The following is a 144179-nucleotide window of genomic DNA, read 5'->3' on the forward strand; positions in this document are numbered from 1 at the left end:
TAAATTGAGATCACCCGCTACAATCACATTCCTTTCCTTAGCGTTTCCCACATAGCTGATCATCTTATCAAATAATTCTGAATCAGCACTTGCGCTACACTTCCCAGTCTGTACACTCCAAAGACATCAAGTTGCCTATTATCATTAGCGATAAGCCTTACACCTAGAATTTCATGTTTGTCATCTTTAACTTTTTTGTAGCTTACAAATTCTTCTTTCACCAGAATGAATACTCCCCTTCCTAACATTCCTATTCTATCTCTATGATACACACTACAGTTCTGTGAGAAAATTTCTTCATGCATTATATCATTTCTCAGCCATGATTCAACTCCTATTACAATATCTGGTAAATATATATCTATTAAATTACTTAATTCTATTCCTTTCTTTACAATACTTCTACAGTTCAGCACTAAAATTTTTATGTCATCCCTAGGTGATTTCCAGTTCCCTGTTCCCTTATCACCACTCCTGAGGCCACCCCGTTTCCCTTAATGTACCTCCCTATATCCTTTCTAAACAAATTTCCTAAGTTATATGTACCACTGCGGTTTAAGTGAAGGCCATCTGAGCGCAGATCCCTATCTCTTACCCACCCATTGAGATCTAGAAATCTCACACCCAGTTTCCCACATACCCACTCCATAGTCTCATTTAAATTAACAATTGCCCTCCAGTCACTATCCCTCCCACACAATATTCCACTGATAACAATCTCCACTTCCTTACACTTCACCTGTGCTGCATTTATCAGGTCCCACACATCCCCAACTATGTTAGTACTTATACCTGCTTGTCTTACGTTGTTAGTACCAACGTTAAACACTACCACCTTCTCCTTTCCCTCCTCCTTCTCTTCTACTTTCCACAACATCTGCCTTCACCTAATTCCTGGATAACACTCTACCCTGGAACCCTTTCCTCCACACACTTTCCTGACAATGGAATCCCCCATAGCCAGAGCCTCAACCCTACCCACCTCATTTGATCCCCTCCCCTCCTGGTCAGTCCTATCTTTCCTGACAACTGCAGAAGCTACTTCCTCCTCCCTTTTCTCCATCCCATGACCCTGTTCCACCTGTCTTTTCCTTTCCACTACTCCAGATTTCCCTTTCCTTCCTTTTCCCTTCCACTTCCACACTTGTCAGCAACAGTTCCCTGTTCCTCACCTTCCCTTGGTTGTTCTATCTTCAGTGACTCGTACCAATTTCTCACAGACCCCTGTCCTGAATTATGATCCTGAATGGAGCCCTTAGCCTGCAGTCTCTTTCTCCTTAAACATTAGACCACCTGTCTTCTACAATTCTCCCCTTTCCTTCCCATCCCTCTTTTACACCTACTGTATTCTGTACATTGTTTGAGGGAGACCTACTTTCTTTCCTGTCCTCTGAGAGAATCCTACTTATCTCCCTCAAACTCTCCAACTGCTCTCTCATAGTCCTTAATCCCTGGCCACATCCACAGTTCCTACACTTGCACTCCTTAGCCATTCTTTACTGAATAATGAAAAGAAAAGGAAAAATAAGATAACTTATTCTGTGCAAAGTAAAAATGAAAGGAAAGAAGTATTGTCTAGAATAGTTCACAAAGATCACATGAAAATAAGGTAATTAATATAGGCTACTACTACACTACAATACTACTTAGTTGTACAATTCTTTTCTCCTACAACACCTTAACAGGATGAAAATTGCTGTTAATTACTGGAAACAGAGAATAATACACAAGAATTACACAAGTCTAAACTGCAGTTAAGTCTGCCCTAATTACTACAACAGAATTCTAGTAAGAGAGTTACTACAGATAGTTCTTTGCTGTAGGTTATTCATCTTTCTTTTTTTCTTTTTTTTTTTTTCTTGCTAGTTGCTTTACGTCGCACCGACACAGATAGGTCTTATGGGAATGATGGGATCGGAAAGGCCTTGGAGTTTCAAGGATGTGGCCATGGCCTTAATTAAGGTACAGCCTCAGCATTTGCCTGGTGTGAAAATGGGAAACCACGGAAAACCATTTTCAGGGCTATCGACAGTGGGATTCGAACCCACTATCTCCTGGATGCAAGCTCACAGCCGTGTGCCTCTAACCGCGCAGCCAACTCGCCCAGTAGGTTATTTATCAATGAACAGTTTGGTTGCGACTTGGAACAGTCAGCAGAGTCAATAGATACCTCTTGTTCGCTTGAGAATTTAATTCCATCCATAAGAACAATGCCAAAAATGTACGTAGTAATGCACCTTATATCAATTAGCATATAAAATATTAACCAAATACTTGTAAAAATACTTATATAAAAATGAAGCATATTAAAAATAAACTAATTCATACAAATATGTAGAAAACCAGCTGTTAAATGCTCAATGTACATACAAATTCATTGAAAAATAGCATTACTGTAGTATGTTTGTATCTATTTCGCTTCTGCACGAGAACATGTATTATTACAAAAAAAGTGTACTGTATTTATATTGTACAAAGCATTTGTATGTCTCTTTTAATTCTCAGAGCCAAGAACAGAAGAAAGGAACTTGGTTTGTTTTTGAATGAGCCCATGAAGCTCACTACAACTTACATGTTTCAATTTGTGTTATACTTGCAGCAGTGCATTAACCTGCTGCTTTCTTCTGTCTATAGGGAAGACATAATAGAAAACACTCTCTCTACATTTGCATTGTGCCCACGAACAGAGCAATTTTGAGCAGTTCTGAGTACTGTCTCCCAGAAACACAATCATCGCAATATTCCTACAGTGAAGGCAGAGAGTAATATACCTTCACAATCAAAGATGATGACTTTAAGATATTTGGTGCAAATATAAATTACCAGAAGTTGACTAACAAAAATTCTTAATTACTGCAACAAAATATCATGGAATTTGTTCTTTTTGGCCAGAACTTTCTTCTTACTCTATAAAATCATGGATTTTCCATGAAATCCATGATATATGGCAACCCCAGTACAGATACTTCCAGATAAACTATTCGGGCCTTGTTGCTTGATAAGCTGGTTAGGTACTTTTTGAACTGGCTGGAAGTTGGCTTGAGATGGGGTTGTTCTCTATGCCATTGATTTTGGAATCCAATATGGCAGCCCAGTACAGATTTCAAGCATGTGGTGAATAAATTATTTTAAAATCACTATAAGTTGATTGCATCATATGATAACACTCCTCTGTGCAGGTGAATACAACGTGAATGTCACTGAGTAATGATTTTGACTTAATAATGGCTGACTATTTTGTTTTGAAGTTATCAATGTTCAGCAACTGACTTACTTACACTTTTCCCCCATTTGTCAAATGATCCTTGTTTGGTAACATGCATGAAAACTGATATAGACCATGTCTTATGTCCTGCGCTGGCACGCGCGACCCGAATGACCTCAGCTAGCGACATTTATATGGACACTTTTGGACCATTTTCCAGGAAAACTAAAAGACCCATGGAAATATGCTTCAGATTTAAACAATTAAGACAATTTTCTACATTTTTTTCCTACAGACATTTTATTGGCTGAAGAAACAAAAACATGGCCACTTACTGAAAATTTCAATACTTGATTTTACAGATGTAAATTAACTTGTTCAGGTTTTTATTCGTACTCATTATTTTAATTGGTTGATGTGGAAAATAGTTATATCATGAAACAACATTTCCATAAGAATGTGACAGTATGATTTCATGGCCAGCTTATCACGGAGCCTGTCGCCAAGCATTTTAGAGCTGCTGCCAGCAGGTAGTTAGGCTGCTCGTGACCTGGAAAACAGATGCCTTTTGTAGCCACTCCTCTGGGGAACAAACGCTATGTTCCTCTCTGCATTAACTCCCAGAAAGATAGAGTGCCTCATCTGCCAACTGCACTGTACCGATGGTCTCCATCTCCACCAAAGTTGCCATTAAGGACATTGACATACTTCCATGACTGATGAAAGTTATTTCTAGAGTGGCCCGAAGACCTCGGAAATACAACCAAGACTGTGAGTCCTGGAGGCAGATCTTCCACTCTCTCCACCATTGGGAATCTGAAACTCCTCTTCTGCCTTTGAGACCGTTGACCAGGTTTCACCTAATAAGCCTAGGCAGGGGCCCTTACAGGGTACTACCATCTGGAGCCAAATAGACCCAGGTTTTTTAACAAGGTTTTACTCCTCCCTCTCCTCCTTCCTCATCACTTGCGAGATGAGGCCCTGGACTTGGGACCGGCAGTGGTGCACTGATCCAGAAGAAAATGCAGGAAAACTGTCTGCACTGGTTTGGGCAGGTGTTGCGTGCAGAAGAAAATACATTGGCAAAGTCAGCGTATTCATTGGAAGTCACTGGAAAGAGGCCCAAGGGACAACCAAGACAGCGATGACCGATACAGTGCACAACAACATGAAAGCTGTAAAACTACATCCAGACATGGCCCAAGACCGAATTAAATGGAGACAATGAATCCACACAGCAGACTCTGCCACCAGGCAGGACAAAAGCTAAAGAAGGAAAAAGAAGATGTGGAAAATAGTTATATCACTGAAATCAGCAGTCTTTCCTGAAGCTTGTAGTATAATTTGTTTTGCATCATTGTAGGAGGACTTTGGGAGAGAAGAAAATGTGCCACTCTTCAAAATGATGTGTTCAATTAGACATTTCTTCTCCAGTTGGTACATAACCTTGGCAACAGTGTCATTTCTCTGACCCACCTAATTTAGTGGCCATGACTATAGGAGTATAAAGGAATGAATCTGGTCTTGTTCAAGAGGATACAAAGTAAGAGAATAAGGTTTTAAAAGTAATAAATTATACAAATAATTTCTTAAAAACTTGTTCTATTTTGTACATTTATAGTTCTAGCTTGTCTTTTAAGAAAGTACAAACACGTCACACTCATAGCACATTTTCTCAGTACCATGAAAGATAATAAATAAACTCAACAAATAACATGAACAACACAAACTACAATGACAGAGAGTTTGACAATATTAAAAATACAGTATTATATACACTTTTGATGTTCATATTGATTATCAAAACTAAAACAATGATATGGAACATGACAAGTTATAACAATATCTTGATGAATTATGAGAAGTAAAAAATGAGGAAGTTTCTTAACATATGATAATGTGGATATGACATTATGCATTTCACAGCTCATACATTACTTTTACTAGTCTTTGTACAATTTCCCCTAAGTATCACATTTGTTTAACTTAAAGCTAAACCTATCTCCTTCACTAACTGCTCTGGGAGTTTCTAATAAGTTATGGTAACCTTAAACACACAGATTTTTCAGATAGTAGCCATGACTATCCATCAAATACTTTATGAGATTCATCTCCAAGAATATGTAACCAAAAAAAAAAAAACTAAGTTCACAGCTGCTGTATATTATCCTAATCTAGATTTATTTCTAGCATCTAAACAATGAATCATGCAAACTTCATAAATTCAAGGTATGATTCGCTTATACATGGAGCTGCAGCTACGCACAAATTCCAAACTCTGACATTAAAATAAAAAATTGTGACTAAACAGAGTTCAGTAGGGCCTGCTGGCAGCTAATTTTACTCATACTCCATGCTTCAAATAAAATATGAGAATTATTTATATTATCAGTCATAAAAGGAAAACAGTATTAGGCTACTGTGAGAAGAAATAATGAATAAAGTACATGCTAAGGAACAAATAAATAATTGATGATGATCACATAAGTGGTAAGTGAAAATGATTGTGTTGCAAGGGAAGACAAGTTAATATTTCTTGATCTAGCTTGCCACAAGACGGTTCCTTTTCTTGTTATAAATTTAATCCGTGGGCCTAAGCAAATAGCAGTCTTTAAATAATCCATAGACCTAAGTAAATAGCAGTCTTTGAAATAGGTTACAATTCATGGTAGGTAGTGTATAAAACAATTCATGGAAATCTTCAATAAATCTCAAAAGAATATTAAAACTGTTCTTGAATTGTGTATAATGCAGAATCATTGATATATTTCTACAATTAGATGATAATGATGGATGATTCTGCAAGCAATTCAAATAGGTAGCCTGCCAATATCCTGAAAAGTGCTAGATCAGAAAATATTGACAAAGATGATGCTATTCTTTGGTTTTCCCTACTTCTTATCACAGCCTAACAAAATGAAGAATTCATGATTCATAATTTTCAGCATTCAACATACAATATACCAGCTGCAGTCAGGGAAAGAGAAGTTACAATAAGTTGAGAGAGAGACTTTGCATTAGATATCAGAAAAGTGATAGAAATGCTATGTTCTATTATTAGATAGATATTGGTGTGTACAGCTATCTCGATGGTGAAGAAGGATGGGCTCTGAAGAAATAACAGGCTTTCCATCAGGTACGCACAGAGCAATGCTGCAACAGAAAACAACACTGATCATTGTAGTTTCCTATGTAGTCACTGATTATAGAAAACTATGGAAAATATTATATATACCAGTATATGCTCTGAACATTAAAACTCCTTCATTGATGTTTTGGTACTGTCTAGTGGTTGTGTGTAGATATTCATCCAATCCCAAGCTGTCTTTCATATCAATGAATGTCAACAGAGCAGGAAATCAAAACCTGGTTGGCAACCTTGTTCTTTACTTTTTTCACATGGTTAAGCTAGATTGTTCAGTGTATTTGATACAGATCATTACCTTTTGCATTTTATTGATAATCTTTATATTTTATATAGTTATTTCTAGTCTTTCTTCTATAGTATAGTACAGTATAGTTGCCTCTGTGGATCCGTGGTAGTGTGTCGGCCTCCGGATCCCAAGATAGCGGGTTCAAACCCGGCAGAGGTAGTCGGATTTTTGAAGGGCGGAAAAAAGTCCATTCGATACTCCATGTCGTACGATGTCGGCATGTAAAAGATCTCTGGTGATACATTTGGTATTTACCCGACAAAATTAATTAAATCTCAGCCAGAGACGCCCAAGAGAGATCCGGTTTACTCTGTCTGCCATCTAACGAATCTAGAGTAAAACGGAACGTCGAAATTAACGAGCAGACAGCCAGATGGCGTCAAATCGAAATGTCTGCACACGGTAGCTGAGGCCATGCGATTATTATTATTATTAGTACCGGTATAGCATAAATTAGAAAAAAAATTTAGCGGAAGCCATGGCAAATGTTAGTATAAGTGACTGGAGAAAAGTTGTGTACCATACACAATGATACATGAGGCTTAGAAAAAATGAAGGTACAGTGAAAAACTGCATTGAAAATGTAGTCATTTCTTTGGGAGTTGGCGATAGTGATATAATTAGAGAGTTCCAATAACTCACACTTGTGGAGTATTCCCTTTGCAGGACATAATCTTCTTTCTGTGCTAGCCATTAGTCCTTTTGGTGAGTTGATGAACATTTTCTCCTACTTCATTCGAACCAGAGACATGTGAAGTGGTAGTAAAGGGATAAGAGCTACCTGGTGTTTCAAAACATATTGGCAATGGCGGTATCAATTCTGCCGCCTATATTGCAAATTTGATATCTTATTTAAAAATAATTTAAAACAATTAGTGCCAGCCTGTGTACAGTCGTCATATGATTAAAATAACGCAAATACGGCTTTATCGAAGGTTTCATAATCTTGTTTCCATTAGCTGTTTATTTTCGCCACCCCCCACCCAATAGCTGTCCTCTACGGATGGTAGGAATTTCCTGCTCTCTTTTGTCTGTCGCGCTGGAGGGGAACTCTTCAAGTACTAGGCAGGAAGAATCTAACAACTTGACAAACAAACTATGTAACATTAATGCTTTTCAGTGTGTCAAACGCTAATTATAATACAACAGTACAACATACCTGTAAAAAGAACACTATTAAACAACAGTATTTTTTCAGGTACCTGTAAAAACACCATTAAACAATAGTGCTTTTTCAGGTATTTTGTAGTGTTGTAAGTGTTATAATTAGTGTTTGGCAGACTGAAAAGCATTAAAGTTACATTAACTGAGTGGACACTGGAAAGTATGGCTTTATTTTTAACATACTCCATAGCAGTGAGTACTGTCCGCAAAACTTTTAGTGACACTTCGTTTTACAGGGGTGAGGAGTAAGGAGAGAGCTACAATGGTTCTGGTAATACTGCCAACAGAATGGAAATGAAATTGGAAATGAATCGAGAGTATGATCGATCGATATGAATTTTCTAAACCATTGTTTCCGTGCAGGAGTTCTAGGTTGTTCCTGTGATATACTTTGATTTTCCTCACTCATGTTCAAGCTTAACCTATATTTTGACTTTGCTCTGTAAATAACTGGGGCTTCCTGGCCGAGGCAGTAAAGGCGTGCTCGCTTTGCCCAGAAGGACGTGGGTTCAAATCCCCGTCAGGAAGTTGTAAAATTTAAGAAACAAGATTTCCACTTCCGGAGGTGCATATGGCCCTGAGGTTCACTCAGCCTACACAAAAAATGAGTACCAGGTTAATTCCTGGAGGCAAAGGCGGTTGGGCATAGAGCTAACCACTCTACCCCATTACATGCCAATGTTAACAATGGTGGAAGACTTTACCTTCCACTCCTCCAAGGGCCTTCATGGCCTGTATGGAGGTGACTTTGCTTTGCTTTGCGGTAAATAACTACAGTATTTTTAAAGTATTGCAATTATACCACCAGATGTCTCACAGTGATGCATAATCGATTCATATTTTTTGTGTCAGAGGTTGCCAATACGAAGATAACTGAAATCTATCGATTCAGCACTAGGGAGCCGAAGTATCACTAAAAGTTTTGCGGACAATAATTTGTAATTTTACAATGTGTCTATTTAGAAGTTATACTTGTTCAGAGCATTATAATAAAAATTTAGATTGAAGATAAACCTTAAGTAGAGCAACGCTGTAGTCATGGTAAGATGAAGTAAACAAGGTAGAAGAAAAATTATGAACCAGAATGAACAACTGGAAACAACTGAAAACTTCAAATACCTAGGAAGTCTCCAGGCTGAAGACAAAAGATTAGAATAGAATGGGAGAGAAAAACGAAGAATACAAGTAATATTTCATAATCCCATATAGAATATTAAAGAATGGCTAAGGAATGGAGGTAGAGGGACTGTGGATGCGAGCAGGCATTAAGGAGTATGAGGAAAGAGTTTAAGTGTTTGAGGAAGATAATTAGGATTCTAATCACAGACAGGAATGAAGGTAGGTCTCCCTCAAACAATGTACAGGAGATGATAGGTACAGAAGAGGGAGGGGAAGGAAGGGGAGAAGTTATGGAAGACAGGTGGGCTAATGTTTAAGGAGAAGAAAATTGAGGACAAAAGGGTCTATTCAGGTGGAGAATTCAGGAGAGATATGAGTAAGGTATCAGTACGAGTCAGTGCAGATAGAACAGCAGAGGAAGACAAAGTTGGTATTCAAGAGAACAAACTGGGTGTAATGTTCATTTATAGGAAGAGGAATTAGGGATTGGAATAATTTACTAAGGGATATTTGATAAATTTCCAACTTCTTTGAAAGACTAGGTAAAGAACTGATAGGAAATCTACCGGGCGAGTCGGCCGTGTGGTTAGGAGTGCGCGACTGTGAGCTTGCATCCGGGAGATAGTGGGTTTGAATCCCACTGTCGGCAGCCCTCAAGATGGTTTTCCATGGTTTCCCATTTTTGCACCAGGCAAATGCTGGGGCTGTACCTTAATTAAAGCCACGGTCGCTTCCTTCCAACTCCTAGGCCTTTCCTATCCCATCAACGCCATAAAATCTATCTGTGTCGGTGTGACGTAAAGCAAATAGGAAAAAAATTAGGAAATCTGTCACCTGTGCAACAGCTATAAATGCATATCAGGATTGATTGATTGATTGATTGATTGATTGATTGATTGATTGATTGATTGATTGATTGATTGATTGATTGATTGATTGATTGATTGATTGATTGATTGATTGATTGATTGATTGATTGATTGATTGATTGATTGATTGATTGATTGATAATAGGCTAGAAATGAGAAGGTCTGTCCAGAATAACAGAAGGAACAAAATACAGCAAATTATCTCAAGAGAGATTGAAGTTGAGGTGTTAAAAACAAGAATAGACAGGGAGATATGAAAATGGTATGAATATGGTTGAGAACAGGATATGAAGAAAATAAAGAAGAGGAGAAGAACAAAAGTCCCAGAGAAAGAAAACATGGAAAGTTGTAGTAAAGGAAAGAATGTAGAAACAAGGTATAAATACACACAGCCATATAGCTAAACATGTAAAGCATTAGTTGCTTTTCAGGGATTCAGACTGAACAAACAAATCATAAGTGCAAGGGGTTGAAGTAATATTATATTATCATTAATACTGTACATGCAGCCCATTTTCTACAAACAAGTGACCAGGTATTCTGTGAATACAGTTAGGTGGAGGTCTACCTTGAGAACACCTGTTTCACCCACTAGGCAGTTCCAAACAAATATACAAAGTTGAATTCTCACTCTGTCATAAAATTTTCTGGGTGGGTTGGTAGTAGTATGTCAATTATAAAAGTTAAAATACTGAATGAAGGTGCAATTTTAATCTTTTATCACAATAATATTGCCTTTCATTTGATAGGTTGTCACATCCACCACCAAGGAGAAAACAAAATGTTAGAGAGAAAGATTTTACAGAGATAGCTTAAATTACTAACCTTTGATCACCTTCCAGGTGGTCGATACTGATAGATTCCAAGTAAATTTTCGGTAGCCCGAGTACCCTCCAACTGAGGGGGTTTAGGAAGGACATACGGTACTCCCACTCTATGAAGGCTCCCCGTAGTTTGCCCACACCTCTGCCAGCAACTACAACTCGGTGATAGGAGTCAGGCTCGTATAGTTGCTCACTGCAATAATAAATATGCATCAAACAGATGTTTGAGGAGAATGACCACATAAGCTTAGATAAATTATTAACCAAACAATGTTTACAAGAATGGATTTCTAGTCTAGTTACCACATTCCTACTTAGCCTGTTTTCCCCACTTCCTAACTAGTACATCAACCTTCTCAATTCAAAGAGAGAGAGAGAAAGAATAAACACATTACTTTTAGAAATAAGAGAGTAGTTTGAGTAATGAATTTCAGAGGTACTTTTCTTTGGAAAGCCTATTTTCCTTGGTATGCATAGCATTAAGAGATAAATACTTTTGGTAACACAGACATAACTGCAATATCCATCTCTCGATTAACCGATCAACAGATTATCTGACAGTTTTCCCATTTCTTAAACAATCAATATCGGTAATCCTAGCTAAATTTCTATGTCCTTGCTAGAATATAATAAATCATTGTATCTCTTATAAAAATAACGTACAAAGCATCCAAGGAGAGACCCTGTGGAAGGCTACAGTTGCCATTCACAACACTTGGTATTTTCATCTGCTGAGTGAGCAGGAACCTTATTGACTGCTGCTAAGACCAGCCTACTGACTGTCACCAATCATTCACAAAAATTTAAATAAGTATATCAGAAGGTTGCATCTTGTCGATTATAGTCAATTTACAAGAAAATACAAAATGTTGGACATTGAAACCAAAGTTGAAATAAATGAAACATTCGAAAATGACAAACTGGTGGCCAAGGGCAGTGGCAAGAAACAAGAGACTGTACTTCTCTAAAAACTGTACTTAAATCAGCAGAAACCCTCATCCAGAAGATGGAGCAAGGAGATGACACTTCATTCTTGGACATTATTTTTACTCCAGAGAATCTGAATGAACATAAGATAAAAGAATGATTGGTACTGAAGGTCACAAGAAAGTTGCAGACTTCTTTGAAGGACTAAAAATATGACAAGAAGAAGTCGAGCAGATTATCTGTCTTTTCTGATTATCTGTTCCTCCTCTCCCCTTCATTATGATGGATAATCTAGACTGTAATATAGTTAGGTAATAATTTTTCAGATCAACAACAGATCAAAAACTGATTCATATCTTACCTGGGTGTCAACTGCATCCTATGAGAGGACCCATTCTCCCCAAGCAGAGTGACCCAGAACATTCCAATTTCACCTCCATGTTTTACACTCTGCGCAGAACCTGAGATGTGTAGTGAGACACGGTAGTGTTCCTCTGGAAGATAACAATGATCAACATTAATCTATAATTCTAAAAATTATGAATTCCTCAATTTACATTCTAACTCAAAGATTTAACAAAAATGTTCACTTAATATTAATGTATCAAATTTATTTAAACTAAATAAATAGGAAAAGAATACTTACGGCAGAAGGGTGAACCAGAGTTCGTCATGAGAAAGAGCCTCTCTTGTGACAGTTTCAGAGGGGTGCCATGCCAACGGTGCATAAGGTCATCCAGAGAGCCATAGCCAAATTTGGTGCACAACATTTCTCCTCGGAGTTTACTCTGAGGGCTGATTTCTGTAGCACAGCGAAAGCAACTGCCATTCTGGAACTGCTCCCAGCTGTCGCATGATATTCCCATGTATGGACATTTTGTGTTGATTGACTCAATGTAATACTGGTAGCTACGTATGTGATTACAACTCAAGAACTTTTGGAGACCTGAAAAGTTTATGATTAATTACCAAATAAACCCTCTGGAATAGCAAGAGTTATCATTTACAACAATAAATTAGAGTCAATTAAGGCAGAGAAGAATTCTTTCCAACTTCTGAAAAATTTAATTGAAGAGTAATGATTTATGTTATACTGCAGTTACTGTCGAGGTAGACTACAGCAGGAAATTTTTTCTAGTTAATTCATATTAGAAATTACTTGGCATCAAGTGGACCATTAAAGGAACTTCCTGATAGAAAGGTACAAAAAAATATATAGTAGCCCCATACTGACACCCAATACTGTTCCCAAGATGTCAACCAACTGTCAGTGGACCTTGGTCCCACAAAGGGCTAATTATCTGGTTTACTGATTAACTGTTGTACCCATTGTTAATGGGTGAGCTTCTGTACAGTTCCAAGAGTAACACCATCCAGCAAAATGAGTGACAGCAGAAGAGACAGAGGACACCTCAACTAACAGCAGTCAGTGTAATGTTTATCAGTTTCAGAGGCTAGGACATTATACAGTAGGTCATCACACTATTTTCTTGGACATTTAGGTCGAGGAAGTAATTTCATTCCCCCAGCCTTACTTTTCTTTTCCCCTCCTTTTAACTCATTACAACAGCTGAACAATATTTCCATCTCAAAGAGGCTTGCCATTGATGGATTTGCCAATGAAAATCTAAATTCATGAATAACTCTTTTAATATAGCTCGTATCATTAAAAAGTACCAGGCATAAGATTGTCAATTATATATTCCATAATGATGGTTATGTACAGCTTTTTGATACAGTTAATGTTAACAGAAAAATCTGATATTTCCTGCTTAGGCTCCCTTAATATTGCAATACCACTGTACACTAATCAAATAATATACAGCCTAATGCATAATTTGCCTATCCTTGAAGTTCAATACGAATTGAGAAATTATGTTTAGCCATTTCTTCCATTAATCCAAACAAACAAATAAATAAACAAACAAACAAAACAAACAACCAAGCTGATGGACAAAAACTGAACTGAACCTACGAGGGGTGAGTCATTAGTCATGGCGACTACGTCTTATTTCCCAACAGTGTGCCAGCACACAAAATTAATTATATACATTGGAAAGTATGTTATGTGACCTTGGTAATATAGCCACCTCATGGAGCATGGATGCAGGGCTGTGTGGAAGAAAACAAGGTGAAACAGAACGTTCTGAAATCATTGATTTATTCTCGTACAACCGTTTAACAGCATTTGTAGATGCATCACCTCTTGACGATGGTTGATTCATGTTGATGTATAATATCCTTCAAAGTAGTCACCCAAGTTGTCCACGGTTCATTACCATCAATGGGAAAGACAGACACTACCATCAGCTGCATGCATTTTGTTAATATGTGCTACTTCATACCAAAATGTGGTTACAGTATCTTGTGTGTTGGCAAAGCATTCCCAATGGAATGGTTTCTTGAGTTTAGGAATAAAATCAAAGTCATGAGGATGAAGATCAGAGAAGGGTGTGGCAAGACCTTCCATCCCCAACACTGTAAACAATGGATAACTGTGTCTGCTGTGTGCAGTCTAGTGTTGTCATGTAGGATTATAGTATTGCCCGATAGTTCTCGATGTCTCTCTCACACTGCACAACAAAGATGACACCACAGAAATTACAGGTAATACTGTGCATTTACAGTTCATCCATGAGGAACTGGATGACACACTAAAACACCTTGACTGTCATATGCCAAGATTATCATCAGCTCTGTGGATGATTGATTTTGTCGTATCTTACGATTCTATGCGCACTAGCCCATGTTTCATCAATGGTGATACGGGTCAGCGTGCCGTTTCCTTTATCGTGGTATCGTTCCGGATTGATAAGACATGTCTCATATCGTGTCCACTTCTCTACCTCCGTTAAGTGATGTGTCACCCACTTTGAAGCAATCCTCTGCACATTTAAGTCCTGCCGTAGAATTCAGCACACTGAGGAAGAAGGAATTCCAGTATGCTGGGCCAATTTGATCACAGTTCAACGTGTGTTTTCTAGGAGACACTGCTCAATCACAGCCATTGTTACATCTTCATTAGCTGACATAGGATGTCCACTACAAGGCAGGTCAGCAGTTGACTTTCTTCCCTGTTTGAAGGCCCCGACCCATCTTGCCACTGTACGATAGGGTATAGCACAATTACTCAATGCTCGCCATAGCTCTGCATGACTTTTTCATGTATTGCAGCCACAGCGAAAGGCTATCTTGATGTACAAATTCTGTTTACCTTTGGTTATCGTCAACACGCACAGCTGCCAACAGACAACCTATATCGGGATTGTGATCAAATCCAGATCAGTACACTCAGACCCCATTTGGTGACAACATTACAAAAGTCATGTAACACACTTTCCAAGGTATACAGTTAATTTTATGTGTTGGCACATTGTCTGGAATTAAAAAATAGTTGCCATGACTTATGAATCGATCTACGTACTTTCAACTTTTGTACACCTAATCTGAGATAAAAACAAAGTATGAAGGAAAAAATTCAAAGTGTGCAGACAAAATTATAATTTTATTTACCTATATAGAATTGTTTTTTTTGCCTTCTCTAGAGTGAAAACTAGAGACTGGATTTTAAAGGGAACATTATTCATCAAACAAGGACCTGAAGAAAGACTACCAAGCTCGATAGCTGCAGTCGCTTAAATGTGGCCAGTATCCAGTAATCGGGAGACAGTGGGTTCGAGCCCCACTGTCGGCAGCCCTGAAGATGGTTTTCCGTGGTTTCCCATTTTCCATTTTCACACCAGGCAAATGCCGGGGCTGTACCTTAATTAAGGCCACGGCCGCTTCCTTCCAATTCCTAGGCCTTTCCTATCCCATCGTCGCCATAAGACCTATCTGTGTCGGTGCGACGTAAAGCAAATAGCAAAAAAAAAAAAAAAAAAGACTCTTCTACAAAACGGCTATTTTAATTGGAAACACACTTCAGCACATTCATACACAAGCTTACATTTACCTAGTTGTAGTTCCTCTTATAATAAAAATCGCCACCATAATGTACAGAAAGTGTTGTATTTGACCACATTCAAGATTTCAATATGTTTGAAAGACTGATTTTGCCTCTTTGAATGCAGAATCACTTTATAAACATAAAATTACCACTCAACATCAACTATTACAAACAGTGAAAATTAAGTTTTTATCCTGAACTCAAAATCAGCACACTTTATTAGTTTTTTAGTGTCTGGATAACATGTTGGGTCTTCTTGGACAAGGTCTCTTCTTCAAGCCTCACGATGGCACCTGGCAGAAATTTGAAGGAGTATGCATACAGTTCAGTTTCCAATTTTGGAATCCTCACTGCTACACTACCGATTCTTCACGGAAAATAATCTATTTAACCTTGTCCAAATTCTCACTTAGAAAAACAGCAGACAAAATCCACATTCCCAATCTGGTCATAATGGGAAACTTGGGCAATAGCAGCCTGTGATCTCTGTGTAACGGTATATACTATTGGGAGCTTTCATCAGCATCTTCTTGAGTTTGGATATAAAGGAATCTGATGTCTGGTATTCAGCTCTGACTGCTCTGTATATCCTATGGATAGTGTGAGTAACACAGGTTACGTGATGAAGATTGGAATATACTGTAAAGGTTTCATCTGTCCAAATGCTGAGACTATGTATGATACTGGTACCAGATCAGTAATAGTTTGCCACATTTTCTTATATGGTATAACTGAGGGCCACAGCTTGAAGCAGCAGTCATTATAACTCTTTATGATAGCTAGAGAATTGACTATTTGCAATTCATATTGCAACAACAGTGGCTTTGACAGATCTCCTGACAGGAGCAACACAAGAATATCCAGAACTGCTCTCAAGACAGAATCCGGTCTTCCATCCACAATAAAACAAACGGGATGCTGTCCTATTACTTCTTTAATATTTTCTACATTGGCTTCAAGTTATTCTTTCGCAGAGTGCTTTCATCTGGGACAGATCTTTCTGTGTACTTTTCAAAGAAATTCTTCATTGAAAGCATATTTAATTTATGAAGGGAAATGCTGCTTTGTAAAATGGCAGCTGTGATGTTGGTGAAGAAAGCATTCTGTTTCTTGCACTTCTCTTCTGCCTTCTGCAAAGAAGTATGAACAACTCTATCAAAGCTTTCCCACAAAGTTCTTCAATTTTCCATCTACCGTAATACTCATGTCTCACAAGGAACAACAGATAATTTTCCTGTCACTTTACATAAAATCGTCCTTGTAACAGCTTACTGCATTCTGGAGCTGACTACTGCTTGGAGCTACCTTTTCCATTTTACTTAACGCTCGCTATGACAGCACGAAGTTTAAACCGTTCATGAATTAATTCACATAAAGGTCTAAACCTAGTAAAAAATTACTTTCTACAAATTATACTGAGTCTTTTCATATGCTTCTGCTACAACTCTCACTGGATGAGTCCAACTGCGATTATGACTGTTTTCCATGAAAAATATTTTCGCATGGCCTATAGCGTGGGTGACAAGTTAATGTGCATGCGCGAAAATGTTCAATATTTCTTAAACACAAGCTTTCTGTACGTAACAGTTCTCGTTGGCACAATTTTTCAATTTTTGTGTATTGCATTAAAATATTTGCTGCCCATTAGAGCAACAAAATAGACCTTTCCCTTTTTATTTCAGTAGACTTCTGACATTTTTAGGAATCTATGGTGATTAGAATATGAATGATATTTATAATAAGCTATTTCTGCTTGTCTCAGAAAGTTATAGGTTTGTCAGGTGGGAGGGAAAATAATATGGGATTTAGTTAAATTTTTGCAATATTGTGTCAAAAATAGACCAAAATTTGAAATATTTTAAAAAAGGGTGTGGATAAAAAAGAAAAGGAAATACAAAACCATGTAATTTGGTTGGTGGAAATAAGGTTTGAACATTGTAATTAATTATTTCATGCTATGTAGGAAGAAATTAAAAAAGGGATTACCTTTAAAATCCGGTCTCTACTGATATCGATTACGTACATTATGTACCTACCTCCAACAAAACTTCCTCTTTCCATTCCAATGTACTTGACCATCCCCTCATTACAACCCGGCTGGTGCACTCCTCCATTAGGATAGAAATCTACATGCCCAACAGGCTCTAGCAGGCCAAGACCTATAATAATAACACATGAGTTATTTAAAGTGAAAATAATTCTCACATAACAGGTATAACATACTGACGATCTTGCAATGGTAAGAGACTGTGTGTTGATGAGGAAATGACAACAGTGGCATTAAACAACTGAACTTTATTACATGATATTTCATCTGGTTTTTTACTCTCGCCCTCTAACATTTCAAATAAGTCAAGCAACTTACCTCCTTGCATGAAAGGAGCTGCATCTGTATGAATAACATCAACAAAGTCAGCATCAGTAGGATCCAGCCTCACAATGGGATTTGTCTTTGTGAAATGTGGCTCTGCTGGGTCCAGAGCTGTAAAAAACACCATCAATTGAAAATTCTTTTTTATTTATTCCTTGTGCTTGGGAATAGAATTGGCATAATGTTGTGATACAATTCTCTCTGTTTTACAGTACATGGATGGTCCAAACCTACGATTTCATATCTTCTCACAAATTTATTACCAAACAGAGCAAATAGCCTTCTGGAGTTACACTTTTGCACTTTTAACTTCCCATTTTCAAAATATGCCTAGGTTACCTATTATCGAGGATGTGCACATATAATGGTCAAAATTATAATACAGTAATTTATATATGGAAAAGAGAAAAAGTATCAGCTTCTCATAAAATTATTTGAGCTTTGAGACAAGATCTCCTGTTTTCTCTGGTACAATTTTTTCATTCATCTGTCAAACACAGTGACATTCAAGCAGCTCATCCCCTGGCATGTATTTCCTAACTCAGATCCTAACTGGAATCAGTTTAAGCAGTATTTTATATACTGATATCTGAAGCTTTAATTATTGGGAAACTGGTATTCTTTACATAAAGCAGCTGTCTAAATTGGTTTTCTTTACAGAGAAGTCAATATCCTGTGGTAATACCCTTGATAGCTACTAGATTACTAGAAGAAATAATGTGTTAGGCATGTATGGAATTTGAGATTAGACTATCCGTAAGCATTAACGTCACAAGGCGGATGTTTAGCATGACGTCAAAAGAGGTCACAACCTGTAATCTATCTCATCTTAATGGACTTTGTCCTTTCACGTAACCCTACGATGTCAAAGATGCATGCATAAATGTTATCAGAGTTATCAAGAACTAACTTCTACGTAGAAAGAGTTGACCTTGTCCACGATGTCAATAGGTGAAAGTTAAGAGTCAGAGATCGACGTGTGCCAGATTCACTATGCATATTACTAGAGAAACCAGCAAGATAATGTGCAATGGAAGTCAAAGTTATGTAAATGCAATTATCTAAGATACTTTAGTGAGTAGGCCTATAGTACTGAAGAATACTAGTGTACCCAGCTTTTAACTTTGAGATATAAACAGCTTGCAGGTCATGTAGAGGATGATTTGTCATTATGTACCAGCACAATGTTAGATACAAATACCATAATATGATCAGTGAATCAATATTGTTGTCTACTGTTGGACTATGTACCCTGTGTTCTTCCAGTCAACATAACAGATTAAGGATACCAGTTATCATCTGACCTAAAAATTATTTTAATGAATTAATCCATATCCTTGGTTGATACACCAGAACTGATGAGAATGTACAATGTTCTCTGCAGGGAATTGCATGATGACAATAGATAGAAAATACCCACAGTATTCATCAAGTGAGTTGGTTGGGCAGTTTGAATCATGTAGCTGTGAGCTTGCATTCAACTGATGATACATTCAAAACCCTTTTGCCATTGTTTGCCATCTTCATACAAGGAAAGTGCTTGGCTGTACTTTCCAATGCTGCTACCTTCCCAATCCTAGCCCATTCCCAACCCTGCATTGCCAAAAACCTTCCATGTGTTAGTGCAATGATAAACTGCTAACAAAAGAATAATAAATACTGTACATGTGGTATTTCTAACTGTTATAAAGAGTCAGCGAGCATAGGAAGTAGCATTCACTATTTATTTCCAAGCTTTGTCACTTTTTAGTGCCAAGGAAATGAAATACCTGTTATATTGTACAGTATATCTTCTTATGCAATAAAATTCCCTACCCTTGTGGATCTCATTCTGTAAGGATTCTTTACCAGTTTTTATCAACTTCAGTGAATATGATCATTTCTCTTTTTATTTTACAAAAAGAAAATTAACTTACTACTTACAAAAGTGATATTCACTTATAAGATTGATAATCAAGTTACTAGGAAAGCAAATGTTGAAAACAGCCAATAGTATATACAATGAAACTTTTAACATCCTCTGTTATCAATGGTAAATCTAGCTGTTATTACTTATTTTAATGAATTAATTCATATCTTTGGTTGATCGGTCTGTGTACTGGCCTTTATTTCAAAGGGGCTGGAGATTTTAGCTGCATCAAGTTAATTCCTCCAGGTTGAGGGCTAAATGTTTGTGTGTGTTTTTTTTTTTTTTTTTTTTTTTTTTTTTTTAACACATCTTTATTTACATCACATTATCAACCACAAGAGAACCAAGCAATAATGAATATATCTCTCCTCAAAGTGTTGGCATCAGGAAAGGCACCCGGCAATAAAACTGAGTTTAATCCACGTGTAGCGCTGACCAGAAATGACTGTGAAAGGCCAGGAAGAAGACGATAGTTATTTTAATGAATTAGTTATCATTTCAACACTTGACAATGTACATCTCACAAACTTTTCCAAGGTGTAACAGTTGTTTTATATTTCAATTACTTCCACTTATGTCAATTTACCCAGGAATGTATTCCAAGGCTAGTTAAAGTTGAAAACTGCAGTTATGTTAGTAGGCTCATAGCGTACTGTTTGCCTAGTGTCGAGTTCCTGGTACTATAATTACTTGTTTGTGTTGTGATGGACTCTGCCCAGCCTTGTTAAGAGTAATGAGTGGGAGGAGATAGTGAGGTCAAGGAGTGGTCACAGCTCCCACTGAAGTAGTAACAAACTACCCTGTTATTGCACAGCTTGATTCAACCTACAAGCCACACCATTGTCAGAAAGAGACAAACTTGTAGTTATTCTTATGTGACTGTTAGTATCATGAACGTAGAAATGTGACCTCCAGTTTTACATGGAATCCAAAGAGCAGGAAAGAGACTTTTTTTTTAACCTTGCATGCAGTGACCAGAATTTGGATCTCAGCCACTTTCTTGAGAAGACAGTGACCTTGTCACTTGGCTATCTTGAAAAAGAGACAAGAAGCTTTTGACAGTAAATGGTTTAATGTAAAAAAGGATTTCTATAACCACTTCTAAGAAAGGTAGACTAGGGTCACTATCTCATTGTCATCATTAATTGTTCTCATGTAGGCTGTGTGGACCTTGAACTAGCTCTCAGATCCACAAGAAAAAATCACTGAGCTGGCTGGGAAGTGAACCTGGAGCGTCCCAGTAAGAGGTAGACTCACTATCCCTAGACTGCAAGGCTGGCTAGGTTAAGACTAAAGTAATATTAGGAAGGTCTGTTGGCAGTTCTTCTCCCCACCACTAACTTAGCAGTCCAGTTAAGACCAACTGCAGCTATAACGTAATGCACTTTTAAAAATAAGCAACTATAGCCCATTACATAAATGAAGAAAAGAGGGGTCTTGTTTCTTTATTGTAACCATACATATCTTCGTCATCATCTTCGTCCTTTTATGTCCCTAACACAGTGCATTCATTGCCTGTACAATAGCAGTTATGTTAATGCTGTGTATATTATTTCCACTAAATGCCACGACATAGTGGTCTTACATTAGTTTTCAGTGTGTTTATTGTACAGTGTTTCCACATTATTATCAGCATTTTAAAAAACTTATTTCACTTTTAAGGATAGCATTGACTGACCTTTACTCTACATAAGTAGAACATGGAACGCTTATCCATTTCCTGAACTCAGAAGTAGGTCAACTTCATACTGCTCATGACCTTCATGTGGTGGCTTGTACACCAGCTCAGGGAGCATCAGAAATAATATTGCCTACAGGCCTACTGATGTTGATTAGTCAACAAGAGATAAAGAACAATTTTGAAACTTCGATTCCCGGCCGGGTCGGGGATTTTAACCTTAATTGGTTAATTCCAATGGCACGGAGGCTGGGTGTATGTGTTGACTCCATCATCATTTCATCCTCATCACGACGCACAGGTCACCTACGGGAGTCAAAGAGAAAAACCTGCACTTGGCGAGCCGAACCCATCCTGGGATATCCCGGCACTAAAAGCCATACGACATTTCATTTCATTTGAAACTTGGATGAGTAATAGATGACATGCAAGGCTAATGTATTTCTAACATCCTACCAATAATATCTGATAAGCTGTATGACTATAATAATGACGATCATGGCAATAGTGGTTGTTGCTTTATCAGGCTGAACTGCATGTTTATTGGCCTACAGCTCCAAACTGGTGAACACCACTATTATCTCCTAAAAGCCAAACCTTTCATGTTATGTATAGATTAAACTTTACTTTCGCAGAAAATGTGAGTCATTGATTAACAAACAGTCAAGGTGTTATTAAAATCTAAATTTAATTCAGCTTTGACTGCACAAGTTACTGCATACCAGTACTCTTTTGCTTGTAATATGTAGGTAGGCCTACTTCTCCTCCTGCAGCTTGGGAAATAATGAATTGCCAAATCGCTGTCATAACAAGTGAATATGGTCTCAATTTTATAGAAATCTACAGTAATTGGGAGGGTTTCACAGCACTCCTAACCATCATCAATTCTTGTTCAGTTCATTCAATTCTTATTTGTTTTCCTATTTTATTCTTGCAGTACTGGTACCAATAATGAAATTTAGAAATTATTTTCTTTCCTACGGCAACTGCCTACCTTGTGTTCACAATATAATTGCACGAATAGAGCGGGTAAAAAAAAAAAAAAATCAGTAGAAAGCTGAATGTTGCTTTCTTTGATATGTCATGTTTTGTTCAGATGACACGTATGGAAACCAAAAAGGTAGTATAACACAGCTCTTTTCATTTAATCATGGCATATGGCATGCTGTCTGGAATGATACTACAGGATGGGAATCTGTTCTTTAAAGTCCTGAGGGAGATTTTTCATATAATGACTCATACACATTCTACAGCTGATGAATTTCACCTTATTCCAATATCTGTGTTGAAAAAAAATATCCACGCAGATCTCAAATTCATAGCCATAGCATGGTCACTCCCATCAGTGTCACAACCAGCAGTTATTTACAGAACAGTAGAACAACATTACTGCATTCTATGTTGTTGCTATGCTGTCACTGTTAGTTATTACGTACTTTGATGAGTCACCTCTTTATAGCATTGAGCTGCATGCTGTAGATGTACTGTGACAATAAACCACTACTCTACATTTGTAACCTGCATGTGCCTTAATCTTGTTATAGTACCATAGTATGTGACATTAAATAGGCTATTACAAATTGTAAATGTGTGCCAAACTGTTATTAGCTGCTTAAATAATAATAAATACAGTTGAACGTGCTTTATACAGAACTTTGTTCTGCGTAATTCGTATTTGTACGTAATTTCCTTTAGGTCCCAGCAAAATGTAATTTAAAAGCGTTCTAAATTCCCATGGAGGGAATTAGATATTTTTCACCAATAGAGCATGTCAAAAATATCAGAAACATATCAGATGTAAGGCTTTTCAGGCGCTTGTTCTATTAACCAGTGTTTTGTCTTAGGTCTGACGTGTTAATTAAACCTTATTTATACATAATCCGTTTATATGTAATTCGCAGTTATACGTATTAAGTGTCAGTGAAATATAACTGAGTTTTGTGTAATTGTAATGAGCACGTGCTTTTTTAAAAGAAACTACTGTATTTACGAAGTTTCCTATTTGTCGGCGTAAGCGGAAGTAGAGCGGTCGGGTTTCGGTGCTGAAACAGAAGACAAGAGTTTCGCCGAGAGACAATGTTGACCCTTTTTTATTGGCAGCGTAACAAAGGCCAACAGAGAGAGTCCCCTTTGCTCTCTATCTCGCTCCTTCTCTAACTTCGTCATTTTTTACCTCCACAATGCCTCCAAAGATTAAGAAACATTACAAGCAAAGTGGGCAGTTTCGGTGCGGAAACAAAAGAAAATACTGTAAATTTGTTTGAAAATATGAGAATTTCTTTCATGGGAACAACGGAGAAGTAAAATGTCCACGGTGCCGTTATGTGGCTTTTACTGTTGAACAGTACTGTAGTTTTGTCATTCATTTGCTTTTGATTAGCCATGGAGAACAGAAAAAGGAAAAGTTATACCCTAGCAGAAAAAGTAAAGTTTATACGAGAAGTGGACGCTGATCCACACAAAACAAAAACTGAAATTGCTTCAGACTTAGGGATTGCATATACCATGCTGTGTACAGTTATCAGTAAAAGAAACACTATTTTTGATAAGTTCTTAAAACTGGGTTCAAAATCAGCAAAGCGCAGCTGTCAACAGGAAGGAAGGTACGTAGATTTGGAGAAAGCACTTTTCACATGGTTCCAGCAAAAGTGGGCTGCAGCTCTACCAATTAGTAGCGACATGCTGAAGGCAATGGCGATAGATTTAGCTAAAATGATTGAGTATCACTGCTGATTTCAAGGCTTCTTCAGGATGGTTGCAAGGATTTAAAGATCGTCATGGTATCACAGGGAGAACAATATGCAGTGACTCAAAAGCTGTGGACGACGTCACGGTGCAACACTGGAAAGAAGAGGTTTTGCTGAGTATTGCAAGAGATTATCAGCCTCCAAACATCTACAATTGTGATGAGACCGGCCCATTCTACAATCTCCTTCTTAATAAAACATTAGCTGAAAAAGGTAACTCATGCCATGGAGGGAATAAAAGTAAAATTCATGTAACAGCACTTCTCGCCGCCAATGCAGATGGATATGACAAACTTCCTCCACTTGTGATAGGAAAATCGAAGAATACGAGGTGTTTTAAGGGTGAGAAAACAAAACCTACGGTTATGAATCCAACAGAAATTCTTGGATGACTATGCTTCTAATGGAACAGTGGTTGAAAAAACTAGACATTAAAATGAAAAATAAACAAAGAAGGTCCTTCTTCTTATGGATCGATGTGCAGCACATCCACCTCAAATCGTTCTGGAGATTGCCTGAGTGGAATTTTTCCCTCCTAACTGTGCCAGTGTTCTACAACCGCTTGATTTGGGCATCATTGCAAATTTCAAAGTGCATTATAGAAAAATGCTGGTTCAACATTTAATAACACTGAGTGATGCAGGAAATGTACCTCTCTCCATTAATTTGCTACAAGCCATGGACTTTATTTCGGATGCCTAGAAGTAGGTGTCATCCTCCACAATCAGCAACTTTTTCCGTAAAGCTGGAGTCTTACTAGAAGAGGCTGCCTCTAATGATGATTATGGGGACGAAGGTTTGTCTGGCAATGAGCTGACGCTACCGTAGGGTGTAGAATTCGATATTTTTGTACATATCGATAATAATCTGGCTGTATGTGGAGAACCTACCGGATGAAGAGATTATTGCTGATGTATGCCAACAACGCGGTGGTGATAAATGAGCTATATGCGATAGTGACAGTGATGGAAATGGAGATAACGACTTGAATCTTGAAACACCTGAACTGAGTGAAGTGTTAAGTGCAATTGATGTGTGTAGGCGTTACATCAGTGCGAAAAGTTGTAGTGAAAATGCATTGAATTCATTATTAAATTTGCAAAAGGAGGTTTATACTCTTAATGCAAGAAAAGTGAAACAAGCCAAATTATCTTATTTCTTTAAGGCTGGACCAAGTTCAAAATAATATTTTCTGTTTTAATGTATTTATTATTTGCAAGGATTTGCACATGTAGGTCTATTCCGTTGCATTTTCAGCAAATATGTGACGTATTGTGTAAGTCTGATTTCTAAGTAATTCTGAGTTACAAGTAGTTTTTTCTCTTCCCCTTGACATACGTATAAGTCAGGTTCAACTGTATCTGAAAATGTGGTTTCTTTATTATTTCCTCTTTGTATTTATAATCAATAAGATGAACAGGATGCAGGCAATGGCTTGACGAATGAACAGAGGTTGCTTCGGCTACAAACTAGATACTTTACGTTGTCACGCTCCCATCCTTTGTGCCAACAGAAAACATGGCAGAACTGCCTTCAAGTTTCTTCAAAGATGGCAGGTCATCCATCAGTCTATGTCAGGGCCATCCAAACAGCGCTCCCCGAGCGCTAGCGCTCTGGCCGCGCTCCAAGCCAGTGCTCCGAGCGCTTTGGGGAAGGTAGTGGTGGGAGAAGCTTGGCTGGCTGAGCGAGCGGTCTGCCCGCCGCGCCGAAGAGAGCAGTCGATCTATCAGTCGTAGTCTAGTCTACAATGACTCTATACATATAGTGTAGTGTCACTGTAGCCTAGTCCAATGCGCTATGTTAACAGCGTGTAACTAATTAAATAAATCAGTTTCGCAGTTGTCATGGCTGAACATCATACAAAAAAAGAAAAAGGAGTGGTGAAGCAGCAGCCTTCAAAGCAGAATGGGAAATTTTATTTTTCTGTACAGCTTATAAAGGGCATGCCTAATTTTTAGTGTGCCACCGAGATTTAATGTGTTTTAAAAAAAGCACAATTTGGAACGGCACTACAGTGCCAACCACAGGGATGATTACGGTGATTTGACAGACGCCAGTCGCCAATCGAAGTTGGAAGAACTGAAAGAAAATTTCAAGCAGCACTGTTCTGTAAATATTATTGTTTTAATTTTTAAATGCTTGTTTACAGACGGGAATGAAGAAATGATTGAATTATCTGAAAAATACTAAAATTGTGACTTGCCGTATTTTTGTCTGACAGATGATTGAGGAGAGCGAGGTTGGTGGACCCATTTTACGAACAAGCTACAAATGTTCGCCGCGAATTGCCAAAGCTGGGAAACCCTTCACGGAAGGGAATGTAATCAAGGAGTGCCTAATGGATGCGGCGGCATGTATTTGTCCTATGGAGCTAGTTGAGAAATTTGATAAAATCTCTCTTTCTCCACAAACTGTGGCTCGCAGAATAGACGACATGTCCGTTGATATGGAACGGCAATTAATGGAGAAGGCAGCAAATTTTGTATCATTTTCCATCGCCCTCGACGAATTAACCGACATTGCGGACAAAGCTCAGCTCGTTATTTTCATTTGAGGGGTGGATGACGATCTTGGGGTTACCGAGGATTTCCTAGACTTGGTGGCTCTCAAAGACACCACTATCGGTTTCGATATTTTCCAAGCAGTGGAGGGTGTTTTTGAGTCAATGGGATTACAATGGGAGCGGTTGACGAGTGTAACGACGGATGGAGCTCCTGCTTTACGTGGTCTACGCTATATAAAATTAAACATGGCTGAGAGCGGTAGTACCCTAATGGCGGCGATCCAGTGCTTTATACACCAGGAAGCAATCTGTGCAAAAGTCGCCAAGCTTAAAGACATAATGGGAACAGTTGTGCGAATGGTAAATTTTATTCGCTCCCATGAACTCACGCACCGTCAATTCAAAGAGTACTGGGCGAGTTGGCCGTGCGGTTAGGGGCGCGCAGCTGTGAGTTCGCAATCGCGAGACAATGGGTTCGAACCCCACTGTCGGCAGCCCTGAAGATGGTTTTTTGTGGTTTCCCCTTTTCACACCAGGCAAATGCTGGGTTGTACCTTAATTATACTTTAATTAAGGCCACGGCCGCTTCCATCCCATTCCTGGGCCTTTCTTGTCCCATCGTCGCCATAAGACCTATCTCTGTCGGTGCGACGTAAAGCAAGTAACAAAAGAAAAAAATCAGAGTTCCTGGATGACATCGAAGTGGAGTATCCGGATATCCCGTACCATGCAGAAGTAAGATGTCTGAGCCACGCGAAGTGCTTCATCGAGCTTTTTGCTTGCGGAATGCAATAGATACCTTTTATGCCATGAAAGGGTGGCCCGAAGTTCTTTTGCGTGATCCTAAGTGGGTGGCGGACTTGGCCCCTTTAAGTGACTTTACTGCTCATCTGAATACTTCGAACACTTCGCTTCAGAGCGACAAGCACATTATCTCCGATTTGGTGGAAAAAATCAAGCGTTCGAAAGAAAATTGATTTTGTGGGAAAACCAGTTGCGTGCAAGGAACACAGGACATTTTCCATTGCTTGAAACAGTGAAATACGGTGTCGACTTTGATGAGTATTTGCAGGTAATTCGCCAATTACAAAAAAGAGTTTGAAAAGAGATTTTCAGAATACAGAACTCCAAGCGGTGTTAGATGTACAGTATTTGTTCGACCATTTTGTCTTAGTGCAGACAGCGCTCCACAGCTATTTCAATTAGAGTTGCTTAAACTGCAGTGCAATGTTCGTATTAAAGACCGCTTTGTAATGTCACGAAGTTTAGAAGAATTTTGCAGCGGCTTTCCGCAAGAAGAATACCCCCTTTTGTATAAACATGCATGTAAAGTTCTGTCAATGTTCGGCTCAACGTGCATTTTTGAGTGTTCCTTTCGGTTCTTAAGTTTACCAAAAGTAAACATCGTGCAACGATAAGCGATAGAAACTTGCGCAATTGTTTAAGAATAGCTGTGTCCAGAAATATTGTAGGCCTACTCAATTTGGAGATGATTGTTTGCTCCAAAAGTAAAAGGTCGTGAAAACGACTGACCAAAAGTCACTCAATGTCTGTACTATCTGTTCATATCGGTAAAACGTTGTTGAATTTTCCTCTCAGATACAATGTTCAAATTTCAGTTTTGAATAAATCACATTGCTGTATTCTTTACTTAGCACTTGATTTCGTTTCCTGCATATTCCTTGCATCGGAGTACCTTTCGATTTGTAGATGCGGTATATTTTCACGGCAAAATAGCCCTATCAATATGATGTCAACAAACCCACAAAAGCCGTCGGACGCAAGACTGTACGTACGTATCTGGTCAGCGCGGTCCGAACATCGTCCGTCTCAGGTCTCCTCGCTGCCACACTGTAGTAGTGGTAGGGGGAGGAGCGCTAGCCTGACTGCCCAGTGCTCCCCGAGCGCGGGCGCGCTCTCGGAGCGCAATGGCTGGATGGCCCTGGTCTATGTACTATAATATAGGTTATTGGTATGAACAGGTTGTCTTAACTTTTGAATTGCAATCCCCAGTTAAGAATGGGAAATCATCCTTTACAGACCTTTATCATCCTTTTCACGCTGTTCAAGATCCCTTTATAAATTGTCCCAACTTCAAACCGTGCTCGAATATGGGAGTTATTAAATATTATACAGTACTATCATTTACAGAACCTGGCCAGAACTACTCCCAGATTTGGAGTTTAGGATCATTAATCACTTGAACATAAGCAGAAAAATATATTCTTTCTGAAAGCAGTATATATCAGCTCTATTGCCTCCAGGTGATTGAAATCTTACAAGTGTACTACTCTATCTATTGCCCCTAAAACACCAGCAAAACTGCATATTTCGTAGGAGTTGTGGATAATCTATTGACTTCCTACTGAAGGAAATGCTAGGTAATCTTCTCATGGATGCTATCGCTGCAGAAACTGTGCTAACAATTCTATTAACTAAAGGTTTTGAAATTCTAGCATTGTCTCCAAACTATTTTCATTTCTGATATCCTAGAGGTTGGCTTACAAACTGTGTCAGTTTATAATCAAATAAATATGGCAACTATGTTTAACTTTAGAAACTTTTCAGTGCTCTTCATACATTTTTTTTAACAACGAGTTGAACTTTTCTTACGAATTCTAAACATAAACCATAAGACCACTCACCAGATATGCGAGCCAGACGAATGTGGAACTTGTCACGCAGGACCTGGCCTATGTATGCTGCAACATGAGAGCCCAGACTGTGACCAATTGCATGACAGTCTCGAGCCTTTATACCTAATGAGTCCTGAAAACAAACAATATTTATAAAGTAACAAGCCAAATGAACAGAAAAAAATAAATTTAAAAATTCAATTCCACAAACAGAAAATGACCAAATATGTTGCTTTTAGAACCACTAAGAAAAGTATTTAAAATGAATGGAAGTAAATAGAGGGAAATTTTCTATGCAAGGAAAATTCAAATAAACTGTTCCTAGTGTATAGTCTACGGTTTCAAGTCCAATGTTGAAAAACTATGTACACACAGTACTACTGAAAAAAAAAATAGTAGTCTTAAGTAATACTATAACATCTACAGCAGCACGTTTTACAATATTTTATTTTCCTGACATGAATGTCAGAGAAAATTGCTCTAATCAAGATTCACTAGGCCTATTCTGCCAGTCCTATATTTAATAGGTATAATCTAAAATTTACTGCAGTTTCTGACATAAACCTTGAAGATCCTACATCATGGTCCATATAGCAAGTGATATAAATTACATCTTCTTAATTCAAAAAATTAATTTATTTCATCCTTCTCCAGAAATATTAGAGCCATATGAATTACCATAATTCTGTTTTGGCATTCAGTTAAGAAAATTTAATATGGTTACTTGATATTTAGGCTGTTTTCTTCAGCTGGTTTAGCCGCTTGTTCATAAAGTTGTGGAATCAAATTATGACCATTTAATTTATTGGTACCTACTTTAAAAAACCTTTTGAGGTCAAAATTCCAGCCATAAAATTAACAGTTATTAAAATATGGTGAGATCTAAGCTTGGTTTTTCTGATATTTCTAGTTTGGAAACAAACTTCTTAAGAAAATAAAAATCAAAGCAATATATACTGGACAAGTAGATTATTACCATATCAGACAGTGAGAAAACTATTTATTGTCCCGCAATAGGGCTTTAAAAAACCCTTCTCTTGTTATTTTTCACATTACTAGGCCTATCATTATTTTTTTTCTTCTGTTAAGCCTGTTCTGTTAGTAGGTGTGTTTTATAAGTCATATAGGAATAACTGAAAATTAAGTTTCATTTCAACATACCAAGTAGTTTATAAGATGAGCTGCCATTGTTCCTATGACTCGAGTATTGGCCACTGCTTGCGAGTATGGTGGTGCAGAACCACCTCCCCAGTTGATAACAATTACATTCAGATCAGAGTGCTTCAGCAGCTCTGCTGTCATTTGCTGCAAAGAAAAGAGAAGTAGCATTACACCCTTCTGTTAAATGTCCATTTGGTCCACAGCATAATGGGATTTAGGTCTAATATGGAATGATTTTTTAAAATTAAAAAACATACAGAGATAAATCATATCTATATTTTAATTATCTTTTGCTATGTCCGTGTAAAATAGATCCATATCAATATTCACCTTAATCCAGAGCTTTTCACCGGTCTCTAAGAAGCCATGACTAATCAGCACCATGCGTCTATTAGGTGATATATTTGTTCGAAATATTGCACTTTCTGGCATAGATATCCTCAAGACCTACAACACACAAACACATTGGTTTGTTTTAAACATCACCAGTTACTTTTCTGTACTTTTGAATCCAAGTGGCAAATTCAGAAAAAAAAAATAATTGCAATGGTATCTTGTATATGGTTTAGAGAGAAACTAATTTTATCAGTTTTTTAGAGAATTCTATATTTCATAAGCAATGAACAGTTCTACTTCAAGTTCCTACTGTTTTCTTCCCAAAGATCACTGAATAATAATGATAGACATTTAAAAGATTTAAGCAAATTGAAAGAGACTTTTACCTGGCAATCTGTAGGATTTTTACGCGTATACAGGCAAAATATAGGATTGATTTTGTCTGGAGATTCAGGTAACAAGCTAATAGGTCTTGATGCTGACGTCCAAGGAGCATCTATGGTAAAACACCCATATTCTCTGAAGCACCGTGTAGTGTCTGAAAACATACAATACAGTAATTAAAATCTAAAAAGGATTGTCTGAAGTCTTTCATCAAGATAACTCAACTTGCAGGTAGGTAGTGCAAAGAGAACTCTGAGGGAAAACAATCCAATGTCATAAATCAGAGGTATGAGAATCTTCTTTACTTTCTTGCAACTTTTCGTGCTAATTAAGCTTAAAACGATACCACAGGATTTAGCACAGGAGTAATGTAAGCTGGGGCGGGGGGTTGGGGAAGGGGGGAGATGAACATCAATCAATTTTAGTGAGGAAAATTTGCAAATCAGAGCCTGGATAGTTTGGACTCAGGATGCAATATCAGTACCAATACAGCACTTTGGTTTAATAACATATAAAAATATTTCAACAACAATGAAGGAAATATTCATTTTCATTTAACCTTCGATTTTTTATCCTTTCTTCAACATTTGTACTTAAGATAATCAGGTACAGTACATCCAAGGTGGAGACCCTTTAGCAGAGATGCAATTGAAATACTTAAGTACAACAGTATTATGCTAAATAATAGGCCTATATTACTCAAATACACCACTAAAATCACTTGCATGAAAAACATTTCTACTTGATAATGTTAATGGTATGTCGTAAATATACTGGGAGGAACCGTTTTTCGGACGTTCAACGCAATCACGGGGAAGGTCATCAAGTATTCTATCCAGTCAAGGCTAGCTACTACTTTTTGACGGGAATGAAAGTATTCACTTTTAAAATATCAGCTGAAAGGGAGGAAAAGTTGAGTCTGATTCAACCAGAGTTCATTTCCGATCATTTCTTAAGACCAACGAAATTACCCACATCAAAACCTTCAAACTCGATAGTAGGCTACTGGTATGCGTGATACAACCTATGTTCCAAGGAAATGAATAAATGATCATTGAGATTTATTTCTCGGATACTGTTTTAGTTGAATCATTTTAGGTACAATATTGTCAGGAATAAGTTAGGTTCCTGCGTGTACCTAAAGGAGAAACGCAATGATAGCTAGAACAAATGCTGGGATTTGACAGCAACGCTCACTAGTTCCCTCAGGTCGTCTCCTTGCTTCTTTTTCCACTTCGAAGAGTGGCACCTGTAGGGGTACCACCGTTCAAGTAAATCCTACCGAGGCATGCAACAGCACGTCAAGTTGTTTTATGGTCGCCCTTGTAGTTCCACGGCCTACATGGTTCAAATCCAGTGTTATCCTTGCTACTGAATTGCCATTGTTGTGCGGTACTTAGCTGTACCACTGCAGTCGAATTTGTTATTATTATTATTATTATTATTATTATTATTATTATTATTATTATTATTATTATTATTATTATTATTATTATTAGAGCCTCCGTGGCTCAGGCGGCAGCGCGCCGGCCTCTCACCATTGGGTTCCATAGTTTAAATCCCAGTCAATCCATGTGAGATTTGTGCTGGACAAAGCAGAGGCGGACACGTTTTTCTCCGAGTACTCCGGTTTTCCCTGTCATATTCCATTCCAACAACACTCTCCAATATCATTTCATTTCATCTGTCATTCTCATTGCCCATTGCTCCAGAGGAGTGCGACAGGCTTCAGCAGCCGGCACACTGCCTATCATCGTCACTAGATGGGGGCTTCATTCATTCCATTCCTGTACCGGTCTAACGACTGGAAACAGGCTGTGGATTTTCATTTCAATAATAATAATAATAATAATAATAATAATAATAATAATAATAATAATAATAATAATAATAATAATGGAAATGAAAATGAAAATCCACAGCCTGTTTCCAGTCATTCGACCGGGTCAGGAATGGAATAAATGAAGCCCCTATCTAGCGGCGAGGATGAGAAATGTGCCGGCTGCCGAAGCCTGCTACACTCCTCTGGGACAATGAAAAATGACTGACAGATGAAATGAAATGTTAATGGAGAGTGTTGCTGGAATGAAAGATAACAGGTAAAACCGGAGTACCCGGAGAAAAACCTATCCCACCTCCGCTTTGTCCAGCACAAATCTCACACGGAGTGATCGGGATTTGAACCACGGTATCCAGCGGTGGGAGGCCGGCACGCTGCCGCCGGAGCCACGGAGGCTCCTATTATTATTATTATTATTATTATTATTATTATTATTATTATTATTATTATTATTATTATTATTATTATTAAATGAGTTTATTGCTCGTGGCGGTTAGGGCTCCTCTCCCTCTCTTAAACTTAACCACATACTGCAAAAAGAAACGCTCGTACCCCACGTTTCCTGCGAATAACTTGGTTTGAACTGAGGTACAGCCTACGAGACCTGGAGAGCATCGAAATACTATTAGCAACTTGTGGAAGTTTAGGCCACCGTGTGGTCAGGGCCGCGCAGCTGTGAGCTTGCACCACTTGCGGCCACTTCCTTCACTATCCCATCGTCGCCATAAGACCTATCTGTGTCGGTGCAGATTTCTTTTGAATTTGGTCATCGGAAATATGGCTTGAAATATGTAAATCAAGCAAGCTTGTAGTTTTAAGTGACTTGATATCGGCATCACCGAGCTCGTTAGCTGCAGCAGTTTAAGTGCGGCCAGTATCCAGTATTCGGGAGATAGTGGGTTCGAACCCACTGTCGGCAGCTCTGAAGATGGTTTTCCGTGGATCCCCAATTTCACACCAAGCAAATTCTGGGGCTGTAACTTAATTAAGGCCACGGACGCTTCGCTCCCTATCCTAGCCCTTTCCTGTCCCATCGTCGCCATAAGACCTATCTTTGTCGGTGCGACGTAAAGCAACTTGCGTAATGTAATGATATCGGGATCATAGCGGTGGGACCCCCATTTTTACGTGGATTTCGAACCACTATGACTTGACATCATTTCCAAAATTCCACATGCACTGGCCGGGATTCGAACCGCAGGCACCTTGATGATAAGCCAGTGCCGATTTGACGATACCATTCGGCTGCTACGCCCCTTTAAAATATGTAGAAACGTGTAGCCTAATAATATATTTGTTTTGAAACAATTTCTACCAAGCTCGATAGCTGCAGTAGCTTAAGTGCGGCCAGTATCCAGTATTCGGGAGATAGCGGGTTCGAATCCCACTGTCGGCAGCCCTGAAGATCGTTTTCCGTGGATTCCCAATTTCACACCAGGAAAATGCTGGGAATGTACCTTAATTAACGCCACGGCCGCTTCGTTCCCACTCCTAGCCATTTCCTGTCCCATCGTCGCCATAAGACCTATCTGTGTCGGTGCGACATACATCAACTTGTACATTTTTTTAAATCTGTAGTCTAATAATGTAATTGTTCTGGATGAATATGCAGTCAGTTAATATCCTGTCGTTTCCAAAATACTAAAAACATTTAGCACGTCTGCCTGAGAAATGAAATGGCGTATGGCTTTTAGTGCCGGGAGTGTCAGAGGGCATGTTCGGTTCGTCAGGTGCAGGTCTTTTGATGTCACTCCCGTAGGCGACCTGCGCGTCGTGATGAGGATGAAATGATGAAGACGACACATACACCCAACCCCCGTGCCAGCGAAATTAACCAATGATGATTAAAATTCCCGACTGGCGGGAATCGAACCCGGGATCCCTGCGACCAAAGGCCAGCACGCTAACCAATCAGCAATGGAGCCGGACTCTGCCTAATACGCGCAGTTGATTATGAATCGAAGTCCCACTTGGTCCGTTGGTATTTAAAAGTATTAAAGTACGGGAAACCTGCAACTGTACATTTACTGGTGCGTTAAAAGGCTCATTTTATGACAACATTCCATCAGTATGGCGTCTCTTAAGGCGGAAGCATTTGGTGGGTATTATTATTATTATTATTATTATTATTATTATTATTATTATTATTATTATACTGTACACTTAGTTGTATTTGATCTTCTATTTCAATTATATCCTTGGCATTATTCCGTAGACGGGTTCCCCTCCCTACCCATACTAAACAATGCTGAACGCAGTGTTCTGTATAGGTATGGTTGAAGATTCCTTGTAGAAACTGGTGAACAACTCGGTCAAAGACCTCACCTTTCCTTTCCCGGTCAACAGGCTTCTTCACTTAAAGCCACTAGTTCCAGTACAGGCGGAGACGAAGGCGATATCAATCTAAAAATAACATCAGACATTTCGATACCTTGCCACAGAAGCACACTGAAGATGTATTCGTAAACCATAATTATATTTACTGTGACAGTGAACACGGTTACAACTTCCAATCCTGTTTTAACAGCAGGGTTTCGAATCAGTTTCAAAACTTGCTCAGCGGGGGTAAATTTAGTTGTTCGTTTTTCTTCTCAAGAATTTCTGGAAAAATGTCTAGACAGCAGTACCATTATACGCACAAGTAGGGCTATAACCAGTGTATTAATTACTAGCTTCATTAATTACTAACTTCGACTTAATTTTATAGTTTCGTGCGCACCGTACCTAAGAGAAATAAAAATAGAAATAATTTTAAGTCGAATAATTGTACTTTACAAACGGAGTGAGTGGCTGCGTGGTTTGGCTCTATCAGCTTTCATTCGGGATTCAAGTTCCACTGTCGGCAGCCCTGAAGATGGTTTCCCATTTTCACACTAGGACAAATAGAAGGGGGCTGTACCTTAACTAAGGCCACGGTCGTTTCTTTCCCACTCCTAGCCCTTCCACATCCCATCATCGCAGTAAGACCTCTCTTTGTAGGTGCGACTCAAAGTGCGACTCAAAGCGAATTGTAATAATAATGTGCTTTATAAAGAAACAAACAGTTGAAACCGAGTCTTCTGAAGGTACCCCTGATTTCAGTTCGAAATGAAAATGTAAAATGCTACAAAAATATAAAATTACTTCCTAAGACAACATAAGCAGATAGACTGGGAATATTTTCTCAAAGATAATTTAACATTTTATTTAGGAGGATTATGTGTACCATTAGAGCCTCCGTGGCTCAGACGGCAGCGCGTCGGCCTCTCACCGCTGGGTTCCGTGGTTCAAATCCCGGTCACTCTATGTGAGATTTGTGCTGGACAAAGCGGAGGCGGGACAGGTTTTTCTCCGGGTACTCCGGTTTTCCCTGTCATCTTTCATTCCAGCAACACTCTCCATTCTCATTTCATAGCATCTATCACTCATTAGTATAAATCACTTTGGGAGTGGCGACCCCATCGTAATAACAGCCTATATCTGATTCATTCATTACATCCCTGACCCGGTCAAAGACTGGAAAACAGGTTGTAGGTTTTTTCATGTGAACCATTAAAACATCTGATAGCCGGAGACATGGTTACTGGCTTCTCAGCAAGATGATCGTGGTACAAATTTCAGCCAAAATTCGCGGGACCTTTCAAACGAAATTTACGTCCTTACGATTGGGATTCCACATAAAACTGTAGGTCTCCTCGTTATGATAAGGATATGAACATTCATGTAGAACTACAGCTAACTTGTTTGAGTAGAAAATAAGTTTTGTTACATTGCAGCTACAGCATATTCATAGGATTATGATATAATATCCGCTGAAACATTGATACAGCTTCTTGTCCGATTCGTTGGCTGAATGGTCATCAGTCCTCTTCATATTCAGACACACTACAAACCACCACAGAAACACGCAATAGAGATTACATCCCTCTATATCAGGGATGGCGTCAAGAAGGGCATCCGGCCATAAAGCAGGGCCAAATCCAACTGTGCTATGCAGTTTGCATCCGCGACCCCATTGGTGTGGGAAAAAGCGGTAGAAAGAGAAGACTGATACAGCTTCTTGTGTATGTCCCTTGACATAAGGAACCAGGCACAACATGGTCATCAGTCCCGCAGTGCGTTCGAAAGAAGTGTGATAATAGATACATGATGTGCTAGGATTGGGCACGATGTCCTAAGACTGGAATGAACGAGACAACGCTGACAAGAACAACATTCAATAAGGCCACTGTCAGCGCCGTGACTGCAACCTCGAACCTCCGGCGCCAATATCGAAATTCAAGCTCTCAAAAACATGCCACTCTATCGTCGATCTATGTCAGTTGATACGCGTTGTTTCACCGAAATGTTCGCATTCATCATATTAGTAAGTGTTCATATGAGTAAGTGTTCATGTCAACTATTTTCACCTGGATGTGAACTAACAAATTCTGGTGGTTGTTTTTAAGGCTAGACAAATTTTTAAGTGTGTGGTACAGTTGATCAACTTGAGGTACATACTGTACGGTAATGAGTAATTAACCGTCGCGGAAACAGTACCTTTGCTGGTGTAAAAAATGGCTGGGGCAGACGGAAGGGAAAGAATGTGCCGAGATAAAAGCCGCTCACCTTGAGGCACGCTCAGCTGATGGAAGAGGTGGGTTCCTATAGGCCAGTTCTACCTCGTACGATGAAGCAGGCGGGGCTTCAGCTACCTGCACGGTGCAGCGTCAGCTTGCTCACCCGACGATTCTATAAGCTGATCTTATCTTCCTAGCGTGCGTACGAGTTAACTTGAGAGCAATGAGCAATAATAAACAGAAATTTGAGAAAATGTAGAATGTGCATTCGTATGGTCGTTTGAGCAGAGCGGTAAACGTACCAACTGTTTCATGATTCAATGTCTCATTTGCTCCACTGAAATAATATTTTACCAGAGGACGATCTGGGGACTCAAGTTATGTGAACGATTGTCGCCCATATGGCAGATACCGTATCAATTGTTTAACTAGTCTTTTCTTAAATGATTGCAAAGAAGTTGGATTTTTTTTACATCTGTTTTGCGCATTCTAATAGAGATTCAAAAATCACGTTTCGGTGTTAAAAGGAAAGCAAGCTTGTGGTTTTACGTGACTTGATATCAAGATCATAGTCATGAGTCCTCCAGTTTTACATGGAATCCGAATTACGAGGACGCAACTTTTCATTTCAAAAGCTCCACATGCCCTGGCTGGGAATTCGAACTGCGGACGCTTTTGTGAGAGGACAGTGACGATTTCACTCAGCTACCACGTCCTTCTTGTTTTCTTGGAGTTCCATTTTTTCTAAAATAATTCCTAACATACTGATGCCTTTGCTGGCAAGATGTGGTGTTTACAGTGCACTATGTCTTCTGGTATGGGCTATATCAAATTTGTTACTTTCATTGACCTGTCTCAGTCTCATCCTTGGCTTAGACAGTATGAAAGTGACTGAGGTATGAGTGATGCTAGTAATACCATTCCTTGTGCAGCCAGTCCTTGTTATGAATGGTGAGAAAATATCGCTCATAGGGTCGGTTATTGCATGCATTTCAGTGGGCTTGGCAGACTGATATGTCATAGCAAGGGCTGGCTCGGGGAGGAAAACAACGGGAAACTACCTCACTCCTCATTTCCCTAGTACGCCTCTTCAGCGACGCCTAGGCTATTTATGACAGCTGTTGGCGGAGTTGCAGAGGATCAAACCAGCCTTCGGACTGAATACCCAACGTACAACATGCATACTGCTCTACTAGTGAGCATGGCTCTTTTTAATTCTTTTCACGTATCCTTCTAATCATAATTTATCCATTAAGCTTCGTGTATCTTTTCTTTCGAACTCTACTGAAACGCCTATGAGTGAATACCCAAATACACTTTCAAATCTTTAATTTAAATTGAGTAAAATATTTTTTAGTTAAGAGCACTTACAGTGCATGCATCAACATCCATAAGGAACTCCTGTGGGGTAACATTCCGACACCCTGGGATCTCTTAAGCCCGTTAGCAATTACAACATAGACTATATTAAACAAATATCATTAGCACTATTATTATAGCTGACAAGCCAAATACTATCGCAGCAACTTTCTGGACTAGCAGAAACTTCGTGAGCTCGTGAGGTTAATAGAAAACAGCAATATTCCACGTTTTCTTTTATATCAATATTCGGCAATGGATTGATCAATTTACACTTCACTAACTGGTCTTACGATTGTTAAATGTTCTACAAGACAGCAATTCGATAAAAATAAAATAATCTGTAATATCCTGTAATATCTCTGCTACAAGTCGAATAAAAATCTCATTAGTTCGATTTGAAAAAAGAGACAGTACAATGTATTTTTATATTGTACCTCTCGCTTTCATTGTAAGAAGGCTTGGAAACCATTTACGTAACAAACATACTGTAAATTATACGACACAGGATACAGGAAATTAATCACAACAATAACAGATAAGACAATTTTAATTCTACGCCTCACATTTGTAAAACCTTGTTAACAGAATGATTATTTTCTGCCACATGATGGAATGAAAACTATTTCCCTCAAGAATTTTTACACGTTGAAATAACAACTTTCTCCTCGTGAAGTTGTGAGTACGCCGTCAATGGGAGAGGCTTGTCCGCTTCTCGTAACCAGGACGAGCTAAAACGGGCTCCTCGTGGCACGGTTCCAAGAGAGAGACAATTGGCGGAGGCAGCGACACACCTCCAGCGCACAGCGCGGCAAATACGATTTCTTTCTCTCAGTACTAAAATATTTTATCAAAAAAAAAAAAAAAAAATTAACAACAGGGAAATGGGATTTGAATACTCATTTTGTAAACTAAAGCACTAGCTCAGTGGAAAATAATCTCAACCTCAACTCACTAAAAAACAAAAAGGCAAAGTCGAAAATATTGTCTTCACTACTGCCATAAAAACGTCATTTGCACACTTTCGAGTGGCAAAGAAACTTATTAAAGCGGTGAATGATCAGAAAATATTTTTGGGACATGCTTAAATTTTCATTAGGAATGTAATCGATGACATCGAAAACGCTCTTGAACATTTATTTCTTAAGAGTTATTTCTCAAATTCAAATGTGCGGTACTGATAAACTGATCACATTAACACTTGTCCGCTCTAGATAAGTGACATCGTTTCTAACCTCCCCAAAATTATTGTTTAAAAGCAGAACATTCACGGAAAGTGTAAGATCATTTATTTCGTGAATTTTGACAAAAAGTGTTGTCATAATATATATTTTTTATACTTAGCTAAGATAGGTAATGTTTACGGTATATGAAACTGTATTAATTCTAAATGAAGATATGAGACACAGCAAAAGAAATAGGGACATATCCTCAAGTGTTCTGAAGCAATACCTTCAGTTAACTGTCACAACACTGACCGTTCAAGTCAAAACTTTATTAGAAATGTCAGTCTATTACGTCCAGAATGCCCTTCAACAGTTCCTTGTTTTGATAGAGGTAAGACCTTTCCAAATAGGTGGGGAAATCGTTAGTACATTAAATCGAAGGTTATCATCCTACTATCAAACCATCCTTATTCTACATCTTGAGTGATGGGTGTTTATTTAGATAATGTTATTCCATGCTGCAAAGGAGAAGGGGGCGTGGTATACAGCTGTACGATACTCTGTTCTTTACCATCACGAAAATCACCCTCGATTTTTAATATTTACTCTTAAACAGGATAGTAATGATCAACTCAACTGTGATGTCAGTGAAGAGCAATATTATCTGGGGTCAGGACTTTTACGAAATATTTGGGTTCAATTCTAACAGAATATTGCTACTCCTGTTTAGATGTAGCTTAGAAAAAACATATAATACGGAAGAAAAGTATAAATAAGATTAACATGGCAATGTATTTAGGAAACATTTCAAATGAGACATGAATAATAATAATAATAATAATAATAATAATAATAATAATAATAATAACTGAGCAAATAGCCGCGCGGTTTGGGTCACGTAGCTATCAGCTTGTATTCGGGAGATAGTGGGTTCGAACCCCCCTGTCAGCAGCCCTGAAGATAATTTTCCATGGTTCCCAATTTTCACACCGGCAAATGCTAGGACTGTAACAATTATGGCCATGGTTGCTTCTTTCCGACTTCTAGACCTTTCCTATCTCACTGTCACCATAAGACATACCTGTGTCGGTGCGAGGTAAAGTAAATAATAATAATAATTATAATAATATAATAATAATAATAATAATAATAATAATAATAATAATAATAATAATAATAATAATAAACATGCAATGCCCTCCATCACCTTAACTGTACAACTCAGCCGGTCGGGTGTTCTAAATAAGACTGTTTTATACTTGAATATTTTAAACAATGAATTATCCGTACAATTAAAAGAAATAATGAGCCTTGTTTACTCACCATTTTGCACTTCTTCATTGAGATGCAGATTGGTACTCGCCATGAGGGAGAGTACCGTTTGTAACATAATACTCGTTTGGTTGAACATTGTTGTCATACAACAATTCACTTCTTAAATATATTTGGTATATAATAAAGCTATGTGGTATCTTAAATATAAAAATAAGCTCGAAAATCGCGAATTACAAACGTTGTAAATAAATAGTTTACAGTTTAAAAACACGCGTTACGTCGCTTCGGCTTGTAAAAGAGGTGCACGCGCTAGTTCCTCTCGGCACGACCTCTTGCCTGCGACTGACTGACGCTTGAATGGAACAGCGACTGTTAATATGTGCTCCCTCTAGTGACTCGCTCATTTCCCCCACCGTCCAGCCTACTTCTTTCTAGTGCATACCAGACTAGTAGGCCCTATGTCTGAGGCTGCAGATTGTTGCACACTCAGAATTTAAGAAACTGCCTATTCAATTTCCTCCCGCGCACTGTTATATTTCATTCTCTCATACAATAATTTTCTTGGTCTCAACGAGAATTGTGTTGTTCATGGGCTTCATACAGTATTTTTTAAGAATCTGAACTCAAGGAGTTGGCAATTTCGGGACTTCACAGTAAGACAAGTTTTCAATCTTTGATTGCAGAACTGTAAAAAGTTTCTGTGTGATAATATGCTGACGTTCATGAACTGTAAACAAGACTTCTTCTGTAACTTTTCCTATACTCTCGTGGGATCGTAAATGTGAACTTGCCCGTGTTTTACTGCTGGGTGCCCTTCCTGACGCCAACCCTGTGAGGAGGGATGTATTCACTATTGTGTGTTTCAGTGGTGCTTGTTACTGTGATGTGTTATGTATATATATAAAGAGGTTCGTGTTGAAAAAAACACAAAGACCCAGTCCCCGAGCCACAGGAATTAACGATCGCGGCTAAAAACCGAGACCCGGTCGGAAATCGAACCCAGGACCTTCTGAATTAAAGACTGCGACTCTGGCCATTCAGCTAAGGAATCAGACGAAACGAACCAGATAATTTTATTTAAAAGCGATTACCAGAATACATTTCGAAATTTGAGGCGGTAATTCCTCAAACTAGCTGATTTTCGTTTCCTACGGTTCATTACAAAGAAGTGTGTTGTTTAAGAGTTCATAATGACAGTACACTGACTTACCACAACCATTGCTGGCGTAGAATTTAAATGCCTGTGCTACTTTTGTGTCCATAATAGTGAGCATACGTGGATTAATATTGGAATATATACCCGGAAAATGGGCGTAATGGACAATCTCAACGTTTCATGAGAGGTTTTTTTTTTTTTTTTTTTTTTTTTTTTTTGCTACCTATTACTTTTACGTCGCACCGACACGACACAGATATGTCTTATGGCGACGATGGGACAGGAAAGGGCTAGGACTGGGAAGGAAGCGGCCGTGGCCTTAATTAAGGTACAGCCTCAGCATTTGCCCGGTGTGAAAATGGGAAACCACGGAAAACCATCTTCAGAGCTGCCGACAGTGGGATACTGGATATTGGATACTGGCCGCACTTAAGCAATTGCAGCTATCGAGCTCGGTTTGCATGAGAGCAGGCAGAAGAACGGGTGGATGACCATACTCTGGATAGCCACCAGAAGTTGACGATGTCTGGGAACAAACTACTTGCCAATTATCTTTCTTGAAACGTGCCTTAACCTGACTGACGACGAAAATGGTTCTAATATTACCAGACAGACGTCTTGTCAGTAAAATCGACATTTCATAGACAAAGCTAACGTTAGGAGGTAAAATATACTGTAACTCTCAACTGACATCGTCGCCAACTTTTCACTGTGGTGGTCACGACCCGCCTTCCGCTGAAAGCATGTGAGAAATTCAAAATACCTATGTCTGTAGTTAGGTAACGTTATTGCTCGTGGCGAAGTTAACTTAACCACGTAAGCCAAGGTGAAACAAAAGGGTTTTTTTTACAATTTGTTTTACGTCGCACCGACACAGATATGTCTTATGGCGACGATGGGATAAGAAAGGGCTAGGACTGGGAAGGAAGTGGCCATGGCCTTAATTCAGGTACAGCTCCAGCAATTGCCTGGTGTGAAAATGGGAACCCACGGAAAACTATCTTCAGGGCTGCTGACAGTGGGGTTCGAATCCACTATCTCCCGGAAGCAAGCTCACAGCTGCGCGCGCCTAACCGCACGGCCAACTCGCCCGGTTAAAATGCAAAAGCGTATCTATACAATTTTACACCTAGAACTGAAACAATAAAGAGTAGTTATGCTTACATGCAAATGAGGTTACTACCACTGACAACACAAACAAGATAAAATAGAGTTAGTATTTTAGGCAATATGTAAGATCAATTCTTAAAATTAAAAACTCAGTGCTGAAATAATATAGAATACACTGACAATATACAGTATAAATGTTACTTTTTGTCAAGAAGGAAGCCATGATTTTAGTGTCGAGTCAGTTAATTAATGGCGTATGGCCTCCGGGGAGGCCTGGTGCAGGTCTTTCTCTCGTAGACGGCCTATTAGGCGACCTGCATGTCTGTGAAGGTGCGGGCCCTACCTAGGATGAGTTCTAATATTGAATACGCGACACACGCCCAGCCCCCGAGCCACTGGAATTAACCAATTAAGGTTAAAATCCCCGACCCGGCCGAGAATCGAACCCGGGACCCTCTGAACCGAAGGCCAGTACGCTGACCATTCAGCCAACGAGTCGGACGTCGACTCAGTTAAAACAAGTTTAAACACTTTTCAGTCTGTCAAAACACTAATTATAACCAGGGCCCGGATTCTGATGACATGTCATCTTTTAAATGATTCACCACAGACATTGCTAACTTATATACAAACCCTGTTCATGGCCCCTATATTACAGAAATGCATATTTATTAAGTCATTTCTTGTCATTTTTTAAGTGTTTTATTTGTAGATCGCCAACAGCCGTAGGCGTGTTGAAACACCGGGTCCCGTGAGATCTCCGAAGTGAAGCAACATTGGGCGTGGTCAGGAGTTGGATAGGTTGCCACGCGCTGTTTTGGGGGGGGGAGGGTAAGGGAATGGAGGAGCGGAAAGGAACTGGCCACCCTACCGCACGTAAACTCCGGCTCAGGAACACCTCTGCGGAGGTTCGGACCTGCCTTCGGGCAGAATAACCCTTACCTTACCTTATTTGTAGATCATTTTCTCGCTTTTCGCGTCATTATTACGTCATTTTAAGGAATGTATTAGAATATATATTTTATACGTTTTGAGACATTTTCTCACATTCTAAATGGTTTATGATGTATTTTTGCGTATGCTACTGGATATTAACGGAACTGAAAGGGAGGATGAATACGAAGACGTGAGTATCTTGACAAATTTGTTCAACTCTTATTTCTTGGAATATCCACATTCGAGGAGACACACCTGCACTTGCAGCTAATCCGGAAGCGATGTTGAAATCGAGGGGGTAGGAAGACTGGCATTACTGGGCCTACTGTTGTCTACCTCAGTGCAACCATACGTGTGCTAAGTGGATTTGTGTTATTGGCCGCGATTGTTTTTCGAGTGTATTTAAAATGCCGAAGATAAAGCCATCTAGGGCTGTTCATTTCAAACAAATAATGTCGGAATTCAGCGAGGATATTTTTACCACCGACGGTGAAATCCTTTTCTGCAAAATATGTGAAGTGAAAGTGGAAGGAGATAGGAGATTTATCGTTCAGCAACATAACTTATCGGTCGAGAGAAGCACACACGTGGAGTCCAAAATAGTAGCAAACGAAAAGTTTCTCAACTATTACTCTCACAGTCATCCTCCGATGGCGGTACTTCCTCTGAGTTTTTTTTTTTTTTTTTTTTTTTTTTGCCACTTGCTTTACGTCTTATGGCGACGATTGGATAGGAAAGGCCTAGGAGTAGGAAGGAAGCGGCCGTGGCCTTTATTAAGGTACAGCCCCAGCATTTGCCTGGTGTGAAAATAGGAAACCACGGAAAACCATCTTCAGGGCTGCCGACAGTGGGGTTCGAACCCACTATCTCCCGAATACTGGATACTGGCCGCACTTACGCGACTGCAGCTGTCGAGCTCGGTTCTGTGTTTTGTAAAGAATTGTGTGAAGCTTTGGTTTCTTCGAACATTCCACTCTGGAAAATGAACAATATTAAACGGAAAATTTCTTAAGAAGGTATACGGGCCGTGTAATTCCGGATGAATCTATTCTGAGATAGAACTATGTATTCCAATGCTATGACGACACAATAAGAAATATCAGAGAAGAAGTCTGCGGAAACAAAATATTCGTTTCAATCGATGCAACCAGTGATGTAGAGTGCCGTTACATTATCAGTGTTATCGTGGGTACGTTAGAAGTACTAGATAGGCCTGGAAAAAATATTTTTGCTCACAAGCGAAGTTTTGCAATCTGTGGACCATCCTACAATATGTCGCCTCTTCGATAAATCGATGGCACAACTATGGCCTGAAGATGTAAGGTGTGTTGATGTTCTGCTCTTTGTGACTGATGCAGCGCCTTACATAGTTACAGTAAAGCTGCCAATGCAATCACAGCATTTTAATTAAAAAAAGCTACATGTAACCTGTCTAGCTCACGCTTTTCACAGAGTGGCCGAAGAAGTCAGATCAAATTTCCCTGAAGTTGACAAGCTTGTGTCCCTAACTAAGAAGGTATTTACAAAGGCTACGCAGGGGACTTTTCAGATCCCAAGCACTCGACACTCCTTTACCACCGCAGCCTTGCATTACACGGTGGAGTACGTGGATCGACACCTGCATTTACTATTGTGACCTCTTTCCAACAGTGGAGCATATAATAGATTCTTTCGACGTACAAGATGCCAAGGCCATTCAGATGGCTCAAGAATTGTTTTCGGATACGCAAACTAGCGTGCATCAAAGCAAATTTGTCGTCAACTATTACACGTCTTGAGGAGAAAAAATAATCAATTTAGTTGGAACAGCCACAAAGGAATTAAAATGCATTCGTGACGATTCTGGTGTGGCAGTATCAGACGAACTGAAACGTGTTGCTGACAAGAACTCGGGTTTTAATGTTTTGTGTTCCATCTCTCGGATTTTGGCGGGTGAAGATTTCAGCATTATTGGCATTGACGAAGAACTTACATCCAGAAATTTAGTGCACTTGAAGTAAGCTCCAATAGCATCCGTAGACGCTGAAAGGAGCTTTTCAAAGTACAAAAACGTGCCGGTCGACTATCGTCGATCTTTTTCCCTGTGGGAATCTACGAATTGTCACAGTCATCTACTGTAACGCGAAGTAAGGTAAGCCTGTATAGCCTGTCATGTATTTTAAGTGCACATTTTCGTATTACCTCTAAGCCGATAAAGAATTCAAGTACCTAACGGCGAAATTCTCTCTTTTTAGTTCTTCAGATGTTGCAGCCTTAAAGTTCCACATACCATGAAGTGTTATTTTCCTTGAAGAAAAGAACACAGAACTTGGAGTGCCAAACAGTAGACTGAATCAATATCCAGTATTTGTTTGCAATTAATTCGTATTTGTCAAATAATAATTAAATTATATTAGGTACCTATTAAAATCATTTCAACATACAATGAATGTGACTGCATTTTTGTGTGATGAAATTATGCCAGTTTCATTCAAATTTTTAGGTCATTTTTTAAAATTTTCGGGTAATTTTATGTGATATTTGCAGTGATTTATAGGCAACTTTTAAGCATTTGAGGTCATCAAAATCCGGGTCCTGATATAACACACATAACACTATAACACACCTGTAAAAAACAACACGCTAATAAACAAAGAATGACATGTTTCTTCCACAGGAATATCCTCAGATTCTATCAAATCACTTTTAACCATGCGTATACAGGATGGTCGGAAACAACGTGAACTGGGTGTATAAGAGGGTTGGTTATACTGAAAAATTTTTTAAAAAGAATTCGATATTTTCACCAGCTGCTGAGGTTGAACAATCAGATCGCTTCGCGGGCGAATTTAAATGGGCTTTGCATGCCGGTATTGCTAAATCGCCACATGGTTGAAAACCGTCGCTTATACGATGACTACAAATGGTAGTAGATCATTTTCCGTTATTATTGCCGGGCTGAGTAGCTCAGGCGGTACAGCACTGGCCTTCTGAGCTCAAGTTGGCAGGTTCAGTGGTTTTTAAAGGTGCTCAAATGCGTCAGCCTTGTGTCAACAGATTTTCTTTATACAACTTGCTTTACGTCGCACCGACACAGATAGGTCTTATGGCGACAATGCGATAGGAAAGGCCTAGGAGTGGGAAGGAATCGGCCGTGGCCTTAATTAGGGTACAGTCTGGTGTGAAAATGGGAAATCACGGAAAACCATCTTCAGGGCTGCCGACAGTGGGGCTCGAACCCACTATCTCCCGGATGTCAACAGATTTACTGGTACGTTAATGAAGTCCTGTGGGACAAAATTCAGTCACCTCAGTGACTCCGAAAATCGTGAAAGTAGTTGGTGGAACGTAAAACCACTAAATAATATAAATATATATATATATATATATATATATTATTATTATTATTATTATTATTATTATTATTATTATTATTATTATTATTATTATTATTATTATAGTTGCCTTAATTATGTATTATTTAATGCACGAACTTAAAGGGAAGTCCATTAAAAGGGCATGAATTTAATTTAGGGTCATCAAGATAGCACTTGTCCAAGGCACGTTATCGAGGAGTCCGTTTTAAATTCAATATTATACCGCCTCTGGTAGCACGCTAGTAAAACCCTGACCTTATTCTCTAAGTGATGTCAGCCTACAGGGGACTTTTGTTAGTCTATTAATCAGTAAACAAGGACTGCCTCCCGTACTTGGGTTCTCACGGATCCGACTGCTGCTCTAGGATGCTGTTAATTGGTCTTAAATAGTCCAGTACGGGCAAGCGGTGCACTTTCTTAAGGAACTCTAACCGTCTGAAAATTGTTGGCCGTTTCAGTGCTTCTTGTTAAGATGTGGACCATCCTTTTCGTGCTCTATGCAAATGAAAGCCGTTCCACTCGCACAGCCGAAGTTCGAATATCAGCGATGACAACAGTTGTCCTGAATGTGTCGTTCTTCAGAGATTTTCATAGTCTAACCCTGTGGTTCTCGAATTATGGTATGCAAGAGTGCCAATGGCTATGAAGCCTTTACCAGTACAATGACGCTGCACTGTTCCCACGAGGGGAGAGTACCGGTAGTCACCGCTAGTAAATTTTCTCAGTCTATTAAAGTGTCTAAAAACGTTTTAGCGTTTATGGTTGAGGGTGAAGTCAACAAGGAGAGAAAGGGTGAAAAGTTGGCTTAGCAGGAGAGAGACTCGTGGAGTTTCTCATATGCTTTTGAGGATGTGCAGGAGTACAAAATATGTTGGAGAATGGCTCGTAATCAATCTAAAATTCAACTACATGGCACAGTTATGAGGAACACACCTAAGTTCGAGGTGACATTTCATCTTTTACCCTCTTAAAATCGTACCTATCCATCTGTTGAACCATGCAACATTTCGGGCGATATCTTTGATGTGCGAATTTTAAGTTCCTTCTGGTAGTAGGCATAGTTGCTCAATTAAAGAAATACGCATGGTATCGTATGAACACTTAAGAAAATGGAAATTGCAACACCATGAAGGCATTGGTCGTTTGTGTTGATTTTCAAGATATGGAACGATGCCATGTAGGTATGTAAACGATCAAAGTTTTAGACCCATTGGATTGTTGCTACAGGTCTCCCCACGTGATTGGTCGCGGAGGAATCAACTCCAGTATACGGACTCTGGTGTAGCGTAGTTGACTTGCACTCTGTGCAGTGAAGTGTTCCCCGTCAAACATGCCTCGACGACAGAGAAGAGCACGCTATCAACAACTGTCGCCGTTTGAGAGGGCTCGGATAATTGGGCTGTGTGAGGCTGGATTACCGCTAAGGACTGTCGCTGCACGTGTTGGTCGACAGGCATCTACGGTACAACGTGTATGGCAACAGTGGTCAAATGAAGGTACCCACACTCGTAGACCTGGCACAGGCCCAGCGCGACAGACAACTGTAAGAGAGGATCGTCGCATCATTCGGATGGGCCGGATGGAACCCCATGCAACAGCAGAGCAAATTCGAGCAGCTGTGCCACCCCACGTTACACAACAAACAGTTGGTAATCGCCTGCGTGCAGCTGGCTTACGAGCCCGTGTCCCTGCAGAAGGTGTTCCATTGACCCCACAACAGCGACGTGTAAGGCTGGCCTGGTGTCGAGAAAGATCGACGTAGGTCGACGAATGGCATAGGGCCGTCTTTAGTGATGAATCGCGCTTCTGTCTTGCCCGCAGTGATCGCCGGAATCGTGTGCGCCGACGTACCGGGGAGAGGGATCGCCCAGATCTTATTGTCGAGAGGGACACAGAGCCTACACCAAGCATTATGGTCTGGGGAGCTATTGGCTTTAATGTGAAAGGGTACTCAATCCAGTGGTTGTCCCTATGATGGCGAACATTGCTAATGGGATTTTTCAGCAGGACAATGCCCGGGTTCACACTGCACGCATCTCCAGAGAAGCTCCCCACGACATCACAACCTTAGAATGGCCCGCCAGATCCCCGGACCTCAGTCCTATTGAGCACGTGTGGGACATGATGTGTCGACAACTGGCCAACCGTCCTCAGCCACCCACAACTCTGGAACAACTGACCCGTGCAGTGCAGCAAGCATGGGCCACAATTCCTCGGGAAGCGATTCAGGGCCTTATTGACTCTATGCCTCGACGAATTCATCAATGTATTGCAGCTCGTGGTGGGCACATCCTGTATTGATTGTTGTCCAAACTTGCAGTTAGAGGGATCTGAAAGTGTAATCATCGAATCAGAACCGAACACTCGTCCTATATGTTCAATTGCAGCAATGTAGTACCACTCCTTCTGGGTGTTGCAATTTCCATTTTCTTCAGTGTATTTAATATTGTATCAGACTTAATATAAATCGTTATCAAAATATTATTCACCTCCCATGTAGATACAAACCGTGTGGATACCCAAAATAAACATTATGTCTATAGGTTCAATTGTTTCTGAGAATAGTGTACTTGCGAGGAACTTATCCAATGCCATGTGCTCATCCTTTTCTTGACTGACTGTAGTTTGGGTTTTAATCTTGAATTTTAATTCGGCAGTACTGAGTCCTTTACACATTTTGCGAATGAAATCATTCTCTGCCACTCGCTTCATATTCTTATTTTTTTAGTGATTGCTCTTCATATCTCATAGACATCTATTGTGGCTACTCCAACCACTACTCTTATACCTTCATATCTTCCACATAATATAAATAACATTTGTTTGAGCGCCAGTTGCTTTTTTAAGAAAAACAACAAAATTCGGTAGAGCATACCTCTTATATCAATTATCTCAAGGCGTGAGGTGATAAACTCACATATCTGGCAATATACAGGGATATGGATCAGGACAATATTAAATTACTGTTGCATTTCCATAATTGAGGATTGTACATGGAACTGGAATCACTTATTATAATTTAAAATAAAACTGAGTTTATGACTAAATTTACGTCACAATGAACAATCATTTACGTCTTTTAATTTAACAAAAAATATATCGTGAGATTTGCGGTACAAAGAAAAGGAAAATTTAATCTAAACAAAAAAAGCTATTGGCATGAACTTGAAGTGAGATGTGATATCGCCGCTGATTACACTCTTCTTCATGTTATGAATGCATAACATGTCTGATGCTTTAATTACCTGTTGTCTGCATACACCGCTGTTGAACTTGAAATTCTTGGGAAAACCTGTGAGCTGAAGTCGGGAGCCGTCTGTTGTAATCTTCTTATATAACAAGGAGTTGGCCTACATACCATGTACGCGTGTAGGGAGCTCCAATGTAATTACGTCCACTCAATATATTTTAAATAATTGGAAAATATTATTGAAACATCTTGTGAAGTCCATCCTCACAAGAAGATGATGTTTCTTTAACAGCATAGTACCCGTCTCTGCTCGGATACAAGCACCACTTGTAGACTTCCTCGATGATTACCTCTTCAAACACAACTCTTAGCTCTGACCATCACACTAAGACCACTTCTTCCATTTGATACATCTGACTGTTACATATGATCTGCACGATATGAACTGCTTATGGTACTATGAACTGAGTACCATCAACTGAGAATGAACAGAATACCTCTCCCCACCGTCGCCTCGACTTTATATCACCTCGCGATGACGACTCATCTCCCCACTCACTGTTCATCCCTTCCACTTCCACATACAGTAGCTGGCGAATACTGACACTTGGTCGCAATCACGTGTCCACGCACTGATGTCATCAGTCATGTGTCGTCTAAGCGTACCCAAGCGGTCCGAGAATGACTATGCCGAATGCGTCACCGGGAAATCTCCTTGTACACAACATTCCCAGTTAAACATAGTCTCGATTGCAAAATACTATGCCAGCTCATCTAGCCAAAGTTACAAGCCACAGCATGACAATATGAAACCAACAAATCTCACTTACTACAATACAGAATAATTACAAACATATTCACTTAACCTATGATTAAATACAATAATATACGCGATACCTAATTCTTACAGTCTAAATGATGAGAAACAGAATATATAAAATCTAATGAATCGGGTTAATAATAATAATAATAATAATAATAATAATAATAATAATAATAATAATGATAATAATAATAAATACTGAATGGAATCTGTAACCCTGTTGTACGGTTACAGAACGCCTCCCTCATGAAATAATCGATTAAATGAATCGATTGATTCATGAAATATCTACACAATCACCTGAAATCGAGTACACCATAGATACATGTATAAAAATGCCCTTTACAAATTTGGTACATAGTATCATCCATCTGGATGTTCGTTGTTACACATATAAAACATTTATCAATTATCATTTTCACTTTGATTATACAGTATTATTTACATACAGATTACATTTCTTTCTCACTTCTGTCGTTTCAAACGTTCATTGAGTGTTCAAAAGTAATTCTCGAAGACATATCATTATATACACTGTCTCCAAGCACTGGAGTTTATTGCACTGCCGTGCCTCACTTATTATCACAACACACGCTAATTTCACTGAAGTCCTGTTCGCAATGCCAGCTTCATAAAATATGGTGAATTAACATAATAATGAAAATTAATCAACAAACTCACATGATATATTTCTTAAGATTTCTTATATTGTATGTGCCTACGATATTTCCTTCCTTGTCTTCTAATGAATAAGCACATTTCCCAATCCGTTTCACTACGGTGAAGTATCCCTGATATAACAAGAAAAACTTAGAAAATTGACCAGCTTCTGCTGATGACGGGAGTGGCACTCTGAGTAAAACCTTGTCACCAAGTTCAAATTCATCCAATATAGTCTTACAAAAATTGAGTTATCAATAACATTAAATTTGTGTTCGTAAAGATGTGTTCTACCAGGCCGATCGCTAAAAACATCACTATGTGATATCAATAATTCACACAATTCGTCCTTCTGACTTTCCGCTAAATTACATTTCTCCACTGTCTCATACAATTCATCTCTAGAATCTCTCTGTATAGACACATGGCAGACATCAATATTTTTCCTCATATTAGGAATTTCACAAGATCCTTCCGTACTAGAACACACTTTATTCGCACTAATTTCTGACAAAACATCATATGGTAAACTGACTTCCCTGCTACTCTTTCCCCAAATAAGATTGACATTACACAGATCAAAATTTAATTTAGCCTTGTGACACGTTAACCAGTCGGTACCTAAAATAACGGCATAAACTAAATTAGGCACAACTAAGCATGGTTGGAAAATACATTCTCCACTTATGCTAATGGGGACAGCTATTTGTTTATTCACTCTTTGAGACTTGTTCCCAACAGCTGTTACGATGAACGTATTCCTCACTGGAATTTCCGCTACCTCATACTTCTCTCTTAAAACTTCCTCATACAGCTTGGAATTTACACATGACTTCTCACTACCAGAGTCCAACAAAATCTTAACTTTTCTGCCCCATATCAGCAGTTCAATCGTCGGTGTAACAGTAACACTACTTAAATTATCCTCATTACATAATATAAGATCACTTAACAAATCTTGCCTTATATCTAAATTTGAATTACACTTATAAAATTTATTGTCTACGATTAAGTCGTCACTTAAAACATTTGAATTATTGCTACTTAGGTCACAATCATGTTCACTTACAACTATAGGCTGGTCGACATTGTCATACTTATCTACCTTATACGTGAACTCACCATTTACGTACTGTCTCAGTGACCTGTTTATACAGTCCGTTGCTCGTTTAAAGTACTTGGTTCGGTTACGACTTGTTGGTTACACACCTCAGTCGGCCTCCCCTGTTGCCTATTTCCTCTAGCGTCATTATTATTATTATTATGGCCTGTATTCTCCCGCCTCCCAGCTTCTGGTTGATTACCATAATCACGCCTCCCAGTCCTGAAATTTTCCGAACTATTTTGATAATTTCTCTCCCTGTGGAAATTATTATTAGGTCTCTCCTGATATTCTCTTCTGTAGTTACGACTATTCATAGTCCTGTCCTGATGATTAGATTGGTTACTCCTTCCTTCTACATTCCTATTTAGTGTTCTACTATTATTCAAGCTACTACCTAAAGCATCAAAACTTTCCAACAAAATCTCCATTTCCTTGATAGTCTCCACTCTTTGCATACAAACAGCTTCTCTTATTCTATCGGGATAGTGCTTAGCCATAAGTCTAATTATATCAGCCTCAGGTCCAATACATTCTAAATTTCTCCACACCAACACATGAGCCAAAAAGTATTCAGTCATTCTAACACCCTCGTTAGAATTATACCTGCCAAACATTACTCTCTCTCTCTCTCTACTCTGAACACCTTCACTCCAAAATTTAGCCATGAATTTCTCCTTAAATTCAGTTAGACTAGACATCGAGCTTTTATATACTTGAAACCAAGACTTAGTCTCTCCTACGAAAGCATTAGATAAGATCTCCAATACAGTTTCCCAGCTAATAATATTGTCTCTTAATTGAACAGCAAATTTCTTCTCTACTACTCTCATAAATTCCATCGGGTTAAATTCTTTCCCAGAAAACTTAGGTAAATCATGATCTCTAGTGATTAAACCATTATTTACAATTATTTCACGTACATTCTTACTATCACGCACTTCTTGCTGGAGTACTCTCTGGCAACTCAGAAATTTTTCTTCCAATGTTTCCTCAGCCTTTTCTTCAATTTTTCTTAACTTCTCTTTTAATTTTTCTTCCGATTCTCTCACCTTCTGTGATAATGATTTTTGTTCACTCTCTAGATCACCTACTTCTCCAAGTTTTCTTTCCACCTGTTCTACCCTACTAATACATTTCCTAGTTTCTTGCCCCACTGTATTGGTTATCTTTTCAAACCTTTCTTCTACTAACTCATTGATTTCTCCTTTATTGGACTCGATCTTGGCGCCTAATTCATCAATCTGTTTGATGCATGTCTTACTAATTTGCTCTATTTCCGCATGGAGATTGCTCCGACCCAATTCCATCTCAGCTCTGATATCACTACACTCCTTATTTACTTTACTTCCTAAATTATTAATTTGCTTACTTATTTCTAACACCTTATGATCTATCTTATTACTAACATCATCAATCTTCTTATTAATACTATTTATGGCATTACTCTGAGCTTCAATTTTTTTACTAATAATATTATTCTGAGATTCAATTTTCTCACTCATAATATTATTCTGAAATTCAATTTTCTCACTCATAATATTATTCTGAGATTCAATTTTCTCACTAATAACCGTTTCAATTTTCTCACTCATAGCATTATTCTGCTCAGTCATTTTGGACATCAGCAAATTAAATACACCCAGGTCAATCACCCCTTTACTTTGATCTTGCGTGACAGCGTTTTCCTCAGTTTCTACTATTTTCTGACTTTCAGTAGGTCCCACCTTAGTCACCAACTTCCTATTTATGTTACCACCTTGGATTTCCTTGGACACAATAACCTCAGCCTCATCACCTGACTGCATATTGCTATCCTTGTCCATCTTCGGTTTCCTACTAATTTTTCGCGATCTCAAAGCTATTTCCCCTTGCACTTCCTTTGACATTACCCCTTAAATACAAACTTCAACAAAATGACCTTCCTAACATTACTCGGTGAATTTAACATGTGCGTACTCATTAAAAGAACTGATCCATGTATATTGCCATTCAGAAACACTTTTTCTGAACCTTTCGAGTCCCACGTTGCTGGCGACACGTTGTGGCTACTCCAACCACTACTCTTATACCTTCATATCTTCCACATAATATAAATAACATTTGTTTGAGCGCCAGTTGCTTTTTTAAGAAAAACAACAAAATTCGGTAGAGCATACCTCTTATATCAATTATCTCAAGGCGTGAGGTGATAAACTCACATATCTGGCAATATACAGGGATATGGATCAGGACAATATTAAATTACTGTTGCATTTCCATAATTGAGGATTGTACATGGAACTGGAATCACTTATTATAATTTAAAATAAAACTGAGTTTATGACTAAATTTACGTCACAATGAACAATCATTTACGTCTTTTAATTTAACAAAAAATATATCGTGAGATTTGCGGTACAAAGAAAAGGAAAATTTAATCTAAACAAAAAAAGCTATTGGCATGAACTTGAAGTGAGATGTGATATCGCCGCTGATTACACTCTTCTTCATGTTATGAATGCATAACATGTCTGATGCTTTAATTACCTGTTGTCTGCATACACCGCTGTTGAACTTGAAATTCTTGGGAAAACCTGTGAGCTGAAGTCGGGAGCCGTCTGTTGTAATCTTCTTATATAACAAGGAGTTGGCCTACATACCATGTACGCGTGTAGGGAGCTCCAATGTAATTACGTCCACTCAATATATTTTAAATAATTGGAAAATATTATTGAAACATCTTGTGAAGTCCATCCTCACAAGAAGATGATGTTTCTTTAACAGCATAGTACCCGTCTCTGCTCGGATACAAGCACCACTTGTAGACTTCCTCGATGATTACCTCTTCAAACACAACTCTTAGCTCTGACCATCACACTAAGACCACTTCTTCCATTTGATACATCTGACTGTTACATATGATCTGCACGATATGAACTGCTTATGGTACTATGAACTGAGTACCATCAACTGAGAATGAACAGAATACCTCTCCCCACCGTCGCCTCGACTTTATATCACCTCGCGATGACGACTCATCTCCCCACTCACTGTTCATCCCTTCCACTTCCACATACAGTAGCTGGCGAATACTGACACTTGGTCGCAATCACGTGTCCACGCACTGATGTCATCAGTCATGTGTCGTCTAAGCGTACCCAAGCGGTCCGAGAATGACTATGCCGAATGCGTCACCGGGAAATCTCCTTGTACACAACATTCCCAGTTAAACATAGCCTCGATTGCAAAATACTATGCCAGCTCATCTAGCCAAAGTTACAAGCCACAGCATGACAATATGAAACCAACAAATCTCACTTACTACAATACAGAATAATTACAAACATATTCACTTAACCTATGATTAAATACAATAATATACGCGATACCTAATTCTTACAGTCTAAATGATGAGAAACAGAATATATAAAATCTAATGAATCGGGTTAATAATAATAATAATAATAATAATAATAATAATAATAATAATAATAATAATAATAATGATAATAATAATAATAAATACTGAATGGAATCTGTAACCCTGTTGTACGGTTACACTATGTTCAAAGGATAGTTCAATGAATTTACAGGTTTCCTCCTCAGACCACTTCATTGTTAAGTAGTGCACCACTCTACTAAAGACATTCCGACCACATCAAGCTAGTGCGCAGTAGATCAAACCGCCGATTTAAAAATGCGCTTATTTATTTATTAGCTGATGTACCCGTGCTTCACTACTGGATTCTTAGAAAGATTGACTTTGTGGTTTTCCTAATTGAAGTCTACATAGGTCATTACAAAAACGTCAGTAGGAATGTAGCGATTAAAAGCAATGTTATCATACAAAATACTCGATCAAATGAAAAGCCGCACATTTAATCACTTTTAACGAACACGTACTACGGTGCCAATCTTAACAGTCCAAAGTTCCAGTGCTGGAATAACCAGGACGCAGACTGCCGTGAACACTCCTCTAACATTATTCTGTTAAATATGCACACTGCTCATTACAATCAGTGCCTCGGAGTACGGATTGAATAGCTCGAATGCTATGATGAACCAGTGTGTTACGTACCAGCAGTATCAGAAAATTTACGAACCAGAGGATTGACATGCTAAAGAAGAAAGTTATCTAATTCCCCAGCTACTTCTCGTCAATATTCAGGCAGGCTGTTAATACTCTGTACCACCGGGCGATCTGGCCGTGTGGTTAGGGGTGCGCAGCTTGTGAGTTTGCATCCGGGAGATAGTGGATTCGAACCCCACTGTCAGCAGCGCTGAAGACGGTATTCCGTGGTTTCCCACTTTCACACCAGGTAAATGCTGGGACTGTACTGTACCTTACTTAAGGCCAATGCCGCTTCCTTCACACTCCTAGGCCTTTCCTATCCCATTGTCGCCATGAGACCTACCTGTGTCGGTGTAATGTAAGGTAAATAAAAAATACTCGGTACGCAGCAGTAATCCTATCTACCGGAGATGAGTGGCAACAGAAGACACAAAGCACGTCACAACAATGGTCAATATAATGTTATTGTTGATCAATGTTATGAGCTTTCTATATTGTAGGCCTTCACATTTAGCTTTCTTTCGACTCTGTGATTCGTAAAATGATTTATAGCGTAGACTGTAGTTCCTTATTCTCCGATTTTTATTAAATTCTGTTTACCCATTTTCTCGTGCTTCGGCGCTGATATGGACTTAGTAACAAAAATCCAAATTCATGAATATCTTTGTGATCATAGCCGGTACGGTAACAATGTATAATCGGAAATATAATACTATATAACTTTAGTTATGTAGTATTTATCGATCTCTAAATAACAAATATTCGAGAATTAAATTTTAGGCCTTCCCCTAAACTACCATTTTACTCGGCGTGAATAAAGTCATTTATGTCTTAGATTATAACGACTTATTACCCGACTGTGCATACAGATTTTCATTGAGATAGGACCACTAATAACATAAATATTTGAGAATTATATTTTAGGCCTCACCCTAAACTACCATTTTTCCTCAGCGTGAATACAATTATTTATACCCTAGATTGTAGCAACTTACTCCTCGACTTTGCATACCTATTTTAATTAAAATATGACCACTAATAACATAAATATTTGATAATTAAGTTTTAGGCCTTCCCCTAAACTACCATTTCGTTCAGGATGAATACAATTATGTATGACCTAGATTGTAGCGGCTTATTCCCTGACTTTCCACACCGATTTTCATTAAATCATCTTCAGTCGTTTTCTCGTGATGTGAGTACATACATACATACATACAGACAGACAGACAGACAGACAGACAGACAGACAGACAGACAGACAGACAGACAGACAGACAGACAGACAGACAGACAGACAGACAGACAGACAGACAGACAGACAAACAGACATTACGGAAAATTAAAAAGTGAATTTCCTTGTTACTGTGGACATGACTGATACATAAATGCCGTCCTTTTAAAATTCTGAGCAATGTACAGACAAAACTCTCATTTTATATTTATTTATTTATTTATTTAGTTAGTTAGTTAGTTAGTTAGTTAGTTAGTTAGTTAGTTAGTTAGTTAGTTAGTTAGTTAGTTAGTTGGTTAGTTAGTTGGTTAGTTAGTTGGTTAGTTAGTTAGTTAGTTGGTTAGTTAGTTGGTTAGTTAGTTGGTTAGTTAGTTAGTTAGTTGGTTGGTTGGTTGGTTGGTTGGTTGGTTGGTTGGTTGGTTGGTTGGTTGGTTGGTTGGTTGGTTGGTTGGTTGGTTGGTTAGTTGGTTGGTTAGTTAGTTAGTTAGTTAGTTAGTTAGTTAGTTAGTTAGTTAGTTAGTTAGTTAGTTAGTTAGTTAGTTAGTTAGTTAGTTATCTTATAAGGAGCCTCTGTGGCTCAGGTGCAGCGCGCCGGCTTTTCACCAATGGGTTCCGTATTTCAAATCCCGGTCACTCCATGTGAGATTTGTGCTGGACAAAGCGCGGAGGTGGAGCGGGATTTTCTCCGGGTACTCAGGTTTTCCCTGTCATATTTCATTCCAGCAACACTCTCCACTATAATTTCATTTGTCAGTCATTTATCCTTGCCCCAGAGGAGTGCGACAGACTTCGGCAGCCGGCACAATTCCTATCCTCGCCGCTAAATGGGGGTTTATTCATTCCATTCCTGACCTGGTCGAAAGACTGGAAACACTATATCGTATGGCTTTTCGTGCCGGGAGTGTCCGAGGATATGTTCAGCTCGCCTGGTGCATGCCTTTCTATTTGATTCCCATGGGCGGCCTGCGCGTCTGGATGGGTTTATTTATTTTTTATTTTTTTTGCTAGTTGTTTTACGTCGCACCGTCACAGATAGGTCTTACGGCGACTATGGGACAGGAAAGGGCTAGGAGTGGGAAGGAAGAGGCCGTGGCTTAATTAAGGTACAGCCCCAGCATTTGCCTGGTGTGAAAATGGGAAACCACGGAAAATCATTTTCAGGGCTGCCGACAGTGGGGTTCGAACCTACTATCTCCCGAATAATGGATACTGGCCGCAATTAAGCGACTGCAGATATCGAGCTCGGTCGTCTGGATGTAGGATGATGATATGGGGTTAGGGAGAGAGTGAAACCCGTTGTCGGGGTGTGGCCTACTCCTGACGAATAACACCATGGGGTCTGCTGAAAGCTTTACGTCCCCATTCGACGGACGAATCACCATCAACAGCGTCATATGCCTCACTCCATATGAACACTGTGGAAAGGTTTGGAATTGAATCCAGGCTTATGGCATGTAATCTGATGATTAGCAATTGTATACCACCACCCCTAATATCCTGCCGGCCAATATTCTGATGGTGAATATTTTGTAACCGGTCTACCATGGTGTCAGACCATATTGATTTGACACCTTAGCAATCATGGCCACCAGGCGAGCAAAAATGCGCAGATGGGGAATACGAGTGCTAGAGTGATTCTGCAGCAACACAACTCTACTCACGGTACCGATTTGGTAGCTACTCTACTCCGTTCACTCTACCGAGATCGTTTAAACGTGATCCCAGTAGTTCGACTTGGTTGGATTACTGGCCCATCCATTCTACTCGTGTAAACGAGGCTTCAGTAGTTTGCACAAACGGATTTCAAGGGGATATTTGAAGAAGGAAAAACGAAAAGCATATAAACTGAAAATATTTACTTTAAAGGAATTTCCCATCCTGTCTTTGAACTAAGTACATCATAATGCTGACGGAAATGTTTTAACTTTGCCGTTCTCGATTCGATCACAGCCTAGTAGATTCTTTCACTCGTTTCAAGAAAACATTTTTGACATACTTCCGGTTGCAGAGACTGAACGGGTTTTCTCATATTGCCATCAAGTGTATGATACCTTTTCCAACAACATGTCTGTTCGAGAGGTATTGCATGGTGTACCTAAAAGAAATGAGCTTTATTTGGAGCTGGACCTCCTCTTGAAAGTTCAACTGGACAACCATTTATGCAGGTACATTAATCTCATCGACAACTTTGATGATTCATGATTTCTGAACTTCAGAATTGAGATTAAAAGTATTCATTCGTGATTATTATTTCATATTAAGACGAACACCAAGTGTTTTGTAACCATTCATACAAACGGGGAACGCTGTGTTATTTTATTACAATGCATTTTATTATATGAGGCTATTGGTATCTGTACCGGGCGGTACACCCCTACGCCGCAGTTTTAAATCTTGCGCCAATAAATCCTCCTCTACAGGAGAAACTCTGAACTTTAAAAACTGAATCAACTCATAAGTTTCTCAGAACATGTCACTACTGTAAATGTTGTGATTACGAAGTTGTCAATACTGTGTGGATTTCAACTTGTTTTGTTTTCCATTGATCAAGAAGTTTGGACATTGTCTCATAGATCTCTACCAAAAAACTATGATCATGCACCCTGGTGCGAAGTGAGGGAACTTTCTTGAAGATATTTTGTACTCATAAGTTTTCTTATTACTAAATTTCGCTCTTTCATTTGTGGGTTGGCATTATTAATATTTTCTTTCCGCCAGTTTTGAAGTTAGCCAATCAATTATTTCTGTAATTAATTTTTGACCAATCCTGTCTTTCTTCTTCGATTTTGTGTGTAGCTGTGTACTGTAGCCAATAAACGCCTAGGGGTGTGGCTGTTTTATTCATGAAAGGTCTCGAATTTTCCCCGAGGGTATAAAAACTGCTGATTTTCTTGTCTCTCGGCCACTTCATCAACTTATAACCTAGTGTATGGATATGTAGCAGGAGGCGGGAAGCGCCTCTTTCATCAGGCAACAGCTCTTCAATAAGGTAATGGCCATTTAACATCTTTATTTCTTGCTAGCTCAGCAGTTTAACCCTCGGGAAAGGTCCGAATCCCCTTTACAATGTAAACTATCTTTCCGACATGTAATTTTTCTTTGCCGTTTGGTGTAAAAACTTCATTAAAATCTGTAAGTGCAATTCGGGGATAGAGAGTGCTTTACCCTCTCGATCTCCCCTTCATATTGATTGGAGGTGACTGCGTTTTGTAGCTGGTTTTCTTCCTTTCTGTAATGTCTTAAAATTTTCTTATACGAGTCACCTCCATAGTTTGGGAATAGCCTCTGTTTCATCGGCCTAGTGCCTCTTAGGTTTTAAGAAGTTTTATGTGCAAGTACACGCCTCCATTCATCTTTGTTTTTTGGGCCATTTACTTAACCTGTTCTTTTCTGCTAAGGCCCAGTAGGTTGGGTACAAGATACCCCTTTCCCTGTAAGGTGTGCCTTGAGGGCAGTTAATAGTAAAGTCTGTTATGGCCTTTAATAGGCTCAGAAAATTGAGAACGGGTCAGCTCTTTTATTTGAGGTAAACATGCCTCAGAGAGGCTTGGTATTCAAAGTTGGGAGTAAGTGCTCCATGTATGGAGGGGTTTTCTGCCCTTTGGTAAATATGTGGTTGTGAGCTGAGAGCTCAGAAATTGTAAAAAATTGGGGCTTGAAGCCCAGATTGTTAATTTGTCTCTAAATCTTGGCATTCCTGGTCTTGTACCTGATTGTCGGTTATTTCTTGACTTGTTGTTATTTGTTAAATTTTGAAATTCTATGTGAAAATTGTTAAGTTTTGCTATTTTCGAAAATATAACCTTTAATGAAATTTTAATTCATATCTCGGCTTTGTAGTTAGACCCATTCACCCCGGCACCTTCTTTCACCTCTGCTAATCCACCAAACCACGGTAACAGTATCAAAGGGAGCAATCTCCACTTTTCGTTGGAAATGAGTTACTGATACCGTTGTATTGTATTAATAGCTGTCTATAGAAGTATGTTGTTTGTCTTTTTCAAGAAGAACAAAATACCATCGTTTCAGAGCACGAAAATACAGTGTGACTTTCAAACAGAACAATCTCCGCCATCTGTTGGTATCAAAAGGGACAATCTCCAGAACTACCAATCAGATCTTTCTGCTCACGCCATGTGAGTGCTGCCATATTGGTTCAATTGAGTCATAAATTGAGATTGTCCTGCTTATGCATGCCTATTTTTCGGTTGTAGTGTTATACTGGAGGTATTATCGGTGTTTTGAAAATATATGAACGTGCACGAACATATTATATTACCAAAACAAACTGTAGCTTTCTTCAGTGCGTTCTGTGATGGACATACTTACTTACTTACTTATCCGGCGCTACAGCCCAGTGTGAGCCTTGGCCTCTTCTACGATATTCCGCCATCTACTTCGATCCTGAGCGGCTGGTCTCCATGGGCGGATGTTCATTGCCCTCAAGTCAGCTTCAACTTCATCACTCCATCTATTACGGGGCCTTCCTTGTCGCCGTCTTTTGTCTACTCGGGATTTAACTACTTTTCTTGGCATTCGATCTTCCTCCATTCTTTCCACATGGCCAAGCCATCGCAGTCTCTGTGCCTTAATAAATCTAACTATATCCTCCTGGTCTAGTATGTTTTGTATTTCAGCATTCGTCCTTATCCTCCAACCATTCTGGTCTTGAATTGGGCCATATATTCGTCTAATAATCTTTCTTTCAAATATCTTTAACTTATTTGCGTCATCAGATAAAAGGTTCCAGGCTTCTGAGCCATATGTCACTACAGGTCTAATAAGGGTCTTATATATTTTGAATTTTGTAGGTTTAGACAATAGACGAGATTTAAATAATGTAAGATTAGCATAATAGGCCCTGTTTCCAGCTATTATTCTACGATGTATCTCCTCACTTATTCTATTATTATTTGTCAACATGGTTCCCAAATACTCAAAACTTCGTACATTCTCAAAATTATGTCCGTTTATTGTCAGATTATCTTGACTTCTTCTGCCCTCTATAACAGTCACATGCATATACTTAGATTTACTGTTATTCACCTCTAATCCCATCCGTTTTCCTGCTTCCTCCATTTCAAGAAACATTTCCTTCAAATATCTATCATTCCTGGCCATTAACACTACATCATCTGCATATGCACAAATTTGTTTAGATTTATATACAATATTTCCTGTATCCATTATTTTTTCAAGGACTTGGTTAATTGCCAGATTAAACAAAGTAGCTGAGAGTGTATCACCTTGTCTGACTCCTGTATTAAGAGCAAACTCATTTCCAATTCTTCCATCCACCATCACCTTTGCCCTTACTTCTCCTAAAGTGATTCTGAACATCCTAATCAGTTTCTGTGGTATTCCTATTGTCTCCATGTATTCATATAGCTTATCCTTGTATATACTGTCAAATGCTTGTCTAAAATCTACAAACAACATATGTAGATCTATATTATGCTCATAGCATTTTTCCATCGTTTGACGTACCACGAATATTTGATCTACTGTGCTCCTATTTCGCCTGAAGCCACACTGTACTTCATCCAATCTTTCTTCAGCATATGGAGTCAGATATTGTAATAGGATATTTGAAAATACTTTATAGATGATATTCAGTAGTGTGATTCCCCTATAATTAGTGCATTCATATTTATTTCCCTTCTTATATATTGGGAAAATTATTCCTGTATTCCACTCATCAGGTATCCGTTCTTCCTCCCAAATCTTAATAATCAGTTCATGTATCTCTCCTAGCATTTCTTTGCTACTATTTTTAATCAGTTCACTTGTTATTCCGTCTTCTCCTGCTGCTTTATGGTTATTTAATTTTGCAATAGCATTTTCTACATCTTTCAATGTGGGGGCATTTATCCATTGTTCTGGTCCATTCTGCTTCATATGCCGTTCACTTTCTTCCACATCTTCTCTTTCCTTGTTAAGGAGCTCTCGGAAATATTCGGTCCATCTTTCACTTATTTCCTCTTCATTCTGTAATAGCTTACCTTCTTTATTCTTACAGCCATTAAATCTTGGCTTATACCCTTTCCTGAAATAATTAATTTCATTATAGAATTCCTTTGTCCTCTTCTGTAACCTTTGTGTCTCTATACTCTCTAGTTTCTTCTTAATCATCTCTTTTTTCTTCTTCTTACAGATGTTATTAGCTTCACGTCTGCATTTTTCATAATTTTCCCTATTTGACCTTGTATCTCTCTGTAACATTTTTGCTCTTGTTGCATTCTTCTTTCCAATCGCTTCCTCACACTCCATATCGAACCAAATATTTCTTTTCTTTTTGGCTATACCCAGTGTTTCTTGTGCCGCTTTTTGTATGCACTTTTGAACTTTTGCCCACCTTTCCTCTATTCCAGAAACTTGTCCAATCGTCTGTAAAGTATTATTCATTTTTGACTGGAATTCTTGTTTTCCTTCTGGTTGTTGTAGTTTTTCCAAATTCCATTTCTTTCTTTCCATAGGTTGTCTCCTCTGTCCTATTGCCAATTTTTGCCTCACTATTGCTTTTACTAAATAATGATCAGAATCACAGTTTGGCCCTCTGCATGTCCTTACGTCAATAATCGATGCTGCATGCCTCGTTGTTACTAGTACATGATCTATTTGATTTACCACATTGCTTCCTGGCATCTTCCACGTCCCTTTATGTATTTTCTTATGATCAAAGCAGGTGCTTTTAATTATAAGACCACTCGTAGTTGCAAACTGTCCCAAGTAAAAACCATTCTCATTTGATTCTTCATGTAGTGTATATTTCCCGGCTATTGGTCTCATACACTCTTCCTTTCCCACTTTGGCATTAAAATCTCCTAAAATAATAGTCATGTCATATCTTGGTCCCTCTTCAACGGTTTGTACTAACTCATCATAAAATTGTTCCTTCCTTTCCTCATCCGCATCTTCAATTGGTGCATGTGCTGATATAACAGTTATGTTCCTAAACTTCCCCTTAATCCGAAGCTTACATATTCTATCTGAGATCGGTTCAAATCCTATTACACTCTTCTTCAATTTCCCATGTACTATAAATCCCGTACTGAACTGTCCTGTTCTTTCTTCCGGCCCACTGTAATAGAGGTTATAATCTTTCTTTTCAATACATCCTTGCCCTTTCCATCTTATTTCCTGAATCGCTACTAAGTCGTATCCAAATCTTTTTGTTTCATTTACAATTTCTTACATTTTTCCCGGTTTCAACATTGTTCTTACATTCCATGTCGCCATGTTTATATCCGATTTCCTTACTCGTGTCCTTTTCCTAAGCTTTTGTCGTCTTCGATTTCCATCCGGTTTTCTCGTAGAAGTCTTCTGAACAATGCTTTATTTACAAGGTGAGGCCGTTAACCCCACGCTCAACCCTATCCACTGGCTGGGGACATTGATTTTGGAGCATCCTACTCCTAGACAGGTTGTCTTCACCACGACTAAGGAGTCCCGTCTACCCCGTCTTACATCCTCAACTATTTAACCCCAGTGAGGATGGGTTGCCTCATTCGCCTTTTCCACCATTCCGAAGGTCTCCTTCTCTGCTGGATCCGTCGTTAAGGTCTTCACCCGTAACCCTGGGCAAGGGTTCCACGTTATACCCCGTGGGACTGGGTCCCCACCTGAACTTAGCCATCCTTTTACACCGGCCTACTGGAGTAGAGGATGCCCACCCCCGCAACGTGGATGCACCAGGCAGGAGTTACTCAAGTGGGGAATAGGGAAGGTGGCCCTATCTCCCTTGAGTCGGGTTAATGGTTGTGTATGGTACCACAACCAAAGGCTCTGTGATGGACATGCTACCGCAAAACGTGACACCTGTGTCACCCACAAAAGCGAGGCAATAGACTCACGATCATAGGAAATGGAAATCAGTTATTGCAAAAAAGGGGCAATGACATTCAGTCAGTAAATATTTTTTTACCGGGTAGAAATTCAATTGGGAAATGGACTTGCATACTCTCGTATAGTCAATATCCATATGAACTGATCATAACCTCAGAACACTTTATTATAAGAGCTATCCTTAGTTCACAGACTTCTCTTCCTTCTTTTTACTGACTATCTGAAGGATAATGTTAATTTTAAATATTTTTTGTACCCTATATTGAATGTATTGGTAAACGATTGTTTGCAAATCTAAACTGATGTGTTTCGTGCTAGTGGTCTTCCGTTTTTTCAGTCTAGGTAATATTATTCATCACTTTTGTAACTCTTAAATAAATGTACAGTACATTATAATGACATTCTTGACCTTTCAATCTTGTGTAAATAAAAATAGTGTAGGTATTAAAATTCTGTAAGTTATTAGAAAAAGGAACAATCTCCTTACATGTTGGTATCAAAAAGAGCAATATCCACGAAAATCTGAAAGTTAGTATCAAAAGGGACAATCTCCGAAATACAATTTAAAATACCTAATTAACCATTAATTATATGGTAGGTTTTCTTTGATTACTCGTTCACAGCCTGTCTGTTGTGTATATAAGACAAAAATCACCCAGATAGAGTGAATCGAAATGCATTAGATAAAAAAAACACTCCCACTGTAAAGTGCAGGAAGGAGGAGATTGCTCCTTTTGATACCAATAGCCTCATATTTACTATTTGCTTTACGTCGCACCGACACAGACAGGTCTTATGGCGACGATGGGATAGGAGAAGCCTACGAGTGGGAAGGAAGCGGCCGTGGCCTTAATCAAGGTACAGCCCCAGCATTTGCCTGGTGTGAAAATGGGAAACCACAGAAAACCATCTTCAGAGCTGCCGACAGTCGGGTTCGAACCCTCTATCTCCCGAATACTGGATACTGGCCGCACTTAAGCGACTGCAGCTATCGAGCTCGGTCATTTTATTATAAAGGTAAAGGCTAGTGGTTAGTTCTACGCCCTGCCGCCTTTGCTCACAGGAATTAACCCGGTACTTATTTATGGAGTAGGCTGAGTGAACCTCAGGATCATATGCACCGCCGAAAATAGAAATATCGTTTCTTAAGTTGTTTGTCCTCTTGACGGGAAATAGAACCTATATCCTTCCAGGTGAACCGAGCACGCGTTTACCGGCTCGGTCAGGCAGCCACTGGATAATATTTCACACACACACAAATTCTTAAGGGTAGATCTCATATATGGCCCCGCCTCCAAATATGGCCCCCTCTCATATCACGCTTGCTAGGTCGTGAACTCTGGCGAAAACTTCTAAAACGAAGTCTGTTTGCTGTTATCAGTGAGTAGTGACCGTTTCGAAGACAAAGCTTGCGCGTAGTGCTTTTCTTTCAACGTTGAAATTTCTTTGAGAAAGTGAGTTTTTTACGGACATATCTTCATAATTATATTCCTGTGTCTAGTTACTAAGTTTGAAAGATATACTTTTTTCTATAAGTAGACCCTATTCTCTGTACTGTACATTCGTACGATCTAGTTTGTTTGTTGATATCCAAGACATGGTCGGAGCTATTTTAAGCCATATCGTAAAGTTAGTGATCTCCAAGTATGGCCCCCCTGTGCGCATCCAATTATGGCCCCGGGGCGGTATTTGGGTACTGTACTGAACTGAGGTAGGCTGCGGAAGAAATGCTATTTATGTCGTTGTCTTATCTTTCCAGATGTCGAAACGAAAATGTTGGGATAAAGAAACAATACTGAAAGCTATTAAGCGAGTCAAAGAAGATACGATGTCAGTGAAACAGGTTGTAAGGAATTTGAAAGTAACTCGAACAAATTTGAGGAACTATTTAAGGAAAATAAAGCACTCTAATGACCTGAAACACGAGGAAGTGGTTAACGTCCCACTAGGCCGGAAAATAATTTTGCTGACTGAATTAGAACAGAAACATTAAAGCAGCTACAATGACAACAGTCACCAATGGTTTACGGGTTGAATGAGAGAACATGTTTACTCATGGAGACTTCTTAAAGGAGAGGTCTGGTAGAGAGTCAAACTATGGACACGGTGATAACGTACTGCCCGGTGACATTGGATCTGTTCCAGTCATCGAACCCAGTACATGCACTCGACGAGATTCCGCTGTTTTGGACGCTGGTTCACCACATAAAAGAGCAGTTGAAGTAGCGATTGAAAAGAAACAGCAGAAGGATGCGGCTAGGAAAGAAACGAAAAATGCCGAAGTAAAACGTCAGGTGAGTTCGTCTAGCAGTGGCGAAGAGGATGAAGATGAACTGGAATTTGCCTCTACCGATGATAACAATGGTGGTGAAGAAGATGCTGAATGTCCCATCTGCAACAAGCTGTCACAACAAGTGTCAGAAATGGACCCGGTGCACTTAATGTTTCCTGTGGGGCCATGAAAAGTGCAATGGCAAGGTTACGAAGACATTTAAATGAGCTCTTTGTGAAAAACAATGTCATATTACCCGAACGGATTATTTCACCACAAACAATGATTAATTTGTAACACTATGTATGTGGTTTTGGTTAAATATTTTACCAATAATTTTTCCCCTGAGTGAATTTTAGGTGGGGGCCATATTTGGAGCAAATATTATATGTTCAACGAAATCTCTTTAAAAAAACTCACGTTATTTACTCCACATTACTTATAACATGGAACCAATACAAGCTATGGACAACGTGATTTCCGAACTGCATGTATTTTAATTTTCAAATTTTTATCATGGTTAGGTCATCGCATACGTGCGATAAACAAAAAGGGGGCCATAATTGGGGACTTACCCTTACATCTCTTGTGATGAGCTATAAGAATTCTATTTCATTTCACAATCTTTACTTATTGTGTACTTAAAAGGAATTGTTTAAATCAATTAAAAAGTTCCTTAATAATTTGTCAGGTACGCTACTCATGACTTTTTAAACCTGTCATTTAGGAAAATCATTAAACGTTTAGTCTAGAGTGATGGGTACAATCTTAAAAAAAGTATACTTTAATCTAGTCTAGTCTAGTGGAGGTCCAGCTTTAAATTAAGCGTATTGCGGTCTTTCCTTTAGCTAGACCATGGATAAAGATACCTCTCAAAGAAATATGTTGTTGGAAAAGGTAAAAACTTGATTAGCACAGTCAGCGTATGAGGAAACCCGTTCAGTCTCTGCAACCGAAAGTATATCGGAGATGTCTAGTGTAGTCCTGTAGCCTCTAACTTTCAGAGTCTCAGAGCTTGGCAGGGAGAAGCGGTGTGACATCGAAGTGTCATAGACAGGCTGGTGTTCTATTCAGTGAAAGTCATGACAAGAATTCAGAACTGCGCACTATTCCATAAATTAATCCCTTCAATTTAAAACTTCTGCAGAAGCATTATATGCTAGTCAAAGGTTGTCGACTCTAAATATGTTCTTACCAATATAGAACAAGCTCTCCATACACACTGAACGTTAAAAAAATCACATTCCAAATTGTGCCTCTCCTTAATTTATAAGGACACTTAAACAAGAAATAAGAAAGAAGTGCATATCGTGATGTATCCTATTTGTGGAAGAATTCGGTGTTGGTTAGCAATGCTAAAGAGATATGTATGCAGACAAGCACAAACACCCAGTTCCCGAGCCAGAGTAATTAATCAGACGTGACCAATACCTCAGCCCGACCGGGAATCGAACCTAGGATCCCCTCAACCGAAGGGCGCTACGCTGGCCACCCAGCCTAAGAGCTGGATGTGAAAATAACTTACTACGTTGAATGAAATCTTCATTATTAATATAGTTGCTCATTGGCGTATAATATTCTTTTAAACTCCATAGACCTTCCGAGCTCAAGTTGGTGGTTTCGTTCCCTCAGTGCGGTGGTATTTGAAGGTCCTGAGATACGCCAGCCCAGGAGTGTAGCCAAAGAAAGGGTGGTACTGGGGGTTAGACACCACCCCCACCCCCCCATGGGTTTGCTCTTCTGAATATTCACAGAGACAAAATTGTAAAACCAACAGATTTCTTGAATCTGTTTTCTAAGAAGCCTCGAAAGTTGGATTTTAGATTGTAAACTGAACATACCATTCGCCGTAAAACTATTTACTTTGATCATACTTTGTTCTGCATTTTAATGTAAGATTTTGTAGTGTACCGGTACTGAAATATGAATATCAATATAATTTATTTGTATCGGTGTCCTTATGACACCCGTGCATGCGCGCACTACACACGCACAAGTACCTTCATTATGTTCTATAATCATTTTGTAACAACCCCCCCCCCCCCCAATCGGTCGATCCTGACCACGCTACTGCGCCAGCCTTATCTCGGTGAATTTACTGACACGTATAACTCCTGCGGAACAAAATTCTGGTATATCGGTGCCCCCAAAGCAGTATCGTTAAACCAACAACATTATCAATCCCAGTCTAGCCTCCAGTCCATAATTCAAATTTCTGGCGAGCCGGAAATCGAACTCGAGGAAGAGACACATGCTATTCCCTCACGTCTTCTAGTACAGACACTAGTAGAGGACAGGTTTTCAGAGAGACATATCGCCCTAGCTCCGTTATATGAAACAACAACATTACTTATGATATGAATGTGTCACATCTCTTATCGTTGAGTTTGGTGGTGTTCGTACTGTCTGGTAGCTCCATGAAGGCGAAATAGTATGACGTCACCACACGTGCTGGCTCGTCTGAGATAGAGGCGATAAGCTTATCACAGAGCTATGCTCACCACTACGCGTCAAAAATGATGTGCGTAATTCTTTCCTCACTAAAAAATAAATAGATATCGTATAGTAATACTCACGGGTATTCTCGGCACTGAAGGAAGTCCGTGAACAATCCTGAGACTCAACTGGGTCGAGCAGTAGCGGCGATTGGGGATAAAAATTGCGGGGGCAAAGGATTTACAGACAACAAACAGTATCCGGGTTCGCAGGATATAGCGGAGGATGGGGGGAGGGGTGTATATTCATCAAAACTTGAAAAAAAGGCCACAAAATGGTAAGTTTATTATGCTCTGTCAGCGAATGTCGACAGAGAGGTAAAGATTGACAGTTTACCAAGTTAAATGCGGTAATAATAGTTTTTTTGAGATTTTGATTCAATACTATACAATAAAACTTTCGCCAAAGGAATAATATTACACATTTATTAAATTAAAGAAATATGGCGTGATTATACATTTAGTATTTGACTATACACTAACAACGTTGCACACACTAAAGAGACCGCCAGAATGACGAATGCACGCGGCAAGGTGGTGAATCGTACCTCAGTGTCTATGACCTTAGAAAAAAAATATTGCCCTGGTACCCTTCCTTATAGCACAGGCAAAGTCTCCACTATTTGCTGTGGCGCTACACAAATCGGTTAGCCGGGACGAAGGACATTTTGTGCGTATTTCCGCTAATAATTTTGGTAATGATTAAAGAAAATAAAGAAAAGAATTAGCTGATAAGACAACAGCGGTTGTACTAATGGCTTTTGTTAATAACTCTTAGTTTCAGCCGGCTAAAATGTAATAAAAATATAATATTTTCTCCAAGAAGTTGATGATGATTGTTTAAAGGAGCCTAACATCTAAGGATATCGCCTATCTCCAGAAAGTAGGGGGCCGACTGCCCCCTCCTCGCCCCCTCCCCCCTAATCGCCGCTACTGGGTTCGAGTATCGTTTGACCGAGCTGTAAGCTTTCATTCAGGACATTAGGGTCGAACTCCAACGTCGGCAGCCCTGAAGGAGCTTTCCCGTGGTTCCTCTTTTTCGCACCACGAACATGTGGTTGTGTCTTAATTAAGGCATTGGTTGCACTTTTTATGAGAGCACCGTCAAAACGACAGGATGAAGACATCTTTGCGGACAAGCACCCCGCCTTAAGATTCTACATGGAATTCGAAGTCACGTTGAAATGTACAAAAATGGCCAATGTTGCCTGGCTTCCTAGTTTTTAAAGGTCAGAAATTGAATATGTTGCAATACTATGATTTTAGTTTGATGTACATACTTTACGTAGTGTGGTTGAAAGGCTAACGAGTCTGCTTCTGCGCTTTTAGATCTCGTGTTCAGTGCGAGCTGCGGATACACTTAAAACTGAGCATTTTGAAGTTAAATTATATTATTTTATTTCCACCCTTCCTGTGACGCATACGAGAAACGTTTCAGCGCATGATGTAATTCAGAAGTGATATTATGGATGCGTAAATTTTCTCCCGGAACTGGAGTGTTTATAGTAGAGACAGGGTAGGAATGGTAGGAGGGGGAGTATTCATACTGGTGAATGAAGAATGTGTACTCCATGAAAAATTTAAGGATGGGCAACATAGAATAGCAGAGGTGAAAGAAGGTGCGGGCTGGAATGGGTCTAACTACAAGTTCGAAAGATGAATTAAAATTTAAATAAAGGTTATATTTTCAATAGACAACAAGATTTAACAAATTTTCACTATGTGAAATAAACAATGGAGAAAATCAGGTACAATTATAACTTTAAACGAAAGCACAGTTTAAAGGGTCCTTACAAATCCTGGGCTTCGAGCCCCAATTCCACCATCCTTGAGCTCTCAGCTCACAATCACAAAATACCAAAGGGCAGAAAACCCTTAATTCCATGGAGCACTTGCTCCCACCTAGTAATGTCAAGCCTCCTAGAGGCACCTTTCAAAATACCGCAAAGAGCTGACCCGCTCTCAATCTTTCAAGCCTATTAACGGCTATACCAGAATTTACAGTGACTTGCCATCGAGGCACAACATACAAGAATTAAACAGGGGTATCTCGTACCCACCCTACAGGGCCTTAAAGGAAAAATAAAAGGTTAATTAAATGGCCCAAAATACCAATATGAATGGAGACGTAGGCGTTGCTTGCGCTTCTACATGAAAACTTATATAAAATTAAGGGGCACTAGGCCGCTGACACAGGGGCTATTCCCAAGCTAGGGAGATGACTCGTATAAGAAAATATTAAGAGTAGAACATCGGTTATGAAAACGTAGTCACCTCAACTCAAGATGAAGGGGAGCTCGAGATGGTAAAGCACTCTCTATCCCCGATTTACATTTAAAGATATATGAAGTTTTACAAAGTAGGAAAAAGATTTACATGTTTTAAGTTAAAGGTTACATATTAAAGGTTTCGGACCTGCCCCGCGGGTTAAACTGCTGAGTTAGCAAGGAGAAAAGAAAGATGTTAAACGGCCATTACCTTGTTGAAGAGCTGCTGTCCGAAGGAAGAGGCGCTACCCGCCCCCTGCTATCCTTCTATACACTAAGCAAGATGTTGTTGAAGTGGCCGGGAGACAAGAAAATCAGCAGCTTTTATACCCTCGTGGAAGATTCGAGACCTTTCATGAATGATTAAGACACACCCACAGACGTTTATTGGTCGTCTAAAGGTTACAGATCAAAAATTGAGGAAGAAGGACCCGGTTGGTCCAAAATTAATTAAAGAAATACGGGATTGGCTAAGTTCAAAACTGGCGGAAAGAAAAATTAATATTGCCAACCCACAGATGAAAGAACAAAATTTAGTAAAGACCAAAACTTCTGAATACAAAATTTCTTCAAAAAAGTTCTTTCACTTCGCACTAGGGTGCGTGATCATAGTTTTCTTGGCAGTGACATATATAAGAGAATGTCCAGACTTCTTGATCAATGAAAAACAAAACAAAGCGAAATACACACAGTGACATCTTCTGAGAAACAGCTGAGTTGATTCGGTTTTTAAAGTTCAGAGTTTCTCCAGCAGAGGAGTACTTTAAGGCGGAAAATTCAAATGTGCGGCGTATAGGTGCACCAACCGGTACAATTATTATTATTAACAAATGCATCGCAATTGGCAAATATTCCGATGGCAGTGATCACTTACAGTAGTGTGATAATAAAGTTAAAACATAATTACCCAACAACAATCAACAAAAATCAACTACAACAAGAGTACAACAATCAATTCCATGGAAAGAAAATATTACAAGAAATACTACTAGTTCAACATTCTAGCCCGCCTGGTGGCCATGATCGTTAAGGCGCTGAAGTCTAAAAACGGTCTAACACCGAGGTTAGCCGGTTCGAGTCCCGTTGGTCGAAAAAAATTTCACCATCAGAATGTTGGCCGGCAGGGTAGGGGAGGTGGTGGTATACAATTTCTAATCACTAGATTGCGTGCCAATAGCCTGGATTAAATTCCAAACCTCTCCGCAGTGCTCATATGGAGTGAGGGCATATGACGCTGTTGATGGTGATTCGTCCGTCGGATGGGGACGTTAAGCCTTGAGCAGACCCCTTGGTGCTATTCGACAGGAGTAGGCTATGTGCCGGCACCGGGTTTCACCCTCTCCCTACTATCATATATCACTCATCTCGCATTAACTCCTCTGATGAGGTTGACGTCAGGAAGGGCATCCGGTCATTAAAAAACCGCCACGACAAATTCATCTCACCTCATACCCGACCCCGTAGGGAAACGGGACAAGGGTTGGACAAACAACAAACTACTAGTTCAACATTCTGAATCCAGCATCATCATATACAAATTCACATACAACTTCAGTATTTAAGTACGGCTTACAATACTATAGTTGAGCTTACTATTGGCTTAACATTACTACACCGTCGTATACAAATTCACATGCACCTTAAGTATTTCAAAATTTTACACTATGACTTAGGCTACAGTAGATTGAAAGGCCTGATTACTAACTATTATCTTAGCATTGTAAATACAGCACGTTCATATAGAAATTCACACATACCTTAAATAATTCAGATGCCTTAATACTACGATTTACAGTGCATTAAAATATGACATCATCACATAGAAATTTACACAGAATTTACAGAATGCTGGAGTCTGGCATGGATCCCATACAGTTGCTACATATTCCAGGACTGGCCTAGTGAGTGATATATAGCCCTGCGCCTTCGCCTGGGAACTGTTGCCCTTTAGCACCCTCATTACGAAGTGTAAGGACTGGTACGCTTTGCTAATTATACTTCCTACGTGCGTGTCCCAGTTTAAATCTCTCTTTACGTGGAAAATATTGAAAGTCCTCTTGCCTACGTTTCTTTCCCATTCTTATGAGACTGCATTTTTCGAGAATTTATTTTCATTTTGTTATCGAGTGCCTACTTATATAGTATATTTATATCGGCTCGTAATAACCTATATTATCGCTATTATTCTGTATTCTTCTGTATATTATGCAGTCGTCCGCAAACAATCTGCATTCACTTCGAATTTCGTTTGGCAGATCATTGATAAATGCCGTAAATAGGAGTGGCCCTATAACACTACCCTCTACTACTCCCGACGTTATAGAAACTTCGTGGGAATATTTATTTCCCACGTTTACCCTTTGCGTGCGGTCTGTCAAAAATTCCCAGATCCACAGAACCACCCTTTTATCAGTTTGTTTTCACCAATTTCCGGATCGGAATGTCATCTGGTACTACATCAAATGCTTTAGCATAATCAATTACAATAGCATCAAATTGCACACCTTTGTCTAATTATTCGCTAATATCTTGAAAAAGCGACAACATTTGGTTCTCGCAGGAGAAACCTTTTCTAAAACCACGTTGACGGCCATTAATCCATGAACTTTACTCCCATTGTCCTCTTAGATATTCTGAAATGAGATGTTCCATTTGTCTGCATACAATGGTCGTAAGGTTAATGGGTCTATATTGCCCATTAGCAGCCTGTTGTTCCCTTTAAGTATCGGGTCTACAGTCATCTGGAATTTAGGTATTGTTGAGAGACACAACAAATAGTATTTCCAAATAGCGTAGAATAGCTCTACCTCCCAGCTGCAGAACATCCCCAGTAATATTATCAGGCCCTGTCGACTTAGGCCCTATTTTTCCTTAAGTTGTTAATTCTTTCCTAAATGTTTCTACGGCTACATTGGAAGAGAGAACATTCAGTGTTATCGATAATATCTATCGCCAGACTATTCTGCTAATTAAATACGTTCCCGTACCAATGATATAATTCATTAGCTATTAGTGGGTCGTCAGTAATTACCTCACCTTCTCCGGACATCATGGCTGGTTTCCTTTCCTTTTCCTAACATACTTATAGAGATTTTTGCACCCATTTTCCCTCCTTTTCAGAAGCGAGTTCTTTGGACAGCTTCTGAAACCTATTCATATGCTCCGAACTAAATTGCCTTTGTTGTGCGCTTTCCTTACTTTCCTTTTAAGGCTCCTAATTTTACTATTGTAATATTCGGGATCTGGGTTCCCTTTTAGTAATTTAAGAGGCACAGATTGCTCCATAGCCTTATTACGGATAAGAACAACACAACACAACACAACACAACACAACATTCTGCCCATGATTTTTAAGAAAAGCAAACAAGTATTTCAACAAAGGAAGTAAAATACAATTTAAAAATAAAATGAAAATTGTAAAAATAGTTTTACGTCCCACTAACTACTTGGCCGGGTTTTGGATATTGCGAGATGCCAGAAGTTTGTCGTGTAGGAGTTCTTTGACGTGCCAATCGACACGAGACTGGCGTATTTAACCACCTTCAAACACCATCGGACTGAGCCGACATCAAGCCAATTTTGTACCGTCTGCGCTACTATTCTCAGTTCAAGCTGGCGGATTCGATCCTGGCTTAGTCTGGTGGTATTTGGAGGTGCTCAAATACGTCAGTCTTGTGTCGGTAGATTTAGTAACATGTAAAAGAACTCCTGCGGGACAAAATCCCGGCATTTCGGCATCTCCGAATACTGTAAAAGTAGTTAGTGGGACGTAAAACTAATAACATCATTATCAGTTCTCCTTGGTGTTTGAGGGATTATTCTAGAAACATTGCTGGTTTCGGATATCGTTATAGTGATCACAATTGAAATGAAAGGTGAAGAAATTTCTTGGTTTTCATTCGGAAGAACTCGGCTGAGGTGGTTATGAAAATATAGTTTCTGCAGTGGTACTAACTCGTTAACGATGGGTAAAACAACCGGTATCAAAATAAATAACTACAAATCAAATAAGCACCCTGGACAAAAATTAGTCACTCCCCTTGAGAATGTACCTAATACCAAATCCACCATTGCCTTTGCTGGCAAGATGTAGTGTTTACAGTGCACTATGTCTTCTGGTATGGGCTAGAATAAATTTGTTACTTTCATTGACCTGTCTCAGTCTTATCCTTTGGCTTTGACAATGTGAAAGTGGCTGAGGTGTGAGCGATGCTAATCATGCCATTCCTTATGCATCCAGTCCCTGCTATGAATGGTGCGAAAATATTGCTCATAGGGTCGGTTGGTGCACACATTTCAGTGGGATTGGCAGACTGATATACAATAACAACTTCTGGCTCAGCGAGGAAAGCAACGGGAAACTACCTCACTCCTCATTTCCCTAGTACGCCTCTTCAGTGACACCTAGGTCATCTATGACAGCTAATGGTGGTCCTGATGAGGATCTAACCAGCCTTCGGGCTGAATACCCAACAAACATACATACATACATACATCTATATACTGTATATAAAATAACTTGTCCTGGCTGACTTACTGACTGACTGACTGACTGATTCATCACCGCCGAGCCAAAACTACTGGACATAAAGAAATGAAGTTTAGGGGATACATTGATATTAACATGTAGGTGCTCGCTAAGGGAGTATTTTTGGATATTCCTTCGCTAAGGGGGTGAAAAGGGGGTTGAATATTTAAAATGGGGATATCTATATCTCAAAAACTTAAAAGTTTACAGATGTAAAAATGGGTATTTGGAATCTGTTTTGAAAATAAAGAACACGTATTTTTATTCATGCGGTATATTTTTGGGCTTATGCCGTGTAATTAATTATAAAAACACACTCAACGCGTTTCGAAAGGATTTGTGAAGTGTCAGCTCTACAAGAGAAAATTAGCACCTTGAGAACCACCGTTGAGAGCAATGGTTACAGCAGAGCTTTGATCTCAACGGTCCTGAAATCGACACATAATCGGACGTCTGTTAAGGAAAAAGATGTAAAAGGAACTGCTTACCTACCTTACATGCATAACACGACGGATCGTATTGCTAAAATCTTACGTAGGTACCATGTACGAACTGTTTTTGGAACATCAATTAAGATTAGGCACCTCCTGCGACCAACTAAGGATAGTTTGCCTAAATTGCAACAACCTGGTATCTACAGAGTTCCCTGTACTTGTGGCAAGGTTTATATTGGGCAGACTTCAAGAACTGTATGTACTCGCATCAAAGAACATACCAGATGTATCAGACTCAACCAACCTGATAAATCAGCTGTTGCTGATCATGCCTTAACACCTGGTCATGATGTCTTTTTCCAAGAAGTGGATGTTCTTGCCCGTATAAAGCAATATCGCCCAAGAATTATCAGGGAGGCGGTTGAAATACGTAAACACCCAGATAATTTCAACCGCGATACAGGCTACAACCTCAGTGAATCATGGCTACCTATTATTAGAACCATTACAGGGTAATGCTTTACTGATGCCGTTCGTTGTCTCTATCTGGGGTTAAAATGGTGGCCCGTTTACATCTTAGGGCACCATTTCAAGTTCCTTGTTGCTTTCTCCTAACAACCTGTTATGCGTCGTTTCATTTCTCTCTTGTCTCCTGATGAAGAAAGGCTAGCTTTCTTTCGAAACGTGTTGAGTGTGTTTTTATAATTAATTACACGGCATAAGCCCAAAAATATACCTCATGAATAGTTACACGGACCGTGAAAGTCTAAATGATAATACGTATTTTTTTGTTTTCGGAAAATCCCATTAAGAGGGGTGAAAATGGGGAAAGAAGGTTGAACACCTCTTATGAGGAGACGTGTATCTCAAAAACTGAAGATATCACAGACATGAAAATTGATATTTGGAATCTCCTTTGAAAATACAGAAACACGTATTTTTGTGTTTTTGGGTAATCCGATGAATAGAGGGTGACAAATGGGGTGAATTTAAAAAAAAGAGTATATCTGCAAATTATCTAAGACAGGTAAAAAATTACAGATTTGAAAAATGGTATTTCGAATTTCCTGTGTAAAAATAAAGACACATAAATATTTTTTAGGAAAATCCACTTAAGGGGAACTGAAAAAGAGGGTGAATTTTTAAAATTAGCGTATCTACAGTATATCTCAAAAACATAACATGTTGCAGACGTGAAAATTGGTATTTGGAATCTCCTTTAAAAAATGTTCGTTGGTTTTCGGAAAAGTCCCTTAAGAGTGGGGGGAGAGAAAAGATTGAAAAATTAGTTGAATTATTTGTATGAGAATATATACATAGCAAAAAATCTAAGGATGTTAAAAACCTGAAAACTGGTATTTGGAATCTGCTTTAAAAATAAAAAAATACGCAAACACGCATTTGCGGGGTGGGGGTGGGGGAGGATCAACTTGGTAGAGAGGGATGAAAACGGAAATGAATTCCTTTTACTAGGATACATATACCTCAAAAACTAAAGATTTAGAGAAGTGATAATTGACATTTGGAAGCTCTTTTAAAGAAACGAGTACGGTACTGTTTGTTTTTGGAAAATTCACTTGAGTGGGGAGTGTGAAAGGAAGTAAAATATTTGAATACTATTTCTGAAGAATCTTATATCTCAAAACTGAAGGTTACAGACATGGAAATAGGTATTTGGAATCTCCTTTAAAAATAAAGAAACGCGCATTTTTGGGTGGGGTTGAGGGACCAACTTAACGGGCGGGGGTTGAGTGGTAAAGGAGTTGAATTCTTTTCATGAGGATACCTATGTCTAAAAAACTGAAGATGTTACACACATTAAAATTTGCATTTGGAATTTTCTTTCAAACTAAAGAAACACGTAATCTTTTGTCTTTGGAAAATCCACTTAAGGGGGGTGAATTAATTGAAAAATTAGTTGAATACTGTGTATAAGGATACTTATATCTCAAAAATTAAAGATGTTACAGACGTGAAAATTAGTATTTGGAATCTCCTTTAAAAATAAAGAAACACGCATTTTGCGGGGGGGGGGGCAATCATCTTGGGGGGTGGGGGCGGTGAAAACGGAGTTGAATTCTTTTTGATGAGGTTACATATATCTCAAAACTGAATATGTTACAGTCGTGATAACTGGCATTTGGAAGCTCCTTTATAAACAAAAAAATATTTTTGGTTTCCGGAAAATTCACTGAAGGGGGGGAGCGTGGAAGAAAGTGAAAAATTTTAATTCTTTTTATGGAGAAAATTTTATCTCAAAAACTTAAGGTTGTACACGTGAAAATTTTTACCTGGAATCACCTTAAAAAATAAAGTAACACGCATTTTTGAAATGGGGGGGGGGGGAATCAACTTAACGTGCTGGGGTGCAAAAGGAGTTGAATTCTTTTCATGAGGATACTTATATCTCAAAGACTGAAGATGTTAGAGGCATGAACATTTATATTTGGAATTTTCTATTCAAAGTAAAGAAACATGTGTTCTTTTGTCTATGGAAAATCCGCTTAAGGGGGTGAATTAATTGAAAAAGTTAAATTTTTTGTGTGAGGTTATTTATATCTCAAAAAATTAAAAATGTTGTCCGGCTCCATGGCTAAATGGTTAGCGTGCTGGCCTTTGGTCACAGGGGTCCCGGGTTCGATTCCCGGCAGGGTCGGGAATTTTAACAATCATTGGTTAACTTCTCTGGCACGGGGGCTGGGTGAATGTGTTGTCTTCGTTGAAGTACGTGTGTAGAAGGCATACGTCTGTTTGGAGCTTCTGTTGCATTCCGAACAGATTGTCCAGATTAAAATAATGTCTGTGTATTCGTCGCTGCTGGTCATACTAGCCATTGTTGATATGCAGACAGCAAATATAGTGCGGCTGTACCATACACCAGCCTAGAAGTATGCGGTGGAAAACAATATTTACTAATGCAAGGGGTGCATTAGGCCAGTAGCGCTGAGTAACGTGCTGCGAGCGACACTTCGTTTCTTATCTCTTCAAATTCTGACGTAACCTGCCCGCTGGCAGTAGTTGCCCTGTGAAAATCAGTTGGTAGACATCCAAATCATCATTTCTGCATGCGGGACATTTATACGTAGAAAGTACGGCGTTCGAGAGCCACCTGGTATGTATATATACACTCATTTTTAAAATTCACCCCCTTTTTCACCCCTCATTAATTGGATATTCCAGAAACAAAAATACGTGTTTCTTTATTATTAAAGGAGATCCCGAATGCCAATTTTCAGGTCTGTAATATCTTCAGTTTCTGAGATATAAGTACATTAAAGGCATTCAAACACTTCTTCACCCTTTTTCACTCTTCCTTTTGGAATTTTTCGAAAACAAAAAATACGTGTTTCTTTATAGGGTCGTCTTTAGTGATGAATCGCGCTTCTGTCTTGCCCGCAGTGATCGCCGGAATCGTGTGCGCCGACGTACCGGGGAGAGGGGCCGCCCAGACCTTATTGTCGAGAGTCACACAGGGCCAACACCCAGCATTATGGTCTGGGGAGCTATTGGCTTTAATGTGAAATCACAATTAGTGCTTGTTGAGGGCACTATGACTGCTCGGCAGTGCGTTAATAGGGTACTCAATCCAGTGGTTGTCCCTATGATGGCGAACATTGCTAATGGGATGTTTCAGCAGGACAAAACCCGGGTTCACACTGCACGCATCTCCAGAGAAGCTCTTCACGACATCACAACCTTAGAATGGCCCGCCAGATATCCGGACCTCAGTCCTATTGAACATGTGTGGGACATGATGGGTCGACAACTGGCCAACCGTCCTCAGCCACCCACAACTCTGGAACAACTGACCCGTGCAGTGCAGCAAGCATGGGAAACAATTCCTCAGGAAGCGATCCAGGGCCTTACTGATTCCATGCCTCGACGAATTCATCAATGTAATGCAGCTCATGGTGGGCACATTCTGTATTGATTGTTGTCCACACTTGCGGTCAGAGGGACCTGAAAGTGTAATCATCAAATCACAACCGAACACTCGTCCTGCATGTTCATTTGCAGCAATATAGCACCATCCCTTCTGGGTGTTGAAATTTCAATTTTCTTCAGTGTAATTCACCCGCTTGCCGCGCGCATTCATCAGTCTGTCAGTCTCTTTAGTGTCTGTTAATTTCTTAGTGAGTATTCAAATACTAAATGATTTTTAATTGCACAATCATGCCGTACTTCTATTTAATTATACCGGGCGAGGAGGCCGTGGGGTTAGGGACGCGCAGCTCTGAGCTTGCACTCGGGAGATAGTAGTTTCGAATCCCACTGTCAGCAGCCCTGAAGATGGCTTTCCGTGGTTTTCCATTTTCACACCAGGCAATTGCTGGGGCTGTACTTGTTTAAGGCCACGGTCGCTTCCTTTTCACGCGTAGCCCTTTCCTGTCTCATCGTCGCCATACATCCTATCTATGTCGGTGCGACGTAAAGCCAATTGTAAAAAATATATTCAGTTGTAATCGTATTTCAGCGTGAGCTAATACCAACGTTCCTAAATTATTTCTTTGTGTTATGTTATTTATTAAGTAAATGTCCGGCTCCATGGCTAAATGGTTAGCGTGCTGGCCTTTGGTCACAGGGGTCCCGGGTTCGATTCCCGGCGGGGTCGGAAATGTTAACCATCATTCGTTAATTTCCCTGGCTCGGGGGCTGGCTGTATGTGTTGTCTTCATCATCATTTCATCCTCATCACGACGCGCAGATCGCCTACGGGAGTCAAATCAACAGACCTGTACCTGGCGAGCCGAAACCGTCCTGGGATCTCGCGGCACTAAAAGCCATACGCCATTTATTTCATTTATCAAGTAAATGCTGATCACACTAGCCACTGCTGATATGCGGACATCAAATATAGTGCGGCTGTACCATACACCAGCCTAGAACTATGCGGTCGAAAACGATGTTTACTAATGCAAGGGGTGCATTAGACCAGTAGCGCTGAGTAACATGCTGCGAGCGCCACTTCGTTTTTTATCTCTTCATATTCTGCCCGCTGGCAGTAGTTCCTCTGTGAAAATCAGTTGGTAGATATCCCACTCATCATTTGTGCATGCGAGACATTTATAAGTACGGCGTTCGAGAGCCACCTGATATACATATATATATATCAAAACTTTTAAAGTGTACAAATGTAAAAATTGGTATTTGGAACCCCCTTTAAAAATAAAGAAACACATTTTTTCTTTTCGGAAAATCCCAATAAGATGGCAGAAAAGGGTGAAAAAGGGGTTGAATGCCTTAAATGAGAATACTTATATCTCAGAAGCTGAAGATATTACAGTCCTGAAAATTGGTATTTGGGGTCTCCTTTGAAAATAAAGAAACGCGTACTTTTTGTTTTTGCAAAATCCAATTAATGGGGGTTAAACAAGAGTGACACATTGGAGTGAATTTTTAGAAAGACTATATCTACAGTATATCTCAGAAACGTAAAATGATACAGACGTAAAAATTGGTATTTGGATCTCCTGTAAAAGTAAAGAAACATAGGTGATTTGTTTTTGGAAACAACGAATACATACAAAACGTCATGATAAAATACAAAGTAGAAATCGAGAAAGATATGTGTAACACAGAAAAATAGAAAGAAAAAGTACAAAAATACAAAAACACAGAAATGATGCACATTATGCATTAACAAGTGAAATGTAAACTAAACTAGGATGTCTAGTTTTTTTTTTGCTACTGGCTTTACATCGCACCGACACAGATAGGTCTTATGGTGACGATGGGACAGGAAAGGCCTAGGAGTTGGAAGGAAGCGGCCGTGGCCTTAATTAAGGTACAGCTCCACGGAAAGCCATATTCAGGGCTGCCGACAGTGGGATTCGTACCCACTATCTCCCGGATGCAAGCTCACAGCCGCGCGCCCCTAACCGCACGGTCAACTCGCCCGGTAGGATATCTAGTTGTTGCAGCCACCGAATAGCCGTTGTTAACGCTGTCAGAAGGTCGTCGATAGTTCCACGGAAGACTCTATGTGGGAATCTGAAGCTGATGTGTCGCATTGTCTGGAGTTCTTTACCACAGTCACTGGTTGGAGAAGGACGAAGGCCTCAAGTATGAATCGCAGAGCCACTTCTCCCATGCTGTGTGTACTTTGTTTAGTAGAACCCATACACTCCGTGGAATATGAAATCCAAGAGGGGGGCTGCGTAGGGTCAAAGTAAAGCATACAAAGGATATCACTTAACAACAATTTAAATCATGTCCGCCTCTGTGATGTAGTGGTTAGTGTGATTAGCTGCCACCCCCGGAGGCCCGGGTTCGATTCCCGGCTCTGCCACGAAATTTGAAAAGTGGTATGAGGGCTGGAACGGGGTCCACTCAGCCTCAAGAGGTCAACTGAGTAAAGGTGGGTTCGATTCCCACCTCAGCCATCCTGGAAGTGGTTTTCCGTGGTTTCCCACTTCTCCTCCAGGCAAATGCCGGGATTATACCCAACTTAAGGCCACGGCCGCTTCCTTCCCTCTTCCTTGTCTATCCCTTCCCATCTTCCCATCCCCCACCAAGGCCCCTGTTCAGATTAGCAGGTGAGGCCGCCTGGGCAAGTTACTGATCATTCTCCCCAGTTATATCCCCCGACCCAAAGTCTGAAGCTCCAGGACACTGCCCTTGAGGCGGTAGAGGTGGGATCCCTCGCTGAGTCCGAGGGAAAAACCGACCCTGGAGGGTAAACAGATTAAGAAGAAGAAGAAAAATTATTTTATGAACGAAAGAAATAATATAATAGAATGTGTCTCTACAATTATTTAATTTTGTGCATTTCATCAATTGCAATCCTGCGAATATTATGCACCTTTCCATACTATTTATTCACAGTCAATGCATATCGCCCAATTCTACAAATAGACATAGTCATTCTCTAAAGAATGTAAGTTTTGACTAAAGTAAATAACGTAATATAATTGTAAGTTTGTATCTGCTATTCTAATGACTTGTATTGTTGGGTTTGAAGGAATGACGATAAAGAAGGGATTCTATTTGCACTTAAATGTGGAACACACAGCACATAATTACTTAATCTATAAAGAATGGCAAGCAATAGTGCAGTGAACCGGTGATATCCCCACTATTGACTCATGAGATATCTCAGTTTCCGTTCTACATATTTCCTAGATTTGTTAACAGAGACTGAATTCATTTATGCATCTAATTAATTTCCGGGTGACTTCATAATATGGGAACACAGCTACGTGACCCTAACCGCACGGCCAGCTAGTCCAGTGATCATTTTTAACTTACTACCCTAACTTAGGTCTACAATGTTCATTAATATATCATATTTATATGCTGATTATTTCGATTAACAAAGGATAAACATTTGCCAAGTACGAGGTACTGTAACTAAAAGGGGCCCAGGAGTTGTTGACTTCGGAGCGTGGGTCGGCGACCACGGGCCCCTCAGCTGAATCCTGGCATTGCTTCCACTTACTGGTGCCAGGCACCTTACCTTCATCTGTCCTAACCGACCTCCATTGGTCAACTCTTTTTCTTTTCCGATTCCGACGGTATTAGAACATTCGAGGCCTAGGGAGTCTTTCATTTTCACGTCCTTCCTGACCCTTGTCTTTCTTCGGCCAATACAGTCATTTTTCGAAGTATCAGATCCTTTCCATTGTTTCTCTTTCATTAGTGTTACACAGGGTGTTTCAAACCTTTTGGGTCAAACTGAAACAGGTGATAGTGGGTCCACAACAGAATATATTGAGAAAGGGAACCAATGATCGGAAATACATATTTATTGTGTTATGGACATACACAGCGTACACCGCATAACAAGAACAACAACGTAGTTCATACAGTAGTAATTGTTGAAAGTAACGACCGCCAGTCTCAACGCGTGCATGTCAAGGGCGCATGAAATTCTGCCGCATTCTCTCAAAGATCCCTGGTGTCTTTTGTACCTGGAGACAGGCAGCTTGGACCCTAGCAAGCAGATCTTCATCCGTTTCTACGGAGGTTTCATACACCAACGAAACGGCTTTTCCCTCGGACTCAGCGAGGGATGCCACCTCTACCGCCTCAAGGGCAGTGTCCTGGAGCTTCAGACTCTTGGTCGGGGGATACAACTGGGGAATATGACCAGTACCTCGCCCAGGCGGCCTCACCTGCTATATGCTGAACAGGGGCCTTGTGGAGGGAGGGGAAGATTGGAAGGGACAGGCAAGGAAGAGGGAAGGAAGCGGCCGTGGCCTGAAGTTAGGTACCATCCCGGCATTCGCCTGGAGGAGAAGTGGGAAACCACGGAAAACCACTTCCAGGATGGCTGAGGTGGGAATCGAACCCACCTCTACTCAGTTGATCTCCCGAGGCTGAGTGGACCCCGTTCCAGCCCTCGTACCACTTTTCAAATTTCGTGGCAGAGCCGGGAATCGAACCCGGGCCTCCGGGGGTGGCAGCTAATCACGCTAACCACTACACCACAGAGGCGGATGATAAGTATTTAAGTAATTAATTGGTCCGAGATGGGACGCCTTCTCAAGTTTTTGCATATTTCTGAGCAGATGCGGTTATAGAAATACGATTATATAGATATCCTAACCTCAAGAAATATGAGTGATTATTATTTATGTGTTGATGCGGTGGCATATCTGTACAAAGATTTAAATATGTGCTTTAGTAATTAAATTGCCCTTATGGAAAAAGAAGCGATTCATTCTTCTCATTGCATAGTTTGATAGTATTCCTCTCATTACGAAGATTCCCCTACTGTATGTCTCTATCGACTCAGCTAGTGCCTTGTAACGTTAGTAGGGGAGGAGGAGTCTTTGGCGTCGGGCTTGGCCGAAGGCCCCATCCAAGGTGTTTCATTTTAACGTCATGTTGCGGGACTATTATGATCTATTGATGTACTGATACCACGAAAAGGGTACAGTATATATATCATCATCATCATAATCTGTTTACCCTCCAGGATCGGCTTTTCCCTCGGACTCAGCGAGGGATCCCACCTCTACCGCCTCAAGGGCAGTGGCCTGGAGCGTGAGACATTGGGTCGGAGGATACAACTGGGGAGAATGACCAGTGCCTCGCCCAGGCGGCCTCACCTGCTATGGTGAACAGGGGCCGTGTGGAGGGATGGGAGGATTGGAAGGGATAGGCAAGGAAGAGGGAAGGAAGCGGCCGTAGCCTTAAGTTAGGTACCATCCCGGCATTCACCTGGAGGAGAAGTGGGAAACCACGGAAAACCACTTCGAGGATGGCTGAGGTGGGAGTCGAACCCACCTCTACTCAGTTGACCTCCCGAGGCTGAGTGGACCCCGTTCCAGCCCTCCTACCACTTTTCAAATTTCGTGGCAGAGCCGGAAATCGAACCCGGGCCTGCAGGGGTGGCAGCTAATCACGCTAACCACTACACCACAGAGGCGGACTATATATTATTATTATTATTATTACTATTATTATTATTATTATCATCATCATCATCATCATTATCTGTTTACCCTCCAGGGTCGGCTGTTCCCTCGGACACAGCGAGGGATCCCACCTCTACCGCCTCAAGGGCAGTGTCCTGGAGCTTCAGACTCTTGGTCGGGGATACAACTGTGGAGAATGACCAGTACCTCGCCCAGGCGGCCTCACCTGCTATGCTGAACAGGGGCCTTGTGGAGGGATGGGAAGTTTGGAAGGGATAGGCAAGGAAGAGGGAAGGAAGCGGCCGTGGCCTTATGTTAGGTACCATCCCGGCATTTGCCTGGAGGAGAAGTGGGAAACCACGGAAAACCACTTCCAGGATGGCTGAGGTGGGAATCGAACCCACCTCTACTCAGTTGACCTCCCGAGGCTGAGTGGACCCCGTTCCAGCCCTCATACCACTGTTCAAATTTCGTGGCAGAGCCGGGAATCGAACCCGGGCCTCCGGGGGTGGCAGCTAATCACGCTAACCACTACACCACAGAGGCGGACATTATTATTATTATTATTTGGCGAAAATATTCATTTGAAGAGTGTGACAAACTTGCTGCAAAAATAACTTTCTTGTTTAGAAATGACCGAGCAGGTAGCTGCGTGGACTGGGTCACGTAGCTATGAGCTTGCAATAGGGAAATAGTGGGATCGATCTCTACTGTCGGCAGCGATGAAGGTGGTTTCCCGCGGTTTCCCATTTTCACACCAGGCAAATGCTGGGGCTGTATCTTAATTAAGGCCACGGCCGATTCCTTCCACTCCTAGCCATGTCCTATCCTATCGTCGCCATAAGACCTATCGGTGTCAGTGCGACGTAAAGAAAAGTTTTGAAGTGATCGAAAACTTAAGCTAGATTACCAAAGATCGTCAGCTATACAGTCACACTCACCTCTAGTTGCGACTTCACATTCCAATGTGGCAGTCGAAAGTTCACACCTTCAGTTCGTTTAAACCAATAAGAAATTTTATCGACAAGCGTGTCTAGACTACGACAATAATTTCTGTATGTACATTACTTATTTTCGATAATTGAATGTTACAGAAAAAAATCATTCTGTAATAAATTCAGGGAGTCATTTAAAAGTTGCAGTAGTGTGAAGTCTCCTGTCACTACCTATATTCTATATCAACAAACATTGTTAGCTATAGTTTCAGCTTCCAACCCAAACCAGCTACGTTTTCTAGAACAGTTGCCTAACTGTCGAAAAAGTTACATTACGTCTGGTAGGAAAACGAATTGTGCAACTGATGGTAACATTTCATTCCAGATAAGAGTCAGATAATGTTTATTCGTTCGTTCGTAATCTGTTTACCCTCCAGGGTCGCTTTTCCCTCGGACTCAGCGAGGGATCGCACCTCTACCGCCTCAAGGGCAGTGTCCTGGAGCTTCAGACTCTGGGTCCGGGGATACAACTGGGGAGGATGACCAGTGCCTCGCCCAGGCGGCCTCACCTGCTATGCTGAACAGGGGCCTTGTTGGGGGATGGGAAGTGTGGAACGGATAGACAAGGAAGAGGGAAGGAAGCGGCCGTGGCCTTAAGTGAGGTACCATCCCGGCATTTACCTGGAGGAAAAGTGGGAAACCACGGAAAACCACTTCCAGGATGGCTGAGGAGGGAATCGAATCCCCCTCTACTCAGTTGACCTCCTGAGGCTGAGTGGACCCCGTTCCAGCCTTCATACCACTTTTCAAATTTCGTGGCAGAGCCGGGAATCGAACCCGGGCCTCTGGGGGTGGCAGCTAATCACACTAACCACTACACCTCAGAGGCGGACTAAAATGTTTATACAAAGCTTTATTATTTATTTTATATTTATTTTCTTGTCTCATAACTGTATGTGTAAGACATTACATGTTCTCTTTCGGTATGAAGCTTCTTGCCTCTGGGTGAGCTGCAGGCATTCTACACTACGAAAACGACTGAAAAAATAGCCAGGCTGAATGGCTCAGACGGTTGAGGCGTTGGCCTTCTGAACCCAAGTTGGCAGGTTCGATCCTGACTCAGTCTGACGTTATTTGAAGGTGCTTAAATACGTCAGCCTGGTGTCAGGTATATTTACTGGCACGTACAAGAATTCCTGCGGGACTAAATTCAGGCACCTCGGCGTCTCCGTAAACCTTAAAAAGTAGTTAGTGGGACGTAAAGCAAATAACATTATTATTGACTAAAAAATGTATTAACGACAGTAATTTCAAACGTGTTTGTCAAGTTATCAGACTGTAAAATAAAATGATTCTTAAATAGCTCTATCGAATATCATGCGGTTATAGGGAAACCAGAAAACATGGTGTTAGCGAGGTAGTTTTCCATTGTTTTCCTCACAGGACCAGAGAGTTCTGTAGCAGACAAGTGAGGAGTAACATATTTTAGAGTATCCACATGCACCAAGATGTGAATAGAAATGCGAATAAAATTACTCAGCACTGCCATACATCAGTAGCTTCCTGCTACATTTTCTCCGGCCTGCACCGAAAGAAAAATGCAAAAATACTGCAGCCATCAATAAATAGCAACAGGCGTGGCGTAATTATCAGCCATTCTAATCCAACGAAATTCAAATATTTGAGATTCAGATTGGTTTCTATTCACTCCTACCAATAAACTACGAGAGTTCTTAACAGGACACAATTCAAGCAATTGAATTCATCTAGACGAGGCCGCACAATCCTGTTTGTTACTGCCGGGGCCAAGGGTCGCTGTTCCATCAAATTCCCACTTGGCTCATGAGCCAATTGATCGCAATAGGACGGTTTGATGCCAGTTCAATCCACATCTCGTTGAGTATGTGCCATGTCTGAGAGTAATAAGGCCACAAGTTCCTGGGAAGGAACTTTAATCTCTGCATATGATTCTGTATCTATTCGTTGTTCGATGTTTTTCCAGATATTTTGAGTGTTATCGGTTACTCATCGTTGACGGGTTAGCAATAATGCTATCTAGCCGAAATGAGTGGCAGCAAAAATACAGAACACAAAGCATAATTATATTGTTGATCAGGCTTAGAACAGTATTGACATTACATTTTGTTTCCTTCCAGCTACTACTACTACTACTACTACTACTACTGCTACTACTACTACTGTTTTCATTCCTCCTCTAAAGGGGAAGGCGGGCTTCCTAGACGGTGCCTGGACAGTTCCCCACACTGACACTTCCACACACTGCAAAAAATACTGACACTTCCCCACAGCCCTTGGATGCGTCTACTTGATTAATGACCCAGAAATAATCTCGGCTGAGAATTCCGCACACATCTACCCGCCACCCCCACCCTAAAGGCTACCAAAAAAATCCTACCATCCACTTCCCGTACATTTATTTTACATTATTTGACGCGTCTATTTAATACTCTTCAGCTATATATTATTATGTGTTGTAGTACATTAAAAATGAGAAATTTCCAAGTTCTCCTCCCCATACTAGCCTTTGAAGTGTAGAAGTATAGAGCATTTTCGCGCCACCTCTGTATGCCGCTCTAGTTATTCTACGGCCGGGCTGAGTGGCTCAGACGGTTAAGGCGCTGGCCTTCTAACCCGAACTTGGCAGGTTCGATCCTGGCTCAGTCCGGTGGTATTTGAAGGTGCTCAAATACGACAGCCTCGTTTACTGGCACGTAAAAGAACTCCTGTGGGACTAAATTCCGGCACCACGGCGTCTCCGAAGACCTAAATGTAGTTAGTGGGACGTAAAGCAAGTAACATTATTATTATTATTATTATTATTATTATTATTATTATTATTATTATTATACGCTCTGTGGGATTACCCCCTTGGGGCAGTGACCTGTTGTTGTTGTATTGCTGGATTATGCGGTCACATTCCGTATTATGATTAGCCAATGGGGTAACCGATATAAATTCTTTAGGAAGCAAGTACCTACGCAGTCTACTGGCATTGCCGGTTTGATTCTTGCCGTGTTGGCATCGTGACTGCTATGGCTGCTGCTGCTCGCAAGTTTTCATTCCCCACCCTGATGGGGTGGGGCGGGCCACCTAGAGGGTGTCGCCCTCTCTCTGGCCAGGAGAGATGACGGGGTTGGGAAGGAGTGAAAAAAAGAGGGAGATGGGGGAAAAGGTGGTTTGAATAAGTAAAGGAGACGGGATAAAGGAAGTGTAGGTTCTCTTGCGCTTTATTGACAGATTTACATTGTCTGTGTGTATTGACAAAGTTGCATACATATATACAGAGCTTTATGGATGTTTATGAGAGTTACATGAGCGATTTTACACCCAGGTTGCGGATGGTGATGTGATGAAGTGACGGGTTTCGTGAGGTGGAGGGAGGATGTGGAGTGCTAGGATGTGATACAGGGATGAGAAGTTTACCAGGGAGGTGAGTAGGAGACTTAGGAGGTTGGATGGAGGAGGGGGTAGTGGAAAGATTGCAGGTGGGAGTGGTGGATAGTTGCTGGGTGAAAATGGTGGAAAACGGAAGTGTGGACTGGGAGGTTGCTGAGGGGTTGCAGGCCGGGGGCGTGTGCGGTGGCGGGGTGATTTATGTTGGTTAGGAGTTAGGGGCGGAGAGCGGGACGGTTCTATCCGGAGATGTCGACCGTAGAGGTATATCCCTTGGGTGATGAGGCGCTGGACGTCTTCGGGCGTTGGTAGTTGCAGGCGTACTAAATATGTAGGGCCATCATCGTTGTGGATCCTAATGGCTTTCTTCACCGGGATTCCTGCTTTTTGGAGTTCTTGGAGGATAGCTGTTGGTGGTAGGTTAGGTTCCACGCCACAGGCAACACAGCTGTATAGGTTGTTCTGGCTGGGCGGTGAAGTTAGCGGTCGTACAGTATCTGGTGTTGGTGGTTGTGTATTGTCTGCTTGAAGTGCTATTGCTTCATTTGGCGGCGTTGTTACTTCTTCCTGCGGGCCCTGAGCGTGGGAGGGTGGGGGGTGGTATGCCATTATGGGAGAGGGGTGGGTAGTAGTTGTGGTGGTGGTGGTAGGGGCGTTGGAGGTAAAATGAGAGGAGGTGGATGTAGTGGTGGTGACGGTGGTGGTCCGGGAGGTGTAAGGAGAGAGCAACTGCTGTGGGTGTGATGTGCCAGTAGGGGCGGTGGCTGTGGCGTGCTTCTTCATTAGCCGGTCGAGTAATTTCCCTGGGGTATCTTGCACTCGATGCAGTTGTCCTTGGATATATACCCCATTGTCTAGAGCGTTGTAGACGTCTTCGAGCACTAGATAATATAATAGTACTTCTCTTGTTGGTTTGTCGAGATGATAAAGTCGAGTGGCAGCGTAGACGCCTGTGGGGCGAAGTTCCGTAAGGATGTCATCTGTTGGAATTGCTGGGTCAATATCGTGGGCAATGCAAGTATAGTACATTATGGGGAGGGCCGACTTCCTCTTGGTGTCTGGCCAATTTTGCTTTTTTGGGTCGGCTGGGCGCGTAATTAGAGATGTGGCGCCACCCGGCCGAAGAAAAATGTTTGGGGGGTGTTTTGAGGGCTATTCAGTCCACTTTCAGAGTTTCCTGGAGCTCCCGCTGCTATGGAGTCTATTTAATACATCTAATGGAAGGGAGTGCGTTTACCATGAAGGTTACGAACACCAAAAGTTAAGAATGGCGAAAAGTGGTGTTGTGATGCGGGTGTGTGTTTTCAAGTATTCGAAAAAGTGTTATTCACCAATTCAATCAAAGATAACATTTTAACACGTGGACCAAACAGTGAGCATCAGTGTGGTGTTGCTCATGTTGCCCGTTTAGAGGTTTCGAAGCGCGTCCAAAAGGCAGTGAAGAGAGCGCGCGTGAAGAAGATGCCAGCGTTAGAAAAATTTACAACGATGCAATGGGTGACCTTCATGATAAAGTTATATGTTCTTAGCGTTAGTTTTAGTAGTACCACTGAGTGAATTTAGTACACTCAATCAAACACTTACTTGACTTATTTCCTGTTGCTCCTCCTGGAGCATAGGGCTTCCGTGAAACGCTTCCATCTGTTCCTATTGTTGGCTAACCTCTTCACTTCGTTCATTCCAAGTTTTTCCCTCTGCAAGACATTCCTCTTCGATCGTCTTTTTCCAGGTCTTTTTCGGACGTCCGCGCTTTCTAGCGCCTTAGGGGTTTCAGTCGAGCGCTGTCTTTTCAATGGCTCCAGCGGGCTTCCTTAAAGTATGTCGTATCCAACGCCATTTTCTCTCCCTTATCTGCATTTCAATTGGCTGCTGGTTAGTTTCTTTCCATAGATCTTCAATTGAAACAACATCCGGCCATCGTCTGTTGATGATACGTCTTAGACAGCGATTCACGAAGACTTGCAGTTGTTTAGTCATCTTCTGGGTAACTTTCCACATTTCACAGCTGTAAAGCAGAACGGACTTAACATTTGTGTTAAAAAGTCGTAGTTCAGTTTTTCTAGAAATTTTCTTGTTTCTCCATATAGGATACAATTGAACAAAAGCACCATTTGCTTTCCTGATACAACTCTTAATGTCTTCTTCTGCTCATCCAGTCGTAGTAACCATACTCCCAAGATATATGAAGGAGTCTACTTGTTCTATCTCTTTATCATCTATAGACAATTTATCATCAATCTTGGAATTGACCCTCATCTAGTTGGTCTTATTAATATTTATTTTAAGTCCAGCATCCTCTGCCTCCTCCTTCAACCGCCTAATCTTCTCTTCCATATCTCTGAACCGTTGTGCCTGTAGGCAGATGTCATCTGCAAAAACAAGGTCTTCTAACCTATCTTGTAAGCCCCACTGGATACCCCTTTTCCGACCTCGATACACTCTCCTCAGCACACTATCCAACACAAGTAGGAAAAGCGTCGGGGAAACAATACAGCCCTGTCGAACTCCAGAGGTACACTCATTCAAACAACACATATGTAAATAAAAAACTGTTAATTTGAAATTAGTCATCTGGTATATTTAGAATCTGCCTTCATACAAAGTTTCAGCTCAATCGGTTCAGGGTTTTTTGAGTTAAATCGCCTCAATCACAAATTTTGGACCATTAATAACGGTGTCACTTGGATCACTATATAGCATTGCTCTTATGGTAGTAAATCCAACATATCCGGCAGCCTATGCAGACTCTTAAATAGTAGGCTATGTTGGTATTCAATTTTAAGATTTTAGTAGGCGTACCCAATGTAATATTTCTATAAAGTTGAATTTTTTCCCAGATTGTGTCCGATGTTTTTCTATATTCATGTTCAGAATACAACTCCGCACAATTTGAGTACCCATGTAATAATGTTTTGAAAAGTAAAGTTATTGAAAAGTAAAGTTATCCCTAATTTCCTGACGTGTTCGTGAAAAAATATAGTTTTTTAAAATCTGGGGGGTATTGTAGAACGTTTCAGCAAAAAGAAGTTTTTTTGAAAATGCTACCGAGAGAGAATTTTATTAAATATGGCTTGTTTTCAAGTTATGACATCGTTACCGAAATGCCTGAGGCAGAGTCTATGATGAGGTCATTGTATCGACACCGAAGCAATGCCCAGGGAAAGCCAAAAGAGCCGGAACACAGAAAAGATATAGTTTTTATAACGATACGTTGACTATGATTTGGTCTTTCCTCTTGGCTGAAGACGGAGATCAAAATAGAATGATTGTTTTTTGCGGCAGCAAAGGGAAAGAAAGCTTGAAGTGTTTTAGCCTTTTTTTATGGATGGTACTTTCAAGAGTACTAGCAAGCAGTTTGGTCAAATATATACCATTCATGACGATTTTGGGAGTATCAATGGTGAGACAAAGATAATATGTCCTATCGTATTTGCCCTTCTACCAAACAAGAAGAAGCAAACGTATACGTGACTGTTCAGACTCCTCCTCCAGGCTGTTCCGGAGTGGAGACCAGAAAATATAAACGTGGATTTTGAAACTGCTATCATTTCTTCTCTGCAAGAAGTATTTCCAAAAACAAAAATACATGACTGTCATTTTCACATGACAACAACAGGATATCGGGTTGTCGGTGGAGTACCGAGAGAATAGCGAAATCAGCCTTCATGCCCGTATATGCGCAGCACTTGCGTTTTTAAAGCCTGAGGATGTGCTCAATGACTGGGTGGAAATACACTTCAAGCTCTATAAAGTTCCAAACTTCGCCAGTTTTTTGACAACTTTGTTGAAAACTGGCTAGACAACCAAGACATTCCAATCGAGATGTGGAATTGCCACCAAGCACGGCACAGGACAACGAACGCTGTTGAGGGCTGCAACAATCGACTCAACAATCTGAGAGCCCACTGTGAGATAATTGAGTTGGCTGTGTTGACTGTGTGAATTACCGGACTCGTATTGAGTCCAGCGAAAGAGCAGTCGTCGTGCGTCGTGACTGCTAACGGACTGTATGCTCGGACCTGTCTGCGCGCAGCTGTTGTGTGAATCGACTGAGCGTGTAAAGTGATATTGATGCCTGTCAATCAGGATTATCGCCCATCCAGGAAATACCAGCGAGTCGAACTACCTGCTGTGAGGAGGACAGAGACTTTGTGAATAACCTCTAATTAGGGAACTGTTGTCACCCATTCTCAAGTATATGTGTGTATATGTACCAAATGGGTCATCTTAGGTTAAATTAGATCGGTAAAATAGACGATGTTTCATTCGTGACAATAATACCATTTTTTTTATTTGGTGAGGAATTTAACGGGAAATTTACTCCTTCTTTTCCTACTAGGAAAGTCTCCTTAGTGTTGCCTAGGCTTTCTATTACAGCCGATGCTGGAGCTTGTAGGAAACCAACCGGTCTTCGGGATACAATTTGATATTCGGAAGATAGTTAATAATAATAATAATAATAATAATAATAATAATAATAATAATAATAATAATAATAATAATAATAATAATAATAATGTTATTGGCTTTACGTCCCACTAACTACTTTTACGGTTTTCGGAGACGCCAAGGCGCTGGAATTTAGTCTCGCAGGTGATCTTTAACGTGCCAGTAAATCTACCGACACGAGGCTGACGTATTTGAACATCTTCAAATACCACCGGACTGAGCCAGGATCGGACCTGCCAAGTTGGGATCAGAAGGCCATTGCCTTAAGCGTCTGCACCACTCAGCCCGACGGAAGGAAGTTATCTTAATTTTCCAAAGAGTTTTATATTTATAGAGGAACCCCCGTACGTTTTCCTTTAATGTATCAGGTGTTGAATAACAAAGGAGAAAGTACACCTAGTCATGAAGGAAGGCTTAGATGATACATAGGTAAGGTAATGTCACACGTAGCAAAGAAGACTCGGTAACGAAGACAGCTGTACGTCTAGACCATGGTGGACAGCGACCACGTGGTGGACCCAAAAAGCGGTGGGTGCATCAGACTGTGAAAGTCACTCCTGAAGCTATCTTGGTCAGTGGGGGATTTAACTTTTCTGCGACCCTAGGCACAATTAGAGCATACGCATTCCAAAAGAGAACAATAGTCAGGTACTTGAATAACTACAGAATATGGTACACCGTACCAGTAATATTTTTTAAAAAATTACACAAAACGAGGGTATTCAGAACCTGATAACTCTTGAAGATTACATTATTCGATCATTTTAACGGTAACAAACGAGAATGAGACCACTTAGGTGTTGTGTTGTTATAAGAATAAATACTGTAGGGATTTCATTTTCTTTTGCCTTACGTCGCACTGGCTTAGACAGGTCTTACGGCGACGATGGGATGGGACTGGGGAGGAAGCGACTGCAGCAATAATTAAGGTACAGACCAAGCATTTGCCTGGTGTGAAAATAGGAAACCACGGAAATCCATCTTCAGGGAAGCCAACAGTGGTACTCAAACCCACTATCTCCCGAATGAATGCTCACAGCTACGTGTCTCGAATCGCGTAGCCAACGCGCTCGGTAGGTAGCGAAAAATTAAAGCAGCAACTTCTAATTGTAATTATTCAAAGCATACGCAATTATTATTGTAAGTATTAACAGAAAGTAGTACTGAACAAAATATGTCTCCCCCCATGCCGCCACCCCCTAGGCACGTGCCTAATAGGCATATATTATAAAAATGCCTTTGACCTTTGATTGAGCCAATTGGAGACGAACATGCTGGAAAGTGGACCCTACTATATAGTATGGAAGAAACGCTAGGGAGAAGAAAGAAGGCATGATCAGAACCTGGGGAGGAGTCCTTTAATGTTCACTTATGTTGAGTAACAGAGGAGTTTATAAAAAAAGAAAAAAATGAGTGATCCCTTTGGCTTTATGCAACGCGTCATAGAACCTTGGCGCGTCATAGAACCTTGGATGGCTTTCCGAGAACTGAGAAGATAACAGAGAGGGGTGACGTCGAGATAAGTGCATGGAGGATGCCGGCAACGATAAAACACCCGCGTACTGCTGTGATAACCTTTTACCTCTTTTATTGGTAGTAGCAGAGCGAATGAAGTATAAAGTTATGGAACTCATGTAGTTCAGCGTTCCCGCCGCAAGGCGGTGCTATTGTCATTTGGTCTTGACGCGACTACATACCGTAATATGAAACAGCTGGAGCTTGACGGGCTCGACTTCTGCACATAATTTAAATGCACATCACTTTCCTATGTTGGGGGTTCTATATACCGCACTGAAGAACCAGAAAGAAATAATGGCAAAAAAAATGCGATGCTGAGTACACACAATTAAAAATGCTCATCTCCATTTGGAAGAAACTTTAAATACCTCGCTGCTTTAGAAGATGACCTGGACTTTGCCTCTCTTGATATTTCCTTCACCCGATAAATAAATATGTAATTAATGTACTGAAATACAATTTTGGGTAAATATAATAGTAGATGATCCTTTGAACCGCACAAATATCGGTGCACTTGATGTTCGTGCATTATCTCCAAACAGTCTGAAAATATATCTCCCCACAACGCCCCTTCTTCTTTGAGCTTTCCTTCCATTGCAGTGTATACGTTTTTCAGCACGGCATAGAAAGCTAACGAAGGATATTTTAGGCATTTAGAGTCATTACCGCGAAAGTCCCGTAGTTTGGAAAGAACGCTTACATCACGAAGGACGCTGTGAGTTTCAGAATCACATTCTAATGATTTCATACTCTCACCTCATGGTACAATTTTATTTGCTGCTCTGTGAATCTGGCAGCCACATAAGATTATCGCCTGCTCTAGCTAAACTGTTGTAAATACACTGAAGAAAATGGAAATTGCAACACCCAGAAGGAGTAGTGCTACATAGCTGCAATTGAACATGCAGGACGAGTGTTCAGTTGTGATTCGATGATTACACCTTCAGGTCCCTCTGACCGCAAGTTTGGACAACAATTAATACAGGATGTGCCTACCACGAGCTGCAATACATTGATGAATTCGTCGAGGCATGGAGTCAACAAGGCCCTGGATCGCTTCCTGAGGAATTGTGGCCCATGCTTGATGCACTGCACGCGTCAGTTGTTCCAGAGTTGTGGGTGGCTGAGGACGGTTGGCCAGTTGTCGACCCATCATGTCCCACACATGCTCAATAGGACTGAGTCCGGGGATCTAGCGGACCATTCTAAGGTTGTGATGTCGTGGAGAGCTTCTCTGGAGATGCGTGCAGTGTGAACCCGGGCATTGTCCTGCTGAAACATCCCATTAGCAATGTTCGCCATCATAGGGACAACCACTGGATTGAGTACGCTATTAACGTACTGTCGGGCAGTCATAATGCCCTCAACAAGCACTAATTGTGATTTCACATTAAAGCCAATAGCTCCCCAGACCATAATGCTTGGTGTTGGCCCTGTGTGCCTCTCGACAACAAGATCTGGGCGGCCCCTCTCCCCGGTACGTCGGCGCACACGATTCCGGCGATCACTGCGGGCAAGACAGAAGCGCGATTCATCACTAAAGACGACCCTATGCCATTCGTCGACCCACATCGATCTTTCTCGACACCAGGCCAGCCTTACGCGTCGCTGTTGTGGGGTCAATGGAACACCTTCTGCAGGGACACGGGCTCGTAAGCCAGCTGCACGCAGGCGATTACCAACTGTTTGTTGTGTAACGTGGGGTACCACAGCTGCTCGAATTTGCGCTGCTGTTGCATGGGGTTCCATCCGGCCCATCCGAATGGTGCAGCGATCCTCTCTCACAGTTGTCTGTCGCGCTGGGCCTGTGCCAGGTCTACGAGTGTGTGTACCTATATTTGACCACTGCTGCCATACACGTTGTACCGTAGATGCCTGTCGGCCAATACGTGGAACGACAGTCCTTAGTGATAATCCAGCCTCACACAGCCCAATTATCCGAGCCCTCTCAAACGGCGACAGTTGTTGATAGCGTGCTCTTCTCTGTCGTCGTGGCATGTTTGACGGGGAACACTTCCCTGCACAGAGTGCAAGTCAACTACGCTACACCAGAGTCCGTATACGGGAGTTGATTCCTCCGCGACCAATCATGTGGGGAGACCTATAGTAACAATCCAATGGGTCTGAAACTTTGATCGTTTACATACCTTCATGGCATCGTTCCATATCTTGAAAATCGACACAAACGACCAATGTCTTCATGGTGTTGCAATTTCGATTTTCTTAAGTGTAACTGACAGATCTATGCGACCGAGGCCTAGTTCAATAATCGTCAGTGTAATACTAGTGACTAATAATACTATCCCTTATCTCTTAATGAATATTTTCCTTTACCTCCTTACTTCGCACATCTTTCATCTCGTGCCATTGATCTTATCTGTTGCGTGAAGAAAGGGATGAAATGGCGTACGGGTATGGCTTTTAGTGCCGGGAGTGTCCGAGTACATGTTCGGCTCGACAGGAGCAGGTCTTTTGATTTGACACCCGTAGGCGACCTGCTCGTCATGATGAGGGTGAAATGATGGTGAAGAAGAAACATGCACCCAGCCCCCGTGCCAATGAAGGTTAACATTCCAGAACCTGCCGGGAAACGAACCCGGGACTCCTGTGACCAAAGGCCAGCACGCTAACCATTTAGCCATTGAGCCGTACTGAAGAAAGAAAGCTCGTGGTCAATAACAGTGAACCGTGTGCGAATTCCTTTCATTGGTACGTATATTGACTGAAACAAAATGATGTGATTAAGTTCTGTAGAGGTGGGATGGTCGTCGCTGCTAACTACCAGTATAAGACCAAAATGCCTTTCAGCAGGGTCTTGGTTTATTTTTGCTGTTAAATCATACTTGAATCCTGAAGACCAAAGGATGTCAGCCAAATCTACTGTGCACTTGGTGGCTCGAAGCGATTCTAGGGCTAGTAGACGAAAAAAAAGTGTTATAAGAATGTAAACAGACTCTGGGATGGGTTTAAAGATTGTTGAGGAATGTGAAAACAGGTTTGTACTTTTAAAGGTGGTAAGGAATGATAAAGACCCACCTTATTGTAATAGAGAAGTAAAGAGACTAAGAAGGAGGTGCAGATTGGTAAGAAATAGAGTTAGAAATGGCTGTGGAAGTAAGGAGAAATTGAAGGAACTTAATAGGAAATTGAATCTAGCGAAGAAGGCAGCTAAGGATAACATGATGGCAAGCATAATTGGCAGTCATACAAATTTTAGTGAAAAATGGAAGGGTATGCATAGCTACTTTAAGGCAGAAACAGGTTCCGAGAAGGGCATTCCAGGAACAAGTGGAGTGTGTATGTGAGGATCTTCAAAAGGCAGAAGTATTCAGTCAGCAGTATGTAAAGATTGTTGGTTAAAAGGAAAATATCCAGATAGAGGGGGTGACTAATCCTAAAGAAGAATTAAAATTTACATTATGATAAAAATCATATTTACAATAAGATACAAAAGTTGAAAACTAGAAAAGCAGATGGAATTGATAAGATTTCTGGCGATATATTAAAGAGAATGGTTTGGGATATAGTACCATATCTGAAGTACTTATTTGATTATTGTTTGGTTGAAGGAGCTATACCAAATGAATGGAGAGTTGCTATAGTAGCCCCTGTGTGTAAAGGAAAGTGTGATAAAACATAAAGCTGAAAATTACAGGCCAGTCAGTTTGACATGCGTTGCATGTAAGGTTTGGGAAGGCATTATTTCTGATTACATTAGACATGCTTGCGAAATTAATAACTGGTTCGATAGAAGGCAATTCGGTTTTAGGAAAGGTTATTCCACTGAAGCTCAACTTGTAGGATTCCAGCACGTTATAGCAGATATTTTGGATTCTGGAGATCAAATGGACTGTATTGCGATTGACCTGTCTAAAGCATTTGATAGAGTGGATCATGGGAGACTACTGACAAAAATGAGTGCAATTGGATTAGACAAAAGAGTGACTGAATGGGTTGCTATATTTCTAGAAAATAGATCTCAGAGAATTAGAGTAGGCGAAGCTTGATCTGACCCTGTAATAACTAAGAGGGGAATTCCTCAAGGCAGTATTATTGGACTTTTATGTTTTCATATATATGTATATATATAAATGATTTGAGTAAAGGAGTAGAATCAGAGGTAAGGCGTTTTGCGGATGATGTTATTCTCCATAGAGTAATAAATAAGTTTGATTGTGAGCAACTGCAAAATGACCTTGATAATCCTGTGAGATGGACAGTAGGCAATTTTGATAAATGGGGATAAATGTCAGGTTGTGGGTTTCACAAATAGGAAAAGTACTCTGAGTTTTAATTACTATGTTGATGGGGTGAAAGTTCCTTTTGGTGATCATTGTAAGTATCTGGGTGTTAATATAAGAAAATATTTTCATTGGGGTAATCACATAAATGGGATTGTAAATAAAGGATACAGATCTCTGCACATGGTTATGATGGTGTTTAGAGGTTTTAGCAAGGATGTATAGGAGAGGGCTTATATAAGTCTCTGGTAAGACCCCAACTAGAGTATGGTTCCAGTGTATGGGATCCTCACCAGGATTACTTGATTCAAGAACTGGAAAAAATCCAAAGAAAAGCAGCTCGGTTTTTTTCTGGGTGATTTCCAACAAAAGAGTAGCGTTAAAATTTTTTTGCAAAGTTTGGGCTGGGAAGAACTTGGAGAAAGGAGACGAGCTGCTCGACTGAGTGGTATGTTCCGAGCTGTCAGCGGAGAAATGGCGTGGAATGACATTAGTAAACGAATAAGTTTGAGTGGCGTCGTTGAAAGTAGGAAAGATCACAATATGAAGATAAAGTTGGAATACAAGAGGACAAATTGAGGCAAACATTCATTTATACTGTAGGAAGGGGAGTTAGGGATTGGAATAACTTACCAAGAGAGATGTTAAATATATTTCCAATGTCATTGAATTCATTTAAGAAAAGGCTAGAAAAACAACAGATAGGGAATCTGCCACCTGGGCGACTGCCCTAAATGCAGATCAGTATTGATTGATTGATTGATTGATTGATTGTTGTTTTTGTTGTTGTTGTTATCACTACGTTGGATGACTTCGTGGAAATCTTTCAATGGTCTGGATGCTTGTCATCACTTTGGAGCCACTCCTCTATCGGCAATTTAAAATTCATTACATTCATAGCATATACAAATTCATAACATAGAAAACTTTTTTCACATTACGTGTAAGTATTTCTGTTGCTTTGCTGTTTCCGTAGCCATGCACACCATGTTCTTTAAAAAAACGCCAGACCTATCGCAACTGACTTTTTAAAAGATACATTGCCAACTTGACATTCATCTTCTGATAAAATCTTAGGATGGATGTGCCTACCGACCTCTTTACTACACTCAGATTTACAACCTGACACAAAACAGTCTGCATGATGATGATGATGATGATGATGATGATTATGATGATGGTGGTGGTGGTGGTGGTGGTGGTGTTGGTGGTGAGGATGATGGCGATGATGATGACTGTTTATATTAAAAACACCCGGTTCACACTCAAACAATATTTCGCCTTCTAATACAGTGCGTCATGCCTAAAAATCTTTGCACTCAACTGCAAGTCGTTCAGACCAAACGATGTGTGCGCCGCGTGGCGTTGAATTATGGAACTCACTTCTCTGGACAAGGGAGTCTTATGGAAGTTCCAACGCTTGAAACTCTACTCGCCCATGTAGTAGGGAGGAGATCGAATCTCATCTAACTGTTAAGACCGAAATTACAACGGCAAGCACTTTCATAACTTGAAAGGACTACCGCTGCAACTTCAGAGTCAACCGTAGATCCTTGTTCTACCGCGGCTGAATGGTTAGTTCAGTTGATTTGGAGCTTGAGGTTGGGGTATCGAATCACAGTAGTGTTTATTAATAAAGTCGCGTCTTATAGTTTTACTTGTACATGGAAGGCAAGCTGGCAAAAACGCCGCTCTTACGACAAGAACAACCGTGGTTGTCCTTAAACAGCTACTCGACCAATCGGACCTTTTGCATAAAGAGCGCAAACAGTGTACCTCTCTGGTGTGCGTCGTCTGCACCTGCCTACAGTCAAATGTTCTGTTGTAATATTTGCTTGTGCGGTTTTAACGAGTTTATTTATGAAGCAAAAAATCTATCACTCATTAATATATAAATCACTTTGGGAGTGGCGACCCCATCGTAATAACAGCATATATCTGATTCATTCATTATATCCCTGACCCGGTCAAAGACTGGAAAACAGGTTGTAGGTTTTTCATTTATGAAGCAAAATGTCGAGACCTTGGGAACATGCTATAAGTGAAGTGCAGAACGAAGTTCTTTCAGACAAAATGGTAGCTGTATCAGGAAATATTCGCTTGCTTGTTGTTTAAAGGGGACTAACATCGAAGGTCATCGGCCCAGAAAATATTCGAAAGGACAAACAGCATACTAGTATAAACGTGACAACGTCGATGCTGGTGTGAACAGGCTGTTCATGTGTCGATTTTACGTACTATAAAGGGAGCCGGTGGTCACAGTTTCAAACGTCCATGCCATATTTAGTAGTTTCTGTGCCAGCGTATCTACTAATTCCTTGAAGAGACTTTCTGTTAGGTTCCAAGTTATTAAGATAGTGACCATCACCCATGAAATCAAGTAGCTTGCTTAATAAATAAATAAATAAATAAATAAATAAATAAATACTTCATTACAGACTGTTATGCTTTTCGGCGTTCAGTCTGCAACCCTCTGTGAAATTATGAATCGCCGCCATTATCCTCTATTTCTAACTAGTTATGTGGCCTCGTTTAGTTCTATAGCTCTTATCTTTAAATCGTTAGAATCTGAGTCTAACCATCGTCGTCTTGGTCTCTCTCTACATTTGATGATGATCATGATGATGCTTGTTGTTTAAAGGGACATAACATCTAGGCTGTCCGGCTCCATGGCTAAATGGTTAGCATTCTGGCCTTTGGTCACAGGGGTCCCGGGTTCGATTCCCGGCAGGGTCGGGAATTTTAACCATTATTGGTTAATTTCGCTGGCAAGGGACTGGGTGTATGTGTCGTCTTCATCATCATTTCATCCTCATCACGACGCGCAGGTCGCCTACGGGTGTCAAATCGAAAGACCTGCACCTGGCGAGCCGAACTTGTCCTCGGACACTCCCGGCACTAAAAGCCATACGTCATTTCATTTCATCTAGGCTATCGACCCGTACATCTACTCCTCTTACCCTCCATAACAGAGTCCATTATTCTCCTAGGTAACCAATCTTCCTCCATTCGCCTCACATGACACCACCATCGAAGCCGGTTTACGCGCACAGCTTCATCGATCGAGTTAATTCCTAACGTAGCCTTTATTTCTTCATTCTAAGTCCTTCCTGCCATTGTTACCACCTGTTTGACTAGAATATTTATCGCTCATTTGGAATCCCAGCTTTAAACTAAATTTGAACCTTATGATGACTTCATGAAACAACTTGGCTGTAAGTCCTTATCAAAAAGACGAGTAATTGCAATTCTTCTATTCGTCTACAAATTATTTAACAATCTTACTGGTAGCCCTAACCTGCTCTCTCTGTTCAGCTTGTCTGTCCCTAATCCATTTATACGCCCAAAAACATATTACCACCGGGCGAGTTGGCCGTGCGGTTAGGGGCGCGCAGCTGTGAGCTCGCATCCGGGAGATAGTGGGTTCGAACCCCACTGTCGGCAGCCTTGAAGATGGTTTTCCGTGGTTTCCCATTTTCACACCAGGAAAATGCTGGGGCTGTACCTTAATTAAGGCCACGGCAGCTTCCTTCCCATTCCTAGGCCTTTCCTGTCCCATCTCGCCATAAGACCTATCTGTGTCGGTGCGACATAAAGCAAATAGCAAAAAATATAGCAATGTGTATAGTCTAGATATATTTACAACTACATACACTTCGATAGTAAAAAAAACGATGTAAACAGATAACTTAATTGTTTTCTGTTCTAAGTTAAATTCCCACTTTGTCGACTCTTACTGTTATGCTCATAACTTTAGTTCTCTTTTTAGTTTGGCCTATAGTAATACCATCTACCTCATCATCATTATTATCTTCGATAACATCACTACCATCATGTATAATTACAGTACTAATACAGGTTTAAAGCTGTTAGTAAATCGTTTTAATTGTAATATTATAAATAACTTGTTATGCGATGTGCATATGTAACTGATTATTTGTAATATACTATATGTTACTGAAGAAAAGTGTATTTTTATTTCATTTATGACTTTATTTTACAAGGACTTTCATAGGAGATAATATAATTTTAATTTGATATTTGTTTTTATCTAATGTAATACTAAACTCCTATGTATATATGTGTTTCACATAGGTTTATGCTTGTCTGAAACACAATAAACAAATAAATAAATAAATAAATAAATAAACAAACACTATCGAAACTCGAGTATACGTAATATTTTGATCGACAGTGGTTTGAAAATCACTGGAATACATAGTTTTCTTTGTCTCGATATGAAATAAAATAAACAAGAGTATTTTTATCTGCTGATCCATTGTCGTACGCAAAGTTCATTGTCAATACAATGTGTTCTATTTGTCTGACACACTGGCTGAATGGTCAGCATTGAGGCCTTCGGTTCAGAGGGTCCCGGATTCGATTCCCAGCCGGGTCGGGGATTTTAATCGCCTCTGATTAATTATTCTGGCTCGAGGACTGGGTGTTTGTGTTTGTCCCAACAGTTCTCTCTTCATATTCACATAACACACTTAACTACTAACCAGCACAGCAACACGCAATAATGATTACGTCCCTCCATATAGGATTGGCGTCAGGAAGGGCATCTGTCCGTAAAACGGGGCCAAATCCACATGCGCGACACAGTTCGCACCCGCGACCTCACAGGTGTGGGAAAAGCGGCAGAAAAAGAAGAAGACAATGTGTTCCTATTTATCCTGTCTGATATGAGGCAATCCTAACTGGCTTGGACGTCAACTCCGACCTAGTGCCGATCTGCAGAACATCAGGGACCAATGTGTCTCAAGAACCGAACTGGTGCGTCTTTGGAGAGAGGACTACATCCTATTGGCGTGGGGCCAGCATTGTACCCGTACTACTACCATTATCTATTGGATATGACGCTGTAACTGCGAATAACTGGCTGATACTGTAATCACTGCAAAATACTGGGAGTGTTCCAATTCATAGTCCAACCGAGCAAGTGGCTCCACGGTTTGGGTCACGTAGCTATCAGCTTTCTTTCGGGAGAGAGTGGGTTCGAAATCCACTGGCGGCAGCTCTGAAGATGGTTGTCCGTGGTTTCCCCTTTTTACACCAGGCAAATGCTGAGGCTGTACCTTCAGTAAGGCTGTGGTCACTTCTTTACAACTCATAGTATTTTCCTATCCCAGCGTTGATGTAAAACCTATCTGCGGCGATGCGACGCAAGTCAAACTGTAAAAACTCATAGTCCACAAACGAGGAAGGTGCTGGAAAATGTCAAAATTTAACGATCATTAAAATTCAGTTTTCGGTGTTTTTGAATGAGCAATACTTGATGGAAAACATAAACTATTGTTTATTAGGCGCTTTTTCAACAATAATGAGTGAGTACAAACAGAAGTCCTCGTAAATCCACATACAATCTAGATAAAAGGCAAAGGTGAGTTTTAGTCTTGAAAATGTAAGAGATTTTACATTTTAAATATTTGTGAGTTCGCCTCTGTGGTGTAGTGGTTAGTGTGATTAGCTTTCACCCCCGGAGGCCCGGGTTCGATTCCCGGCTCTGCCACAAAATTTGAAAAGTGGTACGACGGCTGGAACGGGGTCCACTCAGCCTCGGGACGTCAACTGAGTAGAAGTGGGTTCGATTCCCACCTCAGCCATCCTCGAAGTGGTTTTGCATGGTTTCCCACTTCTTCTCCAGACAAATGCCTGGATTATACCTAACTTAAGGCCACGGCCGCTTCCTTCCAACTCCTAGGCCTATCCTATCCCATCGGCGCCATAAGACCTATCTGTGTCGGTGCGACGTAAAGCCCCTAGCAAAAAAAAAAAAAAAAAACTTCCTTCCCTCTTCCTTGTCTGTCCCTTTCAATCCCCAACCAAGGCCCCTGTTCAGCATAGCAGGTGAGGCCGCCTGGGCGAGGTACTGGTCAATCTCCACAGTTGTATCCCCTGACTCAATGTCTCACGCTCCAGGACACTGCCCTTGAGGCGGTAGAGGTGGAATCCCTCGCTGAGTCCGAGGGAAAAGCCAACCCTGGAGGGTAAGCAGATTAAGAAAGAAAGAAAATATAAGTGATTTAAAAGGAAGGAAGCTAAAGAAATAAAATTGTGTCTAAAATTTTAAGGTAAAAAACTTAATAGTCTAATTTTCTTTTAGAATGAGAGCAAACTGAGTTTATTAAAAAGTAAAAACTTCAAAATTTGGCATTTATTTAGTATTATAATAAAATAGAAGCTGAAACTCTTAAGTCTTTAGTACATAATTTACGAGTAAAATCTTTGTGGAGTTTCTAATTCTCACTCATAAAGAGTGTGTTCCTGCGAACAGTCGATGGTTTGGTGAAAATGATCGCCGCAGTTTTGAGGTTCAATTTATTTTTTATTTTTCTTAATTATGGAAATTCATAATTGCGTTATCGTTCAATTTTCCTTGCGCCATGGCACTGCGCAGTAAAGTTTAAATCTCATCAAGGCGAAAAAAGAACGTTCTGATGTACTTATAAAAGTGGGTATAGTTAACGCAATATTTAGCAAACGTAACTATCTCTGGAATCAATTAGGGCCTACCCTTCCTGAAGTTTTGAATGAATCATACCTAATTATTAATAAAATATACGGTATAATATATATATTTGCGATTTGCTTTACATCGCACCGACACAGATAGGTCTCATGGTGACGATGGGACAGGAAAGGCCTAGGAAGGGGAAGGAAGCGGCCGTGGCCTTAATTAAGGTACAGTCCCAGCATTTGCCTGGTGTGCAAATGGGAAACCACGGAAAACCACCTTCAGGGCTGCCGACAGTGGGATTCGAACCTACTCTCTCCCGGATGCGAGCTCACAGCCGCGCGCCCCTAACGGCATGGCCAACTCGCCCGGTGTATAATATAGTATATAATATATAAGATATATAATAATATATAACTCACTTGTGATTGAGACTAAAGTAAACGAAAATTTCTTAGTGGACTCTTCAGCCTCCCTGTTGGTTATGTGGGGACAAAAACACCTTCGTATTGCTAGGTTATAAAACTATGAACCACATTTCCCCTTTTTATTTTCTTCTGTTATTATCCCTTTTATAAAATTCTTTTTCTCCCTGTTTGTGAGGGTGCTGTGGGTGCTCCAGCACCATAGTACCGGAGTCGGTACCCCTGAGTCTCACAATCACGAACCATGTTATAGCCTACGATCAATCGAGAATTCATTTCGAATGGTGTAAAGAGAAAGGTACGTGGACGAGATATGTGAACGGCCATTGAAGTTGCAGCAGTTCATTCACCCACTCTGCCTCAAAGGAGAAAGATTCCTAAACGGTATGACGATTCTGAAGATAATTCAACAGAACAGTTTGATTCAGTTGAACAAAGGTACAGGTGTCTTTGCAGTCATGGATAACCATGTTGTTTGGCTTCCCGTTTTTACGCATCATCTTAAAAATTCTTATGTGAATTGGAACAGTTTCTACTTAGGAGTGATGCAAACAAAGACACAATTTTTCTATTCCATGAAGATGATGTAGACTCTGATCGTATTTTGCTTCACAGAAGAATATTGCATGAGTCGCTGCTGAATGAAGGAAAAATAATTGATAACTTATTAGGTCGTCTTAACGATTTGCTCACAGATTTATTATTACAATTGGCTTTATGTCACAATGCCACAGGTAGGTCTTATGGCGACAATGGGACAGAAAAGGGCTAGGAGTGGGAAGGAAGCGGCCGTGGCGTTAATTAAGGTACAGCCCCAGGATTTGCCTGGTGTGAAAATGGGAAACCACGGAAAACCATCTTCAGGGTTGCCGCCAGTGGGGTTCGAAGTCGCTCTCAGAACTGTAGTGGGGAGACCCAGCCTAACACGGGGAAAATAGGCCAATATTCATTCGATTGTTAAATATGCTACAAACGTTGTTGACAAATGCTGTACATATCCCAGTATTGGCATGCTTCCTAGCAATCAGAAGCAACTTCAATAATGTCAAAATTCTAATTATAACAATTTTAAATAAAATGTTCAAAATTTACCGCCTTTTTAACAGTATATCACTGTTTCCTTCAAAACTATCTTACTGTTTCACGTATAATTATGTTTTTTCAGGGTTTTCTCCCATAGTGTTGTACTACAATCTGCGCCTCATTCAGATCAATAGGATTTATATTAGATTTTATATAACGTATTTATTTACAAAATTATTAATATTTTCAGGTGCTCGGAATAAAAACTCGACAAAAATATCTAAATCACAGTCTATGTTAGTGATTGAGGTTTATTTTGTAGGTGGAGGTTTGATACACACTTTAAAAAAGAAAAAGTACGAAAATTCTCATAAACTTGGAATTTATAAGGGAAAGAGTGATATATTGTTAAAAGGCGGGAAATTTTGAACATTATATTTTAAAATATTATAATTATTAGAATTTTGACATTATTGAAGTTGCTTTTGGTTGCCAGGAAGCATGCCAGTACTGGGATATGTACAGCATTTGTCAACAACGTTTGTAGCATATTTAACAATCGAATGAATATTGACCTATTTTCCCCGTGTTAGGCTGGGTCCTCCCCCCTTAAGTTTAAAAAATAGTGATGACGATTCCCATGACAATTTCAACAGCTGAGAGGTTTTTCTCCGGTTTTAAAAGAGTTAAGACTTATTTCCACACAACTACAGGTCAACAGAACTTAAATTCATTTATAAAGTAAGTTATGCGTTTTTTTACTTGTGATTATTTTCAATAGCCTCGTACATAGGACATTCCTTCAAAGTATTTATTTATGAATCAAGTTCTATTTTTCTCTTTACTTGTGAATATTAAAGAAAACTCCGCACATAATATTCGTTCAAAAATGTATTTGAGAAACAATCACTATTTCTGTTGTATTTTTCTGTTTGATTGTGGATATTATTAATATATATTAATGTTTGCATTAATAGCTCATCATTTCACATGCCTGTATTCATGTCAATCATGCCCCCCCCCGCTTCCAGTAATTAACTGAAGTTGGCGCGCCTGATTTGATGGTATTATCAGGTACTGACCTTCGAGCATACAAATAGATAGAGAGGGCGCTGCCGACAGAACACGGCGCCAGGATAAAAATCAGCTGATGTTGGGCACCTATGGTGAATATGCTCGGGCTGTCGGCGTAAGTGGGAAATTTCAAATAATCATTGTCGACATACGAGGCTTTTCCTATATAATTGTAACATATTACAAACGTATAAAAGCACGGATGTTCTTTTTTTCTTTTTTGCTAGTGGCTTTACGTCGCACTGATACAGATAGGTCTTATGGCGACGATGGGATAGGAAAGGCCTAGGAGTTGGAAGGAAGCGGTCGTGGCATTAATTAAGTTACAGCATCAGCATTTGCCGGGTGTGAAAATGGGAAACCACGGAAAACCATCTTCCGGGCTGCCGACAGTGCGATTCGAACCCACTATCTCCCGGATGCAAGCTCACAGCCGCGCGCTCTTAATCGCACGGCCAACTCGCTCAGTCGCATGTTCGTAAATGATAAGTGAAGTACGCCAATTTGAAGGAATATGCCAAAAATGGTCATATCTTGCGTTGTTTTACAATTGCCGTCAGAGGTTTGATAAGGGGCATGTAATTATTTACCTTCATTATACCTAATAGACATAAGCTACTCCCTAAAGTATCAAAAACTCTCGTGCTTCGTACACCTAGATATATAAACAAACCCACAAAAAGGAAAAATGTTAATGAAATTAAAGCATTAAAATAAAAAGTTAGGAGCTTTAATTTGATCAACACATTTCTTTAATTGGAAATAAATGTCAGTAATATTATTAACATATCTTTCCACACGTAAGGATTAAATCTGTAACCGAAAAAACACCGACATGATTACATACCGTATTTAAGCTACCAGGGAAAGTGAGTATAAGTCACAAAATGACTTGTACTCTTCTCCCTACATGGATGTTAACATGTTTACTTGTACCATTAGGACTAAATGAAATATTGTACAAATATGTAGTTTAGTTCTGACTTATACTACAGTAGGTACTTAGACAAAAGACCGAAATCCCGTCCAGGACTCAAATCGTGGACTTATTTTACTTTGAACATTTTCTAAATATATTTCTGGACCTCATAGCCTTAGCCTTAAGTAGCGCACCATGACTGTGCGGCTGAGCCGGATGTCCGGAGGTACAAGGTTCGAATCCCGATTCTGACAGTGACCATCCTGAGAGTGGTTTCCGCGGGTTTTCCAACACTCCTTCTAGGAAAATGCCGGGATGGTACCTTGTTTGAAGTCTTGGGGCACCTACCCCAATCCTAGATCCTAAAAACTAGTTTTACACACTAGGTTATCAGAGAAATTCAACAAACACCTAAGTATACCTAGATGTTGGCCAATATCTCCCAAGTCCCTCAAATGAACTAACAATAACGTCATTTATTTAATGTAGGAGGGCCGAGCTGAGAACGGTAGAGAGCTGGCCTTCTGAGCCCAACTTGGCAGGTTCGACCCTGGCTTAGTCCGGTGGTATTTGAAGGTGCTCGAATACGTCAGCCTCGTATCGGTAGATTTACTGGCACGTTAAAGAACTCCTGTAGGACAATATTGTCAAGACATGCAGTTCTCACGTTTTCACAACATTTCTGGAGAAGAACGGTGTGTGAATTACATGTGAATATTTGTTTCTGCATTGTATCATACATTCATTGACTGGCAGTTTTGGTAAGTTATAGCCTACATGGCTTCTTGTTTTCCATCATATTGTAAGTTACGTTATATTTTTAAGGATAGTTCTGTGAATGGTACATCTCATCAGGTTTCATTAACTCGGTGTTAGTTTGATATAGCCTGAGCACTTAGAAGTGTTGAACAACTTGTGGTGTGTGTCTGTGTGTGTGCTTATTCATGTACGATAGTGGCTGATAACCTAGATATTAGGTTGTTGTGTCTGCGTTCACGCATGATAATGGCTGATAACCCAGATGTTAGGCCCTGTAAAACAATAATTATCAACATGGATAACTGAATGGTACATCTATAGACTAAATGTGAAGGTCTGTGGATAAGTGTGATGGTGGTGATAGCTGTTCTTAGGGGCATAACCTTGAGGTTATCAGCTGCATTAAGTATTTGTACCTTCAAATTTTCTTTGACGATAATTATTCCAGGCGTAAGGGGGCCGACTGCGTAATTAGCGGCCACGTTTCTCGATTTATAAGTCTCAACCAACAAAATATTGGCATTATTAGAAATGCAGGTTATTGGTATGTTTTGTCGAGTTTATTATTTCCAGAACTGTAAAAATATTTTAAAAAGAACTATTTTAGATAATATTACGGAGAAAATTCAACTTATGAAATTAAAAGACAAATAACTAAAATAGGTTAACCATGCAAGGCCTAATCACGCCGCCGTATCGCTTAACTGATATGTAAACACATCCAATCACACATAGGCCTAGGTAATTAATGATACTTAACACTTTTCGTACAAAAAGGAAAGGAAATATTCCAAGGGAATTGCATTTATCACCATCTTCATCTTCATTAATCATAAGGAGCACGCTTAAATCGGGATTTAAAAACACTCCGTAATACTCTGCTTATGGAAGACCGCCTTGTTTTGCCCTACATCAGCTGATCGCTCAGAGCTTGATGTTGGTGCCACGCTTGGCCGGCAGAAACATAGGGAGCACCCTCTCTATCTGTTTGTATGCTCGAAGGTACTGACGATGTGACGTTGAGCAGTTCCACGAGTGGTCCACCTATCTTGATGAGGTTCTCATGTTGTGTTTGTAGCGTGTCATTCTAGTAAGATGTCTGTTTCCTCTGAGATTACCTTCGCGTGATTTTCTTACCTTGTCTCGGCACCAAAACGTGAGGAGAATAGATGAGTATTATAGGAAACACAAGTCATAACATCCATTCACCGCCATGTTAATTCATTCATTCAAACACTGTTCATAAAGATATCACACTCGCACAAACCACAAGGGACAGTCAAGGAAGTTACAGTTTCTCAATCTTCGACAGTATATGAGTAGCCCGTTTCAAATCATGTTATGTCTACCACTAGTACAATTTTATTTTCTGCGCCATGTTGGTCCTCCTCTATCGACAAAGCTACAAATAACGTGCTCTATTCGTGGCAGAAATTATTGCAAAAGTTAGGTACATACTGTATGTAAGGAGTGCTATGTCATTCAGGTATGCTTAGGAATATGATGCTGTGCTGAAAGATATAGGTTACACAGTAATTCCATTGTTTTATTTTTTAGGGAGCAACATAAGCCATTAACACTTAGACCAAACAAAGCTGTATTCTTGTATTTGTGTTGATTATCATACTAAAATAAAGAAAACATTCAACAAAATTTAATGACGTAATTAAACGTAATCATAGTAATGCATATAATACTTTTCTTATTTGTTATGTTGCACTCCTATTGTTTCATAGCAGCCTGTTTGAATAAGTCACTGTTTTCGGTCTTAATTTTCTCTCTCTCTCTCTCTCTCTCTTTCTTTCTTTCTTTCTTTCTTTCTTTCTTTCTTAATCTGCTTACCTTCCAGGGTTGGTTTTTGCCTCGGACTCAGCGAGGGATCCCACCTCTATCGCCTCAAGGGCAGTGACCTGGAGCGTGAGACATTGGGTCGGGGCATACAACTGGGGAGGATAACCAGTACGTTGCCCAGGCGGCCTCACCTGCTATGCTGAATAGGGGCCTTGTGGGGGAGGGGAAGATTGGAAGCGATAGACAAGGAAGAGGGAAGGAAGCGGCCGTGGGCTTAAGTTAGATACCATCCCGGCATTTGCCTGGAAGAGAAGTGGGAACCACGGAAAACCACTTCGAGGATGGCTAAGGTGGGAATCGAACCCGCCTCTACTCAGTTGACCTCCCGAGGCTGAGTGGACCCCATTCCAGCCCTTATACCCGGGCCTCCGGGGGTGGCAGCTAATCACACTAACAACTACACCACAGAGGCGGACGGTCTTAATTTTTATCAGATTGAAACTGTGTTTATCTTCTTCGAACAACTACAAAATGTGTTGTGTCTAGGGTTGCCATACGTCCCTGAAAACCGGGATTCTTCCGGATTAGAGTGGTATAAATAATGTCCCGTCCGGCTGACTAAAAGTCCCGGATTTTTAAAAAGTAATCCCTTAACTCCTAAAGGAAATACAATTTCAACGCCCGCCCAATCTCTTAAAACTTCGAGTAAATTGAACTGTCGAGACTCAAGAAGTATCCATTAAATTTTACCTTATCGATCTTATCCATGAAGTAGTCAAAGTAAACTATCGAATTATCGCTTCTTTCTACGTACTTCCGGTGTTACAGATTGTTTTCAATTAGAATACTGGAAAGAATATTGTTCTATTCTATGTTCGAAGAAGAAGAATCTGTAGGAATCGATTCAATTCAGTGTGATATTCTGAGTGAATATTTAACATTTTAAGCATGGCATCGAAACGGAAAACGAAATTTAAAGATTTTCCGTCAATAAAACGAGATAGAAGTGAATATGAGGCGGAATGTATACCATCCGAGTAAGTTTATTTTATTTTTTATATAAGAAATAGAACGAATGATTGGTGAAAGAATTTCGTTTACGGTTTACCGTTTACCTCAAGTCAGACTTGGTAATTTAAAAAAATATTTTTCTTTACAGTTCCTATTTTTCGATTGCACATGAGGAGAAAAGTGACATCAAAGATCACGTAGTTACAGTAAAGCACAGGAATTCCATATGTCCTGCGTCCTCCAGTAAGCAACTGACGAATGATTTCAGTAACAATAAGTCAGAAGAAAGAAAAGTAGCTGCTGCAAAGGCAACGTTTGCTCTTCATTCAGTACGGCACCATCACTCATACAACTCCACCACGTGTACGAGCAAGTAATTCCCAACTATGTTCAACGATCCGAAAATTACAAAAATATTTTCCAGTGCAAAGACAAAAACTGAAGCAATAGTAAATAATGTAATTCCTTTAATACAAGCGGAAGTGAAAGAAAATATTTCCAAGTGTGATTTTGTTAGCATTAGTACAGATGCTAGCAATCATTAGCATCATAAGATTTTTCCTGTAATTGTGCAATATTTTGACAAAGAGGAAGGTATCCAGTCGAAACTATTAGATCTTGTTGAGTGTAGCAATGAAAATTCTGACACAATTTCTGAATTAATTCATAATGTTATAAGACAGAATAACTTCAGTGAGAAAGTCTATATATATAAAATAACTTGTCCTGGCTGGCTGGCTGGCTGACTGACTGACTGACTGACTGACTGACTGACTGACTGACTGACTGACTGACTGACTGACTGACTGACTGATTCATCATCGCCGAGCCAAAACTACTAGACATAAAGAAAAGAAATTTTGGGGATACATTCATATCAACACGTAGGTGCTCGCTAAGAGATGATGTTTTTGATCTTCCATCGCTAAGTGGGTGAAAAGGGGATTAAGTTTAAAAATTAGGATATTTATATCTCAAAACCTAAAAATTTATAGACGTAAAAATTGGTATTTGGAATCTCCTTTAAAAATAAGGAAACACGTATTTTTTTATTTTCGGAAAATCCCATTAAGGGGGTTGAAAAGGGGGGAAAACTGGTTAAACACCTTTTATGAGGAGACTTATATATTATATTATATTATATATTAACATTGAAATTTGGAATCTCCTTTGAAAATAAAGAAATACGTATTTTTGCGTTTTGGGATAATCCGATGAATAGGGGGTGAACAGGAGTGACAAAAGGGGGTGATAAAAAAGAAAAGACTATATCTGCAAATTATCTCAGACACGTAACATATTACAGATTTGAAAACTGGTATTTGAAAAGTCCTATAAAAATAAAGAAACATAAATATTTTTTCGGACTATCCAGTTAAGGGGAACTGAAAAAGGGGGTGAATTTTTAAAATTAGGGTATCTACAGTATATCTCAGAAACTTAACTTGTTGCAGACGTGAACATTGGCATTTGGAATCTCCTTTAAAAATAAGGAAACATTTATTCTTTGGTTTTCGGGAAATACCATTAACGGGGAAGGGGGGGGGGGTGGAGAGGGGGCAGGAGAATTGAAAAATTAGTTGAATTATTTGTATGAGAATGTATATATATATATATATATATAGGCCTGCACCAAAAAATCTAAAGGTGTTACAAACATGAAAACGGGTATTTGGAATATCCTTTAAAAGTAAAAACAAAACAAGCATTTGGTTCGGCAATCAAATGGGTGGCGGGGGGAGGATGAAAACGGAGATGAATTCCTTTTACGAGGATACATATATCTCAAAAACTGAAGATGTTACAGTCGTGATAATTGGTATTTGGAATCTCTTTTAAAGAAACGGTTACTGTTTGTTTTTGGAAAATTCACGTGAGTGGGGAGTGTGAAGGGAAGTAAACAAATTAATTCTTTTTCTGGAGAAACTTATATCTCAAAAATGAATGTTACAGACATGGAAATTGGTATTTGGAATCTACTTTAAAAGTAAAGAAACATGCATTTGTGTTTTCGGAAAGTACACTTTGATCAGGTGGGGGAAGGACTGATCAAGGGGTTGAATTCCTTTCATGGGGATACTTATGTATATCTCTAAAACTGAAGATGTTACAGATGTAGGAATGGGTATTTGGAATCTCCTATAAAAATAAAGAAACATGTATTTATTTTTTTCGACTTGAGAGAAAACTGTTCCTCACATGTACAGTTCTATGTCGCATGGTCGTCTTAGCCTCAAAGGGCAATACAACAAACATGGTTTAAAAAGAATTTCTGGGGTAAATGTAACTCAATTTTTGGGTGAGTTTTTATACGTTAGGAATTTTCAGATAATGTCTTAGTAGAATGTCGAGGAACGATTACTTTGATCAAATTACGAAATCAACGCGAGCGAAGCCGCGGGTAATTGCTAGTTGGTGCATATAGGGGCGATAATACAAATACAAATTTTGGGGGTCTGGCTAGGAAAGGTGAAAGCAATGTTTTCACAAAATTGAAGTCCAAATTAAGTAGACCAATTTAGGGGTTGGGTGTCCAGCCCATATTTTACATAATGCCCTACAAGTTGGTGCTGACTGTCTCCCTGTAGATGTTCAGGCTTTAATAGTGAAAGTGTAAAATTACTTTTCTATAGCCTATATACCAGAGGTGGCCACTAACCTTACTTCTGGGAGCCGCGAATTTAGGAGACAAAATTTGGGAGCATGTTTAGAAAATGGTTTATAAAATGAAGACACGCTTTTCATTTTATAACAAATGAAGGAACATTTATTTTCTACACTGCACACATTATTTTTCAGGTACAGATCAAGGAATGAGATTTTACTTTTCAGAAGTGCTTTTTTGAGTGTTCATTTTTTGCTGTTAGTTTTTTGAAATCTGGCTGATAATTGGTAAGCGCAGTTCGCACAAGTTCACTTAAATGTTGATCAGTTAGTTCAGATCGATGTTTGGATTTAATGAATTTAAGCGTTGAGTACAGTGATTCACACACATAAGTAGTCCCATAGTTTGAGATTAGTATCTTGGCACACTTTTGTTAGTGGGTATTTTTCTTTTGGAACATTCTTCCAAAATTCTATGGTAGAAAGGCTATTCGTTTGAGTCCTTTTAGTCCTTCGTCCTCTTGCAGTTCTAGTATCTCCAACTCTACAGCTGCTGTATCCTTTGTTATTGGTGATGAAACAGGACAGCCATCGCCCACATCAACAGAAAAAGGGTTTTCCAGCAATGAAAATGAAGGTTTAAATGATCTCAAATCATTAAATCTACCATTGATTTCTTCAGCAAGGCCAGAGATTTTTCTCATGTAATCTTCAGTTTCCACCTGAACGTCAGGAAGGCTTTCAGTAATTTTCTTCAAACATTTGGAGTAAGAACATGTTTTAGTCTGAAGGTCTTTCCCAAAAAGCTTCAACTTGCTATGAAAGCTAAATACAGTCTGGGCCAATTCAGAAAAGTTTTTCTCTTCCTTGCAAAGATATGTTTTAGCGTTTTTAAATGCTGGACCACATCTGTAAAAAAAAAAGCCAAATCTAACAACCACTGGAGGTCATTAAGTTCAGGGAATGATTTTCTTTCCATAAACTGTTTGAATGGATCAAGTAATTCAAAAAATCTGTCAAGAACATTGCTTACTGATAGCCATCTTATTAAGCAGTACCAAGATACATAATCAGGAAGCTCCTTTGTTCATATCTTCTACAAAAGATTTTAACTGTTGGTGTGTTTTGGCACATGAGCGAATACAGTCCATAATTTTTAGAACTACCTGCATAATATGCGGGTACTGAAAATATTTTGCTGCTAAATATTATCTGTGAATAATACAATGTACAGGCAGGAAATCAGGAAATTATGTGTCAGCATTTAACAGCCCAATAAGTCCTTGTTTCGTGCCAGTCATAGATGGTGCACCATCGGTAGCAATGCTGACAATATTACCGACAGGCACTGAGTTTTTCTGTAAAACACCATCCAGGGCTTCTTTAATGTCACAACTACGAGTAGTTTCCTTCAAAGTAACCAGGTCTAAAAGTTCTTCCACCACCTCCAAGTCCTTGGACACATACCTAACAAATATGGCTAGTTGTAGTTTATCTTTGATATTAGTAGATTTCTACCAGAGCCAGACTTACTGCTGAGCACTCGCTTAGATTTTTTTGTAAATTATTTAAAATATTCGCGCTAATAACAGAGACTCGCCTCTATATTGTATGTCTAGCAGTGGGCATTTCGTTTATCAGTTTCTGCAGTTTCTTATTTTCGGGTTCTAAAACAGAAATAACTTGTGCCATGTTCTTCTTAATAAACTCCCCCTCTGTGTAAGGCGTTTTTGTTTTAGCAATATTAAAATCCAAGATGAAGCCAGCTTCGGTTGTCAAGTCTGCTTCCTTGGTAAAAATTGACATAACCCTACTCTGACCATGAAATTTTCCCTTTAGTGATTGCAGTTTGGTTTTCCTTAACTAAGAGCCAAAAGGAAAATCTTTGTTGAAACCGCATGTGGTTAGTGTCACGATGGCGTTTAAGATTACTGGCCTTGAACTGTGACAAAGTTATTTGACAAAAAAGAGACATTGGCTTACCGTTTCCTTCTTTCTACAAAAACGAATTCTTCCTCCCAGTCGGTATTAAAAGCTCGATTCTCATCTTCATATTTACTTTTCTTAGACAGCATCGTAACTGTTCGGACACCAGGCTACAACAGTACTCAACAGCACACAACAACTGCACACAGAAAAGTATCGGCACTCGCTATTGCCTATACGTGAACGTGATTGGCTTCACCTCACGACACCGACTCACTGACACACTCTCCCGCTCAAAGCACTATCTAACAGAAGGCGCCGGAACTATCTTCACCTCCCATGTCTTACCACTGACGTACAGCGCTAATAACGTTAAGTCGCACATCGCTGCTACCGGCTGCCGTCGGCCGTGAAAAGTCATTAGATTCCATTATTTACATCATTTAATTTTACTCTAAGGTTGGTGTCAAGAGCCGCACAAGGCTGACTCAAGAGCCGCATGCGGCTCGCGAGCCTCGTTGTGGCCAGCCCTGCTATATACTGTTAGAGTAGCATCACTCATGGAGTTTTGTGAATTTCTTAATGTTACATATCAAGACCTCCAAAGACGTGTTAAAAAACAAAGGCGGTTAAGTTTATTTCCGGCAAATGAAAGATTTTTACGTATGGTTCAGTCATTGAAATCTTATTTCATGTCACAAGACAAATGTCCAATTCTACTAAAGTCTGTTTTCTCAAATGAAGTTGGTGAGGCTTTTTTATGGTTTCTCATGGCACAGATGAATCTCCTTCAGAAGTCCACTGCCAGGATTGAAACGAAAGAGATTTCAATAAATGAGGTTTGGATGGTACTACAGGAAGTAAATGACACTTTAACAGAAAGACAGAATGCAGGTTTTGTTAGTTCAAAACTGAAGGATTTCCTACCTGACCTACCAAAAGCACAATGTCAGACATTACAAGATGAATGTATGTCGTTTTATGAAACAACTATTGAATATCTGTTGAAATGGAGTGAGTCTCTCTCTGTCACAGCTGCAACATCTGTATTGGTTGCTTCTACAGATGACAATTACATGGGATCAGGTAGAATATTCTTTCAAATGGCTACATGAGCATAGTAAATGTAAATTGAATAAGGGCATTGAATTTTATCCGGTCATGAAATTAAAGTCTTTTATGAAAGAACATAAATCAAATGAAGAATTCAGTGGTTTCTTAGCTAGCAAGAAGTGGGCACTGTTCTTTAAAAGCTGTATGTCGGAAGAGCAACGCTCCGAATTGCTGAAAATAGTCCAGTTTTACTTCTCTCTTCCTGCACACAATGAATGCTAATGTAGAGAGAGTGTTCTCACTAATGGCTGCTCACTGGACTGAAGAAAGAACTAGGTTACATTTGTTATCAATTAGGGCCATTCTTTACATACAATATAATATGGCAAATATAAGTTATTCTGAATTCTATACATTATCACCAGTGTCAAATTGTTGAAATACCTTGACTCTGTACAGTCATTACAAAAGTACAACTGCCATACTAAAACATAACTTGTAATATGTTGTAAAGAGTTTCACATTAAAAATATGCCAAATACTAGCCTACATTTGAACTTATTTGCTAAAATGTATTTGTCTCGGTTTTGTGGCAGACAATTATGGCAAACCTACTTGTGTCCAAATAATTCACAGTATTTTGATGAATTTTCCTTTGAGCTAGACCTTATACACTCCTACTTTATTTCAAAAACAGTTTGCACAACATGAGTTGTCTGCATAGAACTTTGAATATGTTTTCCTTCATTTCCAAATATTCTGTTCACATGGACATACCAAATTTTGCTAATGTGCAACTCATATTATATAGGGTTCTTGCCAGTTCTTGCCAGCTTTGCCTTTCTAGATACGAAAAATGTCAGATTCTAGTCATTATATCGGGCCTCCTGCCAATAGGACAAAACATTCACCATACTATAAACAAGAGATAACAGTGAGTGATGGAGCTGTCATAATAAATTCTCGATAAGCTTGTAGTTGTATAATAATTGATCTGCGTTTTATTTCTTGTTTCCTCCGCAAAATTCAAAAGATCTCAACTTTGACCAACCACAGACTTGATTATGACGCTTCTTATCGCTATGTATGCGTAGAAATGTTGCGTCAGAGTAAAAACTTTCCTACTCTGTTTATTTTTGTCTGCACCTTATGACACCAACAAGACCGTACCCAAGATTTACTTTCGGGAGGTTTAGAATTTTTTCCGAAACGAAAACTGTAGGTGCAAATAAAAACGTTACATTTTAAGTTATAAAATATGTTTCCTTCTTCCTCCACTTTTTCCACAGTTGTGGGGTTGTGGATGCGAACTGCGTCGCGCATGCGTATTTAACTCTGTTTTATGCCTGGATGCCCTTCCTGACGTCAACTCTATATGGAGGGATGTAGTCCCTAAAGGGGCCCATAGACGTACAATATTATTGCTCAATTTCGGGGTTTGTGCAATATAATTGATAGTGTGTATTTCATATTGAAGGGTTGTGCAATATATTGTACGGAATCCGAAAGGTTTGAAATATATTGCGCAAATCGCAAAATACTGTGTCGTGTGGTGGCAATAATGTGCAATGATCCCGTCCTCCCGCCAGTTGATATCAACAAGTGGGGGAGAACTTATCGTGATGGCAGACAAACAGCAGGAGAAAAAGTTTATTTTAGAGTTTATCGAAGTTTACCATAGCCTTCCGGCTGTATGGGACGTTAAGAGCAAAGATTACAGTAATCGCGTTAAAAAAAGGTGACGAGTACGAGGTACTTATTGAGAAATATCGTGAAAAATACAAGAACGCCGACAAGCAAGAAGTTATTTAAAAAATCAGTTCTCTGCGTACAAACTTCCGGAAAGAAGTCAAGCAGCTTCGTGATGCAGAAGAGAGTGTTCACCAAACAAAATACCGGGATGGACTGACTATATATTGCCACGCATATTGTCCGTCTACGATCGCTTTGCACAATATCTTGCACAACCATCAATATTTTCTCAACACGATTCTATTTATTGCACAAACTAGATTGTTGTCCAATAATATTGTACGTCTGTGGGAAGCTAACAATATCCATGGGCCCCTTCACGCACGTTTCTGTGGTGATTGGTAGTGTGATGTGGTGTGTTGTCTGAATATGAAGATGACAGTGTTGTGACAGACACAAAAACCCTGACCCAGAAAAGTGAACCAGAAGCGATTAAAATCCCGGACCCTCTGAACCGAAGGACCGTACGCTGTCAGCCAAGGAGTCGAACGAATAAAATATGTTTTATTCAACAAAACAGTTTTCAAACATGTTTTGAGAAACGCAATACTTTTTACAAATCAACGGGTTAAGTGGAAACGTCAGTTAATTAGTAGCTAAATAGTGAGCGCTATACGTGCAGTGCGAGATAAAATGTTCTGTAATTTGTTTAAACAAGATGAACAAAATACTTTTTCTCTATAATTACTACAATTGTTAACAGGTTTGATACATATTTGAAAAATCTTCCAGAAGCTCGATAGCATGAAAATATGTTTACTCGAAATGTGCACTGGAGGAAAAAAAATATCCAAATACCAAGAAGGGGTTGTGCTAGATTAACGAACGTGGTAGGTGCATGTATACATCTGAAAGATGAAGTTGATTCGAATTTTCCGCACATAACATCAGCTCGGCGCTAGTAGCGGCCCCATGACTGCAGATCAGGTTTGCTTTAAATACGGGCTGTACTGTGCGAGAGCGTTAGTTACCTGTGAGATTGGGCGAGTGACTGTGAGTGCGTCAAGGCTGCTTTTACGACGACAAAGAGGCCAGTATCATCAGCTCACTGCAGTTGAACGGGGCTGTATAATAAGGGATACGTAAAAGTGGATTTTCCTCCGCGCTATTGCAGAATGATTTGGCAGGAAAGTCTCCACTGTCTATGCGTGCTGGCAGCAGTGGTCACGAGAAGGTACGCTCGCAAGATTACCGGGCTCTGGAAGTCCCTGTGGCACCACCGAGAGAGAGGACCGCCGTAATCGGCGTATGGCTTTGGCGCAGCGCACTGCGTCTGCAGCAGCAATTCGAGTGGCAGTTGGCACCGACGCAATGATCTGTTCGAAATCGGTTACTTGAAGGTCAGCTCCGAGCCAGACGCCCTGCGGCGTGCATTCCACTTACCCCAAACCGCCACCGTCTGCGACTTCCGTGGTATCAAGCGAGAGCTCATTGGAGGATGGAGTGGATGTCCGATGTAACCCAACGTGTTCTACAGAGTGTCGACATGTTGCCTTGGCCTTCTTGATCTCCCAATCTGCCCCCAGTCGAGTACGTATAGGGACACCATTGGACGACAACTCCAGCGTCATCCAAAACCGGCATTAACCGTCCCTGTATCGACCAACCAAGTGCAACAGGCATGGAACTCCATCCCACAAGCTGACATTAGGCACCTGCACGACAAAATGCATGCACGTTTGCATGCCTGCATTCAACAGTCAGGCGATTCTTCTTCTTCTTTTTCTACCAATTTTTTCCACAGCTGTGGGGTTGCAGGTGCGAACTGTGTCGATCATCATGTGGATTTTGCCCTGTTTTACGGCCGGATACCCTTCCTGATGCCTGATGGAGGAATGTAATCACTATCGCGTATTTCTGTGATGGTTGGTAGCGTGGTGTTGAACCATATCGCCATATGCTCCAATTAATTATATATAACACCGTGGATATATTTTATTTAATGCATTATTGCATGGAAGGAGACAAAGGCCGGAAATGGAGGTGGGCCGCGCCCTAGGCCAAGCCAGCTAGTATCGATCCAGTAGAAACGGATATTTCAAGTTTGAAAGGAGCCGTTGGCTGAGAAGTTGTCATGTAGACCCTTGTGCTCGAGTTCAAATTTAACCCACCGCAGACTGGAGGGGAGAATATTTGAACATCCACCCACAGCGAAATCAGGCTGACCAACTTTGTCTACCCAGGAGTGGGATCATTTGAATTGCAGGCTCTTCGTATGTGTGTATCTTGTCTGTATATTTTATTGTCCTGTGTTATTTTTGTTTGTGTATTGATTCTTATCCTGTGTTGATTAATGCGATTTTAGCTCGATGGCTAATTGTTGGGATGACGATTTCTGTAACCAGTCCATTTGCATATTAGTCAGACCGATAAGTAGAATCTGTGGATTTTGGTGGGTTGACTAGGGATGGCCCTGAACTAGTTGTTTTATTTTCTTTGTGTCCGATTTTCTCAGAGTGTATATATGTAAAGTTAGATCACATACTAATGTATTGTTGTATTACTGAGGCAGCAAACAGATGATTTATTTATCGATCGTACGGACAGGGACTTAAGAAGTTTAGCCAGGTCGACACACCATATAAATGTAACACAATCCAAGTTTTATTATTATTTCCGGGTCGTTACCCGATTGCTTTGTATCACTTTTATCTTGTCACTTTTTTTACCGATTTGGGGTCGATTTCATTAAATAATTCCATTTGTTTTATTATTGTGAATTAAATCTATGTTTTATCTGAATAAATCCATCATAGCACTCAATCTGCGTTCTTATTCACAAAATTAATGTAGTCGTGTTTTCTGCCCATATACTCTTTAATATAAGATACATTTAGAGATTTTTCTTGTCGTCTACCTTTTCCGAACTTCACCACGCGCTCTTACGCTGAGTTTAGCCCAATTTATGACAGGATACGGTGCTGTGTGTTGTCTGTGTTGTCTGAATATGAGGAGGAAAGTGTTGAGACATACAAAAACACCCTTTCCCCGGGCCAGGAGAATTAATCGAAAGGGATTAAAATCCCCGACACGGCCGACAATCGAGCCCGGGACCCTCTGAACCGAAGGCCTCAACGCTGACCATTTAGCCACTAAGTCGGACAACAGTCAGGCGAATACACTGGTTATTAAAGGACCAGCATGGCACATTTGCGATGGATTTTCTCGCACGGATATTAACCTGCAGCCTTGTACCTTCAATCAATTAAATATGTTACTTCGACAAATATATTGCCAAAATTTACGTATTTCCTTATTTCATGGTGTTTGGATATTTATTTCTGCCAGTGTATTGTTTAAATTTTAAAAAGTCGACCCGATTTTCATTTTTAAATTGAATAGTCCGTCCCTGTTTACATATTAAGCTTCTATATGAATTTCAGTAATTTTCAACGTACATTAATTAACTTACCGGTATGTATATAAATCACGCCATAACATATCATTTATTTGTCATTTTTACTATATTCTGATTTTTGCAAAGTTAAGCGAAAGTATATTTCACTGTGTAGGTCTATTATTATTATTATTATTATTATTATTATTATTATTATTATTATTATTATTATTATTATTATTATTATTATTATTATACTGGGAGGTACACCTCTACGCCGCACATTTAAATTTTGCGGTAATTAAAACTCCTCTACAGGAGAAACACTGAACTTGGAACTAGACCTATTTAAACTTTTCCTCAGAAGATGTCACTACCGTGATTTTGTGATTATGAAGTTGCCAGTACTGTGTGAATTTCAACTCGTTTTGTTTTCCATCGATCAAGAAGTGTGGACATTCTCTCATAGATGTCACTGCTAAAAAACTATGATCATGCACCCTGGTGCTAAGTGAAAGAACCTTTCTGGTTATTAAAGGACCAGCATGGCACATTTGCGATGGATTTTCTCGCACGGATATTAACCTGCAGTCTTGTACCTTCAATCAATTAAATATGTTACTTCGACAAATATATTGCCAAAATTTATGTATTTCCTTATTTCATGGTGTTTATTCTTTACTAAATTTCGTTCATTCATTTTTGGGTTGGCAATATTTACCTTTTCTTTCTGCCTGTTTTGAATCCAACCAATCAAGAATTTCTGTAATTAATTTCCAACCAATCCAATATTTCTTCTTCGATTTTGAGTGTAACTTTTAATTTGACCAATAAAACTCCGTGGGTGTTTCTTGAATATTCATGAAAGGCCTCGAACCTTCCCCGAGGGTTTATAAACTGCGGATTTTCACGTCTCTTGGCCATTGGATCAACATCTAACTAAGTGTGTGTGTGAAGCAGGAGGCGGGTGGTGTCTCTTTCATCAGGCAGCAGTTCTTCAGCAAGGTAATGGCCGTTTAACATCCTTATTTCTTGCTAACCCGAGGGATAGGTCCGCAACTTTAATATGTAACCAACTTCTCTAAAATGTAAGTTCTGTCGGCTAATGTGAACATTTCATAAAATCTGTAACTGTAATTCGGGGATAGAGGGTGAATTACCCTCTCGAGCTCCCCTTCATATTGGCTTGAGGTGACTACGTTTTGTAACTGGTTTTTTTCCTTTCCGTAATGTCTTAAATTATTCTTACACGAGTCACCTCCATAGTTTGGGAATAGCCCCTGTTTCATCGACCTAGTGCCTTTTAGGTTTTAGGAATGCATATTTAGGAGTGCAAGTACACGCCTCCATTCAATTTGGTGTTTCGGGCCATTTAACCTGTTCTTTTTCTGCTAAGGCCCAGTAGGTTGGGTACAAGATACCCCCGTTTCATTTTTGTAAGTTGTGCCTTGATGGCAAGTAATTGTAAAGTCTGATATTGCCTTGAATAGGCTTGAAAAGTTTAGAGCGTGTCAGCTCCTTTCAAGTGTGGTAACTGTGCCTCTGGGAGGCTTGATATTTGAAGTTGGGAGCAAGTGCTCCAGGAACTAGGAGTTTTCTGCCCTTGTATAAAATAGTAATCTTTCGTAAGGTCGAGCTGAGAGCTCAGGAAATGTAAAGCGAGGGGCTGGAAGCCCGGATTACTAAACTGTCACTAATTTTTGGATGTACTTGCCTTGTATAAATTTTGTCATGGTACCTGGTATGTTATTGTTATCTCACCTGGTGATAAGTTGTTAAAGTTTTGTTGTTGTTGATTGTTGAAATTCAAAAATATAACCTTTGTTAAAGTTTTAAATTAACTTTGATTTTGTAGTTAGACCCATTCACCCCGGCACCTTCTTTCACCTCTGCGTTCCACAGATACCCCGGAACGATTATTATTATTATTATTATTATTATTATTATTATTATTATTATTATTATTATTATTATTATTATTATTATTATTATTATTATTATTGGAGCCTCCGTGGCTCAGGAGGCAGCGCGCCGGCTTCTCACCGCTGGGCTCCGTGGTTCAAATCCCGGTCACTCCATGTGAGATTTGAGCTGGACAAAGCGGAGGCGGGACAGCTTTTTCTCCGGGTACTCCGGTTTTCCCTGTCATAATTCATTCCAGCAACACTCTCCAATATCATTTCATTTCATCTGTCATTCATTAATCATTGCCGCAGATGAGTGCGCAGGCTTCGGCAGCCGGCACAATTCCTATCCTTGCTGCTAGATGGGGCTTCATTCATTCCAGTCCTGACCCGGTCGAATGACTGGAAACTGGCTATGGATTTTCATTTCATTATTGTTCCTTTTATTATTATTATTATTATTATTATTATTATTATTATTATTATTATTATTATTATTATTATTATTATTTGTGTAATGTTAGTGAAATAGGGGGCCAACGCACGTATTTTGACTCATTTATATTATCTTTTTCACTTCATCCTTCAAGTCTGTCCGTCAAGAAACATATTTTTAAACGTGTAGATGAGGTTTCTCTTACATTTTTGCCGTAAGTACCTACCTAATGTTGTCTTTTGACACAGTTTTGTAAGGGATAGGTTCATACACTTTTTAAGAATGTTCGAATAAATATATTCATTAAAACGTACTTTTTAAAACCAAAAATCAAAAAAGCAAACTTATCTCCGTAACGGCCATGAAGGCCCTTGGAAGAGTGGAAGGTAAAGGCTTCCATTACCCGTAACCTTGGCACTTGATGGGGTAGAGTGGTTAGCTCTAGGCCCGGCCGCCTTTGCGCCCAGGAATTAACCTGGTACTCATTTTTGTTGTAGGCTGAGTGAATCTCAGGGCCATGTGCACCTCCTTTTTTTTGCTAGGGGCTTTACGTCGCACCGACACAGATAGGTCTTATGGCGACGATGGGATAGGAGAGGGTTAGGAGTTGAAAGGAAGCGGCCGTGGCCTTAATTAAGGTACAGCCCCAGCATTTGCCTGGTGTGAAAATGGGAAACCACGGAAAACCATCTTCGGGGCTGCCGTTAGTGGGATTCGAACCTAATATCTCCCGGATGCAAGCTCACAGCCGCGCGCCTCTACGCGCACGGCCAATTCGCCCGGTCATGTGCACCTCCGGAAGCGGAAATCTCGTTTCTTAAATTTTACGACTTTCAGACGGGAAATCGAACCCACGTCCTTCCGGGCGAGCCGAGCACGCCTTTACCGTCTCGGCTAGGCAGCCCCTTACTTTTTTAAATAGGAAAGAATAATACTTGTACTCCCATACAGAAAACTTCAGTAAGAAAGGGCTAATATTTCTTACATCAAGAAATGTTTTTGCCGCCTCTGTGTTGTAGTGGTTAGTGTGATTAGCTGCCACCACCGGAGGCCCGGTTTCGATTCCCGGCTCTGCCACGAAATTTGAAAAGTGGTACGAGGGTTGGAACGGGGTCCACTCAGCCTCGGGAGGTCAACTGAGTAGAGGTGGGTTCGATTCCCACCTCAGCCATCCTGGAAGTGGTTTTCCATGGTTTCCCACTTCTCCAGGCAAATGCCGGGATGGTCCCTAACTTAAGGCCACGGCCGCTTCCTTCCCTCTTCCTTGTCTATCCCTTCCAAACTTCCCATCCTCCCGTGAGGCCGCCTGGGCGAGGTACTGGTCATCCTCCCCAGTTCTATCCCCGACCCGATGTCTCAAGCTCCAGGACACTGCCCTTGAGGCGGTAGAGGTTGGATCCCTCGCTGAGTCCGAGGTAATAACCGACCCTGGAGGGTAAGCAGATTAAGAAAGAAAGAATGAAAACATGTTTTGCGTCACTTTAGACCAAAGAGTTTCTGACTCCTTAAATAAAAACGAAACAAACATACAGAGGTTCCATATCAGCATTATTTATTATTCAACAAAACAACAAATGGAAAGCCTCTACAACAAAACAGCTTTGATTTTTCATTTTCAATTACTGAATGCAGCACACATATTTTTAATACCAGGTAAGCCGATCCCTTGCTTTGATGCATGCCTGAATTAGTCCTGGCGTTCTGTGCACTAGTTCATCAATATGATGATGGTCCAAATTGTCCCACTCCTCAGTGGTGATTCGATATAGATCTCGCAGATTGGTTGGTGGGTCGTGACGTACATAAACAGCTTTAATTTATCCCAGGTATGTTCGATAGTGTTCATGTCCAGGAATACGGCGTCCACTCTAATCGACTGATATCGTGATCACGAAGGAAGTTGTTAACGAGAATAGCACTATGGGTACAGGTATTATCGTCCATTATGACAAATTCTCCTCCAAATTGCTGGCGATACGGTAAGAAAGGGCGTATGGCTTTCAGTGCCGGGAGTGTCCGAGGACAAGTTCGGCTCACCAGATGGAGGTCTTTTTGATTTGACTCCTGTGTGTGACCTGCGCGTCGTGATAAGGATGAAATGATGATGAAGACGGCACATACATAGAGCCCCCGTGCCAGCGAAATTAACCAATTAAGGTTGAAATTCCCGACCCTGCCGGGAATCGAATCCGGGACCCCTGTGCCCAGAGACCAGCACGCTAACCATTTAGCCATGGAGCCAGACGGCGATGCGGTGTCACTATGTGTTGGACGATGCTGTCCCTGAATTGTACAGCCGTTACATTGCCCTGCATGACTAGGAGTGGCGTGCGGTGGCCCGTATAATACCACCACAAAACATCAGAGAACCACCACCTTGCTGCATGTGCTGAATAATGTGTTTGAGACGTGAAATGTGACAAGACTGCCTACTAATACGTTGCTTACGATCATCAGGAACAAGGCTTATGTGACAGTCATCAGTGAATAGGACTTTATGCCGATTCTGAAGAGACCGTTCAGCATAATGTTGGGCCCATTTGCTCCATGATATCTATGGTTGACAGCTGGGCTTCGTCATGTGCGTCGATAGTGAGCATCGTGTGACCTGTTTCTCATAGTTTGAGTTGAAAAGCAGTGATGTTTGGCTGCCGGAAAATTATTATTCAGCATGGTGGCACTGCAGTCAGGGTTCCTCCGAACTGAAATTTGGAGGTAACGGTCATCGACTGTAGTCGTAACCCTTGGACGACCAATGCGAGGGAAGTCATCAACAGTTCCTGTCTCCCGATGCCGCTTCCATGTTTGAACCACATCACTTTGATTACGGTCCACATCTCGAGCAAGTGCCCTTATTGACCATCCTTCTTGACATAATGCAATTATGCGTGCACGTTCACATGTTTGCATAGCACGTCTTGCCATCTTAGATGCGCACTGCAGTGCTTAGAACACACCTCTGCTTCCTCGGCCGTGCAGCATCTTCCAGCGAAATGCTTCCTGGTATTTGGTGGGTTGGGGTACGTGCAGTTGTGAGTATGTTTACAAACAGTTTAAGGGTCATTTTTCTGGTCTGCACAGGACAGAACAAGGCAGAAACACAATTAAATGACACACAGGGGTGATGCAGAACATTTTTGATGTGTGTAATTTGTGTACACAAATAAAAGCATAAGTATAATTATTCAGAAAATGTATTGCACTCTTTAGTCGGTCAATGGGTGCAGTATCTATCATATTATGTCTACTTACATGAATATCATCATCACAAGTCGTTTTACCCATTACTAAGCACCATGACCAGATTAATTACGCTTTTCCATCCTGGACGATTTTGAGTTCTTCTTAAAGTCTTCTGAAGAGATAAATCTTCTTAATTTGGTCAACCCATCTGCACGCTGTCCTTCTCCGCGGTCTTATACCTTCGATCTTCCGTTGCATGATGCATTTCTCACAAGAATTTTTCCATCTCTTCTCGTGATGTGCACGAAGAAATCTGATTGACACGGAAAGAAATATTTGTGTAGATGCTGAGTTGTTCAATGATGGATCTATTCGTTCTTCTTTCAGTCCACTGTACACACAACATTCTGCGCCATCTCCAACGCACTGATGCGTTGTTTATCTCTGGCCTTTAGGACCCATGTTTCACAACCATATAGAAATGCGGAGAAGATAAGGACTTCAACAGGTCGGACTTCTGTGTTGCTTGTTGTATCCAGAGACTGGAGAGTTTCTACATAATAACTCTCCTTATGTTGAACGGTTGTCTAATTTCTGCCTCACTACTTTCCGTGGGAATGATGGTTGATCCAAGACACAAAATCCTGTAGTACCTCCAGTCCCCTTAATTTACCTGTGGGGTTCGAACCCCACTGTCGGCAGCCCTGAAGATGGTTTTCTGTCGTTTTCCATTTTCACACCATGCAAATGCTGGGGATGTACTTTAATTAAGGCCAAGGCTGTATCCTTCCCACTCATAGCCCTTTCCTGTCCCATCGTCACTATAAGACCTATCTGTATCGGTGCAAAGTAAAGCAACTTGTTAAAAAAACTGTGATCTGGATCTGTGCTCCTCGGTCAATTACAATCACTGTGGACCTGCTAACGTTCATCTTTAGTCCATACACTGTGCTCATACTTTTCACTCTTGTTAGTAAGTCAGCAAGTTCGTCTTCATGTCTTAGAAGCATAAAACTACTTGTGATTAGGACCATCACGCGGAGAACACCAATGGGTCTTCTTTACTTGCGAGTAGTACCACTATGTTAGGTACACAATAGGTCTGTGATTAGTAGCAAAAGAAGGTGCCCCCTATGGGTGGGGGACGCAGACAAATACACCCACGGTGTCCCCTGCCTGTCGTAAGAGGTGACTAAAAGGGCCCCAGCGGCTCCAAATTGGCTAGCATGGTTGGCGACCACGGGGCCCTTAGCTGAGTCTTGTCATTGATTTCTTTACTTGTGCCAGGCTCCTGTATGACCTTCCTTGGTCAACTATTGTTCTTTTCCGACCCCGATGGTATTAGAGCATTCGAGGCCTAGGGAGTATTTCATTTTCACTCCCTTCGTGGCCCTTGCCTTTCTTCGTCAGTTATTTCATTTTTCGATGTGACGGATCCCTTCTTTTTCTTCTTTTCTCTCTCTCTCTCTCTCTCTCTCTCTATCCCCTGTGGGTGCGGGACGCAGACGAAGAATACACCAACAGTCCCCTGCCTGTCGTAAGAGGCGACTAAAAGGAGTGACCAAGGGATGATTGTGTTAGAACCATGAAACTGCTTGTGATTAGTACCATCACGCGGGGAACACCATGGGTCACCTTTACTTGCGAGTAGTACCACTATGTTAGATACACAATAGGTTTGTGATTAGTAGCAAGAGAGGGTGAATCTGGTGGGTTTCCCAGTACGCGTGATTAGTACCATTATGAGAAATACCACGGGTCTGGGCGTTGCCTGTGATTAGTACCACTATATGAGTGACACCGTGGGTCTGCCTTGCCTGTGATTAGTATCCACTATGTGAGGAACACTACGAGAATACCGGCGCCCGTGATTAGTACACCTAGGTGAGGAACACCATGGGTTTGCGTTGCCTATGAATGGTGCCATTATGTGAAAAATACCATAGGTCTGCGTTACTGTGCGATGTACAGTACTTGTGAGTAGTGCCATAATGTGTGGAACACGGTGAGTCTACGCCACTTTTGATTAGTACCGCAACATGACAAACACCATAGTTCTACTTTACTAGCGATAAGTACTGTTATTAGGGGCCGTTGACCTGGATTTTGGATCCCATAAGACAACGAGCATCCTTGATTCAGGATTGTTCTTTAGAAACAGTCCCTTGGTCAGTAATACTTTTGTTCACGATAGTTTCTGGGAATGTGGGATATTGCGGATCGGATCCCCTGATTGTTTTAAATTCATATCGATCAATTCATTCTCCATCATCTCTTGTTTTATTCTGGTCAGTGGATGATTTTGAACTTTTAAATTGTTGTTATATTTCGTCTCATTTGGTACCATTAGGGGGCCGATGACCTAGATGTTAGGCCCCTTTAAACAACAAGCATCATCATCATCATCAGTTCGTCTTCGCTGCTGGCACAGAGAGTAGTGCCGTCGGGATATATCAAATTATTAATTATGTAAGTATATTTCTGGATAAAATCTATTCATTCCCACACACCAATAAACTATAACACTTAAATAAATATACGGTATATCACAATTACATTATTTACGGTTATTTATGTATTTTATAATATGTTTTCATAAAACTTGTAGGTCTGTTGTAATGTTAGAATAAGTAACTCGTGAGATCACGTTAAAACTATCAATATGGATTAATTAAGCATTTACCTGAGAGTCATAAAGAAGCGATGGTGAGACTTGAGATTTTAGGCTAACAAACTTCACTACATTTCTCCATTGGTTTACTGCAAACATGACCCTTTATGCAAGGGAAAACATATAGAGCTAAAGTTTGTAACAATTTTATCTTATCGGTCTTTTTGACCTGACATATGTAAAGTCAGACTACAAACATTCAAACCTATGTTTTGTAGGAAATTTTGAAAATTTCTAAATATTTTGAAACCCTGACGTGTTCTGTATCATTGGGAAGAGGAATTCGAACAGGACTGAACTGTGCCACTGTAACTCTTCTCAGACTTCGAATTCAGAAATTATAACCGCAGCGAATCATACTTATGCTTCACTATTTCTGTAGCCCTGCAACTGACTAACTTAGTTTGTTCAGTCATCAGTCATTATGATGCATGTATTGCGCCCTGGTGGAGGTGTGATAAGCGTCATGCAATTGTAATTATGATGAATTATTGAGGAATATATATTTCATTGTCAGAATAAATAGTATCTTACTGTACATACAGTAAGAACAGGCCAGGCCGAGATGGCAGGTTTCACCATACCACAGACTGTTGTCTCCATTGAGATTAACAAACACAATGAGTGACAGAATTAGAATTCTCAGAAATTGTGACAACGAGGAAAGAGAGAGGATAACTTGTTGCCAAAGTTTTCATAGCCCCAGGCAGTCTTGGTAGTAGCAACAGCGCAGGGAGCCGGGTGCAAATTTCTGAGAAATGATGGCCGGGTATCTCCATGTAACTAGCGAGAGTTGAACGCGGGGTTGGCACTGGAAGAAAAAATATGAGCCTTCCCGGTCACTTGGTTAAGGTGGACCAATGGAAAAATTCACTTGACCAAAGCAAGGCGACAACTTCGTATTGTAAGAAGCACTAGCGAGGCTAACTCCGTGGATTAAACTGATAGAAGGAAGTGAAGTATCGATTCAGAATAAAGTGGAATTTAGGAGCATTACTATACCATAAAACTTATAAAAAGTTAATAATTGCGGGGGATTGCATGGTGTAATTCTGAGAATTCATGGACGCTATTCGTTGATTGGCTGAAGGCAAAGGAAGTCACAAAAGAGCGCGAAATCCCGAGCCGGGATACGGCAGCTAAATTCGCGAATATATCCATTACCAGCGAACGATAATAGTTGAGAATTGGTATAGAGCATTTGAGAACATAATTACATCATTGGATCATATATTAAAGCCACGGGCCAAACCGCAAAGTGTCGTATGAAGATATCGGGACTGCGCGTCCTAAGATGAACTCCGTTGAACTCGGAAGAGAGGGGATACAAGTATAAATATGAGGTCGTGGACAAGGACTGGTAACTACTTTTGACAGTGTGTTCGAGCTGATAGCACGCCCGGGGTGCGCAAGTACTTCTGACAAAGTGTTCGGGCGGATACCACGCCAGTGGTGCGTAACTACTTCTGACAAAGTGTTCGGGCGGTCACCACGCCAGTGGTGCGTAACTACTTTTGACAGTGTGTTCGAGCTGATAGCACGCCCGGGGTGCGCAACTACTTCTGACAAAGTGTTCGGGCGGATACCACGCCAGTGGTGCGTAACTACTTCTGACAAAGTGTTCGGGCGGATACCACGCCAGTGGTGCGTAACTACTTTTGACAAAGTGTTCGGGCGGATACCACGCCAGGGGTGCGTAACTACTTTTGACAGTGTGTTCGAGCTGATAGCACGCCCGGGGTGCGCAAGTACTTCTGACAAAGTGTTCGGGCGGATACCACGCCAGTGGTGCGTAACTACTTCTGACAAAGTGTTCGGGCGGTCACCACGCCAGTGGTGCGTAACTACTTTTGATAAAGTGTTCGGGCGGTCAGCACGCCAGAGGTGCGAGTGTGTACTTACTCGTGGAGTAGGGTTCGAAGTATTATATTGTTACATAGTACAGTGATTCATGACGTGATGTAGCTCATATTACAGTCTTGAGCAGTATACTAGTATGAAGTGTTTCAAATAGACAGGACTCCGTAAAGCATAACTTACGGAGTGTGAGATTCTACCAACAGATTAGGAAGTGCGTTACATGAGAACGGTCACGAGTGTTTATGTCACCTAGTAAACAGTCGATTCTAAACTGATACCTGGTCAGCTACACGAACATGAGACGGGAAATTCAAGTGCGCGCACGGGCCGTTGTAAAGGGAATCCCGAGGTATCCCATGTTCCTAGTGTCCGGGAAAGGAATGAAGAATGTATATCTACATTAAGTGGGCTAGATACAAGGCCGAGAGTGTAAAATTTGTGAGTAGAATTTAGGGTGGAAATTATTCCAAAGTGCAACAGTTAATTTATTTGTTTTTATTCAAAATGTGTAAAGTTGAAAAGGGTCGAGGATTAATTCTTCAAGCTGGCATGAATACCAGTGGAATGCATTGCTAAAAACCGGAGGGGCTATGGCTTCTCGTCCGGTTTTAGCAGACTACAATGGCAGAGATGAGTAGCCTTTTAACATACGGCTCGTATAAATTCAAATATAGATAGACAAAGGGACAAATTAATATGTACATGATTAGATCGAGCACTCATCATAATTTTGATTATTAAATAGAGTATAGTAGGGTTGAGTTGTTCATTCAAGTGCTTGAGTTGTTTGATATGATATGGAGCACGTTCCACGTAAAGATAATGTTAATATTCATTTAGAAGTGCTTCCAAAGTGTTTTTCCGTTATCGGAACTTTTATAGATATTAAGGCATGTTGTTAAGATAATCCAGAGGTAGGATTGCCAAGTGATTTAAATTGTTGTGGGACGGAATGAAGTCCATTGATTTGTGTGTAAATATCGCGAAGTTCGCCAGTGGACAAAATAATAATAATCTGTACAAGTTTCGAAGTAGTACATTAAAATTTGGTAATGTGTAAAGGCGTGTTTAATAATAATCTTTGAGAATAAAGGCACGGGCCTAGTTGAATAGAATGATTGCAAATTAAAGTAATTTAAATGTGGAGATCACATGTGCCGTGAATAATTATAATTTGTGCAGTGAATCCGGTTTTAACACCAATTTTTGATTTAACGTTTTTGGACTCCATAATAATCATAAATATTTTGGTAGAAACGAGATAGGCAATTTTATAATATGGTCACGCTATGTTTGAGATCCAGAGGGATTTGAGCCAAAAGTTGAGATTTGGAGTTCTGTGGGACAGAAATCCGGCCCGAAATGAAAGTGAATTGTACTGATGTTGATGAAGAAATAGATGGATCTTAAGGCCCACATAGAGGTTGTATTTATATACCGGTGTATTGAGTGGCAGAATAGAGTCCACACACCGAGGGTTAATTTGTGAAAATGTTTTGAAGAGTTCCAATGGATAAATGGACTTCAAAATGGGAAAGGAAGGAATAATTTAACACTTGCAGAGATTGGAGGTATTCGCCCAACTGTGAGGTGTTATGGGATTTGAGAATTGTCTTAGGAGCATATGGTCTCCATGAATTGACGACAGTACGAAAATAAGGTTGCGGGTTCGAACACTATTATGTCCCGACCGATGTGAATTCGGATCTTGGTGATTTCTGTTTGGGAGAGAACGTATGTGACTAAATTATAAAGATGGGGAATAAATATAAAGATTCTCGAAAGAATAATAATACTATTAATAATAATAATATTCCAAGTAAATCATATCTGGATTGATTAGTGCCAAAATAAATCGGAATTGTAAAAGGGGTTATGCGTTAAACATATTAAGAGTGGACTACCGTGTAACAGGCGAAATTAATTTTTTTAAATTAATAATAATAATAAATATAAAAAACTACTTTTTTTGAAGAAGAAGAATTTACTTTTTTTAATATTTTGGACATAATAATGATGTTGGGAGTTGAAATGAAAAATTTGAGATTTTTAACTAATAATAATAATAATAATAATAATAATAATAATAATGAGAATATTTGAAGAAGGAGAAGAAGAAGAATCAAAGAAGCTACTTTTATTTATTTCAAATGAAAATAAAAATCGCGAAAAGTTGAAATATTATTCCGAGGATGATTACGGGTTACGATAATCATAATCTCCACAGATAATAATAATAATAATAATAATAATAATAATAATAATAATAATAATAATAATAATAATAATAATATTTAATAAAATATTTTTTTATTTTTCTTATTATTCGGATGATGATGATGGATGATACTAGGGAAGTCAGCTGGCGAATTAACGTAATAATGTCAATTGGTTGTAAATAATAAGTTAAGTTAATGTGTGTACAATGAAGGCAAATCCCTACATCTGGACCATTAGGTTAGAGTCCCTTTGTCGTATTCCTTCAACTAACGATTAGCATATCTTGGTTAGGAACCCGGGGAGAGTTTGTAGTTTCCCGGGTTGGTCTCATCTCAATCAAAGTGGAGGCGATAACATGGTCCATGTGATCGCGCCTACTTAGCCAACAGGTAATTGGTCCATGATCAAATAGGGTCATGGTGTTAACGAAGGTAAATCTGATACCTTCAGATATCAACGGTTCTACCACCCAAATGGAAGGGTGGTCAAAAGTGATAAATATTATGTAATCATTTTTCAGGAATAATTTGCCAAATTACCGGCAAATCAAGGGTCAACAGATTTTGATTGTGTGTAAAATTTCATTTGTTTACTTAAATAAAATGCTCCTTTAGCATTTGCAAGGAACCAGTTCCAGGTTCTTGTTCTTGTAGAATAGTAAACCCTTGGTGACCGTTTAAATATCCGTCCCCATTCCTGGACGGAGCCTTCATAATTTCCCTTTGATCTGAATATATATAATTTGTGTGTTTTTATGATGAGCCTTAAAGATAAAGATTAGAGTGTCCCGTTCAACCCTGTAGTACTGATTGGATGGCGCCCTTACATTTAGTTTGAGATCTTATATCTCAAAATATTTTTTTATTGAGTATTAGTTGCGATAGATTCGGACCGTAACACTCCCTGAGATAAATGCTGGTTGGGACTCAGGCTTTGAGCGGGTACAGTATGGCCATCAAATGTATTATTTAATACATAAGGAATATTATTCTGTTTTTACATTCATTTCACAAAGGGAAGGTGTAAAAAGTTGCAACCCAGGTATTAATCTTGAGCCAACAGATCATCAATAAGTATTTTTATATCTCGTGAAATGTTATGAAGGGGACCTTTTCGTAGATTGTTAATAATAATAACGATGATAGTAATAATAATAATAACAATAACATACATCATTATAAACTGTTATGCCTTTCAGCGTTCAGTCTGCAAGCCTCTGTGAATTTACTAATCGCAGCCACACTAAATTTGTAACTAGTTCTGTGGCCTTGTTTATCTAAATCTCTTATCTTTAAATCATTAGAAATGGAGTCTAACCAACGTCGTCTTGGTCTCTCTCTACCCCTCTTACCCTCCATAACAGAGTCCATTATATTCCTAGGTAACCTATTCTCCTAAATTCGCCTCACATGACCCCAGGACCGAAGCCGGTTTACGTGTACAGCTTCATTCATCGAGTTCATCCCTAACTTGGCCTTTATTTCCTCGTTTCGAGTCCCATCCTGCCATTGTTCCACCTGTTTGTACCAACAATCATTCCCGCTACTTTCATGTCTGTTACTTCTAGCTTACGAACAAGATAACCTGAGTCCACCCAGCTTTCACTCCTATAAAACAAAGTTGGTCTGAAAACAGACCGATGTAAAGATAGTTTCGTCCGGGAGCTTCCTTCTTACAGAATACTGTTGCACGCAACTGCGAGCTCACTGTATTAGCTTTACTGCACCGAAATAATAATAATAATAATAATAATAATAATAATAATAATAATAATAATAATAATAATTTTCACAACACATTAACTACTTTTACGGTTTTCGTTGACGTACCGGAATTTTGTCCCACAGGAGTTCTTTAACGTACCAGTAAATCTACCGACACGAGGCTGACGTATTTGAGCACCTTCAAGTACCACCGGACTGAGCCAGGATCGAAATTACCAACTATGGATTGTTATGGAGCTTTGCTTGCATTTACTGGCAACATTTTGTTTACACACATTCTACGAGTAACTTAGACCAGAGCTCTAGGGAACTCATTGTACAGCAGTGTACTAATAAATGATTAATTCCCTTAGCTCGGGAACTGAGTGTTTGTACTGTTTTCATAAGTCCTATAAACCAGTACTATATTCCACCACAATAATACGCTTAAACAGCTAGACGCCATCCATCCTCATCGGGGGTCTACCTTTCAAGGGCTGCAGCTGGATGCAATAGCCACCGGAAATAATAATAATAATAATAATAATAATAATAATAATAATAATAATAATAATAATAATAATAATAATAATAATAATAATAATTTTTCGTGTGGCTATTTCTAGCCGAGTGCAGCCCTTGTAAGGCAGACCCTCCGATGAGGGTGGGCGGCATCTGCCATGTGTAGGTAACTGCGTGTTATTGTAGTGTAGAATAGTGTTATGTGCAGTGTGTGAGTTGCAGGGATGTTGGGGACAGCACAAATACCCAGCCCCCGAGCCATTGGAATTAACTAACGAAGGTTAAAATCCCCGACCCGGTCGAGAATCAAACCCGGGACTCTCTGAACCGAAGGCCAGTACGCTGACCATTCAGCCAACGACTCGGACATAATAATAATAATAATAATAATAATAATAATAATAATAATAATAATAATAATAATAATAATAGAATACAGAACTTCATACTTCGAAAGCACAGTACGAAGCTTTGACTCGGGATAAAAATTGCGATTTAGAGGTCTGGTTACCATGGTCACTTTAATTACACTGACCCCATTAATAATCCGTTGTGATTATGTATGGTATTTTTTTTTACATCCTGTAAAGATTACTAGAATGCTCCTATCCCATAAACAAAAGAACAACGACAACAATGTTTTCTTGACCACTCTTTTAGTTAACCACGTGACACGTGTACGTTGGACGAGAGATAACAGTTGCCAGTTCCTAGAGTCCGTTATTCGCGTCACAAAATGCGGATCTTCTTCCTGACAAGTGACCCTGAAGAAGTGAGGGCAATTGTTACTGTGTTGTCTCTTCTCGTCAACTTCATCCTGTTGCATAATTATTCACAAGTGATAAACAAACAGTGCTGAACACATGTTTACCTTCTTGTAGTTCATTGTTGGTGTCACTGGAAATTCACTGGCGCTGTATAGTCTGTGTCAAACGGGAAACATTTTTGACTGCCTTTTCACACCTACCACTTTGGAGCCACACCACAGTCGCACAACAGTGGGTGGCTGTGGGTGGTCTCAAACTCTTTTGCAAGTGCTATATGCTTTCACACTCTGCAGTCAAGTACAACCACTATCGCAATCTGTAGACAATATCATCCACAAAAAACGTCGCTGACAGTGGTCGAACGTAATTCACACGAGCAACACGCCAACCACTCGGCAGTGACAGTGGTGCGAACCTCGTGGACACCCTCTCACTTCAGTCGTTTCCAGCCGGTGATACGTATTTCCACTGTAGTGCTGCTCCAAAATAGCGAACGAAAGTGGTACCTTTGATACGGAATTGTTTATTGAAGAGGTACGCGACTTACCAAACATTTAAGACTACACAATTGCTCCATATAGCAACCGAATAGAAAAGACAAGAGCACCTGTTTCTCTAATAGGATAAAAAAAAAAATGGTGTATGGCTTTGAGTGCCGGAATGTGTCCGAGGACTTCGGCTCGCCATTTGCAGGCCTTTTGATTTGACACCCGTGGGCGACCTGCGCGTCCTGATGAGTATGAAATTATGATGAAGACGACACATACACCCAGTCCCCGTGCCGGGGGAATTAACCAGTTATGGTTAAAATTCCCGAGCCTGCCTGGAATCGAACACGAGACCCCTGTGGCCAAAGGCTAGCACGCTAACCATTTAGCCATGGAGCCGGACTCTAATAGGATGAATCCAATAAACTCTATTTCGATGGCGCCATCTTTGTCGATGTAACAAAAACCACAGCAATGCTTCCTTTTCGAAATCCATTTCGGTACTGTATACTTACGGGTGTAGAGTGGTTGGAAAGTTTGTGGTCGATACGAATTCAAATAACCACAAAGAACCGTGTTAACATTGATGCGTTCACGGCCCGTACTTATAGTCATGATATTGGCTTTTGGGCTTATGCCATGTCAGTTGAGTTAAAAGTAAGGACGAATTGTCCCCACTACTACACTCTGGGGCAGGGTGCGAAATCGCGGGGGGAAGGGGGGGATTTCGCCCCCCTCCACCGACGATTTTACCTCAAAGGTACCTCCGTCAAAGGTACCCCCCTCCATTAGAAAATGTAGAACACATACAATTTATTACTGAAATTCATAATTTTTACTGTACATATTTTCATAAGAACATCAGCAATATTCAAATGCTTGCCAGACCTTGAGCAATAAAACGCAGCAGTGGGAATCCGGACCTGCAGTCTATTGTCTCTCATACACTTCTCAGCTGATTGGAATAACGTTCTAATGCTTATCATTCTCGTTATAACAGCAAGATTCAAACAAAAGGATCTTAAATTTTTATTTTCTGGGGAGGGGGTAATTAAATTACAGGGGAAATTTAACCCTCCTCCCCCCCGCGAAATACTGCCTGAAATAAACACTAGTAGTTAATCCTCGCCCCCCCCCCAATTTCTTTCCGATTTAGCACCCTGCTCTGGGGTGTACAAAATTCCCTATACTTGAGACAAACTCGCATCATGGAACACCAAAGAAATATCCGTCTCAACCAGTCAGACAAGTCAGCAATAGCTAAGCACGCCTTATCATCGGGTCATGATGTCGTGTCCCAAGACACTAAATAGTAAATACTAAAGGTCTAGGATTATACGGGAAGCTGTGAAAATACGTGAAAATCCTAACAATTTCAACAGGGACACTGGATATCTTAAGTAATACGCGCTTGCCAGCCGTTAAGGATTCATTTAGGGAGTTCTCTTCCTTGTACATTCTCTATTGTTATTTTGTTTCGGCGTTTTCCAAATTCCTACGTTCATCATCACCAGATGTT

General features: G+C 40.1%; 1 protein-coding gene across 2 annotated transcripts; it reads right to left on the reverse strand.

The window, feature by feature from the left end:
* Positions 1-4790: 4790 nt before the first annotated feature.
* On the reverse strand, positions 4791-120968 carry LOC136858142 (pancreatic triacylglycerol lipase). 2 transcript variants are annotated; one of them, XM_068225430.1, is made up of 11 exons: positions 120822-120968; positions 31216-31367; positions 30824-30940; positions 30494-30637; positions 29342-29465; positions 17854-17970; positions 17525-17647; positions 12189-12488; positions 11904-12036; positions 10617-10808; positions 4791-6358 (listed from the first exon to the last, which is right to left on the reverse strand). In XM_068225430.1, the coding sequence occupies exons 3-11, from the start codon at positions 30923-30925 to the stop codon at positions 6250-6252; spliced, it is 1344 nt and encodes a 447-aa protein (XP_068081531.1). In that variant the 5' UTR covers positions 30926-30940; positions 31216-31367; positions 120822-120968; the 3' UTR covers positions 4791-6249. The 2 variants fall into 2 exon arrangements, with proteins under 2 accessions (XP_068081531.1, XP_066993567.2); XM_067137466.2 differs by lacking the exon at positions 120822-120968 and adding an exon at positions 41440-41744.
* Between the last annotated feature and the right edge of the window lie 23211 nt (positions 120969-144179).

Source organism: Anabrus simplex, chromosome 1, assembly GCF_040414725.1.
Source record: "Anabrus simplex isolate iqAnaSimp1 chromosome 1, ASM4041472v1, whole genome shotgun sequence".
Classification (NCBI taxonomy): Eukaryota; Metazoa; Arthropoda; class Insecta; order Orthoptera; family Tettigoniidae; genus Anabrus; species Anabrus simplex.

Coding starts and splice junctions, on each gene's coding strand:
- LOC136858142 (XM_067137466.2), bottom strand. CDS start 41,536: ATGACAACAATGTTCAACCAAACGAGTATTATGTTACAAACGGTACTC. Junction 10,809..11,903: donor AGGATGCAGTTGACACCCAG/GTAAGATATGAA, acceptor TTATTATTGCAG/TGAGCAACTATACGAGCCTG. Junction 6,359..10,616: donor CACCTGGAAGGTGATCAAAG/GTTAGTAATTTA, acceptor TTTCTGTTGCAG/CATTGCTCTGTGCGTACCTG.